The following is a 144,179-nucleotide window of genomic DNA, read 5'->3' on the forward strand; positions in this document are numbered from 1 at the left end:
CCCCTAAGCAATTCCACATTGAAGGATGTGCTAAGGACAGTGAGTGACCAATGGAAACATAAGGGAGCCAGCTTCCCATCGTTGTGACGAAACATCCGGGATAAACGTCTAAGGAGGAAGGGTTTGTTTGGTTCATGGTGGGAGGTTTCATCTGATGTTCATTCAGCTGCTTCTGAGACCACAGTGAGGCAGCACAGAAGGGTGGGTGTCTGTTAGGTTTGCATTGCTGTGTTAAAACACCGACAAGAAAGCTGGGCGTGTTGGTGGCTCAGGTCTTTAATCCCAGCACTTGGGAGTCAGAGGCAGGCAGGTCTACAAGAGTTAGTTCCAGGACAGCCTCAAAAGTCACAGAGAAACCCTGTCTCAGAAAAACAACAAAACAACAAACAAAAACACCGACAAGAAACAATGTGGGGAGGAAAAGCTTTATCTCACCTTGCAGATTACAGTCGGCAAGGAGGAAAGTCAAGGCGGGAAGCTGGAGGTGGAACTGAAGCAGGCCTGTGGAGGGGGGCTCCTCCTGGCTTGCTCAGTTCACTTTCTTACACACCCCAGGACACCTGCCCAGGAAGAGCCCACCCACCATGGGTGGGCACCTTCACATCAACTCTATCAAGAAAATGCTCCACCTGCTTGCCTACAGGTGGTCAGGACATAGACGCAGGAACAAACTGGGTCTTGATGTCGTCTCCAACAGCAGTCCCCGCTTCCGCCCATGAGGTCCTAACTCTTAAAAGGTCCCACCACCTCCCAATATTGTCCCATGTGTGCAACACACACATGGGTCTTTGGGATATGTTTCCAACCCAACCCGTAGCAGCCAGTTAGGAAAACAATCACTGATGAATTTCAGAAAGAAATGAAGTTTTTCACGCTGACATCCATCTATACACCACACATTTCAGAATCTCACAGACATTAAGGTAAGATGATGGTGCTTGATTTGCAAAAAGGCCACAGGAATCTGCAAAGCTGGATGAAGGAGCACCTTAAGAAAACAAAATATCACAGAGGCTGGAGAGATGGTTTAGTGGTTAGAGCACTGGCTGTTATGCCAGAGGACCTGGGTTCAATTCCCAGCACCTCCATGGCAGCTAACAATCACCTGTTAATTCCAGTTCCAGAGTATCACACACCTAATTCTGGCATCCTCAGGTAGAAGGCATGCCATGTGGTGAACATACCTGTAGCCCAAATACCCATACACATTATGTAAAATAAAAATAAAACTATGTACTCCTCACTGACTGCAGGCAAGTGTAGGAGCTGACTGTTTATATCAAGCACTGGCAAATGATCAGCAAAAAACACTATGTTTTAATGACACCTGCATAGAAATTCCACGAAGAAACTTCTGTATGTTAAATAATTTTAAGTTTTTTAGAGATAATGTTTCTCTGTGTAGTTCCAGCTTTCCTGGGAGTTGTTCTGTAGACCAGACTGGTCTTGAACTCTCAGAGATCCATGGGCCTCTGCCTCCTAAGTGCTGAGATTAAAGGCGTGCACTACCACTATCTGAATATTAAAAATATTTTAAAAAATACATGTTTTTAAATTTTTTTATTGAGCCAGTAAGATGACTCCGTAGGGAAAGGCACTGCCACCAAGCCTAAGACCTTGAGTTCTATACCCAGAACTTGCATGGTAGGAAGAACCAAGTACTGAACAGTCCCCTGTAATCTCCAAAGCGCACCTGCTGTATGATAATTCTCTTGTACACTGGAAAGATTTGTCACTTGTACTGGTTTAATAAAACACTGACTGGTCAGTAGCCAGGCAGGAAGTATAGACAGGGCAACCAGACTAGGAGAATTCTGGGAAGAGGAAAGGCAGAGGAAACAAGATGAGAATACCCTACTGAGAAAAGATATCAGGCCATGTGGCTAAACATAGATAAGAATTATGGGTTAATTTAGGGTGTAAGAGTTTGTTAGTAATAAGCCAGAGCAATAGGTCAAACAGTTTGTAATTAATATAAACCTCAGTGTGTTTAATTTGGGACTAAAGGGCTGTGGGACCGAACAGGACAGAAACTTCCATCCACATGCACCCTGGCATACACACACAATATTAAAAATTATTTATTTTCTTTATCATTGTGGAGGCATGAGCATGGGGCAGAGGATCAGAAAACAGTTCTGTGGCCTCAGTGCGCTCCCCCCTTTATGTGAGTTCCAGGGATGGGGCTCAGGAAGCCGTGTTTGCACTCCCAGCAGCTTTATCTGCTGAGTCGTCTCACCAGTCCACATTTAGGTCTGTAAACACATCATGCAACTTAGAATCTAGCTTGGAAAAATATCTAGAGGGCTAGATGTCCAGATCACAGGCACTCAGCAAGACGAAAGCAGCTGGCACGCACATGTTCGTTTAAATGACGTTAACCACAGTCTTCCCTCGGGCGTGGCCTCTTTCCACCTTCAGGAAGGCTTCTGGGACGGCAGAAAAGGGGAAGGTTTGTTCAATTACTGGCCGAATCTACAAAACAAAGAAGAGACCAACGGGTTAATAAGAAAATCGATACTTTCCAAGGCAGACAGTGTCTGTAGATATCCCTCAAAGCCAGTCCCAGGGCTCTCTGCCATGTGCTTAGGTCAGGGGCTCCAGCTGCCTCTCCTCCTCCTCATTTCATCTCATCCCTACAATTTTGCCCTCAATTTCATCTTTACTCCATCTTACTCCCATTCCCAGTGACACTGTCACTCAGAGCCCTGCAAGAGCTCCCAAACTTGACATTCCAAGACACACTACATCCAAGCTTCAACCCTCACGTTGCTTGTCATTTTCATTTTTTGAGAATTCTATTTTATTTATTTGTGTGTGGTTCTGTGTGTCTGGTGTAGGTGCGGTATGATGTATACGGCTGTGTGTATGTGTGTGAGTGTGATACATGTGGATGTGTGTGTCTGGTGTGGGTATGTAGTACAGTGTGTGTGTGTGTGTGTGTGTGTGTGTGTGTGTGTGTGTGTGTGTGTGTGTGTGTGTGTGTGAGTAGTGTGGACATAGACACACATGTGCTGTCTGGTGCATGTAGAAATCAGAGGACAACTTTTGGGAGTCAGTTCTTTCCTTCTGTCCCGTCTGCCCTGGTCCTGGCCATCAGAGTTGGCTTCGGATCTGCCTGGTAAGTGCTATTGCACTGAGCCATTCCACTGGTCCTACCTGTCACTTTCTAGCATCACAAGCTGTTATCTCCGTGAGTCTCACATCTGCAACCCTGCATCCGGCCTCCCAGCCTTCCTGTCCCCACATGCAGCGTGTTCTGAGCTGCTCAAGGAACCATGAGCTCTCCTCACAGCTGCACTTACCACAGCCGAGTACAGGTCTGCCGTGTTCCTAGTTATACAGGAAGCAGCGCAGGGTGACAAAGTAGCAAGGCCCTTGCTGCATATATGTGTGCGCTCCTCTCTCAGAAGTGCACACACACACACAATTTACTTGTTAAACACCTGTGTATACTTAGTAAGAGCAGAAAGTATCTGTGTATAGGCCATCTTTAGATATCTGTAATACTAACATGTAGTGCATGCTCAGCTAAGGCACTAAAATGAAAAGCTTGACGTAGAAAGCAGGAGTCCTGTGCGAGCTCTCTGGGCCTTGAAGTTCCACACAAAAGTACCACAATGCTTACAATGTACAGGATGAGGAACCTCCAGCTCGGGCAGCTCATTGGTGTGCGGATACTGCTGGCTGCCTTACAGTGCAGCAGTACTGACAGAAAGCTCCTGAAAGCAGGCAACACTCTCACTCCATGCACAAGCCCACCTGAACTCTTCCCTTCAAATGTCTAGAGGGAACAGCCGGTGTGCACGGGACACCACTGGACTGCTTCTCACAGGTCCATGACAAGTGTCAGCTGCCACAAAGCACACGCTGACTCACAGCCTGAGTGACCCTTTTCCTCTGACAAGAGGAAGGCAAGTTTTATGGCATTCGGATGCCTCTGATGCCATTTCCTCTGACGTGACTTTCCAGGCTTCAGGCACCACGCTCCTCCTCCTGAGAGTTGAAGATTCTCCAGCACATACAAATCAAGTTACACGCCCAGGAAGAGCAGGAAGTGCTCTCACCGTAGGGAGACTGACTCCCCACGCTACATACCTTCTTATAAAACTTTGGGGCACCGGGCTGAGTTAATGTGCCTAAGTGTCACACCATTGCTGAAAGGCATGGCAGGACTCAACTGACGTCACTGTCAGTGCTCTCGTCACTGCACAGAGCCCATCACTACCATCTGCTACGTTTCATCTCCACCCAGGCAGGAAGGGAACGTTATCACAATGAGTTATCACAACCTGAATCCTGGCCTGCCTTCCATGTGTCAGCTGATCTCCAAACCCTGCATCCAGCCCCAGGGATGGCAGGTGCTGTGGTACATTGTCTATGGAGGGTGTCACTGACTGATAGTCCCCAGCACAGAGTAGAACCTCAGACCCTTCACACACTGCAAGGACACATTGAGAGCTGACATGAACTGCCTTCTCTGGTAAGAGAAAGAAGACCCTTGGGCTGTTTCAAGTTCCATATGAAACCCAGATCCATCACTCTGCTCAGAGCTCCAGGACACTGTTTACTGAATGCTAGCTAACTGGTAAATGAATGACTCCAAACATTTCTCCAGTGTTTCTTGGGACAGTGGAGTCAGACTCTGGGATGGGAACAGAACGGTTCTGAGCAAGGTCCAGAGAGGTGCGTACACACGGCCATGGACTCCTGTGCCCCTTTTGTTTTCCCTCACATACACACACTGCCATCCACATGCTCCTTCACTGGACCTCACTCACTGTGCCTCTCCCTGGAAAGCACTAGCCTAGCACAGGCACACAAACCGGACTCCAGCACCCACGGCTAGGCCATCGCGCCAGGCTCACTTTTGGAGCTCTCTGCTGGAGCACAGAAGCTGACCTGCTGACTGGGCCACTGCAGTGGCTGCACACTTTAATCTGACTGGGCAGGCCCTTTGTGACAAAGAGCTCAAGAGGGCTGACCATGACATAATGAGTCATTCAGCAATTCCTGTAAGTGACAATGAAAACACATGGGGGGGGGCGCTTTTAAATTACAGTCAGGCAAATGCCCCCGTTGGCTAAATATGTGACAGTACAGTGGATTAACTGGATAATGAGACAGTGTCTATGCACAGCCTCACATTGGACTACAATGCTTGTTTGTTAAAGGGCAGGGGATCAGAGTTAAACTCCAGAGAGGGAAAAGAGGTTACTCACAGTGAAGTGGGGACATTTATGTGATGACACTGCTATAGTCCATTTGGCATGGGGAGCCCTGTTATAAAGCAGGCAGGCGCAAAGTCACACTTCCTGCTGCACAGACACCGGGGCTCACATGTGGATGACCAGGAAACACCCACAGCAGCAGCCCTTATTCAGTGTGAGAGGCAAGTATGGGGTCTCCTGAGTGTACCCCCTCTTAACAGGACTAGGGTCTAGCACCTGCTGCCTGGCATCCCTTCTTTAACACAGGGACAACAGGAACATCACCCTTCCTAAGTAAGACCGACCTTACAACAGCACTGCTGCTTACCAGCCACTGGGCAAGCCTTTGAAGGACAGGAAAGAGCCAAAAGGGATGAGCGTCTGAGCTAACCTGAAAAGAACAGGAAGCTGAGACACAGCGGCTGAGTGGCCCATGCAAAGCCAGAGCCCTCGGGAGTACAGCCAAGTGAGGACCTGGGACCCTCGGCTATCCTGCCAAATGGGATGAAGGTGGTCTTGAGTCAGTCTGTCCACGCTCTTCACCCTCAGTCTCTACAGGCTCATCCCCCAGGCATAGAAGCTGCAGATTTCAGAAGGTGAGGTACATGAGAGGATGGACCAACAGATAGAGATACGAAGGAAGACTCAAGATTCCAATCCGCACCCCTGTTAATGGGCACCAGGCCATAGTCCCAGAGTCACCTCTGGGAGTTTATGTCCCAGTTTCTGTTAGGCCTGTCAATGGAAGAAAGGAAGGTAACTCCAAATCCTCAGAGTTAAGAGACAGCAAAGGAAGGGGTGAGTTTTGTTCTAGTTGCTATTCCCAGGCAACATTAAAGCTGGAAGATGGGTGTGGGACTGGAGAGGGATGGTGGATGGAGATGTCCTGAGAGAGTAAACCGTATCCGTCAGGACAGATTCCAGGAAGCACTCCTTTCCAGCCAGGGGAGGGGAGGAACTCGGTACTATTCTCAGGGAAACAACCTCAAGAACTTAGAAAAAATTCAGAAAAGCCAAGCATGATGGTCATACATGTGACCCCAGAGCCAGGGGCTAGAATTGGAAGCACTAAGAATTGAGGGACAGCCTGCACTACATAGTGAGACCTACAACTTTGTTTTAAAACGAAACAAAGAGGAAAAGGAGAAAACATGAAAGGAATTCAGAAGCATCAAGGCTACAAAATGAGATGCTGAAAATACCAGGCAGGCAGACCTTCTTCTAGTGGTCTCAAACCACCATGGTCTTCCTGTGGAGCAGGATCCTGCTGCCATATGAAACGTGAAGCTTGGCCATCCCAGAGGGGCTGGAAATCATCTCCCTCAGAACCCAATGCATTCCCTTTCAAAGCTCCACGTCTAATATGGCAGCCTCTAAACATGTAACTAGTTAACATTTCATTAAGTGTGTAACCAAAATGGAAAGTCGGTCCCCTAGTTACATTAGCCACTTTTCTAATGCTCAACAGTCACAAACAGTTTGTGGTTGCCTGCTGATCACACGGACAGACATTCCTACCACCACAGAAAGTTCTAGTGGACAGTGCTGATGAGGAGGTAACTATTACAGCAGACACATGAAACAGAGCACTAGGGAGTCCTCAGTGGGTGCTACAGACTGAACTCCAGTTCATAGATGCTCTGCTGATGACAGTGAAGATAAAGAAATAAGAAACTCTGGGAAGACTACATCACTCTCAACCAAGCTCGAATTCTGAGAAGACCTGTGAGCATTAAGTACATGACATCAAGGGCTTTAAAAACTTCATGAAGAAGCTAGGCAGGTAGTGTGTACCTTTAATCCTAGCACTCAGGCTGCTGAATCTCCATGAATTCGATGCCAGCCAGATCTACATAGTGAGTTCCAGGAAAGCCAGGACTACATTGAGAGACCCTGTCTCAAAAACCAAAACACAAACAAAATATTGTGTGAAGAACATATTTGTGCAAATAAGGATATGCAAAATGGTTAAAAGGGGCCAGGTATGGTGCAGGCCTTTAATCTCTATGAATTTGACACTAACTGGTCCACACAGAGTTCTAGGCCAGTCAGGGCTACATATCAAGACCTCATCTCAATCCATCAATAGGAACTAGGTGGGTGGCACATGCCTGCTAGCCCAGCCATTTATGGGGCTGAAGAAAGAGGATCACTTGAGCCTAGGAGCTCAAGGCTAGCAGGTATTTTTAAAATAAAAATGATAAAATAATGATAAAGAAATAAAACATCTTCCTTCCATACTTGGTGTCCAATCATCTAGTTTCCTTCTTCAAGAGCAATCAACATTCCAAGATCCTTGTGCATTGGATCAGGCAGAATACTGGCCCTACCAAACATCCACGTCCCAATTCCCTAAGCCTAGGACAACAAGAGGCAGAAGGCTTTGCAGGTTTGATTAGGTTAAAGGTGCCCAAAGCAGATCACCCTGGGTAAACGAAGTAGAATCATAGAATCCTTATAGAATAAGGCGGATGTCAGAATGCCCGTGGCCGATAAACTGGAGAAGGCAAGCAAGCAAATCCTGACCTCCAGGAGGGACACAGGTCTGCCAGACCATTTCAGACTACTGACTTCCAAGATTATAAAATAATAAATGGGTGTTACTTTATGCCATGGTGTTTGTGGTAGTTTGTTTCAATCAGAAGCTAATGTGCACACATAAGCAAACATAAACAATTATATTTTCCCCCAGTACAGAGTCATTCTTACCAGCAGCTACCTATTGAGGACTGTAGAGAGGTACCAAGTTTTCTCTTTCATTCCCAACCCAGAACAGTTTGTTACATAGTGTAAAAACAGGAAATGTTCATTGTGCTTAGGAGAATGCTGAGAACTGCAGGCCCAGCCAGAAAGCCATTACACTCTGATACTCTAGCAACCACGATCCTTTGATCCATCAGAACAGTGGTTTTCACACTAATGTCTGATGGCCTGGGAAGCAGCTGCAGGAACAGGGAACACTAGCAGGGAAGGCTGCTCCCTGCCATCCTGTCACCAGCACAGGGCTCCTCTCTGCCTTTTCTATATATTACCAGTTTCTATGGTTACAGTTTCTATGGTTAACTGTGTGCCTAGGAAAAGGATCAGGGAACTTTTCTCTCTTATTTTTCTACTCCTTTATGGTTAGGAAACTACAACTCCTCTCTATCTTGATTTCTTGTTGCTGTTGTTGTTCTAAAGACAGGGTCTCATATTACAGCCCAGGCTGGTTTTGAACTTGTGGCAATTGTCCTACCTGGAACTGAGGGAGGAATGAATTAGCAAACAGTAATGGACTAAATAGGGAACAATGTTGTGGGCCACACATGATCTACAAAGTTTTTGTTTTGTGTTGTGCTGTTCTGGCAGCTGGAGAGATGACTCAGCTGTTAGAGGAGCACTGGCTGCTTTTCGAGAGGACCCAGGTTCAAGTCCCAATACAACTGTCTGTAGCTCTGATTCCAGGGGACTTGATGCCCTCTTCTGGCCTGCACAGGTATCAGGCACACAAGTGGTACACAGACATATATGCAGGCAAAAACCCAGATTCACAAAAATAAAATAAAATAAACACCTAAAACTTCATAAACCTGGGGCTGGAGAGATGGCTCAGTAGGTAAAGTAGGCACAGGGACAAGGGCCTGAGTTCGGAGCCCAGCTGCCCATGTAAAAAGCTGGGCATGACAGCATGCATCTGTAACCCAGCTCTGGGGGAGGTAGCTGGAGCACTCTGACCAGCCAGTCCAGCTCAAGATTCAGTGAAAGACCCTGCCTCAAAAAATAAGGTGGACAGGAAGGCCCTCCATTTTGATCTCTGGACACCACAGGTATATATACTTACACAGGAGCATTCATACCTGCCCATATATGAACACATATATTACACACATACACACTATACACATACACACACACATACACATACAAACACATAATAAACACATTAAAATGTTTTTAAAATACAGAAGTCTTTCTTAGCTTAAGGGCATACAAAAATATGCCTAAGATTGGATTTAGCTTACTGACTATATATTGTGCCAGCCCCTGACTAAGACAATGAAAATATTATATCAGTCTTAAAATTCAGATCCAAATTGTGCATAGCTATAGTAAATATGAATATGAAATTCTACTATTAGCAGAAAACCTCATGGTGACAATGAGGAGAAAGGACTGTGAGGTCCCCGCATACTTGTAAATGTCTGCTCCTTTTCATCTTGGGCCTGAGAATGGTGGACACATTGAAGGCAGAGGACTCTAATGCCAGAATGTTTACAGAATGCCACCCTGCCAGAAGGCAAAATGACAGTGTGAGGACAGAGCTGATGTGGCCGAGTCCTTTCGTTGTGGCAGTGTGGATCTGCAGCTTCTCTTTGCTTACTGGAGCACACAGGGCTCTATTAATAGCACTAAAGCCAGATGCTTGTGTGTGCAGGGTCTGCTCTGTGTGGGCATACACCAAGTGTGTTCACATGGAGGCCAGAGGTTGACAAGAAGTGTCTTCCTCTATTGCTCCATCTTATTTTGAGACAGAGTCTCTAAATGACGGAGTTCACTGATTGGTCAGTGAGCCCCTGGGGGCCTCCAGTCTCTGCCTCCCCATGCTGAGGTCACAGGCATGGGCCACACTATGCCTGCCTTTTTACATGGCTGCTGCTGATGCCTTGCATCAAGCACTACACCCAGTAAGCCACCTCCTCAGCCCCAGACACCGTTTTTGTGTGTGTGTGTTTTGTTTTTGTTTTTCAAAACAGGGTTTCTCTGTATTGTTTTGGAGGCTGTCCTAGAACTCACTCTGTAGACCAGGCTGACCTTGAACTCACAGAGTGCTGGGATTAAAGGTGTGTGCCACCAACGCCCGGCCAGCTTTTAATCAGGAAAGATCAAGTTACAAGTGACCAGCACCACATTTTCCTCACATTTTCAGAGGAAGTCAGCCCTGATGCGAAACAAGCAAGATGACAGGGAGTGAAAAGAAAAGGGGGCTTTAGAAGGCGGCCACGGAGAAACACTAAACATAGACTAGGTTTTCAAAAGCTGGCTGTCTTACTGTTTATCAAAAACTCTGGGCTCAGTAATTGCATTTCCATGAACTGAGATGGATAGACTCACAGTTAGTACTTAAAACAAAATTGGATTATCAACTGAAGCGTAAAAAGATCAAATAAATATTGGCACACCTGGGCAAAGAAAATTAGCAGCCATTTACAAAATAAGGAAGAACATTTTAATATTCTAATAGGAATTTAAGAAGGGTGTTTAAAAACAAAAAGGAAGGTGAGAAATTATTCATTACTCCTTTATCTTCTCCTGTTTGAACAAAATATCTTTGGAATTTTCAAGAAACTAGTAATACTGGTTTTGTCTGACAAGCAGAACTTCGTGACTGAGGAATGGAGTCAGAAGTGGTTATTTGAAATAACCTCAACTTTCAGATTTTGACTCCTATGAAGATATGCATCTAACTCAGAGCAGTTGGCGAAGTTGTTTTGTGTCTTTACACCACCAAACAGCAACTGCAGCTCCTCCCTCAGAGCTTTGAAGATCTGGAATGAACTGAACAAGTCTCCTCTAATGGCACAATTTGCAATGTCTGTTATTCCTCGCAATTTCCCAGTATGCAGACAGTGATCTCTCACATTCAGATCATGGCAAGGACATGACAAGACACCTGGTCTCATTGTACCCAGAGTCACCTATCAGCTTCTGCAGGGTCAGAGCTCTTCAATGTCAAAAACCACTCCCAAGTCCATCAGCCTTAGCAGTAAACAGAGACAGTCTTCACTGGTCCTCCTTCAGGTTCACCACAAAGGCATCTTCTTTCTCCCATGTCCCTTGTGAGCTCTTCTACTAGTTATTTGCCAAATTTAATTGGTGCATATATACAAATCACCTCTCATCTCTGTTGGGTAAATAGTAATTTCCAAGTAGAGACCAAGTCATAATATTTTGAATACAAGGGAGTGTGACAAGCATTTGGCAGCATGAGCAGACATCAGGACAAACACCATCATGTGTGCACCCTGGAGGACAGACACTGTGATCACGGGGCTCCAGCCTCGTGAAACCCTCACTTATTTAGTGATAGTTCTGTTCTCTGTGGCAATAAAGGAAGCATACCTGTGGGATGTGGGAGAAGCCTATAAATACAAAATGTGAGCCTGCTTCTACTCAGCACACAAGATTGAGAAGTTCATGAAAAGGTTCAAAACAAACCTAAAACCAAAAACAGTTCCTACTAATCCAGGCTATCACAGACCATATAGTTTCTTGGCTACAAGAGAATTGAACAAACAAACAAACCTTAAATGTTTAAAAAACAGCCACTGAGGATCTGGGGTAGAGGGGAACTAGGGGTGTGGGGGGAGGGGAAGGTGTAGTTGGAATATATTGTAGGAGAGAATTTTTTAAAAGCCACTTCATTTCTTAAAATCTGGGGAGCCCTGCACCCGCCAGGAGCCCCGAAAAGCCTCTTTACCCCAAAAGAGAGAACTAAAACTCTCAGCAATGTTCATTTTCTATGAAGTACCTAAAGGCCAGCCACCAGAAGTCAGGGAACAGCAACTGCTTGTCTCTGTTCAAGCCCCCATCAATCCTCGCCCATATGTGCACTCTTCTGAGTATATCTGTGTTCTGGTACACACTAACCTTGGAAAGGAGGCCTGAGGAATCACTTCTCACCCAGGTGGTAGGGGACAGAGATCCAGTACTGTTCTCCCTATTATCTGGAAAGTGGCTTGCCTCCTGGACCATCAGACTGAGGAAGCTCCAGGAGTTTCAGTGAGAAGTTGCAAGCACCTTCTCCCTTTTGTGCAGAGGGTTCCATCTTTCAAAGATCATTACCAAATACCAGTCACCCAGCTCAGCTCCCAGCTCTGCTACTCGCTAACTGTGTACCTTTAGGAATATCATGCAATGCCCTGGTTGTCCCTTGATCTATAAACCAAGAGGGTAGCATAAGTGTTACAGCTCTGAAGGGAAAGGTATCCTGGCCCTAAGGAGTCAAGGGGTGCCACAAAGTCACACTGCACAACAAATCTCACCCAAGAAACTTATTGGAAGAGTCACAAGAGGGTGACTGCCTCTGTTTAGGAAAGAAGCAGGAGAGAACTGAGCAGGAGGCTGGCTTTATAGAGTTTCTTGAGGGGCAGCTTTCCAGGGTTGCCTGTGAAATGGGATTCTGTGAAATGATCTTGGGGCAACCTCAGGGACTAGTGGGATTCTGTGTCTAGATCTTGGGCTTTTTTTTTCTGCTAGAGCAGAGCTTGGTTGCCTGCATCTCCAGAGGTTGGAGATGTTAGACTAATCTGGGGGTTAGGGCTTGGTCACTGGCATGCCTTGAGGGGCTTACAGGCAGGCTAAACAGGGTAAGTTACTGTGCAGACAGAGAAATTTCTCCATGAATGGCATGGCAACAGAAACAAAACACTGCACCCTCCTCACACCCCCCCCCCCACACACACACTTGGAGTGTTCCCAGGGATGAGGCCTGGTGGACAGTCTACAAGAATGTCAATAACAGTTACCAGGAAAAGGGTTTCTGCATGGACCTACCTTTCCTGCATCCACCAGTTCTGCAATTTCATCTAGATATGGACCACTGGCCATGAAGAAGGCCCAGCGGTAATGCACTCCTTGCCAGAAATGCTAAAAGAAGGAAAATAATCATGGTAAATTCATAGAAAGGAAGTCTGCCTAACCGCAGCTAACTAAAGGCATTTTCTGCATCACCAGGACAAACCCATTTCCCATATTATGTTGACACATTACTGCATGCTAGGACCTTAGCATAGAAACTGATGGAGGGCAGATACTCCACAGTGTTAAAGGAATAAGCACATGAACAAGACTTATCCATGTCAACCCAGGCATCTCCATGTATGACTGACATAGTCTGTGTCATGTGCTGAACTGCTCACTTACAAGAATTAGGGCCTAGACCTCCAGGCATTCCCCACTAAAGTTTACAGGAGGCACTGAAACTACAGTTAAAACTGTTTTAGAACAAGAGTCACTAAAACATGCTCTTAGACAGGACTCAATCATAATTTTTTTGTTTTTGACTCTGACAGGAATAAAGAAGCTTCAAAGAAAGGATATGAAGTTGCTATTATATTATTTCTGGGTCTACCCTTGTAGTTACCATGAATCTCAGGCCATCCGATCTTTGTAGAACAAAACCTCTCTACCCTAGATAAGCAAACATCTTACACTGAAAGGGTTCCATTAGACTTCTGCATCCACTTATAACTGTTACTCTCTTTTGCTTCTGAGCAGGATCTCATCATTAGCCCAAGCTGCACTCAGCAGTGGTTCCTTCATGCAGGAGGTGAGTCAGATATTATCCAAAGAGTGGTAAGCAAAGTTCCAAGATATCTCAACCTGGCCCACGCCCTCAGAGATGGATAAAGACGCCTAATGCCATGCTGTTGTCCTGCCTGCTCCTACACACAAGTTCAAAGAGAAGGCAGAGTGTTCACTGGGGCCAGTCTGGCCCTGACAGTCTCTAAGCTCAGGCTCTGTCACACGACCTGCAAGGATGGGAGTCTATCTGATCATAGCTGTTCTAGAGCAAAGCTTCTTAAACTGTGAGCACTGACCACATATGGAGTCATACAACTGAATGCATGGGTCATGAAAATTCTAACAGTAAAAGGCTCTGTACAGCATATGTGGCCAGACACTGATGCACTGAGATGTCCCCACACAGGGCCCACCCAGTAAATGACAAGCACAGAAGACCTGTTCAGCTGACTCTCCTAAGGTCTGCTGTGGCTTCCAGGACCACAGTGAAACATTCTGGTAACTGGGGTACTAAAAGGGGAACTAAAATGGTCACAAAATCTGAAGTCCCTCAAAACACATTCCTCTGTGAAGCAAACCACTTGATCCCTAACAGCAGACAAACAACAGTTCCGATTCCTTCCTCTGCCAACAACGCCCCCACCCATGGTTTCCTTAAGCAGAGCACACTTGGCTCACCTCTGCACCACACACACACACACACACACACACACACACACACACACACACACACACACACACACACACACTCGTGAGCTTAATTAACTGTGCTGTGCCTCCTCACAGCTCTTCAGCTTTAACAAAACTAAGTCTTAATCTCCTGATGGTGCCCAAGTTCATTTCCAGCACGAAGCAGCACCTTAAGGGAGCTGAGACACTTGCTGTTCTTGCAGAGGAGATGGGTCTGGCTCCCAGCACCGAGATGGCGGCTTGCAACTGTCCTCAACTCCAGTTCCAAGGCACCCAGAATGCTCTAGTGGCCTCTGATGTGCATATCCACACATACAGGCCATGCATACATACACGGAAGAGAAAAATAACGAGTTCTCTTTAAAAAGCAGCAGTTACAGTGACACACACCTGTAATCCAAGCACTTGGGAGGTAGAGGCAGGAGGATCAGGTAAGCCTGGCCTACATAATGAAACCCCATCTAAAAACAAAACAAAGCAAAACCATCTCAAGGTTCAGGGTGTGACTCGGAGGCACTTCTTGCTCAACATGTGTGAGGCCAAGTTCAGTCCCTAAGCTTCTCATTAAAAGTCATGCATAACAAAAGAACAGAAGCAAAATGATGGAAGGAGAGAGAAGGAAGGAAAGCTAAAGACAGTCAGTTTGATGACAGCTGGCTAGGTCCACCCAGGGGACAAGCTGTTACCTTGAGGGCCTTTCTACTGCCTTTTCCTTGAATCTGAAGTATTTAATCTAGTTAAAAGAAGAACATTTACCTTTGTTTTCTTCTATCATGTATACCATCTCACCTCTAATTCAATTCCCTAGAATTACCCTAATTTATAACCTGAATTTATATCAGGCTCTGTTCCCACTGTGGTGACAAGAGGTGATGGCATTAAACAGAGAGCAGACACTTAAGCCCAATCTCGGTCCTGTAACTGGGGCTATATGCACTAATTCCCAAGACCCACCACTCCCCGAGGGCATTCAACTTGGACACTATTCATTGCAGTCTCGGAAGCAATGGCCTGTTAAGACAGCCAACCTGACTAATCTGAAGTAGCTGATCTTTGCAGTTCACAAGGAATATGAAATGTTGGGACAGCAAAAGCATGACTGTTCCATCAGTATTCATAGCCTCTAAGTAAAAGTACAATTTCCTTAAGGGTTCTGAACGTCATAGACCTCTAAAGGTGAGAAAGCTCAGTCTGGGAACCACTGGATATCTACTGTTGCATGAGTGCAGAGGCAGGAAACTGCCCGAGTGAATCTCTACCTTATGTACAAGGGACTGGGCTTTAAGACCACTGAGAAAGAAAATCACCAGGTATGGGCAGGAAAAAAACAATGTATATCAGATGAATCAAGAGAAGCAATAACAGCCAATCACAGGCTGGCATTAGTAAGATGCCGTAGGCCTTGTGTCACACTCTTCATGAGGGTTATCTTATTTAATGCTTATAGCAGTGCAGTAAATAGCAAATTAGCAACCTTACCTTATAGGAGAAGACACCAGGTTTAGAAACAGAAAGATACTAAATAGAGGTCAGAATTTGAGCCTGCACGTGAGTCTAGAGACCGACCAGGCTGGCAGCCACTGTGGTAAGAAGAGAAAGCGGGCTAGCCAATTCCCAGTAGTATGAGGCGCCTGCTCACTCCCACCAATCAAGATTTGTCTCCTACCTTCAATGTCTTGGTACCCATGGTGACTCCAGTCTGCAACATGCCATCAGCAATGCCCAGTTGGTCCATGTTCAGGAGGAAAGGCGTCACCAGAGTCACATAGGTGGCTCCTGACCACTTCTTGAGAAAATTTAGAGCCCATGTTTCAGTAGATCCACCAACATTATCGAGGATAAAGTCAAACCTGGAGGGAAAGAATCAAATAAAACATTCTGCCAGGCTCTCCACTGGGCGCGATCCTCTTTCACTTGGTTGCCAGTTGGCTACAAGGTGTGTTCAGTGACAGCCCACTCGATGTGTGGCATCACATCATCCACAGAGGGCGCTTGAGCGGGGAGAAGGCACAGCCACTCACCTCCACTTAAACCTTTTTTTCCAATGTTAAAATGCGACTAATTTCTTTTTTCTTTATTTTTGACAAGGTTTCTCTGTGTAGTCCTGGTTATCCTGGAACTCACTCTGTGGACCAGGCTGGCCTCAAACTCACAGAGATGCGCCTGCCTCTGCCTCCCTAGTGCTGGGATTAAAGACATGCTCCACCACTGCCAGCCTGCAACTAATTTCTTATTACAAGTTTTCTTATATCTTGTACCTTAAGTGGTTCTGAATCAGGAGTGATTTGGCTTAATATGAATCAAACAGATTCTCACACCAAAAAAGTGTCTGGCTTAAAATATACGTCACGAAGAACAAGGTTGTCTAAGATGAAGAGCCCTGACCTCAGCTCTGAAGAAGACTACAAAACTGTCTTTCAGTGTCATCATGGATTTGTCAGTACACATGACTTGTTTGCCTGTAAGAATGACTTGCTTTTATCCCCTCTACAGCCAGAAATGCATCCTCTTTACCTTTGGGAATGTTCTTTTTGTGTGTTTTATGTATAGCAACAGGATAATGTATGAAAAAAATCAAACCTTCTCTTAGCATTTAGTGTCATCTGACATGCCCCCACCCCAAACTGTCTAATAGAATCTACAGAACCTACAGATATTCCAATTTCTAAATCTAACCAAATAGTGTTATAATCACTATACTACGCTCAAAAGGGACAGAAACCCATGAAAGCTTTTAATTACTTTCAAAAACAAAGTTCTATTTAGAAAATATATGTGTATAAATTAAATAAATCAACTGGTGAATTCCTCTTGGGTAAAGTTTTCCCCCTTCCAAATTCATCTGGAGGAAGTCAAAACATCAAAGCTTCTAAGACAGCTTTGGCCAGCTCCAAGAATACTGAGTCTTTCACGGGATTAAACTAAAGAAAGACAAAAAGTAAAGGTTACGAAGGCAGGAGAGTGACCTTCCTAGAGGATCATGCTTCTCATTAGCAAAGTTACTACTGTATTTCTAATGCCTTAGTAACAAATGTGAGGCTATTTAATTTATGGAAAACTTAAAACTGCTACTACAGACTGGGCACCATGTGAGAAGTCTGGAGACAAACTGTAGGCTAAATTATCCCAGGAATGATTAATGGCCTTGAGCTACCAAAATACCCAAAAGCCCCTGCCTCTGCTTTCTCAACCATGATATGATTGGATTAGAAAGAGATTTAATTCTCTCTTGCTGTAAAAATTCTAAGATCCAAACATCAAAGAGATTGCTACTATTCAGAGGTCAACTTCTGGGCAGAGGTTCTGAGTACAATGATCAACTTCAACTAAACTGTCTGTGGTGGTTTGAATGAGAATGGCCCCCACAGACTCATCAATTGGAGTGTTTGGTTCCCAGTCGGTGGAACTGTTCGGGCATGATTAGGAGGCGTGGCCTTGTGAGAGGGCATGTGTCCCTGGAGAGGGCTTTGAGGTTTCCAAAGCCCATGCCTTCTAGTAAACACAAACTCCCTCCCTCTCTCTCTCTCTCTCTCTCCCTCTCTCCCTCTCTCTGTGTCTCTCTCTCTCTCTCTCTCTCTCTCTCTCTCTCTCTCTCTCTCTCTCTCTCTCTCTCTCTCTCTCTCTCTCTCTCTCTCTCCCTCTCTCCCTCTCTCTGTGTCTCTCTCTCTCCCTCTCTCTCCCTCTCTCTCTCTCTATCTATCTATCTCTGTCCCTCTCTCTGTGTGTGTGTCTCTCTCTCCCTATCTCTCTCTGTCTGTCTGTCTGTCTGTCCATCTCTCTGTCTCTCTCTCTCTCTCTCTCTCTCTCAGCTACTGTTCTGGTCCCACACCTACCTGCCTGCTTCCATATTTCCCACCATGACGGCTATGAGGGTTATGAGTTCACCCTGAAACTGTAAGCAAACCACCAATTAAACGCTTTTTTTCATAAGTTGTTTTGGTGATGGTATCTCTTCATAGCAACAGAAAAGCAAGACACTGTTGAAGGAAGAGAGAGGAAGGAGAGAGAGAGGGAGGAAGAGAGGGAAGGAAGGAAAGTCCTCTACTGGAAGAGTACAATCAAAAAGGCAAGAGAACTTGCCAGAGAAGCTGAGGGGACTGTCACACTGATATGAGAGGACAAACTAAGTGTCCTTCAGTCTTCTGTCAGGTTCTCCTTGGTAAGTTACAAACATGTATACTACTAAAGGTCAACAGAGGATAATAGGTTGGTGTTGGCCTTTGTGTAAGCCCAGCAAGTAGCCAGGTCCCACCCCTGAGGACTTCTAACCACTAGGCTTTGCCCATAGTACACTTTAATAGCCATAATGGTCAGACCCAGTGCCTCCAGACAGATCCAAGCTCCACCCTACAAAGTAAAAAGCCCAAGCTCAAGACTTGAAAACCCACCAATCCTCGCCCTGAAAGCTCCACCCCCCCAAGAAACTCTACATAAACTCTATCTTCTGTTCAGTTCTCTGCTGCTTCTCACCCAAGCAGAAGCAGCCACCCTTCCAGTTTATCCCTCCCAGTAAATCTCTTATGTGAGGTTCATTGTATGGTGTGACTTTGTGGTATTCCTTGGCTCCTGACTGCCAGGAAAACTTTCCCTCTAGAGCTGTTAACACTTGCATTGGGAAAGCCTTTCCCCTCAAAGCTATAACACCTCAAATGGAAAGGCCTTTCCCCTCAGAGCTGTAACACATACACTTTGTGCTATGCTGCTCTTCTCAACTCAAACTACCACTAACCAGAAGCAAGATCTTGGAGACCTGTCATGTCCTCACATTCCAGCACCCTACAGAAGTACAGACCTTGACACTCAAGAAACTTAGCCCTGAATTCTCAATCACACCAAATGTGTTCTTGACAGGGGAGACTTACATGTACTTATCACATGAGAACAACTGGTCTTCTAGATTCCCTCAATAATTAAAGCAGGAGCTTGAGAGATGGCCTGGCAGTTAAAAGTGCTTGCTGTATAACCATGAGGACTGGAGATTAGATTCCATCACCATGTAATAAGACCAGCATCTGCTGCATGCTAAAACCCCACCTCCAAAGGGGCTGGAAGCAGGAAGATCCCTAGTGCTTGCTGACTTACAAGCAGTCAAGAAAACACAAATCCCAGGTTCAGGGAGAGATCCTTCCTCAAAGGAAGAGACAGAGAGTAAGAGAGGGAAATAAATATATGATGTCCTCTTTTGGCTATCACTTACATAGGCATGTGAACCCACATGTGAATGTGCATATACACCAACACATACACACACACACACACACACACACACACACACACACACACAGTAAATACTATAGCATTGGGTGGAGACATACAGACAGGAAGAAAACCAGCTGAAGCCTTTAACCAAGTGATGCTTCTTCAAAGCAGATCCTTTAAACACCCCACCCACGACCTCTCCTCCCCAGTCATTAGTTCTCCCTTTCCCTGCTTCAGTGTTCCATAGAGCACTGTGCTGGACAGACATAAGACAGTCATCAGAGAAGAGGGGGCCTCAACTGATAAAATGACTCCATAAGATCCAGCTGCAGGCCATTTTCTTGACTAGTGATTGATGTGGGGAGACCCAGCCCACTCTTGTTCGGGGCAACCCCTGGCCTGAGCAAGCCATGAAGACAAGCCAGTGAGCAGCACCCTCCACGGCCTCTGCATCAGGTCCTGCCTCCAGGTTCCTGCCCTGTGTGAGTTTATGCCCTGACTTAATTCCATGATGAACAGTGATGTGGGAGTGTAAGTCAAATAAACTCTTTCCTCTCCAAGTTGCTTTTGATCATGGTGTTTCATCACCAATAGTAACCCCAACTAAGACAGAAGTTAGTACCAGGAACGTGGGGTGTTGCTCTGACAGACATGACCATGTTGTATTTTGGGAGGATCGTGGAAGGACTTTGGAACTTTGGGTAAGAAAAGCCATTGAATGTTGAGAGCTTGGTGAGCTGTTCTGTGGGAGCTTAGAAGAAATCAATGTTGAGAGCAATGCAACATGGGGTCCTGGCTTGTGTAGCTCTAGAGGGAAGTTTGAGAGTTGCTTAAAGACTTTATCTATCAAGGCCATTTGCTATTTTAAATTGAGAACCCATGGTTCTGGTTGGCTGAAGTTGAAGAAGAGGCTGTGATTAACAAGAAACCAGAACTACTAAAGTGAAACCTTTGTGCTACTGTGACAATTGATGCTGGTTGGCTGGAGCTAAGACATTATTAGTGACTAAGAAGAGACCAGCATCACTGAGGTGAATTCTTCTGGGAAGTGTTTCCAGAGAGTCACTGCACAGAAGCTGTGTTCCAGGGGTGGCCAACCTTGTAGCTCATAATGGCAGCCAAACTTGGTAACATGTAAGAATCGCCCAGGTTTTGAAAGCATGAAGGGGTCATGGAGAATAGCTGATGCTTAGCAGGTTGAGAGGCCAGCAGAGGCAATTGCTGAAGATGCAGCCTCAGTGGCAGCTGAAGGAAGTCATGCAGAGAAGTTAACTCTTGGCACCATGAAGAAAGCCCAGGAGAAGCTATTGGAGAAAAGCATCCCAGACCCCAGCATTTTAGAGATGCCTGCACTATGGGATGACCACCACCAACAGTAGCAGTGTGGGTGGATCCTGCCCCAGCTCAGAAGACAAGCTGTGTGTGCTGCAGGGGGTGAAGCCAGAGAAGTGACACAAGTCCCTTGAAGGAGTCCAGAAGATTGTGAGTGAATCCCAGATAATAGACAATGAGTTATTATAATGTTGGAGTTTGGTTTTGCTTTGTTCAGATTGTGACTATGCCTGGGTTCTTACCTCTTGAAAAAAAAGTATATTTCATTTATTTTTTATTTTATAGGAGCCTACAGTAGAGAGACTTTAAACTTAAAAAAGAGAGCTTTTAGATTTTTATAGACTTTAGATTTTAAAAGAAACTAGGTATTTTCTAAAAGACAGCTTTTGAAGTGTTTGAATTGTAAGGCTGTGGGACTTTTTAAATAAAGTTCATAAAATGTTTTATATTGTGCTATCTTTATTAACACGTGATCTTGGGGACAAATAGAAAGGAAAGGTTGTGTCTTAACTGTGATGTGTCTGTGTGTCAAGCTGTGCTGGCTAGTTTTATGCTAACTTGACACAACTGGAGTAATCAGAGAGGAGAGAGGTTTAACTGAGAAAATGCCTCCATAAGGTCGGCTGAAAACAAACCTGTAGCATTTTCTTAATTAGTGACTGATGGGGGAGGGCCCAGTCCATTGTGGGTGGGACCACTCCTGGGCGGGTGGTCCTGGGTTCTATAAGAAAGCAGACTGAGCAAGTCATGAGGAGTAAGACAATAAGCAACACTCCTTCATGGCCTCTGCCTCCAGATTCCTGCCCCATTTGAGTTCCTGTACTGACTTCCTTCAATTAAGAAAAGTGAGATGGAAGCATAAGTCACATAAACCCTTTCCTCCCCAAGTTGCTCAGGCCACAGCAGGAGTGACCCTTACTAGGACAAACACTAGGCACTCACCCTTGCCAAGGGAGTGCAGGCTGTGGAGGAGGGAATGTGTCTGGTCCCCCCAGCATCCATCGTGTCCACGACAGCGCCTGACAGGAGCTGCAGCTCCACAGAGGGCACGCACAGGCTCAGGCTGGCTGCACTGCACAGACGAGACCTTGCTGTGCTTCCAGCCTTCAACATTACACATCTAGTCAGTGAGGCCCAGAATAACTGGCTTCTGAAGACGGATTTAAAAAGGAAAGAATGCCCTCTGAAATCCCAGTCAAATATGTATGAGCAGCGCTTTCAGCTTCACGTCAGCTAACGCAGATCAAATTAACAGACAGGACACAGGCAAAAGCAACAGGGCTTGAGAGAATCCCCCAGTCAGTCCTATCTAGTACCTTAGGCCAAACCACAGACTGGCTTTCAGGCATTCTGCATACACCACACTGTTTCCTGACAGCATTTATTCTTACACTGTGTTTTCTTATGCTCTTATTGAGCCAAAACACTGGAAATGTGTTTAGGAGCAATCATGTGGTTTCATGCCCTCCTCTCTATTCTTCCTGTGATGATGCCACAGAAGGAATACACTTCCAAATCTTGTTGCCTTAAAATCACCAGACCATGTATAAAAATAACTTCCAAAGTACATGTGCTGTGGAAATGAATCCAGATGACAATGAATGTCAGTCTTTTAGAAGACTCCAGTGTGACGCAGACCTGCACACTCCACTGTACTTGAGCCTCCTTCCTGAGAGGAGCACTGTTCTACTACTTACAGTTTTAAGGATTTCAATTGCTCTTCCACACTTCCCGACGTGTAATCAACGACTTCATCTGCTCCAAGCTTCTTTACAAGGGCACCAGCGTCCTGAGAGCAAACTGCTGTCACATGAGCACCCCATGCTTTCATTATCTGCAAAGGGAAGGGGATAGCATGCTTTCACTATCTGCAAAGGGAAGGGACAACCTTTTAAAGAAAAGGTTGGTGCCAGGTGTACACATATATGAGAAATCTCTAGAAAACTTTTAAGTCCTCGTTTTAGCAAGAAATGCAGGAGACTACCTTTCAGAGCCAGTTAAAATGATAAAACTTGTCTGTCAAGCAAATCCTACTAGATCTCATCTTCCATAAGCAGGACCACCTTTCTGTCTCGGAAGTTATGCAGGGTCAGCCCAGGACCAGAAAAACCAGGAGAGTTACAAACTTCAAATTTAGAACCTTTAATGACAAAGGGCAAATAGCAGAGAAAAGAAAAACAAGCATCATACATCCTCAGGATGTGAATACACAACCAAGCACCCAGAACCTAAGAATGCAACCTCTTCATTTGCATCTCCAGAATGGCTTGAATCAGGCAGGACATCAAAGTTACCAGGCAAAGTGCCTGCTAGGCATGCAGCAGGGTCCAAGTTCAGATCCCACAGCATGTAAAAAAGTCAGGCATGGCAGGCCATGCCTACAGTCCCAGCACAAGGAGCTTTTTAGCCTGTTAGTCTAGCCAAATCAACGAGCTCCAGCTTCAAGTGACAGACCTTGTCTCAAAATACAAGATGGAGAGTGACAGAAAACAATGTCAATCTCTGGCCTTCACACGCACACACACACACACACACACACACACACACACACACACACACACACGCATGCACACACATAAAAGCACATCTAGAAACATACACAGTGATCAGCTATTAGGTGAAAGTTATTAAGAAAATATGGGCACGTTAGTTTTGGAACACAAATTGAGTCCTCTCCTTTGGAGTAAGAAGGCCTAGATAAATGGTATCTTCATTTGAAATGCCAAGTCACATATTTAAAAATACATTCCACATAAAAGTACATGATTCTATTGTTATTCAGCTTTAAGTATCTGAAATGGCCCTCCACTTTTTCTACGATGTCAATTTCACAGAGTTAAAGGGGACTACTATCAGTATCAGGCAAGATACTTCAAATTTATCAAGAAACTTGGTATTAATATAGACCAAACCAAATATGGTGACACACACATGTACTTCCAACACTTTTGGACATAGCACTAAAAGGATCAGAAACTCCAAGGTCATTCTCAGCTACATAGTGTTCAAGGTCAGCCTATGATATAGAGAACCCTATCTCAAAACAAAAAAATATTTCCCAAGGATTCATATACCCTGAAAACCACTGAGGAAGGATAACATACATGGTGTGTTATGTGTGGGCTGCAGACAGGGACTCTGCAGTAAAGGCATAGATTTCTTTCAACAGCAAGTCCTGAGTCAAAGTCCCAGGTGGAATCTAAGATGTCCATCTTTTCCCCAAAACATATGCAAGACACTGTTGAGGGAAAAAAAGTGATGTGCCCAATAGACCTGATTCTATGACATGCTTTTCTTTAAAGATTTGTATTTGTTTTATGCATATGAGTGTGTGTGTGTGTGTGTGTGTGTGTGTGTGTGTGTGTGTGTGTGTGTGTGTGTTATGCCTGGTCCCCACAGAGGCACTGGATCCCAAGACTAGAATTACAGACAGTTGTGAGCTGCAATGAGGGTGCAGGGAACCGAGCCCCAGTCTCTGAAGAGCAACCAGGGTCCTAACTACTGAGCAGCCCTCCCTCCCCAAGCTCCTGACCACTGGGCCACCCATCCAGCCCTAGAGTTTATTTAACAGCATTAAATCCTCAGGAAGAATCTATCATGTAACAAAACAGCTCAACTGTTTCCCTTCTAATGTCTTGCTTTTACTGACCCACTTAGAACTGTCAGGCTATCTTTCACTACTACTAAAAAGTTCAGTGAACTTAGAAGGCAGATATGACTCAGATAAAGAAACAAAATACCTGTAGCAATTCAAAGGTTTTTCTTTTTGTTCTGTCTTAACACAAGCTCCTTTCCCAGCCACCTCCTTTGTAAGTCATCATTATCTTGATTTTTTTATAGTAATCAATTCCTGACATTAAGAAAAATGTCATTCAGGCACAATATGTTGTTGTGTTCATTTTTTAAAATATGGGGAGGGACCCTCTTCTAAATCACGGGCTACTATCCCTTTGTTCTCCTACGATTTATCTGTGGAAGAATCCAGGCCATTAGACCTGCAGAACTGCCCTGCAGTCTGAAACTTCCGTTTACACGAGGGGGGGGCAGTTGTGCACGATTCTGTGTCCTCTGCCTTTTTTCCTGAACCTTGGGAGATGACTGAAAGATGAAGGCATCTTTAGAAAACCACGGATAGTGTCTGACACAGCCAAAGGATCTCCGCAAGCTGTCAATGCTCAGGACTTACTCCTGTCCACTCCTGGCTGCAAAGAGTAATGTTCGAGTTCTGTTTCTTTTCATTTAGTGGTCACAATTAATTGAGAAATACCTCCCTTCAAATACTATATGGTTTGCTCAGTCATACAGTTCATTAAAAAATTGTGGGATAGCAGAGCTCTGTGAGTTTGAGGCCAGCCTGGTCTACAAAGCAAGTTCCAGGACAACCAGGGCTACACAGAGAAAACCCAATCTTAAAAAAAAAAAACAAAATAAATAATAAATAAAATTTAAAAGTGGCAGGACAAAAGCTGGAGCTATACATATATGATAGGTCACTTGCCTAAAAAGCACAAGGTAGGGGCAAAGCAGGAATATTCAATTAATTGTATTTCCCTTTATCAATTTATAACACAGTAACTTGTTCCTCGTAATGTTTTTTTCCAAAAAAATACATCAACAATAGACTCATGGACTTAAATATGGATTCAAGCTACTATAATCATCACATAAACTGAAACTGTAGCATTTGTCTAAGACCTAAAGGTTTGATGGTGTCTCTGCCGTTGAGGGAAAGTGAGGCTCACTCACATTATGACCCCTCTGTAACTTACTGCATTCTCTTCAGTGAGAAATGGTAAGTGAGAGACAGTTCATACACTCAAAACACTTCCCATAACCACAACTCAAGTGGGAGACCTGACCACTAAGAACCCTGGAAGTGTAGCTCAGCATGCAAGAGGCCAAGTCCAATCCCTGTAGCCATCTCCAAAATATTTAACAATTAGAATACGATTCCCGCCCATGATGTTTGCTTTATGATACTTTGTTAAACTATACATTTATGTCACATGCACTTTTTGAGTTATATTTCACAACATAAAATTTTAAAATAATTTTAGGATGTATGTACACGTGTGTCTGTGTGAGTGTATGCCATGTGGGTAGGTGCCCAACTTCTTGTGTTCTTACTCATAACTAATTTCAATGAGTAACTATCACTCAAAACTAAAACCAGAAGCCTAGGGGTATGGCTCAGTGGTATAGAGAATCATGGACTAAAACTAAAATTACAAGTTAACCTTTGCTTTTAGCAAGCTGGCTGTCTCAACTTTGTATTGGCAGCAGAAGCTACTATCTATCAGTTTGGCCCTCTACCCCCTGCTAGCACACGTTTCTTGTTTTTATTTTAATTAAGACCATCCTTAGGTGTGGCATGGTGTCTTGTGGTTCTTCTATTTCCCTAAGCAAGAATGATGTTCAATCTCTTCCCATGATAATGTGTTTCACTGTGTTTTGTTTCCTTAAAACAGGATTATGGTGATATCTTGTTTATACTCTAATAAATAAAGCCTGCCTGAAGATCAGAGGGAAGAGTTAGCCACTAGCTATCCAGAGAGATCTAGAGGTTTGTACAGACAGATGGAAGTGAGATGGCTGGGCACAGAGAGGAATATATGTGGGATGAGACAGGAACCCACTCTCTGATTCTCTGATCTTTCAGTCCCTAGCTAACTCCTGGCTTTTATTAGTAAGACCTATTACAACTCGTGTTACACAGGATCTCATTATATACCTATATAGTAAGACCTATTAGAACTTGTGTTACACAGGATCTCATTATATACCTTTGGTTGACCTCAAACTAAAGATCCTTCTGCCTCAGCCCTCCAAGTGCTGGAGTTACAAGCATTACCACCATGCTTGACACCTTTTCCGTTTTGAAGATTATATCATCTTGATGTTGTTTCGGTATGAGATCTTTATGTAGCATCGAGAGCAGACCCTTATCAGATTTATAACTTAGAAATACTCCCCTATGGTGTGCCAGTTAATACTGACTGCCAAACTGACAGGATCTAGATTCACCTAGGAGACAAGACTGAGAGTGTTCTGATTGGTGCTCTTATGTTTAACTCTGATTCACCTTGAATTATTTTTGTCTATTGTATAGGTAAGGATCCAATTCCCTTCTTTTGTAAGTGGACATCAAGTGTCTCATCATCTGTTGGAAGGGCATTTTCCCCTCACTTAACCATTTTGCCATCCCTGTTAAAAATGAAATGATGGGGCCGGAGAGATAGTTCATCAGTTAAGAGAACTGACTGCTCTCCCACAGGATCCTATATCAGTTACCAGCTCATAACCACTATAATTCCAGCTTCAGGGGACCTGACACCCTCTTCTGACCTCTGTGGCATGCACTCACACAGACACACACAGACACATAAAAAACAAAACTGACCACACATATACAGAGTTGTCTCTAGATAGTTCTTTTCTTCTATTTTGTTCTTGTGTTCTCTCTCTCCCTCCCTCCCTCTCTCCCTCCCTCCTTCTCTCCTCCCTCCCACCTCTTTCTCTCCCTCCCTCCCTCTCTCTCTTTGTGCCACTATCCCACCATTTTGAATATTCTAGCTTAGTAGTAAGTTTGGAATTAGGAACTAATTCTATTCTTTTTCAAAAATTTGGCTATTTGGGTTACTTTGCAATCCCATATATATTTCAGAATAAACTTTCCTTGTATGGGAAAGAAGCAGTTGACATTTTTATTGGCTTTACATTGAATATGCAGACCGCTTGAAAGTGGTATTGTGGCTTGTCAGTTTCTACAAAAAGTCTAACATTTTTGACTGGAAGCTAGCCCCAGTTTTTGGTAATGCTGTTTACTACTAAACTTCAAACTTTCATCTACAACCACCACCGTGGTCTTCCTGCCAAAGGGTTTTGCTCCACCCACTCAGCTTTTCTACACTAAATGACTAGAAAGATTAATGCTTCCTTCTGTGTTACAACATGTTCATCTGGATCACTGAAATTAAAAGGCATTTACTAGATGTCCTGCTTTTCTGTTACTGTGTTAAAACACTGACCAAAACTGATGTGGGGAGTAAAGTATTTCAGTTTACAGGCTATAGTCTATTGTCAAGGAAGTCAGAGCAGGAACTCAAGACAGGAACTGAAGCAGAGGCCATGGTGGACTGCTGCTTACTGGCTTGTTATCCATGGCTCACTCCTGCTTTCTTATACAATCCAGAACCACCTACCCAGGGATGGCGACACCCGCATCCAACACTAAACAAGAAAATGCCCCACAAACATGCTCACAAGCAAATATGATGGAGGTAACTCCTTAGTTGAAGTTTCCTCTTCCCAGGTAACTATAGCTGCTGTCAAGCTGACAAAATTAACCAGTACACTAGACCCGGCTTCGAAGGAAAACTAATTTATAATATATGGAATTGTAAGGTCATAGAAATAAAAACCTTCCTAGCCACAAGATTAAAAAAGTCTTTTACCTGTATCGCAAAAGTACCAACTCCACCTGAGGCGCCCAAGATTAAAGCACTGCAATAGAAAATGAAACATAGCCTGTGAGAATCTTAAGCAGACACACCTGAGAAGTAGAACTTTTAAGAGATAACGCCTCACTGACAGATAATCCCCATAGCAAATAAAACTATTCATCTTTTCAAGACTGAGTCACACAGATTCCACAAGAAGCTGCAAATACTTAAAATGAAACACTTTACAAACTGCTGAGAACACAAAGTATTAGCACAATAACGATTTCCACTTGCTGGCAGTTTGGATGTTTCTTTGCAACTCTGCTTTGCAATTTCTCTAGGCTAAAGTCACCACAGTTCCTCTACAAGGGGGAACCTGAGGTGCTTTTTAATACGGTTATCTCAGAAAAGTCACATTCCTGACCACATTCCTGCCGTGGTGGAAGGAACACCTTGTGTTCAGGCATGCCCTGCTAACTATTCACTGTCGCAGACGACTCTCATCCTCTGTGTAACTTCTGTGGAAGCAGACAGAGTCCTGTCAGCGCAGGCACCCAAGCTTCAGGCTCTTACCACATCCGCTCAGTGCCCTCCTGCCACATGAAACGCGGGCTAGGTCTGCAGTCCATGAAGGGTGGAGCAGAGGTAAGAACGAGGGGTGCGGAGCTGAGCCTCTAAACACAATGCAAGGACAGGTGTGCCTAGGATACAGACCTACCATCTATTCGCAAAGAAATCTGTGATCTGAAAGAGAATCAGTGGTCAAAACTCACTGCGTCAGGCAGGCAGGATGGTTCAGTGGGTAGAGGCGCTTGATGTGAATGTCTGACCACCTGACTTCAATCATTGGAACCCACAGGGAGAGAGGAAAACAGACTCCTGAGTCAGTTGTCCTCCAATTCAATACATGTGCTCTGGTGCATGTATGTACACACATGTACACATACACACACAGAGAATTAAAAATATTTGAAAGAATCACTGCTTTGCATACTTTTACATTTTATTCTGGAATTAGTTGCCTTTTTGGGCTGCATGGTTTCAAATGCCTAGAAAACTGTATGTATTGAACTGCAGTTTGGTGCTGTGTTATCAACAGAGTAGGGACATGGCATGATGGCTGTCTGGTATCTGATACCATATTAACGATTATGGGAGACTGTTTCATGAAAACTCTGAGTGTCCACAGAAAAACAGTCTTCTGAGACTAAGTGGTGGGAGTGCCGGCTGCTTGTCTGCCACGATCATTTCATAACTGCTACTTATGGGCCTTCTCCACTACCAGACAGCAAGAATTTCACCACCTACGGCTAACCAGCGCACTGAACCTCAGGACACACACGTCTATAATCTTTACCCTAGCTTCATTTTTCCTGTCCCTCACCCAAGTCACAGAGGCTGATTATTATCATCTGTTGTATGTTAAAAGTTATTACTATAATTTCCAAGCCAGCTGTTCCCTTTGAAATACCATTAAATATAATTAAAAGAAGTCTCCTTGCAAATCACGTTCCTTCTACAAGTAGTTTCCATCGCACAGAATGACTGATCGTGAAGAAAGGAAGGAACTCTGGAGATGTCTCATTCCTCCAAACTCTCATGCTTCGTAGCCTTAGTAGCTCCTAAGTGGGAAAGCCTCACAGCTGGGAAACCCAGCAGGCTAAGGCAGGTAGACTGCAAGCTCAAGGCTAGCCTGAGCTACCCAGTGAGGCACTGGCTCGAACCAAACCATGTAACAAACAACACCTGTCATACATCTAACAATTTACCCACAAAATAGTTGCCGCTGACTTTTTGCTCATTATCTAAATTAGTGAAATTCTCCTTCAAGTAACTTCAAATTTTTTCTTTTACTCTATATTAAGACAGAAAAGAACAGGCATTTTATCAAGATTGTAGTTGTCTAAGGCCTGGTAATTTTTGGGTTAGGAAGGTAATTTTTGTTTAAGAAAATGCCTTTCTGGTGGCTTAAAGATATTTCAGCAGCCATTGTCCTTAGAAATGCTGTAGCACTACTCTGTGCCTGGTATTTGTCTGCTTTTTGTTTTGTTTATTTTGTGTAAGGGGATGGGGACAAACACATTCCATACATGGGGATAAAGGAGAAACTCTCAGCAGATAACATGGGTGGAGGGCCTATTGTCTCTCATTCAACATGGACACCTACTTCTACTTCGCAGGCACTGAAAGACAGAGACCTCCTATCACACCCCGTGCTGGCAAACTATCCTAGATGCCAGGTCAGGGCTTGACTTCACAAAAATCATCTCTTCACCATCATGCCTTGCAAGCAGCACAGTAATTGCTATCACCTGAAAAGAGGGAATCACCTGGCTACTTGACAGACTGCATTAAAGTTTCTTTCAGTAAAGCCTGAAATTCATTTCTAGGGGGCTGGAGACATGGCTCAGAGGTTAAGAGCAATGGCTGTTGTTCCAGAGGATGGGGGTTCAATTCCCAGCACCCACATGGCAGCCTACAACTGTAACTCCAGTTCCAGGGGATCTGACACCTCCACATAGACATACATGCAGGAAAGACACCAATACATGTAAAATAAAAATAAACAAATCATTAAAAAAATTAAAAAGGACTCTAGTATCTCCCTGAGAAGACAGGACTAAAAGGATACCAAATATAATGACTGTCTGGAGACCTAACTTCTGAACGCATCTTCAACTCCTTCTTGTCAACTTTTCTCTTTCCCATGACCCTTAATCTGAAGCAGCTTCACTTCTTAAATAAAACAGCAAAATTACCTCACAAAAGGAGGGCTTAAGAACTAGGTTCTGCAACCATTGTCAGTTCCCAATGCTGACACCTGAGGGCGCCCTCAAAGTGCAAAAGGCCAAGGAGTAGACTCAAGAAGTGCAGGAGACACCGGGACACACAGTTGTCTGGCAGTGCAAACTTTGGTTTTGCGTAGGGACAAAAAGCAGGGCCTATTCTTTTTTTAAATAAAGTAGATCTCCAAAAGGACAGCAGGCAAAATGAATTCTAAAGCCAGTAATAAGCTGATGGTTCCTGTGGTAAACTGCTGGTGTAGTCTAGTCCATTGTGCCTCAGAGCCCTGAGGCATGCAGGGCCTCCCTCACAGCAGCACTTAGATGCGGTTCCAGGAGGAGCATTTTCTGACTTGCCTGCTGTAATGGGCACACTATACATGCAAATCTAACTGGAGCTGGAACCTGTGCACAGTGACGAAGAATGTGCTGTTTGTTGATTTATGTCAGTGGTTCACAACCTTCCTAACCTGTGACCCTCATGCCATGGTGACCCCCAACTATAAAATTATTTTGACTGCTATTTCATAAGTGTAATTTTGCTACTATTATGACTTGTGATATAAGTATTTTTGGAGACAGAGGTTTGTCAAAGGGGTCACGACCCACAGGTTGAGACCCACTGGCTTATATAGAAACAGACCAGGAAATATTTAGTACATAGCCACTCACTTCCTAGTCCACAGAGCTTACTCTGAAGACTCTGGGACTGTACTAGTGGCAGATCTAGAAAACATGGCCTTCTCAACATGTGGAGATGAGCAATCAGTTGACCCTCTCCAGACATCAAGACTACCAGTATCTTGATCTTGAACTTCTAGACTGCACTTCATAGTATTTTGTTCTAGCAGGGTGAAGGGCACAAGGTGCCAGGCTCTCACTACTGGTTGTAACACAGGCATCCTGCACTATGCACATGAAAAGAAGCCCCTGGTGTCAATTACTGAGGCTCCTCAGTGCCTTTCACTCTTGTTTAGCTCTCACAGTACTACAAATCCAACCTAACATCACATGCAATGGCCTCGGGGCTGGTGAGATGGATCACTGGGTAAGGGACTTGCCACCAAGTCTGACAGACTGAGTTCTCTTACCCAGAGCCCATGTGGTAGAGAGGACCAATTTCCACACGTTGTCCTCTGATCTCCATATACATGGTGTGGTATGCACACACTCTCTCACACACAAGTAAATTAAATAAAATATCATTTGAATTCTGCTTAAAATTTAAAAATATATAATGACCTTAAAAGGCAGAATTATCCCACTTCTCAAAGTTCTTCTCACATCCTAGGATCTTTTGTTCAGACATTCAGAGGAAACAGCAAAGAGACCACAAACAGCACGTGGCCACCTGGTAAGTTAACAGCAGAGAACAGAACCCAGGACTCCAATTCCCAGTACCAGGCTTTAGCAGACAGTAACAGTGAGCCAAACAATCACTCGTAAGTCAAGAGCAAACTGGGCATTCACAGTGATGAATCTAAGGAAAAGCAGTTCGATTTCTGTACCTATATTGTTTTCCACAGTATACTAAAAGATACGCAGAGATCCCAAGCCCAAAAGGAACCAGAGGTCTGTGGCCATACCATGTACACAGCCACACAGGCACAGTGAGTCCAGAGTTTGTAAGGGAAAGGGACCAAGACAAATAAAGCCTTCCATAAAGGTATAAAAATCTGGAAGATCTCTGCAGGTTAGTAAGGAAGGAAGTCTGTGGTCAAATCTACTCAATTTAAACTATGTTTGACCAAAATGGCAACTTCAAAAAAGATAAATCATGAAAGCTTAAAAAGCAAGGTTGGCCTTTAGTGTAAATGCTTGCCTTTAATTCTGAGATAAATGGCAGTACTCCATCAGACAAACAGCCTTTGAAATACTTTCAGAGATAAAGCCTAAACCTTTACAAATTCAATTCTCTGTTGCCTCAACTGCAAGCACCTTTATCCACTGAGCCATCTCACCAGTCCCTTGTCAATGTTAAACTACAAACTACATTCTAATGTCCTTGTTAATAACAGAAGCCACCATTCATTGAGTGCACCAGCTTTACATGCTTTCTCTCATTTACTCTTCACAACAAAAGTCAGAGAAATCAATTGAATATGTCACTTAGCTATGGAGTAGCAGAAGCAGAACATGACTGAAAAGATAATAGCCCTTCCCCCACAGTGCATTTCAGAGACACTGTGGTTATCTTTACTACAGATGCTTTACATACATAAGTACAGTCAAGTTTATAATGGGGGTAAAATAATAAATAAAAAATGGATAATTTATAAAAACAATCTAATAATATACTCTAACCAAAGTTTCATGAATGTGAGGTTTCCCTCCTGTTTCTAAACATCTGACTCTCCTGAACTCATCCTCTCAGACCACGGTTGACCACAGAACAGCCATAGAAGGTAAAAAACACAGATAATGGGGACAAGTGATCTGAGACACTGTCAGTGTTTCACTGCTGCCCCAGTCACTGGAGCATCAGAACTGAACTTCAAGGAGTAAACCCTGAGCCCAAGGGAACCCAAGAGTATTCAATGGTATTCTGTAGCCCCATTAAAATACACACACCCGAAAGCAAGTCCTGGGGAGGAAAGGGCCACTCTCAGTGTGGCAGGTCCTTATAGCGTGCAGAGGCTCGCACCCTTCCTAGGAGCCTCGCAACAGCTGGCTCTTGTCAGAGGCACACAGAAAATTCTTCCCTAGGACTCAAGAGATGGCTCCACTGTTAAGATCACTTTGTGCTCTTGCAGAGAACAGAGTTCATTTCAGAGCACATACTTGGTGGCTCACAACCACCTGTAACTCCAGTTCCAGGACATCTGGTGCTTTCTTCTGGCCAAGGCACCAGGATGCATGCACATAACCTCATCCAGGCATACATACTGTACATGTATGTAAAAAAAAAAATTTAAATGCCCTAATATAGGAGACTTAAACTCCTAGATAGTTCAAATATATGTCTTTTAAAACCCGCCATTTGATTCAGCTGAGAACCCATAGAATGAGGCTTTAAAATAAAATGTTTCAAATGTTAGCATAACTGGGCATACAGCTAATGGAATCGAAACACAAACAGATCTACTGTGGAAGACCCAGAAGAAAGGAGGGAGATTCAGATGTTACCATTGCACTTACCGTTTTCCCTTGCAATTCTTGGCATTCAGGCCACCAACTTTGTTTATGGCAGACCAGGCTGTGAGAGCCACATATGGCAAAGAGGCAGCTTGAGTATGAGTGAGTGATTTGGGCTTGTACGAGACCTACATTGAGAGACAGTGGTCAAAACTAAGCAGGAACTTGCAAGCCTACCTACACAGCTAAGCATTTACCTTCATGGAAAGCAAGACTTTCCACAGAGGAATTTACAAACTACTTCTGTCTCAGTGCTTACTGCACACCCTATTCTAAAGTTGGTCTCTGAATAGTCTCCTAACAGTTCTTAATCCTGCAATATAGAGGCTCGGGAATGCTTTGCAGGCGACATTATTAGACAAACTACTTGATTGTTTATTTAAAAAGACCACATATAGTAATCATGATTGTTACATATACTACTTCACTATTTATTTAAAAAGACCATATACAGCCGAGATCCGGCGCGTTCAGGGTGGGGAAATGTCCAGAGATCTACAAGGATGACCCCAATTAAGAATCTAAGGAATAGTGGAGAGGCTACCTTAAATGCCCTCCCCTATAATGAGATTGATGACTTCCTTATATGCCACCCTAGAGCCTTCACCCAGTAGCTGATGGAAGCAGGAGCAGACACCCTTGAATCCAGTTGCAGAGAGGGAGGAGTGATGAGCAAAGGGGTCAAGACCAGGCTGGAGAAACCCACAGAAACAGCTGAACTGAACAAGGGGGAGCTCAGGACTCCAGACTGATAGCTGAGAAACCAGCATAGGACTTTTCCAGACCCCCTGAATGAGAATATCAGTTTGGAGGTCTGGTCAATCTATGGGGCCCTCTGGTAGTGGACCAGTATTTATCCCTAGTACACAATGAACTTTGGGAGCCCACTCCACATAGAGGGATACTGTCTCAGCCTAGACACATGGGGGGGCTAGGCCCTGCTCCAAATGATATGACAGTCTTTGAAGATTGAAGATCCCCCTTTGTAAGGCCTTACCCTCCCTGGAGAGCAGAAAGGGGATGGGATAGGGGATTGGTGGGGGGCAGGGGAGGAGGGGAGGGAGAGGGAACTGGGATTGACATGTAAAACAAGCTTGTTTCTAATTTAAATTAAAAAAGAGATAAATTCAAATAAACCTCAAATCCTGATAAACACATTTTATTCGTTGTTGAGCTCAACTGCTACTTTAACACTGTTTTCTGGAAAGTAATTTTTCTAGACTTTTTCTATCCTAGTAATTTCTAATGCCTAGTAACTCCCAATTCCTTCTCCGGGCTCCTTCTGTGGAAATCCCTCACCATTAACCTTCCTCTCTATTAACTGTTAGGCCACTGACTACATCTGATTCCTCCATGCCTCTCTCTTGGGTAGATTTGGTTAATACTGGGTAGAGCGAGGAGCACTGCAGGGTTCCAAACCTCAGACCAAGTCTCTGCTCTGTGGATACAGATGACTATTCCAGCAGGCAGCTAATAAGTAACACCTAATAGTCTGCACTCTTTCAAAGTTTCCTAGTCTTTATTTTAGCTCTCTCAATGTTGCCCATAAAACATGGACCTAATCTAAAAAACCACCAATGACTTTCGAGACGCCTGCCGGTCTTCCTTACACAGCTAAGCGTTTCAGGAGACTGTGAGTTACCTCATTCCCACTGACCACAACGAATTCTGAGAGAGTGCCTTGTTTCCAAGGAGGAACGGCAGCCCAGACCTGAAATGTAGATGTGCAGCGTTGTTAGATACAGACATGTCTGACCCATGCTAAGCATGACGGCACGCCCTAACGCATAGCTACCCGGAGTGGGAAAGGGCTCCGGTGCAAAAAGTTAAGCTTCACAAGATACCAGTTCATTGCTGAATATGATTCTGGATTTATCAACTCAAACCCCACTGGACACACTGAAAGGTTCAGGCATTACGCTGGCCTGCCCTGTTACCTGGCAAGATGCACTCAGGCAGCACTCTGGCCAGCCCAGAGTTCTGTGAGAACCATGGGCAGGTGCAAAGGACCCCTTTAAAAGACTGACCCCTGCCTGCTTAAGCTCTCTTTTACTCTTGTCTTCCTCTCTCTCTCATATTCTCTCTCTCTCTCTCTCTCATTCTCTCTCCCTCCCTCTCTGTCTCTCTCCCTCTCTCTCCCTCCCTCTCTCTCTTTCCCTCCCTCCCTCTCCGTCTGTCTGCCTGTCTGTCTCTCTCCCTCCCTCCCTCCCTCCCTCCCCCCCCTCTCAGCTCTGCACAGGTTGGTTACCTCTCACCCCCCTTTCCCTTCCTGTCTACCAATAAACCCCATGTGGGATCGTTGAATCACGGTTTGTGTCTCGTTACTGGGTAAACCTAGATATTTTAACAACACACGCTGCCACATTCAGCAAGACTCTTCTAGGGATATACAACTTACTAAGTGTGCTCTCATCGACTAGCCCAGGGGACCTCAAACTTTTAATCTTTTCATCTCAGATTCCTTAGCTCTGGGATTACAGGTGAACCTCACCATGCCCAGCTGGCTGTGGGGCACATTATAGCATGGCTTCCTTAACTGCCAACTGGCTGTGCTGACTTACAGGGATTACCTTCTCTGTGAAAAGGAATCCAAACATAGCCATTATCATGCGCTCACTATTATCTCTTGGCATAAACATCCAAAGTGACAAGTGACAGAAGATTATACCAAACTTTAGCTATTTCAAAACCAGTTTAATCCATAAATTCGTTTAAAGACTCAAGCAAAAAAATAAAGTCCTAATCCTACATGTTTTAAAGTCTTACAATTCTTCAGTACTAAATTTAGAAAACACATGCATAAGCTGAGCATGTGGCTCATGTATGTAATGGACAGACATACTAAGGAGGCCAAGGCACTGCCACAAGTTCAAGAAAAGCCTGAGCTACATAGAGTGTTTCAAGGAGCAAGACCTTGTCTCAGAAAAAAAAAAAAAAAGAAAGGAAGGAAGGAAGGATCAAACCAAGAAACAAGTGTTCTGGCCACAGGACAGTCAGTACACATACTGAAAAGAAAAACAGTCAGTCAGCTACTGTACTAAATTACCCTCAGTCTAAAACAATTTTTAAAATTACAAAGAACGGAAATTGTATATATAAAAAAAGGAGTAAGTACGAGAGCGGGACATAGTGGCACACGGCAGTAAACCTGGCCTTTGGGAGGTGGCCACAGCAGAATCTCATGTTCAGGAGCACCTGGGATGCTCTGAAGGAGAGTGGGCCCCATGGGCTCATATACTTGCATACTTGGTCTCCAGCTGATGAGCTGTCTGGGGAGGATTAGGAGCTATGGCCTTGTTGGAACAGATACGTCCTTTTGGAGAAGTTGAATCACTGGGGGTGGGCTTCAAGGGTTAAACTATCATTCTAGGCTTCTTAGATCAGTAAAGCTTTCTGCTCCTTCTCTAGCACCATGCTTCCCACCATGATAATAACCATAAGCAAGCCCCCAATTAAATGCTCCCTTTTATAAGAGTTACCTTGGTCATGATGTGTCTTCACAGCAATAGATCAGTGACTAACACACTATGTAACAAGTTGAGACCAGCCTGGCTTACATGAAAACCAGTCTCAAAAACAAATCAAGAAAAGAGAAGAGAGGCAGGGAGGGAAGGAGGGGAGGGAAGGGGAGAGGAAGGGAGGGGAGCAATAAGAAAAAGGGGTAACTCACCTCATCTCCAGGCTGGAAATACTTTACATCAAGCCCACACTCCATCACCACACCAGACACATCCCTACCCAGAGTCAGTGGAAACTCTTCTCCTCTGGTTCTTATATGCAAAGGGTCACGTTTCATATTTAAAGCTGCTGCTCCATAACCGCCTACAAAACACAATTTACCTACTTCTTAGAGGAAAAGATCAGAACGATTTTAAAACACTATAGGATGCAGGCAGAAGGACGTCATTTACTCAGACGTACACTCTAACACAACAAGCTTTACGGTTTTACCACCACACAGTGAAGCATAAAAACAACTGGGTGTCTTTCCTTTCAAAGAAAATTACTTAGACAGCTGCAATCACTAAAACCACAACTGCTCAAAGTCTCTTTGAAACTCAGATTGCAAAACTGTCTTCTGGAGTTTTAGAATCCTTTCATATAATTGTTCTTTGAAGATGGTATCTCTATTCATTTACTCATTTGCAAACTTTTAAAGTTTTTAGAAAGGATCGTGCTATGTAACCCAAGGTGGCCTTAAATTCATGACCCTCCTGTCTCAGCCTGAATGTTGGGACTACATGGATATGCCACCACGCTCATATGAATTTTTTTAAGAACAAAGACATTTAGTACTAAGCCTGGTAAAGAAGACGAATGGTCAGGCTGTTAAAGGATTCATACATGTTAAAGTACCTGATACTAGCACTAGATTATGAGTTTGAGTTCTAGTCTCCATGTCCTAAAAAAAAAAAATCTACCTAGAATAATGGCTCTGGGTAAGTGGAAAAGAGTCACTGAGCTACATCTGATATGTCAGATCAGGTCAATTGCATTATATCTTGGAAATGAGGTGCATTGGTTTGGGAGTTTTGTTTGTTTTTGAAACAGAGTCTCACTGGGCAGCCTTGGTTGACCTGGACTTGCTATGTAGATCAAGCTGGTTTCACAGAGATCCATCTGCCTCTGCCTCACCAGTGTTAGGAATACAGGTGTATGGTAGCACACATAGGCACACATCTTGTTTTAAAGGACATTTACACAGGTAACAGACAAGTGAAGCCAAAACCATTTGTTTGGTTCAGATAAATTAACTGCTCTTTTGCAATAAAAATCCAAAATGATACTTGGGCCTAGCTACTCCAGAGAAGTTCTGAAAGCCAAGAGATGGTCCTTGAAAATATTTAATGCTGTTATTAAATAAGATCAAAAGCAGCTAAGGGACTCTAAATAAACTAAGTACAACAACACAGACAATGGCACAGAAAGTAATAGGAATCACAAGGTTGTATGCTTGTGTGAATAACCCACTACAAAAGAAGAAAGAAATGCAGGAGAGAACAGAGGAAGTGAGAGAATGCCATCAAGAAGACAAGGGCAAGGTCAGTTCAGAGGGCCAGTGACAATCAATCCACACAGCAGTGAAAAGTAGGTAAGGGGAGACGATGACGGGTGGGTAGTCTGCAGAAGTTGTTTTTCTAAAAAAGAAAATCAAGGCACTTGAGAGAAAGTCAAAGTTAGGTTAGTTCCAGAAATCTAAACTAGTGGTCCTTATGTCAACACCCCGCATTTGCCATCCGGCTAGCTGGAACTGCACTCCATCCCAGAAAATGGCAGCCCTGCATGTGAGGCTCGTGTTTCCTGTCTCATGTTTAGTTTCTCGCTAAGACATAGCAATTTACCTGCTTAATTCCTTTGTGGTTTGAGCAACACATGTGTACATTTAGCCTTGTCACAATGCAGTGGTGAATTTGCAAAAAGGTTTCAGTCCTTTCTGCAGTCCCAAGCCAACAGTTCAGATTGTTTTCAACCATTTTCTTAAGAATCCTAATATGCTAATATACTGAGAGTAGCCAGGCATAGCTAGCTTCATCTCAGACCAGAATGCAGCCAGCTTGTGACCTGTTTGGTGATAAAATGGGGTTTAATCGTGTCATCCTAGCTGAAGGTGATAGCACGCCCACCTGAACGCTAGCACTTGTGGAACACAAGTAGAAGGGTCAGGAGGAGTTCAGCCACATAGAGCCTGAGGCCAGCCCAGTCCTGCTAACACAGGCTTGACTTGTCCAGAGTTGGGCAAACTTAGAAAATCCCCCAAGATGTCATCAATTTCAGAGATCTTAATCCCATCTAAACAAACTTTGTTTAATATGCTGTTGGCTATATTATTTTAAAATTATTCATGGCTTTAGTCATTTCTATGATTAATAATTTATATTCAACAGTAGCAGCCATTTTCAGAAAAACAGCCTTTGTCTGTCAAAATAGATGTGTCTCTTGTTTTCTTCTCAAGAGAAATAATTTTCTACTCAAATATTGTCCAAAGCTACCATATAACACTTTCTCAAAAAGCATCCACGGGCTGGAAGATAACTTTCAAATAGTATTACCCAATAAAGTAACAAGATACTACATCATCTCAAAAATACCCTATAAAGTAAAATGTGCTACAGTATTATATGAAATAGCAGCCTAGAAAGATATGGACACATCCTACTGAAACAAAACTGTACACAGCACACATTGTGCTCACATCTTATAAAACTAAATTACCTTCAATTACTTAATGCAAAAAAATAAAAATAAAAATTTTTAAATGAAGTAAAATATCATATCCAACTAGGAATAGCAATTATTACATAAGCACAAAACTAGAGGGAGAGATAACTCACTCCCCAGCACTGCAGTTAAACACAGACAATTGCAAAAGGTATTTCCAATTGTATTATTATTATTATTGTTGTTGTTGTTGTTGTTTTGGAAGACACTTAATGACTTAGCCCCAAGATGGTCTTGAACTCCCTATCCCACCCATCTCTACATCTGAGTTTGTTCACGTTTTGTTCGTGTTTGCCATAATACCTAGGTCAACCTCAGACTTGCTATGTAGCTGAGAATAACCCTGACCTTTTGTCGCTCCTGACATTACTTCTCCAATGCCTGGACTGTGGGCGTGCACTGCCACCCCCAGCTTATGAAGTGCTGCAGCTCATACCCAGGGTGCACAAGGCAGGCAGGTACTCTTATCAACTGAGCTATCTCTCCAGTTTCAGGAGTTTTCCAGCTAAGAACATTTTAAGACTCCAGACCTTTCTCCAAATTCCTTCCTCTGAAGAAAAGCTACTAACAATAGTTATTCTGCCTGGTAAAGGAAACAAGAGTAATTTTAGGAATTACTCAAATATCCACAATATTGCCAAGATAACATGTAATGAATATGTAGTTCTTCTGTTTTGTTGTTGTTTGTTGCTGTCAATGTTGGGGATCTTGCCCAGAGACATGCATGGCTACATAAAGGAATTACTACTGGCCCTGATAAAATCTGATTGAGAATGTTTAACTCTTTTTTTACTAAGTATCTGAAATCTAGTGTATGTTACAGTGACTGCACTTTCAATTCAGACCAGCAATATTCACTGCTCAAAGCCATCCACATGTGGCTAGTGGCTACTATCCACAACAGGGCAGGTCTAGGAAGTCACAATGTTAAATGTAACATTCAAAATTAGAGCCAAATGACCTAATATCCACAAATCTGGACCCACATTCCCAAATCCAGAGGTTCTCCAGGTTTGGTATGCCTGTAATCTGAACAGAGTCTAAAAAACATTTCTTCTTTTCCAACAATCTTTGTGAGGCTGCCTTTTTTCCATTACTTCAAGTAACACTGTAACAGAACACAGAACTATGTATGGAAATCCAGCTGTCATATTAATCCAGGCATCAAGAGATGTGCAGAGGCATAAAACAATGCTAATTATCTCATTAAATTTCCTGTAATTTTTACAACTTACTAAATTTTATTTATATTGGGGATAGTACAAATGTGCCGCAAGCCACTTTCCAGAAAGGTTTCTCTCCTGCAATGTGGGTCACAGGGACTGAACTTGGGTCTTGGACTTGGCAGCAAGTGCCTTTCCCCACTGAATCATCTCATTGGCATAAACAGTTCTTTTTTTTTTTTTTTTTTTTTTTTTTTTTTGGTTTTACGAGACAAGGTTTCTCTATATTGTTTTGGAGGCTGTCGGTCCAGCCTGGCCTCAAACTCACAGAGATCCGCCCGCCTCTGCCTCCCGAGTGCTGGGATTAAAGGCGTGCGCAACCACCGCCCGGCCGCATAAACAGTTCTTACATCCAGTAACCTCTTTGGAGGTAAATCCTGTGCTGTCAACTACTGTCCATCCAAGTAGCTCGCACGTGTGACTGCTTCTCAGTCCTTTCATACTTTCACTCTTGATTTAATTTTGTATTTACTGGATTTTAAAATTAAAATTTACAGCATTTGTTCACATTTCTGATAAGATGTTATAGCTCACAGTTCAGTAATTTTTAAATACAAATGAGACTTGAAGTCAAAGTTGAGAATTGCTACTCTATCGCATCATTTCTGGAGAAAAACTGAGGTTGAGGTTGGTCCCAACATTTTCTTCTACTTTTAACTTAATTTGTAACCAGGTAACACACACACATATATTCATATATATACACATACAAAGAAATTAAGTTTGTCACACATTAAGTCATATGTGAAAACTGTTGCTGAGGCACTGAATACAACTGTAGGCCCCCACACAAGTCCCTCAGAACACTGACCCAGGGTTAAACATTATATAGCAGTTTTCTTAAACACTGGGAGGCCAACTGCCTCGGAATTCATACTGACATTACTCATCTCAAAACAGGTTCATCTTCAGAAGACACAGACTGAGTTCCCAAAAGCAAGACTGACAATATTTTTGTCAAATTTTTCCAGAATTAAAGCAATTCATACATACAAACCAATCTGTTCACTATTATAATAGAATCACAGTATAGGATATAAGGAATGCTCACCAAACTTTTCAACACGGCTAAGCAAGAGAAATTAGGATAACATATTACAATTTCAACAGGCGTATAATGAGAAAACACATTTTAGCTACGGAGTACAAATTTCAATATGAGAAATGAGGAGAATATTGTGCCCATATCCTGGAGTCCTGTTCTGTTGGGCCTGTAACTGAAGCTGTGAATAATGGGAGAAGCAAGAAGGACACAGGAATTATATAAATCCTAATTCTCCATCAATGGGGATTATAACTGAACTCTGAAACCTAAACGTAGCCCTAAAATGACCACCCGAATTCACTGTAGGCAGCACTTCTCAGTCCCGGTTCACACTTGAAAGGAAGCAACCAAACACATTTAGTAAAGACTAAAGTATTCCTCGGCTATTACGGCTCCAAAAGTTTGGAAATACTTACAGGGATACCAAATGGCTCTGCCTATAAGTGGCACTTGCCACCAACCCTGATAGAGTTCAATCCCCCGCGTCCACATGTCCCACGGACCCAAACACAAAATAAATAAATGTAACAAAAACAAACCTAAATGATTCGTTTATGCCAACACTTGCTATCTCAGGACTGGAGAGGCAGGTCAAGGAGAGCTGTAGGGTGGAGACTAGCCTGCCGAATACAATGAGTTGGAGGCCAACATGGGCTAGAGAGTGAGCTCTTGTTTTAAAACAAAAACAAACCACACAAACAAAACACCTGCATGCCTAATGAAATTTTGATTAAAAGTTTGAACAACTTACTTCTCATATTAACATCTATAGGATTTACACTGGCAGCATGGACTTTGATAATGACTTCGTTTGGATAGTGTATGATCGGTAACAACATGTTCTGGTTGAATCGAAGAACTTCGTTCTTTCCATACTTATCTATCACCCAAGCGGGCATGACCGTGTTTCGCGCAGACGTAGTACTAATCTCTCTAACTGGCCGCTTTGAGATAGCTTTGCTTCTCCAGAAGCAGGCGGCGGCGGCACATGCACTTCTTCTAAGCACACAAGACTTGAAAACTTCCATCCTGCACGGGGATGGAGCCGCGTCCTCAAAATACAAAAGAAAAGAAAAAAGAAAGAAAGAAACCACCACGAGTGGGTCAAGCTAGCCCACTTCAATTCATCCAAATTCTGCCAAACCCCACTAGTCAATTAAAGGGGGGAGGAGCTTCCGGAAACGAACTTGACCTGAACAAGCAACTAGAATCCCTACATCAGAAATACTCCAGTTCACGTCCGGTCAGTATCCTGTGCATGCCCCTTCCTTCCACTCTCCTTCCCCTTAAGGAAAAAAACAAACTAGCAGGGACCCCTCGGTGGGGCCAGCAAACAGCATTTGCAATCCCCAGGCAGGCGACTGGAAACCTCCGATTCCCGATACGATCCCAGCCGTGGTCTCCTTGCCGGTCGGCGCGCCTCCGCCGCCGGAGCGCCAACCAATCACGTGCAGAGATCATTTCCGCAGCCGGGGAACTCGACCAATCCAAGCGCTCAGTGTTGAAGCGGCCCGTGAGGTTCCAAGATGTCTGCGCCCATGTAACGCTAGTGGCCGACGGCGATTTCTTCCTCTGCTCCGGGCTCCTCTGGTACCCGGCTGAACCCGAGGATTATGCTGGGCCGGACTCTCCGAGAAGTGAGTGAATGTGGTCCGGAGGGGACACGGGAGGGCGGAGACGCTCGAGGACTCCGAGGTCAAGGTCGCCCCGGGTCACCCCGCTCGGCTCGGCCCCCCTGGCCGCCTCATTCCTGAGTGGGAAGGGGGATTCGAAACTATCGCTCTTAGGCAGTACGCCCCATATCCGTTCCCGGGAGTGAGGACGTCAGGAGAGATGTTTGCGTCGCTGAGCCGCGGCGGGGGGGGGGGGCAATTGCATCCACCCCGCGCGACTTGGGGAAGGTTTCCCGGTTGGGCCATTTCAACCCCATCCCGGCTGTGCTCGCTGAGGGGCGGGGCGAATTTCTAGCATGCAAAATTCGAACTAATTGGTGGCTTAAAAAACTACATTCTGTTATCTTCAGAGACCCCCCAAGTAACTAAGACTCCTATCACTGCTTTCACTCCTGGACATCATGATTGAACCCCTGTAGGTCGCCAACCCCGTACATAGCAGAAAATTTGACAGCAGTTTAAAAGGGGCGGGGCTCTGAGAAACCGAAGCCAAAGTCAATTCAAAATCAAACGCGATTTGAACCTAAGGCGTTTGTGACAGCGCTCACCGATGCTTCCTCTCGACTTCACTGCAACCAGATTCAGAACACTGCTTGCTTTCTCCTGAAACATTTCTACTCAACATTGATACTATTGTGTGTTGTGAATTGCAGTGGGGTTTGTATGTGTGTTATGGATTGCAGTGGTTCTTTTATCCGTATATTTAACTTCTGTAAACTTGGAGAAACATACCGTTTAATTGCAGGAAGCAAAAACTTCTATTATTTTCCTAAAGCATTTCTTAGCTTGTCGTATGAAATGTGTTTATCTTTGGATTATATTGTGTGAAGGTGCTTGATTCTAAAAACGGCTGTTTGAGTTATTGGCTTGAGTTTGACTTTTAAAAAAATCATTAAATGAATTTTGATGTGAGATTATTAAGCTATTCCTGATATAGCCCTAAGCATGTTCCCATCATTTTATACAGGGTATTTATGCAAAGTGGCGTTCTCAGCACTGATAATTTTCAAATAGAAGTATTGGTAAACTGAAAGAATTAAAAACATTGAAGCAGCCTACACCCTGTGGTGTCAAATATTCAGCCAATATTTAATTCTTTATTTAAAATAAGGCAAGTATATACATTTTATTGGTATGCAAATTTGTTTTCATCTTTAATAGTAAAATCATGTGTACCAATGTATAGATATTTTGTCTGCATGTACATCTATCTGCACACCAGAAGAGGTCATCAGATCCCATGGGACCACAGTTTTAGACAGTTGAGAGGTGCTGTGTGGGTGCTGGGAATTAACTCAGGACCTCTGGGAGAGCAGCCAGTGCTCTTAACTGCTGAACCACCTCTCCAGCCCTTCCTAAATTGTTTTGAAATAAATGTATTTATGACTTGACAATAAAGGAGTTGTATACCTTCTTTATATATCAATATACCAGGACTTTGCAAAATTTCCCTGGCAGAAAAGGATTGTGAGTAGAAAAGGCTTAAGAAGCCTGCCCTAGTTGGGCAGTGGTGACACACCTTTAGTCCCATTGAGATTAAAGCTTGGTCTGCAAAGTGAGTTCCAGGACAGCTGCGACTGTTACAGAGAGAAACACTGTCTCAAAAACAAAACAAAACAACAACAAAAGGAAACCCTGCTCTAGACTCTAACTGTAAGTAGCTTCTGGAGAGCCCTTCCAGATGCCCCATAGCACACTGTAAAGCAAAGGGGCCTTGTACCAAGCCAAGAAGAAAGCAAACACCAAGCACGACTGTTGTCCATTGGCCTGTAGACTATCCTTCACTTCCTCTAGTCTTTAAACCACTAAGCTCTCTGTAGTGTGTTCTGTCACTTTATTATTCTTGCTCTTAACTCTTATTCTTGTTTTAATATGGGTCATCTGACTTGGTTTAAGGCCAAACTCTCAATCTTTACAACAGCCTGCTTGCCCATTCTGAATCACCTGGACCTTGGTTAAAACTTGAACTGATTCCCACTCTAGACTTAAACAGATCTGTGTGATTAAAGCCCAGAGTGTATGGCTTAATAGGTCTCTGATTGAGTACCTGTCCTGCCGACCATTTCCCTTTTGTGTCTCCATATGGGAAGTCTCTTCTTTTTCAGCCTGGCAGGATCTTGGGAATTTTAAATTGTAATGAGACATTTAAATCCATAGGCTTTTAGTAGTACTTTTTTCCATTGTAAGTGATACATCCTATTGTTAGTGAAAAATCAAATTTGTTCTTTTTTTCTTTCTTTCTTCCTTTTTGTTGTTGATGAGGTAGGATCTTGTGCCCAGGCTAGACTTGCTAAATTTGTTCTCTAAAAGGAGTGGGGAATCCCCAAAAGAAGTTTAAGATGCAGCCTATAAAAAGGATGTGATCTGCTTTTTCCCTCTTTTAAACACCCTTGGTAGAAGAGAGAGATGTGTGTGTGTGGTACTCCTTTTTGTCGTTGAATAAGCCATTATGAAAACAACACTTACTTCATGGAGGAAAACCCCATAACAGGGGAGTTGACCCAAAGGAAGTCGGAGAAGTTGCCTTGACATTACAGCTTTTACTTTAACAACTCCTTTAACAGATATTGCTAATGCCTACTGTATTCAAAGACTGTTTGGTGGTTACTTTACCAGGAAAAGAAGTGTCTTCCATCTTCTTTGTAATTTTTCCATGCTTCTGTCCTACTGCTCCAAACTTTACTAATTAGAGATTGATTAATTTAGTGCACATCACTTTTAATGTGTGTAGATGCCCAGGAATAGTGGAAGATTCATTCTCTTTGTTATAAAATCTTATCAGTTGAATCCAAGTTCTCTGTTTCCTAATACCTTAGTTGAGATAACTGATTAAGAAGGAAATTTTGTTAGGGAGGCAGTTAGAAGAAGCAACTTGAAACTGTGGTGAACATCTGAGGCAATTTAGGGGATGGTTGATGGAGCTTACGACAGCAGAAGAACCCTGAGACAAGGCATAGGATGTAATGCTAAATAAGAGGTAAAGCCCAGGAGGGCTGGCAGCCACAGCTTCAACCTCAGGTGGATCTCAGTGAGTCTCAGTTCCAGAACAGCCGTGACTGCACAGTGAGACCCCGTCTTGGGGGATTGGTGTGTTAGAAGGTAGTTACCCAGATGTATTTAGTATGGTTTGACTGTTTGACTCTATCATGACTTGATCCCAGTTTTCTTGGCGTTAGACTTGGGTTGGCTTCTCAGGGCTCCAAACTAAAAAGATTTTATCTTAGTCAATGTTTCATTGCTATGAAGAGACACCATGACCACTGCAACTCTTGTAAAGGAAAGCCTTTCATTGGGGCTGGCTTACAATTCAGAGTTTTAGTCCATTATCATCATAGCAGGGAGTATGGAGGCATGCAAACAGACATGGTGCTGTAGAGGTAGCTGAAAGTTCTGTATCTGGACCCACAGGCAGCAGCAAGAGAGTGACACTGGGCCTGGCATGGGCTTTTGAAACCTCAAACTGCCCGTAGTGACACCCTTTCTAAACAGGGTCATGCCTACCCCAACAAGCCCTCCTAATCCTTTGGACTCCTGCCACTCCAATTCACACATATGATCCTGTAACCACAGACTTCTTCACTGTTCTGTAGAGAGGTAGATTACGGTTGTTCTTCCTCTAGTCCTCAGTGAACAGCTGAAGACGAAGCTCTTCCCCTGTTAAAACAATACCATTTTTAGATAGGAAAATAGTCGTGAGTAAGTTGCTTCTAAGGTTAAGTAGTATAATTTCAGATAGTGTAAGTACTGTGAAGGGAAGTTAGGAGATTACAGGGAGAGCATGGGTGGGGGAGCTGGAGGCCTTAGGTGAGTGGCCAGGAAGGCCTGAAAGAAGGGTCTGGAAGAGCTGGGATATACTGTTCTGGACAGATGCGAGAGTGAGGGCGCACCAAGAAGCAAGAGCAAGCCTGGCCCAGTCAAGTGAGGTCAGCATGCTGGGAGCAAATCAGTGAGGAGGCTGCAAGAAGATGAGCTCAGAGACACAATAGGCCAGTGATGGGGAGAAGGATTTGACTTCTCCAGAGCTCTGTTTTAACGCCATTCATTTTCAGATGTCTTTTAGATATCTAAGTGAAGACTGAGTGAAGGAGGCAGACAAAGTAACTTAGCACTCGGGAAAGGGACTCGATGGGGGGAAGATACAAATCAGCCAAAGTATGTGGATAACTCAGGCCACGTGGCCAGATACACTTACCTGAGAGGATGCGTGTAGAGGGAGACAGACTTCTATTGAGAGGTCAGCAAGTGGAAATTAAGTTGGCAAGAGACATGGAGGCATAGCCAGATAGGCAGGAGGAGAGCCAGGATAGTGTGATGCCTGAACTTAAGGGAAGAGGTATTCTGAGGCGGGAGGGGTTGTGTGGATTATGCTGCTCGGAGGTAGGGAAAACAAAAACTGGGCACCAACTATTGGCTCTAGGACTGGAAATTGATGGTGATTTAGCATGCCATTCTCAGGAAACAGTGGAGACATAAAACTAGAGTGTATTACATAGAGAAAAAGTACTTACCAGCCACTTTGTGCTTTTTTAAAAAAGGGAATAATTAGTTTTATTTTACGTGGGTCGTCTGAACATAGAGTTAGTTTCTCTGCTTGGAGTTTCACAAGGCTGAAAGCATGGTGTCATCCAGGCCTGCAGCTTTAGCTGGAGCTTGGAGGCCTCTTCTCAGCCTCCCGTTGACAGGATTCATTTCCTCATGACTGTGGCTTGGTGGATGTTGATAATCAATGAGTTGAAGGGGTGGGAGACTTGGGATGACTAGAACTGAGATTTAGGGGATTTTTGTACTCAAGACCTCAACCAAGTTAAGTGGAGCGACATAAAGTTCTATATGAATTTGAAGCAGTTTGTTTGTTTGTTTGTTGTTGTTTTGGTTGGTTGGTTTTGTTTATTTGTTTGTTTGTTTGTTTGTTTGTTTTTTGAGACAGGCTCTCCTGTAGCCTAGGCTGGTCCCATACTTTGAGTCTGACCTCGAATTTCTGACCCTCTTGCTTCCACCCCCAAAATGATAGGATTACAGACATCAAACCAGCTGTGAACTTGAAGTTGAGGTGAACCAGGCTGACAACAGTTGCAGTAGTGACAAAGACAACAGTGGACTGGGCACTAATACTACCAGAAATGAAAGTGGTGCCATTTGAAAGGAGGGGGTGTCACCTCTGCGAAGCATGTGTTTCAGGTGGCCTGGGGGTTCTAAGAGAAGGGGAAAGAGATGCAGAGGACCGAGAGGCATGTGCCTACCCTTTTTCCCCATGGACTTTAGTACAGGATAGCTAGGAACAAAGATGGAGAGCCCACTTACCATTGGCAAAGAAGTTCCAGCTCAGAGTACTTTTTAGTGACAGTGTTTAATGTTTTATATGTAAATGTAGTGCCACAGTTTTGTCCCAGGAGAGCTTTCTAATTTGTGTCTCATAGTCCACATTCAGTTCATTCTGGCTAATTAACATCTTTGGTCTCATTTCTCTTTTCCAATTCCCTCACTGACTTTCTCAAATTGGGAGTCCCTAAAAATGGCCCCATTGAAGAGCAGCACTCTTGCAAGTAAGTGCACCTGGACACTCACCCTTTCTGACTGATAGTGATGCCTTAAACTTATTCTCATCAACTGCTAAACCAGAAAGCAGCTTGAAGTCTTAGAAGGCTAACCAAGGGAGGAGAAGGGCAGGAGTCCTCACTGGTACAGCTTTGCCTCAGGAGAGGCCTGCCTCTACATCCCTCTCTCTGGGGTAGAGTGTCTGTTTCTTCTAGTGTTCACTGTCTTCTCTCTTCCTACTCCTGTTTAGAACACACTGTCATCTTTGTTGCTGTCCAGCTCCTTCATTATGTAACAGGCATCTCGTCACTTAGTTTCTTCCTCTGGGTATGCCTAGCTGTCCATCCCATCCCAGGACCACTCCTCCAGCCTCCCTTGTAAACGGCCTTTCTTCTTGACCATGAGCGTCAAGGACTTCTTCCCCATACTTTTCCCACTTTCAGCCCTAAGAATGTCATTGGTTTGGTGAAATTTTTAGTAGCCCGAAGCAGTTAATTTGCATATCCTTCCCCTAAATGCAGGCTCCTATTGCTTGATACATACAAGATGTAAGAATACAGTTAACTTGGAGAACAACTTTTCCATGAGAGTAGACACAGAAGTGGTAAGGAGAGTATATTATGAAGTCACCCTGTCCTGTACTGTTGTGTGGCTTTGGACAAATGACAGCCTCTGAGCTTCAGTTTCTTCATTTGCCCAAGGCTGTTAATAATGCCTAACTTGCTAATGAATTGATGAGACAAATAAACCAACAGTGCCTGGTTCTTGGTAAATGCTCACTAAGAATTACTCCCTTCCAGACTCTCTTGTCTCTGAACTCACATAGCAGGTGGCTAACACAGCTGTCTTTGCCAAAGAAAGCCTGATAATAGCATCTTTGACTTCTTGTTAGCAAGTGCCTGTCCTTACTTCCTGCATGACATGGCAGATAATACACTTCATCTCAGGTCTCACTGCCAAACAGCAGATACTGACTGGTCACTTCTCATGCATTTTGTGGATATATTTTACTGTCATTAGTGCGTGCATGCATGTGTGTGTGCAGGTGCTTGGGAGGACCGAGAAGTTGTGGCTTCCCCAGACCTGGAGTTAGTTACAGGCAGTGGTGAGCCATCTGACATAGGTGCTGGCAACCAAACTTGAGTATTCTGCAAGAGCAGTATGAGCTTTTAACTGCCAAGTCATCTCTGCAGCCCTGCTTATGCATTTTAACCCTTGGTTCACCAGCCTTCTTAATGCGCAAAATGACACAATTCTGAGAAGTTTATGTAAGATATATATGTGTTTGTTATCATGTCTCTGCATTTTTCTGAACACCTACTAGGTCTTATCTGAAATGCTCAGTAGATACAAAGATCTTTTTCCACTGTGTACTCTGAGTTACAGCAAAGCTACTCCCTGAACTACTCCCCCCTACCCATCCTATACTCAGGCTGGGCTCAGCTGCTTCAGGCCTACATGGCTCACCTAAACTACTGCCCAGCCTAACTTAGAAACAAAGTAAGTCAACGAAGGGAGAGATTGCTCCCCACCGCTCCCATCGTCCAGCCGGTCAGTACTGCTCTTTGCTCACTGCCCTGTTCAAGAGTAGGTTCTCTGGACTTGGAAGCCAAGCCTCACTTGTATGTTTTGTTTCCACACTCTGTTGCTTATGGCTCCCTCAATACAAGATTTGGATGTGTACAGAATCTGTAAAGAGACAATTTTGAATTGTCTCTACTCTAGGTTTCTGCAGCACTGAAACAGGGCCAAGTCACACCAACAGAACTGTGCAAGAAATGTCTCTCCCTCATCAAGAAAACCAAGTATCTAAATGCTTACATTACTGTGTCAGAAGAGGTGGCCTTAAAGCAAGCTGAGGAATCGGAGAAAAGATACCAACAAGGTAAATGTAAATTATGTTCAATTGTATTTCATTGTTCTTTCTCAAGAGGAACAATTTAGCTGGGTGTAGCAGTGTCTTTCCTTAAAGAACTTGTCTGGGGTGTTTAGTGTAAATGGGATAGTGCCTATCTGTAATAATTTTCAGTGTAAACTTATTTCTGAAGTTTCATTCTCCTGAGTCCCCCCTCATTCTGTATGTGTGTGTGTGTGTGTGTGTGTGTGTATGTGTGTGTGTGTGTGTGTGTGTGTGTGTGTGTGTGTGTGTGTGTGTGTGTTACCCAGGTCTCTCACTTTCCCTTGAGTCTTCTACTAAACCTGGAGATAGGCTGGAGGCCAGCAAGCCAGCATGACCATACTGTCTTCACCCCTCACAGCACTGGGGTTACAGGCAAGCAGGCATAAGAATAAGACACATGCCGGACAGTGGTGACACACGCCTTTATTCCCAGCACTTGGGAGGCAGAGGCAGGTGGCTCTCTGTCAGTTTGACGCCAGCCTGGCTACAAAGAGAGTTCCAGGATAGCCAGGGCTGTTATACAGAGAAACCCTGTGTCAAAAACAAACAAAAAAAGATATGTGGCCATGCCCAGCTTTGATGTGGATGTTTGGATCAACTCAGGGCCTCATGTGAACCTCTTTACCTATTGAGCCATCTTCCCACCAACACCCACCCCTCTTTGTGACTTTTTAATGCAGGTCAGTCGCTTGGAGATTTAGATGGAATTCCTGTTGCTGTAAAAGACAACTTCAGCACATCTGGCATTGAGACAACATGTGCATCAAATATGCTAAAAGGTAAAGTCTAATGATTACAACATCAATACTTTTATAAAAATAAAGTACCGATGCTTCAAGATAACCTGAGATCAACTGCAGCCTTGTGGGAAGTACTTAGGCTAGACTATTTCCCTTCACTGCATGCTCATTACATACAGAATTAATTTATGTGTTGGCCAGCCCCTTGAATGAGTACTGCTCACGAAGTTTGGGAGCCATTTCAGGAGGACCTGGTACTGGCTGGCATCACACCTGTGGACACAGAGAACTCATCAGTACCTATTCACCATCTCTTGGAACTATGTAGTAATCCTTAGTTTTACTCTTTAGTCTATCAGGCTTAAAACAAGAATATTTATCAAAATATTTGGATCCTAATAGGAAAAATAAATGAAAAAAGAAAAGATACCTAAAATGCTGCCCACTAGAAGTAAATTTCTGTGAATCCTCTTTCATTAGGTGGACTAGATTGTGTTTTGGAATATAAGCTAAAGGGTTTTTTGGTGGGTTTTTTTTGTTTGTTTGTTTTTCAGTCTGTGGGTAGGTGTTTTGCTGTTGTTGGGACAAGTTCTCATCATGTAGCCCTGCTGGCCTGAGTTTGCTGTGTTATGAAGACTGGCCTTGAAATCACAGAGAACCTCTTGCCTCTGCCTCCTGAGTGCATAGGCCTATTTCTAACCAAATTCATAAAAATTACTGTGTGATATAACATTCTAAGAAAAGGAGCTTTTGAGTATAATGATATGGAATTAATGTCGAATGACTTAGATCTATCTTACCATCCAATATTTTATAGTACTCTTTAAGTCGATGTTTTCAGATTATAAAAATAATGAATAATATAATGAGATCTGTGAAAAATGAGCAGTTGGCAGGAGAAAAATTAACTCTGAAAAAAGTACAATTTGCTATTTAAATTAGGAATAATTTATACTCTGATAGTAATTAATTAAAATTTAAAATCATGCTTCCTATTCATTATTTTCTCTCATATAATAATATAATACTATTTTTCCAGGTTATATACCACCTTACAATGCTACAGTAGTTCAGAAGTTGTTGGATCAGGGAGCTCTTCTCATGGGGAAAACAAATTTGGATGAGTTTGCTATGGGGTAAGTAAAATGAAGTTTTCTTTTCTTTTTATTTAAAATATGTTTTAGTTTCACTGCATTTAGGTGTCTAAAGGTAGCAAGGTTACTTCTTGAGGAGTCTTTGTTTTAAAATGTCTACTTTGTTATTTTATTTATGTGTATGTGTCTATGTAAGTGATGACATGTGCAGGTGCCAGTGGAGGCCAGAAGAGGTCACTGATTCTCTTGGAGCTGGAGTTGCAGGCAGCTGAGAGCCGCCCTGTGGGGGTGCTGAGAACTGGCTCCAAAGCTCTACTGCTAAGCCAAGTCTCCAGTCTTCGTGAGGACCGTGACATCAGCGCCTTAGTCCCTGTGGCAGCCTGTCCGTTGTCTAACAAGTGTGTAGATACATTTTAGACTGCATCTGCCTGGTGAATAGTGATGTCAAGTGCCTTCTCATGTGCTTACTTTGCCATTTGTGTATCTTTGCCAAAGTATGGTCTAAATCTTTTGTAAGTTGGTTTACTTACTGAGTTATGAGAGTTCTTTCTTATAGTCTGGACCAAGTTTGTTATCCAGGGTAGCTTGCGAATCTCTTCTCAAAGTCTTTGGCTTATCTTTTCATTCTGTCTGTATTAGTTACTTTTCTCTTGCTGTAATACAGATAACTGAGCAGTTGCCCAAAAGAAGGGCTTATTTTGGCCTACAGTTTGGGGGTACATGGCAGCTGTAACCTGAGGCTCAGGTGCCTGTGCATTCAGGCAGTCAGGAAGCAGATCATTGGCTGCTGCTGCTCAGACAGCTTTCTCTATGTGTAGTCAGGGCCCTGGCCCATGGGATGGTTCAGGAATGTGCTGCCCATAGTTAGTGTATGTCTCCCCACCTCTGTTAACCCCATCTAGAGGCCTTGTGTCCTAGGTGATCCTAGATCCTACCACATTGATAATGATACTCAGCACACTGACTGCTTTTCAGAGTCGAAATTGTTAGTTTTGATAAAGTCCAGCTCATCAATTTATCTTTCATGATTCGTGCTTCTATGCTGATCTCTACTAATGCTTCCATAATCCTTATCCAGACCAAAATGACAGGTTTTTCTCCTATTTTTATTCCACTTAGCTAGGTCACCCATGTTGCTTAAGTTTTTTGTATATAGTGTGAATCTAATTCAGTTTTTACATAAGGGCATTTTAGTTCCACCACTGTTTAGACAAGACAAGCTTGTCTTTGTTCTTAGCAAACACACATGTAAACTTGAGTCAAGATCTGTTTTGACACTAGTGACAAGAGTCTTCTCACTTTGTTCTTTTAAAGTCACTGCACACAGTGTGGCCCTGTTTCAGAGTCACTGCACACTGTGGCCCTAGGTGACTGCACACAGTGTGGTGTTTAATGAGCTCATCCATGGACATAAACTCCAACATGGTTTTTAGGATATTTTCTTTTCTCTGCTGATCAAACTTAACTTGGCCAAAGAGGAAAAAGTAGGCTTAGTATGTCCCCAGTGTGATTCTTTGAGGGCACTCCGTTACCTATGGTCAGCTGGAAAATCCTAACCTACATCTAATAGCAAGGAAGTATGTAGCAAACCTAAATCAAGAAGTGCTCTATTGAAGTTTGTTTTCATAAAAGCAGAAAGATGCTATGAAAATGTTCCACAGTAGAAGTTAGAGAATATAAAGTCTAGGGGAATGGGCGGGGGGGGGGGACAGGGGGGCAGCTTGTTATGTAAAATAAGATTGTTTTTAATTTAAATAAAAATTAATGAAAAGAATATAAAGGCTTAAATGATAAAATTTAGAAAAGTTATTGGAAAAATATTTGTGGCCTTTAGCAAAAATCTCTTTGCTAAGACACAATGTAATACAAAATAAAAACTGGTAGGTTGGTCTTGAGTAAAATTAAGAACTTTTGAAATATGCTACTTCAAAATGAAAAAAGAATATGTTTCCAAAGATAAGTCTGAAAAAGACCTGTCATGTAAAATATATAGATAATGTATTGCCTCATACCTGAGGCAGAGGCAGGCAGATCTCTTGTGTTTGAGGCCAGCCTGGGAGCTGCCTGTCTATGCCCACCCTACCCAAAATGCTGAGATGAAGGCATGTAGCCATGTGTGTCTGTCTTATGTGGGTGTTACAAATTCAAATTAAGGTCCTCATGCTTGCACAGCAAGTGCTCTTACACACTAGCCATCTCCTCATCCCGAGTCTTTGGGATTTTGTTTTGGTTTGAGACAGTTTTTACACTCTAGTCCAGACTTGCCTAGAATTCATAGATATCCTCCTGCCTCAGCCAAGTAAATGCCAAGGCTAAAGGTATTAACTACCACACCTAATGTTTTTCTTGAACCTTCTGCTTAAGGAGGAGATTCCTTTGAAAGATTTCCTAATAGTCTGAATGTTTGTGAATCTTTTCATCTGAAAGATCTTAGCTTACAAGGGAAATCATCTTTAACTGATTAACTGGGCTAAGTCTTCCCTTAGCTAGTAATCATGCCACACTCCTTAGCTGCCTGATTGGGAGCTGCATGTGAGTAGTCTCAGCCTTTTTTAACTCAAGCTACAGTGGGCTAAGAAAAGTTCCATGAGTTTCCCTGGGGACATAAAATGAAGTTTTTCTGAGGAATTACTTTGCTTCTCCATCGCAGATCTGGAAGCACAGATGGTGTGTTTGGACCAGTTAAAAACCCCTGGAGTTATTCAAAGCAATACAGAGAAAGGCGGCGACATGATGAGCACGGTGATTCGCATTGGCTGATAACTGGAGGGAGCTCGGGTGGCAGTGCCGCTGCAGTGGCAGCGTTCACGTGCTTTGCGTAAGATGCTCCCTGTCTGTGCTCTAAACCCCACCCAAATGCAAAAGGTCAAACTACATGCAAAGCCTGGTAGCACGGGAATTCTGACCCTGGTATTTGTATTTCTTTTTGGTGAGCTGTTTGTGTTCAAAGGTATATTGAAATGACGTCTAAGTAGACTCAGCTTTAGCCCGCTATTTGAACTTTGCACATTAAAAGTTAATTTAAAATAACATTTTAACTTTTCTTCTGTAGCCTGTGGTTCTTTAAAACCATGGCTTTTATGGATCTTACTAAATAAGACATTGACCATGAGTGGAGTTCATGAGTCATATTTTTTTATAATTTATTCTGTCATCAGCTCACTATGCAAATGACAGTGCTTTAGTTCATTGCTGCTGCTGGTGATTTATCCTCCAGAAAAATCTCTAAAAAGAAAAAAAATCACCATAGTATATATCAACAAGATTTTTAAAATGGTGTTCCTGAAAATCTGCAGCTGAAGGTGCCTGCCCCTAAGCAGAGCTTTTAGCCTCCTTAGGAGCTGATTCTGTCACTTGTCAGTGAAAAGCCATCAGCCAGGTTTAAGTGCCATTTTCAAAAATACCTCTTTCTGTTTCTAGGGAGAGCTGGTATCTGGCGTGGTCTCAGTTACAGCCAGGTCAACTTCAGGCTTTGTGTAGCAGACAATGGTCTCAAACCCTTGGCCCTCTTGCACAGCTCCCAAGTGCTGAGAGCATAGGCCTGTGCCACCACTCCTGGTCCTCTAACCATTGTTAACCACCCAAAGAATAATAAATAATGATTTATCAGTCTCATTGTAAGTAAGTTGACTGTGTTTCCTCAGTAATATAATATGTATATGTTTTCCCTTGCTTTAATTATCCAGTAAAACTAACATTCCTTCACAAGCACTGCAACCAATAATTTATTTACATATTTTAGAACTATGGAGCTGTAGTTTCCTCAGATGGCTTTTCATGTTGCTGAAATCTTGTTAAGAAGAAAAGCCATTTCATTTATCTCTGGAATGTTATAGCATTGCATTAATATTAATGAGCGTTCTGACATGTTAGAAGTACAGGATCAGGTGTGTTTTTTTTTTCCCTACCCTCATCATCCCACTTAGTGTTATCTTTCTGAATCTACTTTGAGAAGATGGCATTTTGACACATAATTCCTATGGAAATGTAGGTTTTACTTTTACACAGCTGTCAGTGAATGCTAATAAGAGACAGTATCTTTTTAAAATTATGAAAGCCAACAGACTGATTTTGTAGTTAAATGAACTTGGTGAGAAAGGAAATATAATTTGCATTTTCTGTAGAGTGCAAGTGGCATGTTATTGCTGGGACCATTACTCAGTCCAAAGTATTAGTTTCAATATAATCAGTAGATTATATATGTGTACATATAATCAGTAGACACACCAACCAAAAGTAACTTCATATTGAATGTCTCCAAACTGTGAAGTAGTCTGCTTTTGTCTCCCTGACAGTGTTTTGTTTGTTTTATTATAGTTTTTAAATTAAGAAGATTCTTGGATATTATAGAGCCGCATAGAAAGAATGAGACAGGACACTGTGAGGTGATATAGAAAGCTACCCAGCGTGCACTAAGTGAAAAAAGTTATTGACAGTGTATATGACTCCTGTTAAGAGTGATCATTACTTAGGCACAGATGTTGGTCACACATGAGGTATCTGGATGAAAGTGTGTAACAGGGCTATTACGGGTGCTTCAATAAGAGGATTTTTACTGTTTTGATGGGGGGGTTGTTGTTGTTTTGGTTTGGTTTGGTTTTAGTTTTTCGAGACAGGGTTTCTCTGTAGCTTTGGAGCCCGTCCTGGAACTTGCTCTGTAGACCAGGCTGGTCTCAAACTCACAGAGACCGGAGTTCCTCTGCCTCCTGAGAGCTGGGATTAAAGGCATGCACCACCATACCCAGCAGATTTTTACTTCTTTTTTTACTTCTCTATCATATGATTGTATGAGATTTAAATTTTGTAGTAGGCATGTACTCCAACAGCTTTGTTTTTAAATAATGTTTAAAATTTCAGTTATGGCAAAATATGTATATATAATTTTGCAATTAATATGCAAAACTTTTTTTTTCATCCTGGAAAACTGAAACCAGCCCACATTAACTGCCCCCACTCCCTGTCTCTAGCAGACTTCTCCTTACTGTCTGTGGATTTGAGAGCTCTAGTACCTCCTGCATGAGCTCTCTGCATTTGTCTTCTTGTGACTGGCTTCTTACACTAAGCGTGATGTCCTTCAGTTACTTTTTTTTTAAACTGGTTTCTTCTACTGCATAATATAGAGTCTGAATCATGTTACTTTAAAAAAATAAGAAAAGCATGTGTTCTCTAGGTGACTGGGCTGAGAAATGAGCATTCACTTTTTTGGGTAATGATAAGTTTTTCAAAATGAATATTTAAAAGTATTGTTTTAATCAGATTAACCAAAAATTTTTAAACTGCTACTCATTGATGACACTGAAATATTAAGACACAGTTCACTAGAAATAAATACATGAATTGGCTTGGTCTGCAACAAGTAATTTGATTATGTAAGTTAAGAATTTATAACAATAGACCCTTTTGTTCATTAACCAAGGAAAGTTTACAGACCCGTGTTTTATAGGATAATCAAATTTAATCCTCACAACTCTCAGGGTCTGTACTTCTGTCACTCTCATTTCACAAAGGGGAAACTGGGCTTAGAGAGAAGTCACATGTCTAAGTCCACATGGCCAATAACGGTGGTACAGGGATTCAACCTTTTAGGAACCAACAGCCTAAAAGCAATCAAACATGAGCTGAGGTTTATGTGTAAAATTGTTTATCAACAAAGGTTTGCTGAAAGCTATCATTCCAGATGAAAACAACATTGTGAAAATTACAGAACATCTCTAACAATGACTCTGAATGGGGAGCAAAGGCTTGAGGTCTGGGTTTCTGCAGAGAGGGTTTAGTTTGTGAAAGCATACTGCCTGTTGTTACTTGACATGTTTAAAAATATTATCAAGTTTTACTATTTTAGTGGCAGCAAGAGGTCATTATAAAACAAATTTACAATTACAAAATGTTCTCCAGCAAAGAAAACACAATCTTTTGAGTTGAAAGACCAGGCATAGTGGCACATGCCCATAATTCCAGCACTCAGGAGGCAGAGGCAAGAGGGACGGTTGAATCTGACAAAATGTTAAATGTTTGTTGCTGGGTCTTGTGCTTCTCAATACCATATGAATCCTTTGAGATGAGTGTGGATTACTCTATATAATTAAGGGAAAGTACACTTCTAAATAGTAGATTCCAGATGCAATTAAAGAGTCATTCCTCTAAACAGAATTCTCTTTCAATCCAGGGCTCTAGGATCAGATACTGGAGGGTCCACCAGAAACCCTGCTGCCCACTGTGGGCTTGTTGGTTTCAAACCAAGTTATGGCTTAGTTTCCCGTCATGGCCTCATTCCCCTGGTGAATTCGATGGATGTGCCAGGAATCTTCACCAGATGTGTGGACGATACAGCAATTGTGCTAGGTATTTCTGTGGTTACATAGCATTTCAAAGTCTCTCTATAAAGCAATATGTCTGTCACACATACGGGTTCCTTCTTGCAGGTGTACTGGCTGGACATGACCCCAAAGATTCCACCACAGTACAAGACCCTATTAAGCCACTCATGATTCCTGGTGAGATGGATGTAAGCAGACTGTGTATAGGAATCCCAAAGGTAACTTCTTCTCATTACTTTTCAGAAATGCTGGCTGGCCAAATGCAGAACACAGATTTAGGAGGCCAACTGGTTGGTTTGAATCCCTGTACCACCACTGTTATTGGCCATGTGATCTTAAGCATGTGACGTCTCTGTAAGCCCAGTTTCCCCCTTTGTGAAATGAGGATGAGAGAAATACAGACCCTGAGAGTTGTGAGGATTAAATTTGATTATCCTATAAAACACAGGTTTGTAAACTTTTCTTGGAAAGAAAGTGATGCAGTTTTGGGCTTTGTAGATCATAGATCTGGGCTTTTTTAACTCATCTATTATAGTGAAAAGGCAGCCATAGGCAATATGTAAATGAGGAAATGTCTGTTTACTAAAAAAAATTATTTTTAAAAGTGGATTACTGTCACATCTTGCCTGTGATTACAGTTTGCTGATCCCTGATGTAAGAGACATACACATAACTTCTCTAGTAAGGCTTCACTGCTATTGCATTTGTTTTTATTATTGCCATTTAGACTATACCTATTACAATAGCAGTTAATAATCCATACATGTAAGTAATAAACTTTAAAGTTTAAAAAGTTCAGACCTGTGTTTGTGTGGCATGTTTTGTACAGTTTTATTTAAATTTTAATTTTTTAATAATTATGTATGTGTATGAATATTTTACCTACATGTATATTTGGCACTCTTTGTGTGCCTGGTGCCTGTGGAGGCCATAAGAAGGCATCAGATGCCCTGGAGGTAAAGTTACAGATGGTTGTGAGCTGTCTGACAAGAGTGCTAGGAGTTGAACTTATGTCCTTTGGAAAAGCATCCAGTGCTCTTAGCTGCTGAGCCATCTCTCCAGCCCTTATTTTAAGTCATATGTAGATATATGTGTCTGCGTGTGGCTATATATGTATATACATATACATGAATATAACTGCCCACAAGGCCAGAGACATCATATCCCTGGAGCTGGAGTTATAGACATGTAAGCCACTGATTGAGGTGCTGGCAGCTGAGCTCATGTGAAGTAAGAGCTCTAAACTACTGAGCCTAGACTGACTTCCAATTCAGTTACTCCTCTCTCTCTCTCTCTCTCTCTCTCTCTCTCTCTCTCTCTCTCTCTCTCTCTCTCTCTCTCTCTCTCTCTCTCTCTCTCTCCTCCCTCCCTCCCTCCCTCCTTCCCTCCCTCCCTCCCTCTCTCCCTCTCTCCCTCTCTCCCTCTGTTTCTCTCTCAAGTGCTGAAGTCTAGGTATGTACCACCTTAGCCAACTATATATCTGACAATGTATTAACATTTAACATATTTTAGGAGTCTTTTAGCAAAATAAATAATGCAGAATACTGAGGCTTCTTAATTTTGGCACCATTGATATTTTATTCTGGAAGGTTCTGTGGTGGAAAGCCATCTTTTGCATCCCAGGCTTCCACCCCTCTCCCATAGCATCCCTCACCACTATAACTCTACTCTATAACTGTCAAAGCATCCACAGACATTATCAGGGGACACCACTACTATAGAGAATTGCTGCTTTAAAAAGACTTTCATCAAGATTACTACATGTAATTTCTTTAAAAACCAAAATAGACCAAAGCTTTAGCCGTGAACCTAGTCGAGTCCTAGATCCCATGTTGGTGTGACATATAGCTTTAGGAAGGCCACTTCCCTTCCCTATGCTCAATACTTTCCATCCGTAAAATGAGGGATGATGAACCTGTGCAATGGGGTGTGAAAGCATGAACTGAGAGAAGCTCTAAAAAACAGCAGCAGAGTATTTGAGACATAGTGAACCCCTGATCAGATCGCCAAGCTTTACGCTGCTATGCCAGTACTGTCCAGTACTGTGCTCACATGCCATCAACATTCCTAGTCCAGTCTTTCTAGGTACCTACCAGCTACCGTATTATCAGTGTTTTAGTGTAGTGTGTTGCCAAAGACTTTAGTATACAGATGTTTATGAGTCTGTATAGACTTTCCTGTGTTTTCTTTTGTTCTTCCTCTAAGGAATATATGGTACCAGAGCTGTCAAGTGAAATACAGTCTCTCTGGTCCCAAGCTGCTGACCTTTTTGCGTCTGAGGGTGCCAAAGTGATTGAAGTCTCCTTGCCACACACCTGCTACTCAATTGTCTGCTACCATGTGCTGTGTACATCGGAAGTGGCTTCGAATATGGCAAGATTTGATGGGCTACAATATGGTAAGATGGCTGCTTTGGGGTTGTTTACGATATCTCAAACATTTGAAAGGTTCACATACTAGTTATTATAATAATTCAGGAAGGCAAATCAATTTTTCTCTATTATTTTAATATGGAACTTAAAGTATTCACCATGTCTTTCTTATGTTTGATTCTCTGGACTGAAGGGAAAATCATAAAGGAATTATCTTTTTTACCCAACTCATCTGATGTAGTGTCTGACAAGGTGGACCTCAATCAGAGTTTGCATGGATGGGTGGGTGAATGACAATGTTCTTTCATGGTTTCTTTTCTCTCCATGGTTAGTTCTCATAACTAATTGATCAATCAGTCACAAAGCAAATAAAGAAAAAGAACTTGGAGAGGAAAGTTATATAAGATCCATATTGTTCACAATACTGTTTTACTTTAATTCTTTTTCAATAATGTTTACCTCTTGTTCTCAGGTCACAGGTCTGGCATTGATGTATCCACTGAAGCCATGTATGCTGCAACCAGACAAGAAGGGTTCAATGACGTGGTACGAGGAAGAATTCTCTCAGGAAACTTTTTCTTATTAAAAGAGTAAGACAATTTCTGTAAGAATTTTTGCTATTCTTGAAACCTTAAAATTTTTATATCTAGTACTATACTGGCTCAGTTAGCAGGATATTTACCTACCTCTAAGGCCCCAGGTTTGATGTCCAACATCAATATTGTGGCAGTACATGCCTGTAATCCACTGGGGAAATGCAGGCAAGGGGATCAGAAGTTCAAGGTCATCACTGGTTGCATAGTGAGTTCAAGGCCAGCCTGGGATGTGAGAACCTATTTTGAAAAATGTTGTTTTAGAAACAACATTAAAGAATAAGGAGCTGAAAAGATAGCTTAGTGGTAGAGTTCTTGCTGTATAATCATGAGGACCAGAGTTCAGACTCCAGCTCCTATGGTATGATATGATAAACTGGGCATCCTGTGAATGCCTATAACCCCAGATCCAATGGTGTGGAGACAGGGATTTGCAGGGAAAGATCACGCCTCGAAGGGATAGGTGGAGAGCAATAGAGGGGGACATCTGCACTTGTATCTCTATAGAAGCCATTGGTCAAATAGTGTAGGAAGGACACATGATGTTTCGGTAGCACTCTCCTAGGATTAAAAAATACCACATTTAATCTTCTTATAGTTGGTTCTCAATGGCCTGGAGTTGTCATGTTCAGTTTTACCCTTGAGGAGCCTAAGGTATAAAAAGAGCCCAAGAGCAGCTGAAGAGTTTTCTTCTTCCCTCTTTGTATCACATTTATTGTTCTGTCTGTGTCTGTGCCCCCCCATCTTTTAATAGTGTTTGAGCATCCTTCATTCAACGTTATCTCTGCCCTTCTAGACTAAACTGTTCATAAAATACAAAACTGTAATGCTGTGTGCTTTTCTTGTTTTCCTTGATGGAACCTGCTTCCCAGGCCTGTTTTCTACTATCTAATTCAGGCAGATGTGAGACTAGTTAGTTATCATTACACTGTACATAGACTGAGACATGATGATAGAAAATTGCATAAGCCTTTGAAATCCAAGTTTTTAATCTGTTGTACCTAGAAAGTAACTTAGTCACACTATCTCACCCTAAAATAAATACTCTGGTTTAGCAATTTCCTTACTGGATATTTGGTAAAAATTGCATCTAGTAGCAAATTCTAATGAATAAATTCCAGTGTAAAGTTTTATAGTAACAGTACAGTTACTGTTTTTTATATGAACAAAAAACTTTCCAATATAAGTTGTTAGAAATCAGCTGTGTAGTAGTGTTGTACACCTTTAATCCCAGCACATGGGAGGCAGAGGCAGAGGCAAGTGGATCTCTAAATTCAAAGCTAGCCTGGTCTACAGAGTGAGTTCCAGGACAACTAGGGCTACACAGAGAAGCCCTGTCTCAACAAAACAAAAAACAAAACAAACAAAAAGAATTTAGTAGTGTACTGCCAGGTGTGGCGACCAAGTCTTAATTCCAGCACTAGCTAGGGTCTATATGGTGAGGTTCTAGGCCAACCATGCTACATAGTGAGACCCTGTCTCAAAAACTAAAATAACAATTGGCTAGCAGGATGGCTCAGTAGATAAAGGCTGATTGATGATTTGAGTTTAGTTCCTGAGATCCACGTGTGGAAGGAGAAAGGTGACTCTGGCTGAATGTCCTCAGACTTCTCCTCACCCCTTCCTTTGCTCCCTCCTGACACAGTAAGTAATAATAGTAATAGTCTCAGTGTGGCTCTTTAACTAGTCCAATGTAAGAGAACTGCCTTTATAACAAAACAGAAAAAATCTTTAAGGTATCTTTGTCTTTCTCCACAGAAATTATGAGAATTATTTCATCAAAGCGCAGAAAGTGAGGCGCCTCATTGTGAGGGATTTCGTGAATGCTTTTGAATCTGGTGTGGATGTCCTGCTAACTCCCACCACCCTGAGTGAGGCAGTGCCATACTTGGAGTTCATCAAAGAAGACAACAGGACACGAAGTGCCCAGGATGACATTTTCACACAAGCTGTAAATATGGCCGGTGAGGAGTCCTTAGGAATGTCGTGCTTTTCTTCAAAGTTTAGACAGACTTCCTGGTCTTCAATTCAGATTCCTGTAGGATTGTTTCCTAAAAAGAGTACCCTTCCCTTCTGGAACACTTGAGAGGGATATGTGAGTGGCCTCTGTGTATGTGTGTGTGTGTGTGCACGCGCGCGCGTGTGTGCGTGTGCACGCGCGCGTGCATGTGCGCTATAAGTACCTATTTTCTTAACCAATACTTTTATTTTCAAAACATATAAACATATATAAAAATTTAAACATAGTGTACTGTATACTGATATGCCCTTACCCAAGTCTGTCCTTGTTAGTGTCTTACTTTGCTTTCTTCTCTGTCTTTCTAAATTACCACCTCCCACACACACTGTGTTGAGCCATCCCATTTGAAAAAAACCTTTTGGACATGACGTCTTATAGCTGAGTAACTTAGCATGACTCTGAGGATAAAGACTCTCCTCCCTAAACACATTGTCACATCTGAGGAAACCATTATGAGCCCAGTATTAATCTAAATATAATTTTAGATTTTCTCAACAATGCTAGAAATGCCTTTTAATGTTGTTTTGCCCTTATGTCTACTTTTGTTTATGATCTCTTTTTAAGGGTTATAGTAATCACCTCAATGTATCAGTTATTGTTTGTAGAATTGCACCAGGCTGCAGTTCAGGTACCAGATACTGAGTTTACTGCACTTCTGTTTTTTCATTCAACTCTCTGTTCCTGAAGGACCAAGACTTTCCTTTTATTACTTATTACTCCTTTCATGTTTAAAGACATTCCTCTACCTTTCTTTTAGGGAAGGTCAACTGGCAGCAAATTTTCTAAACTTTCTTCATGTAATGTCTAGAATTTCCTTTAAAAGTGTTCTTGTTGGATATGGAGTTCTGGTTCAACTGTTGTTTATCATAGGACACTTGAAAAAAGGTTTGCTCACCTCAAAACCCAGGGTTTTAGGGGCCTGGGAGGGGAGTGTTCCCTGGTGGAGTGAGCAGCTGAAGGGAAAAGGGGATGAATAAGAGCAGAGAGTGATGACTATATTGATGAGCCCATGGGCTGGAGTGACAGCTCAGCTATTAAAGGCTAGGTTCACAATCAAAAACATATTGATGAGCCCATTTTTGTGTCTTAAAACATAGTTCTTTTAAATAGAAAAGGAAGCCTGCTGTGCTACTTCCCCCAGTCCCTTACTCTCTGTAGGAAGTCCCCACCTTTTAAATGTTTCCTCCTAAGTGACAGCTTCCTGAAGAGGTGAGGCTGCTCATGTCCCATTGACCCAACTATTTGCTTATAATTGGATTAAATAAACTTTTTTTTAGCAGAAAACCACATACTTCTTACATCAGGAGGCATGCTCCCACTCTGGGAAACTTGTTTGCTTAGGAAGGTAGCTGTGGGTGCTAGGGAGATGGCCTAGGGGGTAAAGCACTTGCTGCAGAAACAGGGATGAGAGTTGAGCTCCCTAGCGCCCACATGAAGCCATCTGCAGTAGCGTACATCTGTAGCTCCAGTCAGCTGGCCAGGTAGCCTCCATACACAGTAGTGATCAAGAGCCCTTGTCTCAGACCCAGTGGAAGGCAAGGACCAACACCAAGGTTGTCTTGATATACCGACATGTGCACACACAAAGAAAATAAAAGGACAGCTGCCTGATCATTCCTAAGCAATTTATGTGTCTTATTTCCAGTTTCTATTACTTCGATGAAACACCATGACCAAAACAAATTTGGGAGGAAAGTGACTTACTCTTACACATCACAGTTCATCATCAAAGGGAATGAGAACAGGAACTCAAGCAGGACAGGAACCTAGAGGCAGGAGTTGATGGAGAGGTGGAACAAACTCTATAGACCTTGAACTCACAGAGATCACCTGCCTCCGCCTCCCAAGTGCTGGGATTAAAGGTCTTCATCACCACTCAGCTTTTCTCTTTTCTTTTCTTTTCTTTTCTTTTCTTTTCTTTTCTTTTCCAGATGGGGTTTATTTGCAGAGCCCTGACTGCCCTAGAAATCACTATGTGAACCAGGCTGTCCTCAAACTCAGAGATCCACCTGCCTCTGCCTCCTGAATGCTGGGATTAAAGGTGTGGGCCACCACACCTAGCTGTCAGTTTGTTTTAAGCCTTATTCTGTCTTTATCTATAAGCACAGGGAAGGAGGGCTCATAAACTGATGGTTTCTTTCTCTTCCTCAGGTTTGCCAGCAGTGAGTGTCCCTGTGGCCCTCTCAAACCAAGGGTTACCAATAGGACTGCAGTTAATCGGACGTGCATTTTGTGACCAGCAACTTCTGACAGTTGCCAAATGGTTTGAAAAACAAGTACAGTTTCCTATTATTCAGCTGCAAGACCTCATGGATGATGGCTCGTTGGTTCTTGAAAATGGAAAGTTAACTTCAGTTTCTCTGACCTAATAGTGATCAATGAATGAAGCAATTGGCTGGTAGTGGGGTGCCAGGACTCCATCGCTGGTCTCGGGCTTGCTAGGCAGGCTGTCTGCCCTTGGACTGACTCTCCACCACTGGATCACGCCATTAAAATGACTGAGGTGCTGTTCTCTAGAGTGCCCAGTGATCTTGCTCAGCTCTGTGATTACGTTCACTGTCAACACTGTGTGTCCTGGGAATCACTTCTTCAAATCCCTGTGATGTTATTAATTGTAATATTTATACATTCATTAAATAACTGTTAAATTCAAGTACTGAATTTACTACACCACAAAAATACAAGCTCCTAAAAATGCATTCTGCATAATTTTCATTCATAAGAACAGAAATTAACGTAAAACTAAGTTTAGTAATAAGTGTCTCAAAATGTTTACCCCTTTATAGCAAAATACTAACAAGACAATAGCATTAACTACTGAGGTGACTGGTGTGGTTTCAGTTCATCCTGTGTTAGAGGTTGCCTCAACAATGTGAGAAATGCATACAAGCAGACAGGACTTGCTCTGCTGAAAGCTCTGGACATAGGAAGAAGTGTGGCCCACCAGGCCCAGAACCATCCAAGGCACAGAATCCTTTTGTTTCTCTGGCAACAGTTAAAATGAGAACTTCCCCTTTCCCTCTTCTGGTTAAATGTTTGCCTCACCTCCCTCAGAGCCAGGACAGCTCTGCATCACACTCAGTCACCCCCCTCTTATTCTTGGGGCCAAAAGCTCAAAATGCCCAAGTGACACACAGCGTGAACACGTGACGAGGCGGTGATGAGCATGCTAGAGGGAGGACACCCTAAGATCTTCTTTCCCATAGTGTCTCGGTGTTCCATACCCTCTTGATCGGCTTCATCAGTGTTCTCTATTTGGACTTCTTGAGCCCAAGTCAGACAACATCTAAGAGAAATGTTACATTTACTCCTCTGAAGTGTCATCATTGAATCTCTGTCTTTGATCAGACACTTGTCACCTCACATTCATTAGGCATTATAGTTTGACATTGTATATTGTTGATAAATGAAAGTAGGAACCTGAATTACAGTAATAAATTTATTAGCTTAGTAAGAAAAACTTACAAGTGTAAAGGATGTGAGAAATACTGAGGCAGAGCCCTGGACTGTTTTGTCTTAGGAATTCAACCTGGTGGTTATTTCCATTAACAATTTTCCCTCCTGTAGGGGACCCATAAAACCTTCCATGTGCCAGGCTCACTCGTACTCTTAAATTCAACTGAATTCATGAAAGAAAAAATATCTAAAAGAATACTGCATTACAGGTGGCCCTCCACATCTGTTGAGTTCACATTTTTTAGAGGTACCACCAACCGTACATCATAGATCAAAACTAATGGGTTAAAAAGATGATAGTTCTAAGCCGGGCGGTGGTGGTGCACACCTTTAATCCCAGCATTCTGGAGGCAGAGGCAGGCAGATCTCTGTGAGTTCGAGGCCAGGCTGGACTGACAGCCTCCAAAACAATACAGAGAAACCCTGTCTCGTAAAACCAAAAACAATAAAAATAAAAAGATGATAGTTCTAGAAAGTTCCAAAAGTTCTGGAAAGTTTGGCCTTGCTCTGAGTATTAGGATGAATCCATTCAAAAAGGTAATGTGTAGTTAATAGAGATTCTAGGAAGCCCAAAAGTTTAAAGTATACGAAAAATATATAAACCTGTCATTTATAATCAGGATCTGTTCCCCTGGAATATGTAGATAATAAGATGAGACTATCCTAGTTGAAAGAGCTAATGTTAAAAGCAAGAAAGAAAAATGTCTCAATTTTTTCCTTAAGTGTCTAATTTAGGGTTTGGTTGGTTTTGGATCTTGTTGATTTGTGTTTGGGGGACAGTATTGTTTGCTTTGATTAGCTTATTTTTTGACAGGGTCTCACTGTGTAGTCATATCTGGCCTCAAACTCATAGAGATCCACACATTTGTTTTTGAGACAGTCTTGTTAATATATAGCCCATGTTGCCCTTGAACTTACTATGTGACCCAGGCTGGACTCAAACTCCCAAATGCTGGAGTTATAGGCTTGTGCCACCACATCCAGCTAGGTATGTGTAGTTTGAAGTGAAGAACTTTTGGAGACTATTTACTCTTATGCTTATATTTCACCCTCAGCTGCACTAATTATTTGAATCTAGAAACAGAAAAGTAGGGTAAAACAAAAAAGTAAGCATAATAGACCCCACTAGTGTAATTGCATAACTGATACCCAATTTGTATTTCTCCTCTGTTTTAACCATAAATCTAGGATATCTCATTGTGCCAAATTGTTGGAGAATTTGACTTGACTTGATTTTTAAGATGGGGAGGCAAAAGTTAGAATCAACAACAGAAGCATACAAATGTGAAAAAAAATGTGATGTGCTTACAAATCTTGGCAGCCTGACACCACATAGAGCCAAAGGACTGTGAAAATGAGTGTTCCATGCCACCCTCGCCAGCTTGTACAGAAGAGGAACTTCTAAAAGTGACAGTGATTTGTTAGAAAGTAGCCTGTACATTTTTTTCGTGTGTGTGTGTGTGTGTGTGTGTGTGTGTGTGTGTGTGTGTGTGTGTGTAAGTTAGTTCTTTCCTTCCACCTTTGGGTATGTTCTGGGCTTTCTCAACAAGGGCCTTTACTCACATGAGCCATCTTGCCGGTCCTTGGCCTGATGCTTCTAATGTAAATACATACCTTCAGAATTAGAACAACTTGGCTTTCCATTTGTTGTTTAAGATGGGGACACCAGAGTTGCTCTCTTACTCCTTGTTGCTGTGTGTAATAAACTACTCAACAACTTGAAAGGCTAATTTCAGCTCACAGGTTGAGGGTACAGTCGGTGGAGAAATCAGGGTGACACAACTTGATGCACGTGTCACACTGGGTCCACAATCAGGAAGAGAGCGCAGTGAACCCCTGTGCTCAACTTTCTCTTAATGCAGTCCAGGATCCAACTGTGGGGAAAGGCACTGCCCTCCTTCAGGGTGCCGGTCTTCACACTCAGACAACCTTATCTGCGTAGTCCTTCACAGGCCTGGCCAGAGGCTCACAGCTAAGTACTAAAATGTGTGAAAACTAGGTATATACGTCCCTCAGTGGTAATGCCTGGCATGTACAGAACCCTGGGTTCATAGCAACACACCCACAATGAGATTGATTTGGCAAATTCAGTACTTACCATCTCAATCCATCCCATGGGCTATTATGCTTCTCTGTGGTAAGTATTTAGAAAACCTGGAGAATTGTGGTGTGCCCATTGCCAAACCACCTTAAGCAGTGATTTGCCACATTGGTGTATACAGTAAAAGCAAATGATAGCCTTCAAATCAAACCAAGTGGCCATCCTGATCCACAACCTGAATAACCAACCCAGATGAAATCAGAGAAAAAGGAAGGACTCATCGTGTTTCAAAGTAGTCTATACCTACTTTTTACTTTAGAATTTTACTACACAGAAGAAAGTTCTGAAAGAAAAAAAAACTGACAGATATCTCAAAACACCATAATAAGCCCATAATTAAAACATTTAAGTACATTTAAGATAAAGTTATAGATACTTCACAAGTTTAGTCTTTAATTCAAAAGTTGCTTATAAAGGAGGACTTCAAGATTAGGTGTAAAAGAGTATCCCATAAATCTCTTTAAGTTTATAGCCTTCTAGGTAAAGGTAAATTTGTGTTCCCACTTCATTCCCTACTCTAAAATAACTTCCAGTACAGCAAAGATTAAATTACAGTCACATGTCACAGATATGATCTTAAAAGTGCATTGCTAGGCAGTTTCCTATCCTGCAAATCTGGTCACTCAGACAGCTATAACATCATGACACAAGACTACTTTATGGGACCCCACTGAACATCCAGTCCTTTCTGGTCCTAAATGTCATTATGGAGTGAGTGCATGGCTGGATGTTACAGTGTTGTGTACATTAGCAGAAAACTGAAGACAATCTAAATGCCATCGATGCTTAAATACATTCATGTAATAGGATTTGGTCACTGGAAAAGACAGTGTGTGGACTTGTTATCTCCCACTATGGATTGAAGAGAGTAGATGGAGGAAGAGGTACCATGTACATAGAACCCAGGTTTGTGGATTCATAAATATCTGAGGAAATACTAGCTCGAGGAGAAACCTGTTTTTCTCCTGTGAGATGTAGAAAGCACTGGAACAAAAGGAAAAATGCTGTGAAGAACAGGGTGTCTTGTAGAATTGTCAACACAAAGACTTCTGGAGCCAGATGTGTATGAGTTGATCCCCACATACCAAACTAGCAAGCAAACCACAGTGGCATAATCTACCTAGAGTACCCTCTGATCCCACAGGCCCAGGCGTCAGTCCCAGCTGCCTCCCTGGTGCCCTACACAAGCTTCAGTTGAAACCAGATGTGTAAGACTTTATCCCCCACATACTAAGCAAGTAAGTGAACTCTAGCTGTAGTGACATGATCTAACCAGAGTATCCCGTGAGCCCTTAAGTTGAGGGCTTGGTCCCCAGAGCCACCCTGGTGCCCTACACAAGTTCCAGCGCTTTTTCCCTGTGCTTATAACCTTAAGCCGGAGTTCCCACAACCTTCAATTTAAGTTCAGACGAACTGCTGGGTGTCTCTCCAAATCAGTGAAGCACTAAGCATGCTTGCTAGTTGCCTATGAAGGATTTTACAAAAGAAAGAGTTGGAGTGGTACACACAGTGAGGCGCAGGGAAAGGCTCAGGGCTTCCGGCTCCTACCTCCGGGACTCTCCATGAGCTCAGTTGTTAGAGCTCCCAAACCCTCTTCCTAAAGATTCTTCTGAAGGCTGCACAATGCAGACATGGAAGCTAGAGCCTAAGTGCTTCCTTTGCCTTGCCTCTCTTCACCTCCTTCCTCCCATTTATGGAGGACTCCTGTGGTGTCTCCTACGGTTTATCATGGGACAAAGAAATTCAGAGCTAGGTCAAGACAGAAATCTGAGGAAGAGCCGGTCTACAAAGCAAACTTCAGGACAGTCAGAACTGTTACACAGAGAAACTCTGTCTCAAAAAAACAAATAATAATAATAATAATAATAATAATAATAGGGCTGGAGAGATGGCTCAAAAGTTAAGAGCACTGACTGATCTTCCAGAGGAGCTGGGTTCAATTCCCAGCACCCACATGGCAGCTCACAACTGTCTCTAACTCCAAGATCTGACACCCTCACACAGACATATAGGCAGGCAAAATACCAATGCAAATGAAATAAAAGTGAATAAATTATTTTTAAAAATAGTAATAGTAATAATAATAATCAAAGGTGCTGGAGAAATGGTTCCATGATTTGTTGCTTTTGCAGAGGACCCAGGTTCAATTCCTAGCACCGGCATGATGTACACAACCATCTGTAGTTCCAATTCCAAAGGATCCAACATCCTCTTCTGACCTCTGCTGACTTCAGACACACGTGGGATATAGGTACATGCAGACAAAACACTTGTACATATAAAGTAAATACATAATAACAAGTTCAAAGCTTAAAATGTTAAAAATTGCTTCTTCACCACCTTAATTTCACTTCTGCCCGCAAGTTTATTGTAATTTTTTATGGGACCTGCCAAAATCTATGGGCACTGGTTTCAGGTTTCATTATAATAAACTTAAGAGTTAGAATTTAGCAATTTACATAATAAGTGTTCCCAAAACAATGGAAACCTGGCATGAATGCACTTAGCGCTTGCTAAGACATAATTTCATATTACTTTAGCAAATCAAGCTGGTACTGAGGCACTTTGGGGGTAGAGGCAGGAAGTTAAGGAGTTAAAGTCACCTAGGCTACACAGCGATTTGGGAATCATCTTGGGCTATGTGAGACCCTGTCTCACAAAACAAGCAAACAGAAAAATAGAAAAAGATGGAAGAAAAAAAAAAACACCTACTAAAAGTGGGTGGAAAGCTGAGATGCTAATGAGCTGTGAGCCTTCTGGATAGAGGAGTGTGAGTACCTCACTGAGAGGAGCAGGAGACTTCCGGTGCACAGCTGTCTCTTTGTAAGCATGCGGTCTGTATCTGTGGTTTAGCCCACCACAGCTCCATGTTTCCAGAAGAACAGATTTTTTTTCTTCTCTTTTCTTTTTGTTTTTTTGAGACAGGGTTTTTCTCTGTAGCTTTGGAGACTGTCCTGGAACTTGCTCTGTAGATCAGGCTGGCCTCGAACCCACAGAGATCTGCCTGCTTCTGCCTCCTGAGTCCTGGGATTAAAGGTGTGCCCCACCACCACCCAACCAACTTTTCTTGTCTATCTGTTTGTGCAAAGTTTGCTTTGAATTAGGTACAAGAAGTAATCTAGAGGTGATTTACAGTTTACAGGATGATACACATACTAAGCCATTTCATATAGGGACTTGAGCATGATTTTTTTTGGTCTCTGCAAAGGTGAGAAGCTATAACCCCCAGGGACTCTGAGGGACAATTCAGTTCACCATCAACAACCAACACTGTGAGCCTGCTCCCCCTTTTTTTCTTGGGAGCAATACCTGTCTCATTTTGAAGTATCCAACTTTAAACTCCAGCAGAAATCCTATCAACTCTGCCAGTAGGAAGGGAATGTCTGCTTCAACATGTACTGTGACCTTTTAGACAATTTAGAGCTTTTAAAAGACAGGGTATGTTTTTCTGGGTATTAATATGATGTTCTTAAAACCTGAAAAATTTATTCCCAGTCAAGCTTATTATCTGCCAAAGACGACCCTGGAAAACCCTTGTGTGGAAAGGTATACCTGCCAAGTAATTAGATTTAACCTTTAAATAATCCTCCTTTTCATTTCTTTCTTATTTCTCCTATTCTTTGGGAATTGTGTATAACGGGTTTTGATTACTTCCACCCCCTCTCCCACAGCTCTCTCAAGGTCTACCCCCACTTCCTTTCCCACCCAACTTTGAGTCACCCCCCCCATCTAGGCCAATTTGTGCTGCCCAAATATTCTTGGATGTGTGGCCTGCCGCACAGAAGTGTGGGTGATTTATCGGGGCTACACGCTTTTTGCTGTTGTTGTATTTTGAGACAAGTTCTGTCTCCATAGCTCTCGCTGCCCTAGAACCCACTCTGTAGATTTACCTGCTTCTGCCTCCTGAGGGGCTACACTCTTAAAGAAAAGTGACCCTTCCCCTTTCAGCAGCTAACAGTTAACCAGTATCCTCTGCTAGGGGTGGAGCTTAGTGTCCAACTCCCCTCTTCATGCTGGATCTGATCTGGCTTGAGCTTGCACAGGTCTTATGTATGCTGTCAGTAACCACTGTTAGCACACACGTGCAGCTGCCCTGCTGCGTCCAGTGACACTGCTTCCGTATAGCCATCCACCACTCTGCGTCCAGTGACACTGCTTCCGTATAGCCATCCACCACTCTGCGTCCAGTGACACTGCTTCCGTATAGCCATCCACCACTCTGGCTCTTGGCCATCTTTCCATCCCCTCTTCCACAATGACCCAGAGCATTTGGAGAAAGGGACGGGACACGGACGCTGTTTTTAGGGCTGAACTTTCTACAGTCTCTTGTTTTCTACACCATTGGCCATTTGTGGTACTCATGTACTCATCTATAGCAAATGTAAGTTCCTCTGGTGAGGTAACTTAATCTGGGGGTATGGTGATGAGTCATTAGAACTGGGTTTAATAATATGCCAAAAAGATCCACAGCCAGGCACTAGGCCGAACTCCAGGAATCCAGTTAAAGAGATGGAGGAGGGATTTTATGAGTAAGGGTTAAGATCATGACAGGGAAACCCACAGAGACAGCTGACTAGAGTTCCTGGGAGCTCACGGACTCTGAACAGAAAACTAGGGAGTCTGCATAGGACCAACCTAGGCCTCTGCATGTGGGTGACTGATGTGCAGCTTGGTCTGTTTCTGGAGCCCCTAGCAGGATCTGGTTCTGGTGCATGATCTGGCTTTTTGGAACCTATTCCCTATGTTGGGATGCCTTGCTCAACCTTGATGCAGTGGGGAGGAGCTTGGTCCAGCCTCAACTTGATATGCCAGGTTTTGTTGATTTCCTTTCTGAGGAGTAGAGGAGGGTGCAAAAAGGAGGTGGAGTGAGGGAATGGGAGAGAGGGGAGGAGAGAGGGGAAACCATGGTTGGTATGTAACACAAATTTTAAAAATTAAAATAAAACTAAATAATAATATGCCAATTTAGCAGAATAGTATTAGTAAGTTCTCTCTATGGCCTATGACCTGTCTAACCACGAGTTCTCAGCTTGATTATGGTGTCAGATATGAGCTTCATCTTGTAGAACAGGCCTAAAATCTAATCAGAAAGTGGTAGGTTACTCCTATGACTTTTATGCCACTATTTCAGTAGTGGGCATGTCTTGTCTAGCCAGTCATTATTGTAACCCACAGGGTTTACTTTACATAGGGGTATGATTGACACTTACTTTTCTTCTCTAGCAGCTTGTATAACACCTTCCAGCACGATGAATGGATAGCCAACAGGAATGAAATTTGTAGCTGTGTACCACCTTGATTTCAACATGTTCTATGATGCAAGCACATGGAGTCTTACCACCGAGTTCTGGAGAATGACAAGAGCATTGGCGATAACCTATGATGTTTGAAGGTCTTTGGCACCTCACTGACCAGCAACTTCAAAAGAAGTAACACTTTCCTAGCACTGACCTTTTTATTTGTTAGCCTCTGATGTCTAGGGGGTGCACTGTTGTCCTGCTATCTGATAACTCCATTTTAACTTTTTTAATGTATGTGTATAGCTGTATTTTAGAAAGTGATGACTGTAGTAGGTTTCCATAGAATTTTTGACTGGTATTTAGTGTTATTTACCCCTTACAGGTTCCCTCTTTTATTCTTCCCTCCTCTCTCCCACCCCAACTTATCCCTTCCTGTTCTACAGCTTCCTTTTAAACCTTTGTATTAGTGGGCTCTATTTCATTTACATTGAAAGCCCCTCTCTATGCTTCTTAGTAATTTCCTGAACTGTGTGGTATTCCAAATGAAACAAGTATACCTAAAGAGTCAAAACTAACATCTACAAATGAGAGAAAACATGTAAAATTTGTCTCTTTGGGCCTGGATTACCTTAGTTGGCATGACTGTTTACAGCTCCATTCATTTCCCTGCAAATTTCAAAATTTAATTAGAATTATTTTGAGATTTATTATGTGTATATGTGATTTTCCTATGTGTACCATGTACATACACTGCCCATGGAGGCCAGAAGAGGGCATTAGATTCTCAGGAAACTGGAATTATAGTTGTGAGCTGCCATGTGGGTGCTGAAAAGTTAACCTGGGTCTTCTGGAAAAGTAGGCAATGCTCTTAAGCCCTGAGCCATCTCTCCAGCCCAGTTTTATTTTTCTTGTTAGCTGAGTAATAGTCTACCATGTAAATGTACCACATTTCCATCATCCATTCATCAGTTGATGGACATCTAGGCTCTTTTCATTTCCTGACTATTATGAATAGGGCAACAATGGACATGCATGAGTAAGTATGTCTGTAGTAAGATATAAATTGTTTTTTAGTATATGCCCCAGAGTAGTATAACTGGATCATGATATAGGCCTCTGTTTAACTTTTTGAGGGAGAATAAGTGTTCCACTTTCCTCATCTCCATACCAAGATTTGTCATCATTAGATTTCTATTTTTGTTTGTTTGTTTTTTCATCTTAGCTATTTTGCTTGGGGTAAGATGAAATCTCAAAGTAGTTTTAATTTGCATTTCCTTGATGGCTATGGATAATGAACTCAGTCAATTATATTCCATCTTTTGAGAAATAAGTTTTGTTCCATGCTTCCTTTTAATTGCCTTGTTGCCTTCTTGGTACTTAATTTTTTTGAACTCTTTATACATTTTAGATACTAACCCTCTGTCCAATATATGGCTAGTAAAGATTTTTTTCTATTCTGTGGACTTCCTCTTTATTGGTATAAGAGTGTCCTTTGCTATATAGAAACTTTTTATTTTCATGAGGTACCATTTATTTGTTGATCTTAATGCCCACACTATTGGGTTTCTGTTCAGAAAGCCCTTTCCTGTGCCAATGAATTTAAGTATATTCTCTACTTTTTCTCTATCACGGTCAGAGTATCCAGTGTTATGTTGAGGTCCTTATCTATTTGAGTTAAGTTTTATGCAGGATGACAGATGAGGATTGAGTTTCATTTTTGTACACATATAACCAGTGTGATCAGCACATTTGTTGAAAATTCTTTCTTTTCTCCAATGTGTATTGTTGGCTTCCAAAGAAACTAACCAATGACTTTTAAATTTAGCCTCATGTAAGTTCTTAGGGCAAGGGCAGAAGGTAGTCACATTCTTAGTCAAAATATCAGAAGAGTCTCTAGTTCTGTTGCTAATATTACTCCTTTCTGAAACCCTTGAGCTGGGCCTGCACAATCTACATAGTTCTCAGAACTATTGTCTTATCTAAGACTCTTATTAAGATGGTCCATAAGCTATGCTTTCAACGGTCAACCACTTTTCCAGTCCAACATCCCCAAGTTTTCTGCATTCCTTCAGAAAACAATATGCTCAAGCCTGTCACGGCAATATCCTAATCCCTGGTGCCAACTTTTTTCTTAGTTGCTTTTCTATTTCTGTGATGAAACACCACAGAAAAGGTGAGTTATAGAGGGAAGGGTTTATTTGGGGATCACAGTTCCAAAGAGATGAGCCCTTCTCCATCACAATGATGAGTGTGGCAGCAGGAAGACATGGCACTGGAGCAGTAGCTAGAAAGTCACATTTCAGTTTCCAAACAGGAAACATTAAAAATCATGCAAGTCTTGTGAAACCCTAAAGCCTGTTTCTAGTGGCATACTTCCTAATCCTCACCAAACAGCCACTAACTGAGGACTAAGTATTCAAATGCCTGAGACTTACGGGGGACATTTCATTCAAGCCACCATAACATAAAGGAAGGCTACTGATCTTTGTGTGTTGATTTCTGTCCTGCTGCTTTTTAAAATATGTTTATCAGCTGTAGGAAGTTTCTGGTGGAGTCTTTAAGTCTTTTGTAGAACACATCACCTTCAAATAATGATACTTTAATTTCTTCTTCTCTGCTTGTACCTCCTGTATCATCTTTTCTTGTCTTGTTGCTCTAGATAAGACTTCAAGTACTACATTCAACAGGAGGAGGAAGGGTGACCATCCGTGGATTGTTCTTGCTTTCAGTGGAAATTGTTTGAGTTGATTTCTTTTTTTCTATTTAAGATGATGTTGGATGTTGGTATCCTGTATTTTGCCTTTATATGTTCAGATATATCCCCTGTATCCCCATTTTCTTCAGGACTTTTATCATGAATGGATGCTAGATTTTGTCAAAGGCTTTTCCACATCTAATGAGATCATAGGATGATCTGACTTTTAGTTCACTTATGTGGTGAGTTATGTTTATTGATTTATGTATATTGAACCATCCCTACCTCTTTGAGATCAAGCCAACTTGATGATGTTGACTAATTTTTTTGGTGTTTCTTTATCTCAGTTTGTGAATATTTTATTTAGAACTTTTGAGTCTATCTTCGTCAGAGATAATATTCTATAATTTTCCTCTTCGGTCTATCTTTGCCTTTTTTTTTTAAACTGACTTGTCTCTCTTTTTTTAAAGATTTATTTATTATGTATATAGTGTTCTGTCTACATGTATCCCTGCAGGCCAGAAGAGGGCACCAGATCTCATTACAGATGGTTGTGAGCCACCATGTGGTTGCTGGGAATTGAACTCAGGACCTCTGAAGAACATTCAGTGCTCTTAGCCACTGAGCCATCTCTCCAGCCTTTTAGCTGGTTTTTATATCAGGATAATGCAGAATGCTGGCTTCATAAAAGTAATTTGGAAATGTTCGTTCTTTTTCTTTCTTTCTTTCTTTTTATATTTTTCAAGTCAGGGTTTCTCCATGTAGCTTAATAGACCAGACTGGCCTGGAACTCATATAGATCCTCCTGCCTCTGCCTCCGGAGTGCTGGGATTAAAGGCATGCACTACCACCACCACCACCCAGATCATTCTTTTCATTTTGTACAAATTTGAGAAGTTTTGGTCTTCATTCTACTTTGAAGGTCTGGCAGAATTCTGTGCTGGACTTTCCTTAGTTTGGAGATTTATAATTACTGCTACTATATCATTGGATTTATATACATACATATGTATATATGCATGTATAGGTCTTATTTATATATAGGTTTATACACACACACATACATACATATATTTCATTCATTTCTTTTAGATTTTCTAGTTGAAAGACATACAGATTCTACATATGATTCTCTGAATTTCCTCAGTATCAGTTATAATGTTCCTCCTTTTAAATATAATATTATTAATATGGATTCTTCTTAATTTGGCTAAAGGTTTGTCAATAGTATTGATCTTTCCAAAGAACCAATTCTTGATTTCATTAAGTTTTTTGTTTCTTTTTTCCAAGACAGGGTTTCTTTGTGGCTTTGGTGGCTGTCCTGGAACTAGCTCTAGTAGACCAGGCTGGTCTTGAACTCAGAGATTTGCCTGCCTCTGCCTCTGGAATGCTGAGATTAAAGGCATGTGCCACCACCACCCGGCTGATTTCATTGAGTTTTTGTATTATTTTTGCTTGTTTGTTTCTATTTCATTAATTTCTGCTCTGATTTTGACTATCTCTTCCCACGTACCATTTCTGGTGTTGACTGTTCTTGTTTGCCTAAGGTCTTTAGGCATCTCATTATCAGTTTAAGCTCTCTCAAGTTTTGGAGAGTTTTTGTAGGCACCTAATGCTATATAGTCCTGTTAGGACTAGCATCATTGTATCCCACAGGTTTTGGTAAGCTTTTTTTTTTCCATTTTCATTCAATACCAGGAACATTTAAGTTTCCTTCTTGATGACTTCCTTCACCCATTGGCTCAGTCCTCTGTTGTTTAGCTTCTATGAATTTGTGTCCTTTGACTTTTCTTTTGTTATTGATATCTAGCCTTAACCCATGATGGTCACACAGAATGAAGAATGTGATTTCAGTTTTTTTTTGAGACTTGCTTTGTGTCCTAATATACAGCTTACTTTAGAGAAAGTCCCATGGGAATTGGAGAAGAATGTGCATTCTTTAGTGTTTGGATGGAATGCTCCGTAGATGTCTGCTAAGTCTGTTTGATTTATAATGCCATCTAACTCCAGAGTTTCTTTGTTTAGGTTCTGTCTATTAGTAAGAGTTGGGTATTAAAGTCATACACTGTCACTGTTGGTTTTGATCTATGGCTATAAACCTAATAGTTTTTATTTTATGAAATTGGGTGCTCCTGCTTTTGGTACATTAATGTTTAAGATTGTGATATTCTTTTGTTGGATTTTTCTTTAGTGAGCATAAAATGTACCTCCTTATCTCTTCTGATTGTGTTTGGTTTGAAGTCTATTTTATCAGATATTAGAATAGCTACTCACACTTGTTTCTTATTTCTTTTTGCTTGAAATACTTTTTCCCATCCATTTATCCTACGGCAATGGGAGTAAGATGTGTTTCTTGGAGGCAGCAAAAAAATGTCATCTCAGCATTTGGGAAGTAAAGGCAAGGATCATAAATTCAAACCTCCTCAGCTACACAGTGAGTTTGAATGTGTGGACTACATGAACACCGCTCCCCCCACCCCCACAACAACCATACAGAAGAAAGAAAAGAAAACAGACTGTGAATGTGAAAAGCTTTGTACCTTCTCCCATCTAGACATGGGTGGACCTTGTCTGTGGCGTGTGCCTTCCCGCCCAGTCTGAAATGCGCCCTCTCGGACTAGTAGCCATGTATCTCTCTGCCATGCTCGTACAACTACCACTAGGCTATCCCACCCATCACGCCCAGTCAGAGACAGGTCCAGCCCTATCCATTGTCTTCCTTCTTGGGGGCCAGAGTTGTGTGGTTCATCATGGTGCTGATGTGCAATGTCTTCTAATCCAGGCTCTAGAGACCTTCAAAACTCCACTTTGCCCTCTTCAATTGCAAAGGGCTCTTCCCTCCCTGCTGCAAAGGCAGCTGAACAGGAAACCTCTGATATTTCTGGTGGGGCTCACCTAGCCCCAGTATTTCCCTGAATTCCCAAGAGCTTCACTTGCCTTCCCCATTTAGCTGCTTGTTCTATTTAAGTCCTTTTTTATGTGACACCCCTGTGACTTCAGCTGCTCAGGAAACTCACTGGGTTTTCTGACCTTGGGGCCACATTTGGGTGACTGGTAGAGACAGGTTGCCCTCCGAAGGGTTTCTTCCTGCTTTAGGATGTCATGGTTTCTGTCAGTAACATCCCCACCTCTACAGACGATGCTCACTACTTTGAGAAACCACACAACCCCTCTTAGCTTTATTCAATGTCTGTGGCATTTACGAGCCCTCCCAACACTACAGTGAGTTCTTCTGCCCAAAAGAGTAAGGTTTTTGTTGCCTTGTCTCCCTTACCTACCTCCCAATATGGCAGAAGGTAAAACAGTCTCAGGCTGCCTCCCCAGTTTTCCTCTTTCCTTTGAAGTCAGTTATTCTGGGTCCAGCACAGCCTGGGATGGCTTACAAAGCCTCTGGCTTGCCTTCCTAGCTCCTTCCCACCCATTTACTCAGGTTCTGGCACTGTGAGACCACCAACCCTGGTTGGATTCTGTGGCTCCCTTCCCTGGCCAGACTCTGGGTAGAACCTGGACAATACTGTTGGTTCCGTCTCTCCCTCTTTCCCTGGATCTCTGGAACTGGTTGCTTTCTGTTAAGACAGCAGACAGAGCAGGTTAGGCTTTGACCTGGCCCTGAGGAAATGGGTCAGGAGTGTGGTGGCCAAAAGGAGCAATATTAGCGATAAACACAGCGGGCGAAAAGTAGCAAAGCAACAGCAGCAGGGCAATCAGTGAGGCTTGGGCACAAGCCCATACCCCAGCTGCCCGGGAGACTAAGACAGAAAGGTCTCAAGTTCAAGTCCTTCCTGGTGAGCTCAAGGCTACCCTAAGCAACATAGTGTGAGTCTGTCCCAAAAAGAAAAAGAAAACAAACAACAAGCATGTCCGGCATGAGGGTACGTGTTAATAACCCAGCACCTGGGAGGCGGAGGAAGGCAGGCATTCTCAGATACATACATGTTGAGGTCAACATGAGCTACATGAGTCCCTGTTTCAAAAAAAGAAAGAAAGGAAGGAAGAAAGAAAGAAAGAAAGAAAGAAAGAAAGAAAGAAGAGGCAAAGAGAGATGGAGACATAGTTAAGTGGTAGAACATTTGCTTATCATGAGTTCCAACCCCAATACAGGAACAAAAGTTAATCTCTCAAACTAGGCAGACTTAACTATGCCAAGATCAGGGTTATGAGTGCTGCGGTGAAACACCATTACTGAAAGCAAGTTGGGAAGGAAAGGGTTTGTACTGCCTATGAGTCCTTGTCACTGTTCATCATTGAATGAAGTCAGGTTGGGGACCTGGAGGCAGGAGCTAATGGAGGCGAGCTGCTCACTGACTTGCTCCTCACGGTTTCCTCAGCCTGCTTTCTTACAGCACCCAGGGCTACCTGCCCAGGGGTGGCCCCACCCACAATAGGCGGGGCCCTCGCATGTCAATGACTGGTTAAGCCCAGCAGGCCTGCCTACAGCCTGATCTTATGGAGGTGCTTTCTCAACTGAGGCTTTTCCTCTTCTCAGATGACTCTAGCTCGTGTCAAGTTAACACAAAAACCAGCCACGCAGTCCTAGGCGACAAAGAGAAGCCTGGAAACAGGAAAGGGGGCATCTAGATGGGGCGCTACAGGACTGAGCTGGAGGAACTAATCCCTCCTGTCTCTTAGTCTGGGATAATGCTCCGTTCCTGAAGAAAGATAAATAAATAAATAAAGTGTCTCTCCTGCTACAAAACAACACTGGCTCCCTCTGATCAACCCTGCCCTCCTAACCTGGCACTGGACCCGCCCTGGGGTCACACCATGACTCAGCTGAGAGAGAAAGGCACCAGACACAAAGGAAACTGTAAGAATGTGCCAGCAGATACTGGCAGTGCCCGGGGAGAAGTGCACAGGACAGGAGCTCTGATCATGACAGATGGAAGGGAGCTGGCAGAGCGCTTCTGTCCACAAGAAGGGGCTTGTTTAGTGGGAACACCGTCAAGGGATGCAGGATTCAGTACTCTAGCGAGACAACATTCCCAGGCAACAGTTGGGAATGCTCTCATGGAATACTAGATGTAGCACTCTAGCGAGACACCCAGCAGACAGTGCAAACGCGCTGATAGGAAGGCTCCAGAAGCCAAGGAAGCAGGGGGCCTCGCAAAGCGAGGAAGAAATGCCAGTGCTGCTTTGGCAAGTGGCAGATTATAAGGTTCAGAGAAGTAGGCAGGCTAGAGTGAGGATCCGGAGCATACAGTGTGGACAGGCTGGGGCGTGTACAGTGTGTGCAAGGCACAGCTCCTGGGAGAGGATCCGGAGCATACAGTGTGGACAGGCTGGGGCGTGTACAGTGTGTGCAAGGCACAGCTCCTGGGAGAGGATCCGGAGCATACAGTGTGGACAGGCTGGGGTGTGTACAGTGTGTGCAAGGCACAGCTCCTGGGAGAGGATCCGGAGCATACAGTGTGGACAGGCTGGGGCGTGTACAGTGTGTGCAAGGCACAGCTCCTGGGACAGGATCCGGAGCGTACAGTGTGTACAGGCTGGAGCGTGTACAGTGTCAAGGCACAGCTCCTGGGAAAGCGTCCGGAATGTACATGCTATGACAAAGCAACAGTGAATACACTGTGACAGGTGCACCAACATCCCTTTGAGTTCGTGACAGTTCCCCTTTATAGGCCAGGGACGAAGAGCTGAGCACACCAATAGAAATAGAGAGCATAGATGATGTCCTCGCTGCTCCCACCCCACACACATATAAATGGGGGGCAGGTTAGTGCTTAATCAGTAAGGGCCAAGTGGATGCTATTATCATAAGGCTGGAGCAGCTACTGAGGAGCCTCACTTGGAGAGAAGTACAGAGATGGTTAGCAAAAAAACGACATGAGTAGCCCCCCAAAAAATAATAAAATAAAAAAGATATGGTTTAATCTATGCACAATAAAAAGAACATCAAGAAGGAAGGGAGAGGGCAAAAATGGGATGACTTGTCACTTTCAAGAACTGAACGAGGCTTGGGTAACTAGAACCCATCAACATAAAGAGGCCGGGGTGAAAAAGCTCACACAATGATTTCCCAGGGTAACTCTATATGCTGAGGACTGCTGGGCACAGAGTTAATGGTGACTTCATCTTTACAAGGTGCTAATAGTGGTTTAGTTCTTGGTCTTCCATTTGCCCCCTTGAACTTGTTAATACTGTTAAAGCAAGGGGTCTTGTATTTACAGTTTGTTCTAGGCACCTGGTTTTACAAATACGTGCGTATTTGTTTGTGGTGGGGATAGGTGGGGACATGGCAATGAATGAAGTCCTGTTTCAGGTGACAATGAGTCTGTTAAATCTGCAGAGCCACCCATAGCATTTCCTGGTTTCTGAAGACTTTCCTTGGTCTGTGGGGTAAAACCTGCCAGACAGAAAATAGCCAAGACTCTGAAACACACACACACACACACACACACACACACACACACACACACACACACACTTGCATGCACAGAGGGGTGGGGAATTAAAATATTGTGTCACAGAGGACTTGTCAAAAATTAGTGCCACACTAAAACCTTCTAAAATGCAGAGGTAAGGGCTGTAGAGATGGATGACTCAGTAGCTAGGAACACTGGCTGCTCTTTCTGAGGACCCGGGCTTGATGCCAAGTACTTACATGGTGGCTCAAAACCATCTCTAACTCAATTCCCAGGGTAGCCACTGACTGCACATGATACACAGATAAAACACCTGTACACATAAAATAAAAATTTTAAAACTTTAAAATGCAGAGACACTGGACCCATTATATCTCCTTTAATTCCCTACAAACAAAAAACAAAATTTGAAGATCAACAATGGACTATTTAGAACTCAACCAAGGGTTGGGGATGTTGCTGAATTACAACCTTTGGGAATCCGGGGTTCAGTTTCTACACCACGTAAAACAATTGTTAAGTGTGCCCCACCCGTCTCCTTCCAGGCTCATGTCTTAAAACCTGGTTTCCAGATGGTAGACTTTGGAGGGGTGATTAAGGGTTTTGGTCAATGACAGAGCCACTATGGATTCAGAACCCGGAGACCTCAGGAGGTGGTGGAAAGTCAGCGTGGGGCTGGGTGGGAAGAAGTAGGTCGCTGGGGGTGTATATATAGCTCTTGCTCAGGATCCTGTGTGTCCGTCTACTCCTTGTTCACTTTAAGATGAGCTGCTTCACTCTGCCATACGACTCTGTCATGACCCCACTGCTATGAGAGCCTCTAAAACTGTGAGCCAAAATCCTTCCTCCTTGTAGACTCTCTCCAGTATTTTTTCACAGCAGAGGAAAAAGTAACTAATGCAATAAAATTCAACCAAGAATAAACATGACGCAGAGCTGCTGTGCTAGTCATAGGTTGTCTTTACTAGACCCTTAAAGTGTAGGAGTCTCACAGGGAGTCAAACATTGCGCAGACGGAAGTGTGGAATGGCTCTGCAGGTATTTCCTACCTGATAGCTATTGAGCCCAAGTCTTTCATCAGGGAGAATGATTGTCTGCTTGGTGTGTTCAGTGCTCCCCTGATCGCCACGGGAGCCAACACTTCAGACGCCTGAAAGGAATGCTACAATGTTTCTAGCTCTCCTGCATACCATCACAGAGACAAAGTCTACTGTGGTCACATGCTTTGTATCTTCCAGGGTTTGTTTTTTGTTTGTTTGTTTGTATTTGTTCTCTATATATAGTTATCAGAGAAAACACCAGTATGAGATTGGTATCTTGTACAGAAGTAGTCTGATATTTCACCAATACCTGTTACCAATGCCAGACCTCCCACACCAAACTCGGCATTGTTGTTAAAATGTTTAGGTTTATCCAGTAAGGAGACACAAACCGCGACTCAACTATCCCAGGTGGAGTTTATTGGTGGATGGGGAGGGAAAAGGGGGGTGAGAGGTAACCAACCCATGCAGAGCACAGAGAGATATAAGATATGAGAGAGAGAGAGAGAGAGAGAGAGAGAGAGAGAGAGAGAGAGAGAGAGAGAGAGAGAGAAGATGAGAGTAAGAGTGTAAGAGGGAAAGAGTAAGAGTAAGAGCAAGAGCATGTAAACGGGCAGGGGTTAGTCCTTTAAAGGGGTCTTTGCACCTGCCTGATTCTCACGTAACTCTGGGCTGGCCAGAGTGTTGCCTGAGTGCATCCTGCCAGGTAACAGGGCAGGCCAGAGTAATGCCTGAACCTTTCAGGCATCCCCTGGAACCTCTTCTCTTCCAAGTGCCAGGGACTGGATTGCTAAGTAAAGAAGAACTCACCTCTCCCCTTATTTCTTCCTCTGCTTCATTTATCTCAGTGTGGACTCATGGAAACCTATGTTAATAAACAATTCTCACATTCTTGGTTTAAAACGAGTTTGTTTTATTATTTATTCATGTGCATGTGGGTGTATTGCTATACATGAGCACAGGAGCCTGTGGAGCCTGGAAGAGGGCACTGAATCCCACCAAGCTGCTGCTACAGAGATAACGAGCTGCCTGATGTGGGTGCTAGATCTGAACTTGGGCCCTGGAAAAGCAGCAAGTGCTCTTACCCACTGAGCCATCTCTCTAGCCCCCCACCATTCTTTTTTTTAATGTTGAAATTTTTCTCAATTTGTGGGTCATCCATTCGTGAGACCCCAGTATTCTTCATGGCCTCCTCATTTACTTAGCACATTTATCTTGCAGAGCAAGAGACCATTTCCCCGTCCCTTACCCAAGAAGAACAGCATTTAAAAAACAAGTTGAGGGAAGGGACAAGTGATGGTTAAATTTAATTGCCATCTTGATGGCATCTAGAATCACCATAGAAACAAGCTTCTTAGCATATCTGTGAAGATTCAACTATATTTAACTGAGTTGGGAAAACAACCTAAGTCTGGGCATTGTCATCCCATAGACTTGGGGTTCTGGACTTCATAAAAAGGAGAAAAGCCAGTTGAGTGTGTGCCTTCACCCGGCTCTGCTTCCTGGATGCGGATAAATGTGACCAACCTCCTGAAGCTTCCCCACCAGGACGGATGGTACCCGCCAACAGTGAACCCCATGCAACCCTTCCTTAAGTTTCTTTAGGCGAGTGTGTTGTTGCAGTAACGAGACAAGTAACTGATGCCTGAAGCTTCATTTAAACTTGTGGCTTCCATCAGCTCCCACAGTATTTCAGTTTTCTGTTTCTTCTTTCCTTAGTAGTTTTTAATTTTAAAAGTGTGTGCTTGTGTTTATCTGCTGTAGCACGTGTGTGAAGGGCAGAGTAGAGTCAGTTACCTCTTCCCTCGCTCATGTGGGTTCTGGGTATTGAACCCAGGTTGTAGTATTTGCATGCAAGCACCTTTATCCAGTGAGCCAGCCCACTCCTTCTTTTTTTCTCTTTTTCTTTCATGCTGTAGGCTTTCCCCAGAAAGTCTTTGATTAGAAGGTCTGGGTGAAGTGGAGAAGGAAGGATCACTGGTTGAGTTTTTGGATGATTTGGGGAGGGTCAATGTACTAAATTCAAACAACAGACTTTTTTTCTCTTTTCATGGCTTCTTCAGTTTTTAAAATATCCTATAAAATATTTACTTATTAACATGTGCATGTGTATGCCAGGTGTGCCCGTGTAAGCCCACACACCAGAGCACACAGGAAATATGAAGACAACTTCCTATGGGTCTGTTCTCTCCTTCCACCCTGATGTGGGTTCTGGAGATTTAATACAGGTTACCAGGCATGTGCAGCAAGTACATCTGCCCTCTGAGCCATCTCACTGCCCACTTTGGTTAGCTTTAATTAGACAACCTCTCCAACCTCCTGCAAGGAAAATGTATACCTGGATGCACGTGTGTCCGGAGCTGAGGTGAACAAGGGCCAAGGATCCCATCTGCATGAAGTCTCACTTAATGCTTGCAGTGCGAACTTCAATTGCTCTCAGTTGTCCTGCAGGCAGTCCTGGAGCCCAAAGGATGACTCTAACAGAGGAGCTGAGGAAGAGCCAGTGTGCATCTTAGACAGATTTTCAGGCCATCCTGTTTCTTTGCCTAGTATCTCCAATTCTGGGGCTTCTCATGTGTGAGAGGGATGAGGTGACCAGAATAAGGCTGTGTGGGGACTGTCCTTAGGGATACTTTACAGTCCGTAAGTAGTGGTTTCCAACTGGAGGTAATTCCATGTCCCCCAGGGAACATTTGGCAAATGTTATCAAACCTGTGAAGGGAGTGCTGGCATTTGGTGGGCACAGGGCTGCCTTCCAGTCCACAGGGCAGCCCGCTCTCCAGTGGTGAGGAAAGAGAAAGCGTGTCATAAAACTGTCATGAGCAGCTTCCTTTTCCAGTTTTCTGATGCCTCTTGGCTTTTTTGCTCCTGTTCTTTTTGATTTTGCAACTTTATTATGCCTTTTACAAAGCACTTGCTGTCACTGAAGAGTTATTTTTAGGAGAGATCACTGACATCATTGTTTAATTTGCATATTTCACCAGAACTCACATGGTGATATTTGAATTTATATTTGTTGAAAATATTTTAATTCCTACTCAAACACTGGCATATTTAGTGCCAGGAAGAATGTGTTAACGAAAGAATGGAGCACAGAACCCACTGGAAACTGCTGGAAATGAGCTGACGCTCTGGAGTTGTGTAAGGGGCGGGGGAGGGAGGCAGCAATAACTAAGTTGAAACATAAAGATACTTTTAGTCCGCCCGGGAGCTTACCAGAATTTCTATACAACCTTCCCTGACCCTCCGTACTTCTTGAGTGTGGCTATGACCCAGTGGTAGAACACGTGCTAAAGACCCCAGATTCCACCCACAACACCACAAAATCACAAATAAAACAACACGCATTCACTCTTAGCCCCTACTTTCCTAAGAGGTAACATTGCTCCCTAGTCTCCCCAAGCGAGAGGTTGCGTAGACTGAAGCTGGATCATGAAGAATTTGGTACTTTTGTTCTGTGTCGTTAATGGGAAGCCGGCAGGCTGATAATGAGGTAGCTGAGTCTAAAACAGAATGGAGACAGGGAAGCTCTCCACTTTCCTGTTAGCATACGAAGTAGCATACTTCATTGTCACATTTTCATATATACTTTGCTTTATCCACTCTCGCGTTCTTCCTATTCAGTTTCCTGCCCCTCCTTGTATGCAGACTCGTCCTTCCACTCCATGCTGCCGGTGTTCTATTACCCTCCCCACCTTTTCCTTAAAACCTCTTTCCCCTCCTGGGCTCCTCCTTCTAGCTTCCTGACATACATCTAAATCCAGTCCTCCATAAACACACGTATGTGACAATTACAAGCTAGGGTCTGCCTCGGAGAACAAAAGTGCAGTATTGTTTTTCTGAAGGTCTGGGACACCTCACTTGCTAAAATAATTTACAGATCCATCAATATTCCTGCAAATTCCATAATTTCATTTTCTCTTATGGCTGAGTAGAACTCTATTGTGCTACATACAACGTTTTCATTATCCACTTACCAGTTTATGGACACATAGGCTGGTTCTATTTCCTTGCTATGGTGAATTGAACACCAATAAACATGAATGTATAAGCCTCTATCACAGTGCATAGAGTTCTTGGGTTTTGTGTTCAGGAGTGATAGAGCTGGGCCGTCCAGCAGCCATTAGATTTTGAAAGGCCTCCACACTAATTTCACAGTGGCTGCACCGGCTTGTAGAAACGGTTTCTCTCTCTCCACACCAGCATTTGTGTTCTCAGTGGTATGCAGCCATTCTGACAGGGCTAAGATTTGAGGCAGTTTAATTTGCATCTCCCCATTTCCCTGAGGGCTAAGAATGCATAACAGCTTGAAAATATGTCCTGGAAGACCAGGGAAGATGGTTCTGTGGTTCTTTCTTTTTTCAGGGTAGGGGTGGGGAGCAGGGCGAGAGAGGTCTCACTGTAGCCCTGGTTGCCTGGAACTCAATGTGTAGATCAGGCTGGCCTTAAACTCACAGGAATCTTTTGGCTTCTGCCTCCTATGTATAAAAGTTAGGTCTGTCTGAATTTATTGCCTTAATTAATATGTAGGGCAGTTTTATACTTCTAGAAGCTATTTGAGGCCTATGTAATTACATATGAGAGTCTCTGCTATTTGTTTGGACAGCTGGCTTCCAACTTTTCTGTCTTTGCTCATTATGTGTGTGTCTTAGGGACAACACTGAGTTAAAGTTTTTATGAAGCAGTCATTTAATTTGTGTTTTCTTGATGGTGGCATGAGTCTGTTTGCACTCAAGCTTGCTGTTGAGGTTTGCTCCCCTGTAGTTTGCTGGTTGCTCTGCTTGGTTGGGTCACTGGTTCTCTTCCTCGCCGTCAGTAAGAGGGCTTTGGGGCTTTCTTATTTTGGACATGATTGATTCCTTCCCAGCCCTGCTTCTGTTCGTCCGCTAGTCTCATGAAATGCATTCTTGACTGTTCTCATGGACTGAATTACCCTCCTTCTTCCTTTGGGTGTAATATTCCTTTGGGAGTCTTCTGGTGTGCTGGCTTACTTTGCTGACTTGAACTGTCCTTGTCTTGAAGTGTTTTTATGCCTCCATCAATTTTAGGAGATAATTTTTACTGAACACAGCAATCTTGGTCGGTAATTTTATGCTTTCTTGGCTCCTAGGGTTGGTGGTAAAGGATCTGATATTATTCTCATGTTTCTGCCTTTGTAGCTGAGTTGGCATTCCTCTTAGTTACTGTTCTATTGCTGTGAAGAGACACAATGACCAAGGAAACTTATAAAAGAAAGCGTTTAACTGGGAGCTTGTTTACAGTTTCAGAGGAGGAGTCCATGACCATCATGGTGGGAACATGACAGCAGGCAGGCATGATGCTGAGGAAGTGCCTGAGAGTTTACATCTTATCCACAGGCAGCCGGAAGGGATGCGGGTGGAGCCTGGGCCTGGTTTAGGCTTTTAAAACTTCAAAGCTCACCCCAATGGCACATCTGCTTCAACAGGGTCACACCACCTAATTCTTCCCAAACAGTTCCACTAAGTAGGGATCAGGAATGCAAATATATGAGCTCTGGGTTTCATTCCCATTCAAACCACCACATTTCCTCTTACCACTTTTGTTATAGTCCCTTTGTTTTTATTTTTGACATCTTGGATATGTCAAATGCCTCTGTTTCTGGAGGTTTTGGAAACTGGTTTCTTTTTCAAGGTTGTGGCTATAATTTTATTGAATGTGTTATCTGAGCCTTTAGACTTTACATCATTTCCTTCTTCCATCTCATGGACTCTTAGGTTTGGCCTCCCAACATACTCTAGAGTTTCTTTGAATTTGGGGTCATATTCATTAATCTTTTTTTTTTCTTTATATGTGTCTATATGTGTGCTTATCTCCCGCACCATGAAGTTCATTCTTCTGCTTGTTCTTACCTATTGATGATAATGCAAAAGTGGAGGAAAGAGAGATTTCATATGGCTGGAAACCCAAAGAGGGCTGAATTCGGCATGCCAACGAGGAAAGTGGAGCATAACAGCGGCAAAGGATAAAGCAATCTACTATTTCCCTGTCCCCACCACTGCCCAGAGGAGCAAAGCACTAGGGGCGCAGAACTCGAAGCCTGGTGTAGCATCCTAATGGGAGCAACCCCAAGCAGTATAGCCTGTGAAGAAAGCAGCAGGAGTATATCAACAGAGTGTGAATCCAAGAAGATCTCCCCACACCACCCCATCAGACAAGTTATAGAAGGATCCAAATCCAAGAAAGCTCATGGTGGAACTTGTTGCAGTATCCTGACTGATGGGAAAAGATCATCTCAGGCGGGGGGAAGGGGGGCAGCTTTCCACATGTCTATAGAGCCTTGAACTCAGAAAACCTCCCAGACCAATCCCCAGCTTATCAGAGACAGGGCTGTAATTTGTAACATGGGAAATCAGGCAACAGCAGTCTGGCAGAAAAAGGCCTTTGGTTACAAAAATCCTTTACTGTGAAAGAATATGAAGACAAGTTATTTGAACTATCAAGACTAGCAGAATCTGAGGAGTATGATTTTTTGTTTTCTTGTTTTGTTTTTCAAGACAGGGTTTCTCTCTGTGTGTATTGATGGCTGTCTTGGAACTCTCTTTGTAGATCAGGCTGGCCTCAAACTCACAGAGATACACCTGCCTCTACCTTCCAAGTGCTGGGATTAAAGACTTAGGTCACCACCACCCAGTTTGTGAAGTCTGATTTTTATTTTTGGTTGTGAGTCTAGGCTTTAACAGCTGAGCCATCTCTCCAGCCCGAAGACTGATTTTAGGAGGAGGAGGAGGAGGAGGAGTCCATATAGTAAGATCTTGTCCCAACAAAACAAATCTATTTTTTAATTTATTAGCTATTTTCCACATTTTTTCTTCCTAGAACTATTGCCACAGAATTCTCTTTTTAAACATGTTTTTATTAATTTTTTACATTCCAATCCCAGTTCCTCACTTCTCCTCCTGCTCCCCTTTCTTCCCCCCTCCTCCCTCCCATCTTCTCCTCAGATAGAGTAAGACCTCCCATAGGAAGTCTACTAAGTCTGTGGCACCTCCCCACACCCACACCCCTGTGTCTAGGCTGAGCAAGGTATCTCTCCATATAGAATGGGCTCCACTAGTCAGTTTGTGGATTAGTGTTAGATCTTTGAACCACTGCCAGTGGCCTCATACATTGTCCCAACTGCACCATTGTCACCTATATTAAGGGAGTCTAGTTCGGTCTTATGCAGGTTCCCCATTTATCAGACCCGAGTCAGTGATCTCTCGTTAGCTCGGGTCAGCTGATTCTGTGGGTTTCCCCATCATGGTCTTGACTCCTTTGTCCATATTATCTATTTTTTTTAATCTAGAGAAAAATTGTCCTGGGTGAAGAATATAGGTTAGTGGTTCAATTTGTGTTTGTGTTGCAGGAAGCTCCTGGGTCAAAATACAGCAAAGACATGAAGAAGGGAAGAAGCACAGAGGGAGAGAGGAGGAGACAGAGGGAAAGAGGAAAGGAGAGGGGACAGAGGGGGAATAAAGAAAAGAAAGAGAAGGGGAGGAAGGGAGGAAAGGAAGAAAACAAGAGGAAATAATTATTTCAGACTAGAAAGCATGAAGTTTGAGAAATTAATTCATTAATTACAAAGAAAATAAATTAAGTAAAGAATCAGTTACTGTAGGAGCAAGTCTGCACAGGAAGCTTGGAGATTTTGTAGGTCGGCTACAGGAAAAAGAAGTTAGAAGGGAAACTCTAGGGAGTTGGTAATGGAGTCTCTAAATGTTTTTCCTATTTTAAATTTAAGCTTAAAAAACTCCTTCAGCCAATAGTTTTTACTTTTGAATGTTATGTGTATGGTATTTTGCCTGCATGTGTGTCTGTGTGTCATGCTGAGTGCCTGTGAGGCCACAAGAGGGTGTCAGATCCTCTGGAATTGGAGCTATAGATGGTTGAGAACTGCCAGGTGGGTTCTGGGAATAGAGCTTGGGTCCTCTGGAAGATCAGCCAGTGTTCTTAACTGCTGAGCTATTGCTTCATCCTCTTAGTCTATATTTTTTAAATATTAAATCAAAATTTCCTTTTTATGGAAGGCTGCTTGAGAGTCATATGACTTTCATAAAGTCAGAAAAGTGCTTCTCTGGCATTTTCAGATGTGCCCTTGCCTATGAAAAACCTCCATGAGTCCCAAAACACAAGAGAAAAATTCCACTAAGTAAAACTTGATAGGTCTGCATATTCACTATTAGATATTTACTTCAGTTGTGCATTATGTGATAAGAAAGGTTTTTAGGTAGCCTGAAATGAAAACCTCAGACACTGGAGTATTTATTATGGACAATTATGAAACTAAATTATTTAAGTAAATCTTGGTGTAAAAGAAGAGCAAAAATACATTTCTCACTGATACCTTTTCCCATTATTATAAAGAATGAAAGTGGAAATAAGCAACTTCACTTCAAATAAAGGACACCGGCTAATGTTTGACCACTTTCAGACTATCAAAACATGTCTTCCATCCGAGAGGATAGAAGGTCTAGCTATGACCTGGAGTGAAATCTAGCACTAGCAAGCCCAGTGACGTGGAAATGTGTCCCCCAGAGCTATGCCAGCTGCATCCTTCCAGTCACTGTCATCCGAGGCACAGAGTTCACTACATTTCTAGTCTATGTACTGATAAGCAAACTTACTGACAAAGGCAATATGTCTGTCCTGTCAAGTGTTCAGGGAAGCAAATGAGAGACTAAAATAGCCAAGTGAGAATATGCTCATCCTTAGAAATAGAGCACTTTTCATTATTAAGTATGTCAATCTTTTTGTTTAAAAAAAGACACACATTACAGTATGCAGGTGAATCATAAAAGAAAAAATATGTAATTTTCATCATCTGGTGAAAATATAGGTTTCCACTGTATATCCTTCATTACTACTGGGTAATCTTATTACAGGAACAACATTAAATCCAGTTCCTCATTTGGGGCTGTAGTTCCAGAGATCCTGGCATGAGATGGTTCCAACTGCATACACATCTTCAATTCTGACATGATGTGCATGGGTGTGTGTGTGGGGGTGTGTGTGAGAGAGAGAGAGAGAGAGAGAGAGAGAGAGAGAGAGAGAGAGAGAGAGGGAGAGAGGGAGAAAGAGGGAGAGAGAGACAGAGAGAAAAAGAGAGAGAAAGAGAGACAGAGAGAAAAAGAGAGACAGAGAGAGAGGGAGAGAGAGAGAAAGAGAGAGAGAGAGAGAGAATTTGCGGGGGAGACGAGATGGGGTGGTGCTGAGATCACACCTTGATCCTGGGCTCTGGCCCTCCCGTGAACAGTGGGAAGATAAAACTGCTCTCTTTCTGTCCACCCAGTCTGTGGTTCTTCATCACAGCCGCCTGGACAGACGAACATGCAAGGCAGAAGGGGAAACATTTCTCTGAAGAACTAACTAGGTTTCCCCCACAGTCTTACAAGACAGAAGAAACTATGCATCTGAAGCCCAGTAAGTACCAAATGGTTAAAGTGAGAGCTTGCCTATTTACTATCAATATTGTCTTCCAAAGGTTACGTCTTAAAGGTCATGTCTGATGTGCATGTATTCCTCCTTCTAGCTCTCCGGTAATGTTCGCCACAGTCATTTCACAGCCAGCTCCATAATTGGCTTTATATTTTCTAAATGTCAGTTTCTGATAGAAGTTGTTTTCAGCCTCACAGTTTCTGGCAGAGGAGGCAGGGGGGGCAATGTTGACGGAGCTGTTTCTAAGAAAGTCATCTCTTGTTTTCCCTGGATACGGTCTGTGACAAGTGAAAAGTCCTAAGGGACAAACTCTGGGAACAGAATGTGAGATACCAAAAGGAGTGTGATTCCTTGCAGGGTGCTCTTCAGGCATCACTCAGGAGCTGGGAGCTCCCCCACCTTCTGTGCCAGGCACTGGGGAGTTAGCCCCCGTGAAATGAATACTGCATTTAGTACAGCAACCAGACAGCCTGAAAGTGCCACAGAGAAGTTTGGAAATCAGAAGGAAAAGAAAGGGGACAGAGGCCTCAATCACCAGTAAGCTAAGTGTGGAACTGGGCTGCCACAGGGGTTCCCGTGGGAGGCAGAGGCAATGGCAAATGTCTTGAGCTTCTCTTGGGCTGTCACCTCAAGGCTTTTGGAATGCCCTCCTGGGGTACCACTGTTTCTGATAACGATATGCAGAGATGGGTACATCCTCTTGGTTAATTAATGTATCTGTGGTTGTGGTTCCTTTTGTGTGGTGAGCAAGTTTTGTTGCTACTGGGTTCCTGCCATTTGTACCCAAAATCTCCCCCGAATGATTTTTGTTAAGCTGTGGTTCCCTAGTTGAGACTCTTTGGAGACAGGAGAACATGTATGAGATGGGGCCTTGTTGGAGGTCTTCATGTCACCAGGGAGGAAATTTGAAGGGAACAATGGGTCCCCCAGGCTATAAGGTCACACTTGCTTGACTACATCCCCACCCCCACCCCTCAACCCCCCCATGGTGTCCCACACAAGCAAACAGCAGGGCCCTTCTGCCAGCCATGAGTGGGAACCTTCTAAACCATGAGACAAACACTTCCTCTTTATAAGTTGACTGTTTGAGGTATTTGTTATAGTAGCAGGAAACTGACCTAATGAACTACAGCTAGCTCTCCACAGAAGAGAAATATCCTTAGAACAAAACCCCTGAGCTTTGGTTTCTAGGCCAGGATCGAGAAGCACAGGTGCACAGGTTTCAAGCTCTAACTAAGCAGCCGTATTGAATGTGGCATCACACCATCACACCACCTCAGCTCTGTCCCCGTGCCAAATGCTACCTGTCCCCAGCTATGGAGCAGAGGACAGACACCACACAAGGCTGCAGGCCTTTCAATGTATGTTGTAAACACAATCCCATAATCCATGCTAATGGCATTTGGAGTCCAGGCCTTTGGGAAGTGACTTCTAGAATTAGGTTCATGGTGAGTTCTCCGTGATGGCAGTGGTGGTTTGAATGAGAACAGCCCCTATAGGCTCATATGAATGTTGTTCCCTAGTTGGTGGGACTTTTTGGGAAGGATTAGGAGGTGTGACCTTCTTGGAGGAGGGTGGCCTTTGAAGTTTCAAAAACTCACACCATTCCCACTTATGTCTCTCTGCCTTGTGCTTGTGGGTCAGATGTAAACACTCAGATCCTACTACAGAGCCATTCCTGCCTGCAGCCATGCTCCCCAACATGATGGTCATGGGCGGCTCAACCTCTAACTCTGAGTCCCAATAAGCTCTTTCTTTTTCTTCTTCTTCTTCTTCTTCTTCTTCTTCTTCTTCTTCTTCTTCTTCTTCTTCTTCTTCTTCTTCTTCTTCTTCTTCTTCTTCTTCTTCTTCTTCTTCCTCTTCCTCTTCCTCCTCCTCTTCTTCTTCTCTTTTTGTTTTTTTTTTCCAAGACAGGATTCCTCTGTGTAGCCCAGGCTGTCCTGGAACTCACTCTGTAGACCAGGCTGGCCTTGAACTCCAGAGATCCTCCTGCCTTCCCCTCCTGAGGGCTGGGATTAAAGGCATGCCCCACCACTGCCTAAACTTTCTTCTCTAAATTGCCTTGGTCATAGTGTTTTGTCATGGCAACAGAATAGAAGCTAAACTGGGTGGTGGCAGCATATACCTTTAATCCCAGCACTTGGGAGGCAGAGGCAGATGGATCTCTGTGAATTCAAGGCAAGCCTGGTCTACAGAGTGAGTTCCAGGATAACTGTGGCTGTTAAACCCTGTTTCAGGGGGTAGGGGGGAGAAGAAGCTAAGGCAAAGGGAAGGAGACCTGAGCTGTCACACTTGGTGTAGTGTCACATCGTACTCAAATGCTCAATAGATGCTGGCACCATACACTCGCATGTCCCTACCTCCAGACCCATGAGACAAACTACTGTTCTTTATAAGTAACCTGCTTTCATTTTTTAAAATATGGCAATAGGGAAGAGAATAAAAGAAGTATCCAGATCCAACCAAATCCAAAGCTGTTTCTTTGAGTAAAGTTTCTTAATCTATTCATGTGGGAAAACAGCCAAGAAAAGGCAGCATAGTGGTACCAATGCTTTCAGAAACAAAAGAAGGAAAAGCAGTGAGGAAAATGCTGCCACGAGAGGGGAAAAGAACACCCACAGGCAAACTCTTTAGTGGACTCACTAGTGCCTCAGAACCTTCACCGTGTGGTTTATTTCTGCATGGCTTCAACTAGCAATTCTGACATAGAATTGGAGAGAGAATCCTCAAATTTCCCAGACAAGGATTCTAGGGGTGTTGAGGGCCCTCGTTCTCTAATTTGAACCTTTGAATGTTACAGTCTAAGAAAGCCCTCCCAAAGGCTTGTGCACTGACAGTTAACTCCTAGATAATAGATTTTTGAGAGGTCACTGCACCACAAAGAGTTAAAGCTATGAAGAAGTGGTTCAGCCCTTTGTGGACTGTTAGGTTGAAGTAGATGCTTTTCTGTTACCTGATCCGAAGAATTCATTTTGGCTCCTGGTTCCAGAGAGTTGCGAGTCCACCATGGTGGCAAGCACGGCAGCAAGTAGCAGGCGTGGCATCCCGAGAAGGAAGCTGAGACATGGTGCTGGAGCCTTTCTTTCCAGCTGGGTCCTGCCGCCCTTCGCAGCCCCAAATAAGCACACAGACGTTATATTAATTAATAAATTGTTGGCCATTATCTAGGGCTTCTTATTGGCTAGCCCTGTCTCAATTATTAACCCATTTCTATTAATCTATATATTTCCACATGGTCTTATCTTACCAGAGAATGCCTGGTGAGTCCTTTCTTTCCGGCCCTTACATGGCGACTCCTTTTGGTGGGATCCCCCTGCCTGCCTTTCGCAGAATTCTCCTTATCTTCTAGTCCCACCTACCTTCCTGCCTCATTGGCCAGACAGTGTTTTATTCATCAACCAATCAGAGAAACATATAAACAGCAGGACATTCCCCCATCAGAGACGTTGTATCTTCCATAGCAAAGCAGGGCCAAGGATATGAACCCTCACAGCCAACTTCCGGTGATGCACTTCCTCTTCAAGGCCTCACGTCTTAAGGAGGTAGTGGGGAGTGAGGCAGAGCCTGACTGAAGCACTTTTGAAGAGTATTTCTTCTCTGCCTCCCCTTGCTGCCCAGACAACCTGAAGCGAGCAGCCAAACTAAACCTTCTCTCCTTCAAACTTTCCCAGGTGTTTTTATCTTGTCACAGTGTTAGGAAGCCAATCATCACAGGGTATATGACAAGACACAATTGTTCTTTTGCAGTTCTGAGCATGACCCCACATGCTAGGCAAGCCCTCCTGCCCCTTCCCCCAAGCCAAGAACTATTTTAGAACCACACAAACTTGCAAGTGCTGTTTCTTTAAATCAAGAGCTAAGTGAATATTTTCATGGCTCCCCTGTTCAACTTGGTTGATCCCAGCTGGGTTCTGACTTATCTCCAGGATAGTCTATTTCATGGGTGGGCTCAGTGAACCATGCTTCCTGATACTCATGCTCTGGTGTAGTTTCTTCCTTTTTTTTTTGTTGTTGTTGTTTGGTATATAGTCCTGAGTATTAAGTATTCTATCTTCAGGGTGGCACTGTTAAGAGGTGGCAGAGCTTTGAGTAGCAGGAGGGTCTGGGTTTTTGGAAGTGTACCCTTTGAGAAGATAGTGGGCACTGGGGCCTCTCTTTCTCTCTTTGGTCCTGGCTGTGGGATGAGCATCTTTGTCTGCTCCCACTGTGATATTGCTGCCTTGCCAGTTGAACATGGCTGAAATCTGCAGAACTGTGAGCCAACACAGACCTTTTCTTTATAAGCTGATCACCTCTGGTGCTAGCTACAGTGTGGGAAGCTGACTAACACACCACTCCTCTGGAGACTGACCCTGTAACTGCTTTGACCAATAAAACACAGTGAAAGCGATATTCTGGAGAATCTCCACACAAGCAAAATATCCTGTGGAGGATCTGCTATGGGGCATCTGGGCACACTCTCAGACTGCCATGACCATAGGAGGAGCAAGACAATCCACAAGGATGGAGAGGTCACTGGCCCACTGCTGCCTGATATGTCAGTTATGTAAATAAAGAGACCATCTTAGATGGTCTACCCAGTAGATAAAGCAGAGATCAGCCACATCTGCCAAACCCTACCAGATGTGTTTAACCTTTTGACATAACATGGCATTGCCGTCTACAAAACTCTGCAGTCATGTTATGAACTTTAAGCAAGTTTCCAATTTTAGAACAGACCACTCTCATAGTTATCTCTGGCTGCAGGCAACCCAGAGGCTGTCTTCTGGTGAAATGCAGGTAAATTGACCTGTTGTTTGGTTGGGTTTGTTTTTAAATAAGCTCTCATATTTACACTGACGTAGATAGATTTTTGTCCCTTGTAATAAAAAAAAGTGTCTAAAAGATCACAGGTAGATAGATGGGCAAAGAAGATCGTCATGGAATAAAATATTTCAAAATATATTTAGTGGCTATGCAATTTTCTCCTCAGGAAAACATAGGATTCCTGGCAGATTTCGTATTAGGAGAGAAATGAAAGACCATGCCAGGAAACATGAAGTTCTCAGGAAATAATTTGGTTATAAACATATTTCCTTACTAGGATACAATTTGATTCTCTCATTACCTTTTGACAAGAACAGTAAGACACTGGTTGTTTAGTCAGTGATTCGTGAAGCTTTCTCGGATGTTCAGCCTTATGGGGAACACAGCAGCTGCCACCATCCATTCTCATTTTGTTGATGGGACCCAGAGGGTTTAGAGACTGTCTGAGGTCACGTGGGCGGAAAGAAGCTGGCTTGGTCTCTAGGTTCCTGGCTCAGAGCTATGTCTACCTGTCTTTGCATTCATTGGTGCTCTTTGTGGCTCAAACAGAGTTCTTTCTTGATGTCCATTCCAGCCTCTTGAGGGCCCAGTGTTTCGAAAAGCAGGGTTGTTGTCGTTTCATGGTCAAATAGGAAGCTTTTCAAGAGCTACTGTGTGTCAGCGGCGGACAGTTCTTTCTAGGGACACGAGTTCTGTGATCTGAGGACCAGTCTGGCTTTGATAGTCTATGGAATCTTTGGGCTTCATGAAAATTGCTGGAATTTCCTTCCTTGTAACAAAGGGGACTGTATAATGAGGCTTTTTGTCACCCAGCCATGGCATAGCAACCAAACTCTCAACACACCGTTCATAGCTCACGCTGGCTGTTTTGCTCAGACAGTAGTAAAGAGAGGAAGGTTTCTGCTGCCCTCCCCAGATTAAGAGGGTTGTTTAGTTTTCTATCTTTTGTGTATAGAAGGAGGAGAATGTCTACATATGTATTTGTGTTTCACATGCACCCACCTACACACGTGGAGGCCAGGCCTCAACATAGGCTATTTCCCTCAGTCACACCCTACCTTATTTTTGGAGACAGGGTCTCTAACTGGGCCTGCAGTTTACTAATTTGGCAAGACTGACTGGATGGGAATCTCCAGGGGTCCAGCAGCCTCCCCAACACTGGGATTGTAGACCCAGTTTTTTTGCACATGGGTGCTGGAATCCAAACATAGGTCCTCAGGTTTATGTGCAAAGCACCAGGGCGTTTGTTGCCTCTGGCCTATGAGGGTACTTGTACTCTCGTGCACATGGATTCCCACATACACATATATTCAGAATTTAAAAGATAAATCAGTGGGACCATGGTGGCTCATGCCTTTAATCACAGCACTCTGAAAGCAGATGCAGGCAGATCTATGAGTTCAAGACCAGCCTGATCTACAAACTAGTTCTAAGACAGCAAAGGCTACACAGAGAAACCCTGTGTCTGAAAAAAAAATTCTTTTGAAAATGATACTGAATGGGGTTGTGTTCCCAGGAATCCAAAGCCTTCGGATTTGATTTACATGACTCTAGGAGAATCAACACAACTTAGTGTACTTCTTTGCACTAAAATAAGCCTTTCTAGAAGGATCCAGCCTGAATTGTACTTCTTTTTAAATTTGTCTAAAGAACTATTAGTTAAGACACAACCCTTACAGGGCCTATAGGCTGACCTGGAGGATATGAACATTTGCTGCCAAGCCTGATGGTCTGAGCTGAGTCCTTGAGACTTCTATTTTGGAAGGAGAGAACTGGCTCTTGTAATCACTGGAGGATGTTAAGCAGCATCCCTGGCCTGTGTCCACCAGATGCTAATAGCACTCCCTCCTGCCCTGTAAACAGGCCCTGACTCAGGGTGCTTCACTTAGGAGTGGACTTTATGCATTCAAGAAGCCATGCTTAGAATTTAGGTCTTCCCCCAGGCCATGGTATGGCTATAATGGCACTTTCCCCTGAGATGTTCCTTCATGATGTTGGTGGCATCAGCAAGCCCAGGTTCTTACTCAGCCGTGATCCTACTCTTCACCAGGAACCACACTGTTCAGAGGTTGGGTTTGTTAAATGCACTTTGAACTTGGCAATACTTCCAACTTATGACAGGTTTAGTGGGATATAACTCCATGTACATGTCTGTGGGGCCTGTAATGGCTCAAACATTGCAGCTGTTCCCCAGGGGGCACATATGTTCCAGGTGGAAATATTCTAGCTTTCAATGCAGACCTAAGGTTCCATGGTGCTGACCTCTTTCCTGTGGCTGTCATGGAACTTCCTGCTGAGTCCTGAATCTTGGCCTGCTTGCAGAAATTCCATTCAGGAAAAATAAACTCTACTGATGAATGATATATTGAGCATAATGGACTTTTTAGTAGATGTTTTCATATGTTCATTCACTAACTCCTAACAACAGAGGTGGAGAGTCAGTACATGTATGCATTACCCTCCACATAAAAAGGGGGAAACTGAGGTCAGTGGCTACCCAGAGAGTCCACAGAAGAGCAAGGAATGCAGAAATAGCATTTAGAGCCAGTCTCTTGATTGGCAAACTCTCCTGGCATTCTTCTGCATAGACAGTAAAATTGCTGGATCAGGACTCATTACATCAGACAAAACCCAAACAGACTTTGTGCATTTAATGGCCTTTGAAAACTTTGAGAGTCTGTATGAGTTTCTTCCTTTCATTTCATATTTTTTTTACAAACACCGGGGGAGCAATAGTCATTTGAACAGTTAAATTGATTTAGGGGAGTGAAATCCACTTTATTTTTTCAGTCTTGAAATTACTTCAAGTCATTTGCCACTCTGAGTGGACTCCAGTCCCTCCAGTATCTGCCACCTCTCGTCCCCCTGTGGCTTCCCAAGCCCCATTACCTGCCCTTAGATTTCCTTTTTAATTTTCCAAACAAGATTGCATTTTACATTTCAGATATTAACCCAAAGAACAACAATGAGGAACTCCACAGTCAAATGCTCAGAAGGCGACCACGTGAACTGAGGAAAGAAGAAAGGTGGGGAAGAAAAGCTGAAAATGTAGACGTTTTCCAGACCCTTGAAAAGCAACAGGGCCTTGCAAAATATCACGTCTGTCTGATTGCTAGTTTAAAAGAAAAATCACTGGAGGTGCCTCTTCTGGGAGGGGCGGGTGTGCTCTGGCTGACCTTAGCTCAGTGCCAAGACCTTCAGGCTCAGGGTCAGGTACCAAGAGAAGTTTTCAAATGGGAATCTCTCCCCAATGGTCTCAAACTTGTGGTCACAAGTGATCCTCCTACCTCAGTCCACCTAAAATCACCCTTTAAGCAGCACTGTGTTGGACCTTTGTTTCATAAAAGAAACCGTAGGGAGTTATGAGTCTGGGCTCAGTGACAGATACTAACACTAAGATACTAATCATGAGGCCCCCGTGAAGAGCCATCCATGAGGAGCCCCTGACTGCTTTTGGTTGGGATCAGAACTCTTTACCTTAGAATGTGGCACCCTGGCATTTGTGGGAGCAGATAGCAGGAAGGTGGTTTACCCATTTCCTTTCCTTGTTCCCCAAAACAGGTTATAAGCTTTCATTTAAGAAGCACTTTCCTGTACCTCCAGGAAAGAAATGTCCTTCAATGTCAATCCCCGGGATTCAGAGGACGATTTGAACATGCGGGTGATTTGAACACGCGGGGTTTGCTAACTCCTAACTTCATTGCCTACATCTTATTCCCCTCACTTCTCTACGACCACCTCCTCATCACACCTAGCAACATACATGTGTGATTCCAGCGCTTGGCAAGCAGAGGCAGGTGGATGGTGAGTTTGAAGGCATCTGGATTATATGCTGAGATTCTGTTTCAAAAACAAAAACTAACGAAAACCGCATTGGCTTTTTTTCTTTGGGTCTTTGTTCTGAAATCTCCTGTGTCACATGAAACTCTCATAGCTAAATTTGTTTGCTTTCTCTTATTGATCTGTCTCAAGTTAGAGGTCCCAAGCGTGGACCCAAGAGAGAACAGGAAAGTGCATTGTTTCTGTTTACCTGGAGTGCAGGTGTGCTGGACACGCAGCTGTAGCAAGCCCACACCCTGAGAGCTTCCTTGTGATCTTGCCCAGACCTAACACAGGATAGACATACATGGCTGAGGAAGGGTAAGACTGGAATATGAAATCCCATTTACAATTTGAAAGTACAGGGTCATGTACTCCGTGAAGCACCAACTTGCACTGAAAGACAGACAGCCCCACTTTGCTCTTTGATAACTTCATAAAATAAGGAGCAGAGTTCCCTGAGTAGAAGGGTTATAAGAATTTTAATGAGCTTATCTGAGATAGAGTTTGATGATTTTCAAACTACAAATTGCAACCCCTTAGAAATTAGTAAAGTCGGCCAGGCAGTACTGGCACATGCCTTTAGCCCCAGACTGAAGAACCCGGAAGCCCTTTACTAGAAACCATTAAGAGTTCCACAACCCTTGCCCCAGCCTCAACCGCTGCCCCTGTCTTTGGCTCCCAGCAGTGGGGCTGACCCAAGGTTGTACAGCCTCATCTGACGTTTGATTAAGGCGAAAGTAAGGTTTATCCAATAACCTGTTCCACCACGGACGTCCAAGGCAGCATGGTCTGAGTCTTCGATCAGGGAGGGTGTCTTATTCTAGGGTAATTTCTGCAACTGCCGGCTGTGGTATTAAGTTGAACCGAGGCCAGTTGGTCACTGTGAGCTAAAGTCTGTTTGTTTAAAATGATTTTGTGTTCCCTTTTCTCTTTCTTCGCATGGGTGTTGTGCTGCAAACCGTGACAGAGCACCTGCCTGTATGTACACAGCGTCACCAACTCAACCATTCAGCCGCTTTCTTTCCATGTTTAAATAAGAGATAAGCCACACTGGCCAGGGCGTGTGGACTCTTGAAGTCATTAACTAACTGAAATTATATAGCGTTGCAACACAGCGAACACTCGCCCGACTGTTAGAAACACGTGCCCACGAGGAAGTGTTTGATTTCTCCAGGAGGCAAGCACTCTGGAAGACAGTGTTTTCAACCAGCTGTGTCTGTGTATGGCGGGAAATGAGGGGCTGCCTGGATGTCTGGGAGCTGACCTGCAGTCCACCACTACCCACCCTCCTCACTGGCCTTGTATCTTGACAGCAGTCTTGCCACTTTGCTAGTTCCTTTCCCAGGTGGAAACCCTGTACCAGTTCCTTCTGGAAACCAGCTGGGTTTAGGTTATTTGAACTTCTCTTTTCGATGAGCACACTTCATTCTAGCAATGGATCCTACTTGCAGTGCCTGGGCTTGTGGAGTAGTCAACTGAGTCTCTCTCTGTCTCTCACTCTGTCTGTCTCTGTCTCTCTTTGTGTCTGTCTCTCTGTCTCTGTCTCTCTTTCTCTCTGGTGCCAAGGAGTCACCCCCCCACCTTTCAGAGTCACCCTTGTCCCAGAGACTTTCTCCATTGCTACCTTAAGTGTTGCCGTGGCCCAAGAACTTGAGGTTCCGACCACCCCCTCCCCTTCCCACAACTCCCATTTCTGCCCCCGCATTTCTGCCTGATTTCTTGTGCATTTAAACAGTCCGGACTGATGGGTAATGCAGCCATGTTGCCGAATCCAACAGCTCCAGTTGTCAGCTCACCAAATTCTGCAGTTCCCTGTGAACTGAGGCTTGAATCACAACAAGCTCCATTTGTTCATTTTGTCAAAAGCATGGACTGTAACTATGTACCAGAAAGGTCTAGGTCTATTTACCAGATTAACAGCGCAGTCCTTGCCTTTGTGCTAATGAGAGAAAAAGAGAATAAATAAAACAAGAAAAATCGATAGAAAGGTCTACAAAGATGACTCAGTTGACAAAGCACATGCTATGCAAGCATGAGGACCTGAGTTTGAGCCCCAGCAACCACATAAAAAGCAAGGTGTGGTTGTAATCCCAGCACCAGGGAGGCAGAGGCATGCAGATCGGTGGCAAACCAGTCTGCCTAATTAGCCAAGCCCAGGTGGGAGACCTTGTCTCAAAAATCAGGACTCTGCCTGAGGAAGGACACACACACACACACACACACACACACAGAGGGAGAGAGAGAGAGAGAGAGAGAGAGAGAGAGAGAGAGAGAGAGAGAGAGAGAGAGAGAGAGAATCAGAGAGACAGAGACAGAAACACAGAGACCCAGAAATAGACAGACACGGAGATACTGAGACAGAGACAGGACCCAAGATAACCACCTGGGGCTTTTGTTTGAAATGTAGATTCATTCCTCTACTGCATACTGTTCTTCATGCTATTGGAACTACAGGAAATAATCCGCCTAACTCTCACACTTTCACAGAAAAGCAGTCTCAGGATGCAGGTGTAAAATACTGCACATCTTGCTCTTCTCCACTAGCTGTTTATGGTATTCACTTTTATTTACTAGAAGCCTTTTGTATATTTTTCAATTTTTTCTGTTTGTGATTTGCTTAGAAAATATAATAGTAGCGGGACATGGTAGCACCCGGTGCTTGGGAAGCTGAGGCAAAAGGACAAGCCCAGGCTATGTAGTGAATATGAGGGCAGCCTGGACCAGATCAGAGATGCTGACTAAAGTAAAAAATCCGTTTAACTTTATAATTTAAAAACTGTTAAGGAAATTTTATTAAGAAAAGTTTATAATAAAAATATACCAAGTACTTTCCATGATAATATTTTTGTAAACTTAATATATTGATATAATAAATGGCATTAACATATTTTCTGTTACTGGCTCATTCTGGAATTCCTGAATAAATCCTGCATGGTCTAGGGTACTATTCTAGGAAATGTTATTATATTTTATTAATGACAAGATTTATACCCTTTAAAACACGACAGAGAAGTGACTAAGACACTCCCAAATGCTGACACACTGAAAACTTCATTCCAGTGCTTCTGAGCATCCTGTCCACCTCCTCCTTTTCAGTCTGGCATCCCATCTCAACCTTCCGTCCCGCTGCAGGCCTGCCCTCCAGCTGCCAGCCCAGAACCTCCGCTGACGTCATCTACGAGGTTGGTCCTCTCCTCCTGTTTTACTTACTTTTCTGTTGCTGTGGTGAAATGTGGTTGATGCTGCAATGATGGACGGCACACTTACTGAAGTAAAAGTAAGTATTCATTGTACAAATTACTCACAAGAGACAAACAAGTAACCCAGATGAGCCAAGTACTTTTCCGCCACCGCCGAACTGGAAGCCGGAAAGCCAGAAAAAAGAGAACGAGACTTCCGTTGTTCAGTCTTTTATACCTTCCTCCATAACTCCCCTAGCCATGCCCAAAAGTGGGCCTGGCTAGCGATGTTATTCACCGCCTACGTATGTATATGTCTTTATGTCTGTCTGTATACGTCTTTAGTCATGCCTAAAGTGGGTGTGGTTAGTGGTGCGGTAAACCGCCCTTTTATTACCTCATCTGTGTGTGCCTCTAGTAAGTCACATGGTTAATGGTGGCACACTGTTTCCTCCTACATGTGATCAAAGACAAGTTAAGGGAAAAAGATAGCAGACTCTGGCATGTGGCTCCAGAAAGAGAGTCCACAGTGCTGGGGAGGTATGACTATGACGACATCAGCCAGTGCTGCAGGAAGCCGAGAGGTCCTTCCACCCAGACATAGGAATCTGAGCACACACTGGGAGTGGGCAGCGGTAAGCTCTCCAAGTCTGCCCCCAGTGACATACTTCCCCCAGCAAAGCGCCACTCTCTAAAGTGGTAGTTCTCAACCTGGGGGGTCTCGACCCCTTTGGGGGTCACATATCAGATGTCATTTACATTACGGTAGCAAAATTACAGTCATGAAGCAGCCATGAAATAATTTTCTGGTGGGGGGGTCACCATATGAGGAACTGTGCTAAAGGGTCACAGCATCAGGAAGACTGAGAACCACCACTCTGAAGGTTCCACAGCCTCCTTAAACAGCACTGGTAACAGGTCTCCAAAGACATGTGCCTAAGGAGAACATTGCTCTTTCAAACTACCAAGGCTCTGTTTCAGTTTCTCTGTCTTCTTATCTCTCCCTCTATTCCCCCTTTCCTTCTGTCTCTCTCTCTTAGTCGGGATTACTGTTGCTGTGAGGAAAGCGTTTATTTGGCTTATGCTTCCACATCACATGGAATCAGGACAGGAACTCAAGCAGCAACCGGAAGGCAGGACCTGATGCAGAGGCCATGAAGGAGTCTTGCTCACTGTCTTGTCTTCATGGCTCGCTCAACATCCTTTTTTATAGAACCCAGAACCAACAACCCAGGGGGTGGCCCCACTCACAATGGGCTGGGACTTCCTCCATCAATCACTAATTAAGAAAATGCTTTGTCGGAGTCATTTTCTCAGTTGAGGTTCTCTCCTTTCCTATGACCCTAGCTAGTGGCTAGTGCCAAGTTGACATAAAGCTAGCTAATACAACACAACACCCCCTTCGTCTCCTCTCCTCTCCTCTCCCCTCCCCTTCTCTCTCTCTCTCTCCTCTCTGTATGTCCCTATCTTTTTATCTCCCTCTTTATTTCTCTATTTCCCTATCTATTTCTATATTTATCCACCTGCCTCTGAGCCCTTCTCTTCCTCTCACATCCACTAAAAGCTTTCTGAGAGTTCTTAAAGGTGTGTGTGTGTGTGTGTGTGTGTGTGTTCTATGTTCAAATCATCAACATTATGTTCTTCTCAGCAGGGTGAATAATTCCAGATGGAAAACAGTTTCCCGTGTATCCGGAAGTCATGGTTCCACTATGTCCCACAGAGACTTTTGCCTGGCCCTGTCCTCTGGTGTTTTGCTCTTGGTGTTCTGGCTGCTCCGAAGCTTTGCTTCAGTGCTGCTGGTGGTCTATCTCTTGAACGTGGTTCTGGGTAGACTCTTCCACACAGTTTCCTTGGTAACTTGCTCCCTCTGTTCTTCCTCTCTGTAACTCTTATTCAAATATTGGTCTTCCTCAATTGATCTTTGAGTCTTATCTATCCTTCTGTCTCTCTTTTTATGTGTTTGTGGAAATTTCATCATGAACTTTCATCTTGATCTTGGGTTACTAGATTAAAAACAAAACAAAACCAAGGATATGCAGGAGGATTTTAACTTCAGGCAAACTAAATATTGCATGGGACCTACTTATACTAAAAAGGGCTGATTACTTACTTGAAATTCACATTAAACACAGTGTCCTGAGTTTTTTTGTTTGTTTGTTTATTACTGAGTTTGATAGCCCCTTTTCAACTCTCTTACCATATCTGTCCTTTCTGCAGCTCTATTTTAAATCTCCAAATTGTTTCTTTTTGATTCCTTCTATTCCCCTTTTAAGAGATAACGTCTGAGCAACTGCTATCCACAACCTCTGTACCATCACAGACAGATGCATAGTGTAGAACAGCTGAGCCCCAACTCTTAGACTTAAGTGATCCTCCTGCCTCAACCTCTTCTTCATATTATGTAGTCTATGTGAAATCCTTTCTCCCATCTAGAGATATTAAGGGCTTTAAAAAGTTTTCTTCTGCTTGTCTCTTTAAAGAAAGGAAATGTCTACCTGTCTTTCACCCTGAAAGAATGTAGTTTACAACCTGGTGATCTTTAGCAATCTGGAGAGCCAGGCTTCACCAAATACCCCAGAATATTAGAGTGTGTTTTGTCCCAGACCCTCCTCTCAGAATCCTGATCATTGCTTCTCAGTTCATAAAGCCCATCCTTATGAGTTATGTCACAACAGCCTAAGTAGCTTCTCTGTTGTCTTAGAGTCAGACCAAATCCAGACTCCCACAGACACTGTGTTTACCTCAGTCATTCTCCCTAGACTCTTATCTTGAGCATTGCTTCTAAGTCAACAGAAGCCATCTTTATGGAAGAAGTCATATGTACTTTGTAAAGAGCTTCAATGTAAACATGACTTAAGCTTTGTTGTATATCTGGACTGAGTTAACTATCATTAGGAATTTTTTTCTCCCAAAATCATGCTGTGCTTAAATACAGCTGAAATAAATAACCTAGTGTCAGACCCCAGAAGACTGACCCAGTGTTGGGTAACTAAAGTCATACTGAATCATGTTTCATTCTTGTCTCTCCATGGACCTTTTCTCTACTAGCCATGACGCTTGCAAGGCCCCCCCCACAGAAGGGGATATTGGGACCCTGACTCTTCCTTCTGTCTTGTTTCTCAGTCACCAATATGTATTTCTGTTATGTCTGACCGTACACCCAAACCAACAGAATCAAATGAGCATGGACTAGAAAGCCATGAACCAAAAGACATGTTTCTCTTTTGAAGGTGATTATCTTATAGTTTCCTCCAGTTACAAAAGCCAACTAACCCACCATCAAAAACCCCAGGTATCACTAGCACCCAGTCAACCGCAGTCTTAACATCATTTGACTTTAGAGAGATGGGACTTTGTGAACTGGCAGAAGGGAAGGTGATTGGCATAGCCTTAGAAATCATTTTTTGTTCCCATAAACTATTCCTATAACTGTTAACTACATAGAGGAACCTGTAACAACAACAAAGATAGAACAAAATAGCGTTTGGACTGGAGAGCATTTAAGAGAGCTAGCTGCCCTTGCAGAGGACTGGAGTTTGGTTTCCAGCACCCACAGCAGGCAGCTCTCAACCAGCTGTAACTCAAGCTTCAGGGGAGTGGACCTGTACATACACCTGACCTCTACTGGCACCACTCCCTACATGTGACACACACACACACACATACAATAAAGCTTTGTTTTAAAGACCCAAACAACGACAGTGCTAATGCACATGCTGACATAGTAAGAGAAGCATCAAGAGGTCCCATCTCTAGACAAAGAACTACAGGCAACTACAACTTCTGAGCCAGGGATGAGTTTCTAATTGGTTATAAAATACACATATGGTCAGCCTAAAGTCACATATGTACAAGTAACACTAAACAGACTCAACAGGTTGTATTTATATATCTTTGTGTGTATATGTAGCAATATTAAAGTAAAAGGGGGAGGGGCCATATAGAAGCGAGTGGAGAGAAAGGACATGGGGAAGGATTAAGAGAGAGGAAAGCAAAAGAGAGGGTGATGTAATCACATTTTTGTTCAACTAGAAAAAATAAGGATAAAAAAAGAAAAGAAAAGGGGAAGTTGAAGTGAATGGCAATACTCTTGGTTTAAGACTGGCATACATGCTGGGTGGTGGTGGCGCACGCCTTTAATCCCAGCACTTGGGAGGCAAACGCAAGTGGATCTCTGTGAGTTTAAGCCAGCCTGGTCTACAGGGCAAGTTCCAGGACAGCCAAGGATGTTATACAGAGAAACCCTGTCTTGAAAAACAAGCAAGCAAAACAAACAAACAAAAGACAACAAGACTGGCATACAAGCTCTCCTCATTCCCTAGTTCCAGGCTGATACACTGAAACCAATGCCAAGTTCCCTGGCCGGGTGACATTGTCTTTCACTGAGATAAAGGCTCCAGAATGGGTTAACAATGCAAGTCTTTCCTAACTCTTCATTGTCTGCTGAGATATCCATATTCAGAGAGTAATCTCTGCCAGTTCCCCCGCCACCGCCCCCCCTATAGTTTGAAGCTCAGGCTGAATCTGGGAAAGAAGGTTGAGTGGGCATATTATTACCTAAGTGGAATTAGGTTTCTGTTTCATAAAGATTCCCACTAAGACTGAAAGCAATCCAGCTACAAGGGAGCAGCAGTGACCATCCATACCCATAGGAAGACGTGCTTGAATTACACCTGGCTGTGCTCCTGATTATCACTTTGCAAAAGGCAGTAACTCGAGGTGGACCTCTGTGGTCACTGTGCCCTTCGGGTGATGGCTACAAAGGAATCCTGGCTTAGATGTAATCAGTAGCCTGGGCATGCCTTACCCATGTATCAGCATAGGACAAGGGGCTGGCAATGATTAATCAACTAATTATGGCAGGCTGCTTTCACCTCACCATGTGACTTTTTGAACGCTTTCATATTTTTCCACAGCCTTGTGGCTGGGAACATATTAGATCACTTGCTTTACACATGAAATCCTGGCTTTGGTCCCTAATACTGAACAAAGATAGCAGAGCTTAACTCTATGCTGACTTGGAAAGGGTATAACAAAATCTCATTTGAACTGTGTCCTTCATAAAGGGTAAATCAATGACATCCTCTCCCTTGAGCAAGAATCAGCAGACATGCCCTGATGGAACATGTCACCAATTCAAGAGTCATTAATGAGGACTTCAATTCTTTTAGAAGACTTAGGAAAGAGGTTGGACACTCGCAGCCTACGGGACACATCTCTCAACGTTGTTTTGTACGAGCAGCAAATATTTTTCATTCTTATTACATTCACAGTCAAAGGTTAGTATAAAACTCTGAACTTTCAGCTTTCTGAGAGAGAGAGAGAGAGAAATAGAGAGAGAGAGAGAGATTATCTGCCCACCCTGAGCTCCCATTCCCTTATGCTGACCACTGGCAGGAGGAGGAGTAACTGACTTTGTTAAGTGGACAAGTGTCCCCCAGTCCTCGGGTTTCTTAGTTTGCATGCGGCAGCCTCTCACTCTGTCACCTGACTGGCTGCTGGCTTAGAAGTAGAGTCCAATAGACATCATCACACTTCCGGTCCTCACTACCCTGGGAACTAACATTGTGATTTTAAGTCTGTATTTCCTGTCAGGGAATTGGGAACAGGGAGGTGCCCACTGTGCTGTCCTACCTGAGAAAGAACAAAACTTCAGGACACAGACGAGAGTCTCTAATGCTTACAAAGTTGGGCACCAGGAGGAGCTGAAGAGCAGGTAGGAGGTCACCAGGGCAGGGTTCCTGTCTCAACAGATAGCTCCACAAGGACAACCCTAGTCTTCTTCCTGTTTCCTAATAGTCAAAGAATGGCAACCTCTCCCTTCCTGGTTCCCGCACTCCTGGGTTGTGGTGAGAAACTCTGCCCACAGCTGAGTCTCTGCAGAGCTAAGGTAAGTGCCACTTCCTGGAACCCAGCCCATTGATTTGCAGACACCAAAAGCCTGGGCCTTCCTGTTGCCTTGAATCTGTTTAACTGCCAACAGAGAAAACCACCACCGAGTCCCCAGAAGTCCCCTGAGCATTGTGTTAAAACGAAAATTATGATCCTATTTGCTGTTTCTGAACCATTTATATGTGATGTCTACACTGCCTGTCCATAGATGGTGCTGAGGGCTGTGGGACCACCACATGTACCTGCTCAGGTCACTGTTCACCCTTGCATATGGAAGTTCTGCCTGTTACCTCCTCTACCTTTTCCTCTTGTCTTTCCCTTTTCCTCCCTTCATTCCTTTCTTCCAGTCCATCGCATTATCCCAACCAGACAGCCCTGCTCTCTCCCAGGCCACCTCCATTCAAAGAAATACTTGGAATTTCTCCTCCAGTCTTCCCCGCTCCCTTCCCCAGCATTTAGTGCCAGAAAAATTAAGGTCACCATTCATTGAAAAATCAAAGGAATACCCACAGTATTTAATTTTGTATAACAGAGCATTATTACCTTTGTTTTGTCAATGAGAAAACTTTTGTAACAGATACCTAGAGAGCACTTTTGCTAAACAGCACTGCCTCCTTACTTGGGCCAATAAGAGTACTGAGTAACAAGTAGAAGCTTGGCATCCATGCCTGCATTTCTTATCTGTCTCCTTTGGGTCAGGGCATGGAGAGATGGCTTAATAGTTATGAACACTTGCTGCTTTTCCAGTGGACCAGAGTTCAGCTCCCAGCACCCATGTCAGGCAGCTCATAACATCTTGTAACTCCGTACGCGGGCATGCGCGCTCACGTGCACGTGCGGGCGCACACAAACACACACACACACACTTTAAGAAAATAAAGATACATCTTTCTTAAAAAAAGCAGAAATGGCCGGGCGGTGGTGGCGCACGCCTTTAATCCCGGCACTCGGGAGGCAGAGGCAGGTGGATCTCTGTGAGTTCAAGACCAAGCCTGGTCTACCGAGCAAGTTCCAGGACAGGCTCCAAAGCAATACAGAGAAACCCTGTCTTGGAAAAAAACAAACAAACAAACCAGAAATGTTGGGTCATACTCCTATTTAACTAGCATATTAACACTAGTATACCACTAGTATACTAAAGTGATGTCACAGAAACACCGTCTGGCCTGGCTCATCTTCCTTCAAGAATGAAAGTTAAAAATGGGAGCACCGGAACTCTCAGAGCGTCATATTCTAGACGGAGAGCACCCGAGCTTGCAGAGCGGCTCAGATGTCCACTTGATCTTATCTCCTTTCTCTGCCCTTCACCAACTCTCATTTCTTTAACTGGAATATTGAAAAAAATTGTTAAGCCTAGCCTGTCAAGAGTTTTGCTTTGTTTTTTGCTTGTTTGCTTTTTGATTTTTGAGACAACTTTTCTCTATGTAACAGGCCTGGCTATCCTGGAACTCATTCTGTAGACCAGGCTGATCTCGAACTCACAGAGATCCACCTGCCTCTGCCACCCGAGTCCTGAGATTAAGGTGTGCCCAGCTCCACTGTCTTTTCTAACAAATGAGAAACATGAAAATCATGCTGCATTTAGTCAGAAATTTAAACAGAAACTATGTTGAGGCAATGTAAGAAGGTAAAGTGACTGATTAATAATTATGATTGGAATACAATTAAAGACAGAAACAGCTGATACTCCAGTTTTTCTTAATGGATTTAAAATTCTCTTCACCATGGTGGTCACCCATAGATAACACTTGCTTATGGAAAATGCAGCTAGGACAATGCTTATTTGGGAGACTTGGGATTCTAAGTAAATCTGCACTGCTATCTTAGATCAGTGGACATTTTCACCAGCACCGATTTCTTCATCTTTAAAGTAAAGGACACTGAACTGAATGCTTATAAAGACTCTGCCGAGCAAAATACTGCCATGTAGTTTTACTACCATGAGAAGAATAGTAGAATTCTGCAACCTAAAACTGTTATGGTCCAATAAAGGCATTGAATCATAAAGTCAACCAGCACTGTTTTTATTCTAAGCAACATAAATAGATCCAAAATAAAATTAGACTCAAACAAATAATTTCCTTTATGACAGGTTATAGAATTTAACATGCATGATATTTTCCATCTTTGAAGTTAACACAATTATGTTTGCTTTGTGCCAATTCATCTGCCTGTAAACGTTTCCAACTGAAAAGAGTGCGTGCCTAGAGCAGCCGGTCCTGCACGCACATGAGACCCCAGACAGATGTGCTGGGGCAGGTTCCTCTCTTACGGCTTTTATTTTTTTAAAGTAAGACAGAGGGCATTAGTACAAGAACAAAGAAAACATTGCTATGTATTTTAGAGGTCAGAAAAAAATACAAGTCAGTCCACAGGAACAGTGTTTCCTCAGTCCTTTAATTGGATATGGAATGTATGGAAACAATGCATGGAAACAATGTATGGGAACAATGTATGGGAACAATGTATGGAAACAAAAAGAGAACTGATTGATAATGATGTGTGAATAACGAAATAAAAGACCAAACAAACAACAACAACAAACCCCAATACCAAAGATCAGTTAAACTGATGCTTTAGTTTTTTTGTAACAAGTAAAAAATTTCCCTACTGTCTGACCTGGCTCATCTTCCTTCAGGCCTAGTAAATGAACTACCTAGGGTCAAAAAGATTGTAGAAAGGAATGGAGTCTCAGTTTTCTTTTGCTAATAGATATGTAACTGTATTTGGTGCAGGAACTTGCTTATGATTGGCTTTGATAAATCTGAAGCTCATAGCTTTGGCAATGCCTTGTCTGTGTTGTTCTTGATAAAGAAGGAAGACAAATAGTTCCTAGTGGTGAGTGGAGGGTGGCAAGAGGAGAATGTCCCTCAAATTCATCTTTTGATCTACTTATTGATTTTGAAAATCTGGATTTCTTGGTGGTTCTTAGATGCAAAATGACGGATTTCAGGTTCTAGGGTAAAAACTGCTGTTTGTTATGATGATAACTGTGATCGTTTGAGTGAGAATGGTCCCATAGACCCATAGGTTTGAATACTTGGTCACCAAAGAGTGGCACTATTTGAAAGGATTAGGGGGTGTGGCCTTGTAGGAGGAAGTGGGGGTGGACTTTGAGGTTCCAAAAATCCCATTCCAAACCCAGAGCCTCTCTTTCTTCTGCCTACAGATTCAGACGTAGAACTCTCAGGTAATTCTCCAGCACCAAGTCTTCCTGTATGTCACCGTGTTCCCCGTCATGATGGACTAACTCCTGAAACTGGAAGCCAGCCCCATAGATTCCATAGGAAGTGGCATTATTAGGAGGTGTGGCGTTGTTGGAGTAGATGTGACCTTGATGGAGGAAGTGTGCCACTGGATGTGGGCTTTGAGGGCTCCTTTGCTCAAGCAATGCTCAGTGTGGCACAGTTCACTTCCTGCTGCCTGCAGATCAAGATGTAAAACTCTCAGCTTCTTCTTCAGCACCATGTCTGCCTGTTGCTGCCATTGCCAATAAGATAACAATGAACTAAACCTCTGAGCTGTAAGCCACCCCAATTAAATGTTTTCCTTCATAAGAGTTGGTGTCCCTTCACAGCAATAGAAACCCTAACTAAGACACACATTTTTCCCTGAGAAACTTGATCTCTTCCAACAAACCATCATTTCTTTTCTAGGAGGGACACTTCACTGGCTGAAGCTGTTCTGTTGGAACCTGCAGTGCACTTCTGCACACTCTGAGAAGCCCCCCCCCCCCCCTCTCTCCAAACCCTACCCTCTCAGAGAATTGCCAACAAAGAAAGGGCACAAAAAAAGCCCAGTTCTGCATTCTAGGCAGCTGCCGCAGCTCCTCTCCTGAAGCTGCCAGCCCTTTAAGTCTCTGCCTAAAGCTTTTGACCATACTTGGGCACAAACCCAGCTTGTGGCAGACATATTGTCACTCCTCATCTGTAGGCTATCTAACCTCCCTGCTTTAGTTCAGGCATGTGACTTGTGCTTCCATCTCTGGGACTGGAGAGCTCATCCGGGAGTTGCATTGCTCAAACAAACCTGTTGGTTTACTTTTTCAGTTTGACTTGATCTGGCTTACTATGTCTGTGGAGAAACCTATTATCATGATACAGAAATCCTGTTAGAAGCCATCCATGCAGGAGGACGTCACTGCCACCCTCCCCCAGGATGCCTTGGCCTGGAGGAGCACTTGCAGTGAGTTTATTCCTTTCTGTCTCTTCTCTAGAGCTCCATCTTTGCAGGAGGTTCCAATGGCTTCTCAGCCAAAGCCACAGCTGAAGGCATTATTCTGGTTCATTGGCCTAGATTCCCTAGCTCTGCCTTTCATTGACTGTTGAAAGACCTCTCCTTTATTACACAGTAGTTACTTCTAGGTTTTGTGCCACATACCTGTAGTCCCAGCCACCAAGGACGTCAAGGCAGGAAGAGTGTGAGTTCAAAACCAGCCCTAGCAACTTAGTGAGACCTCATCTCTAAATGCAAAGGGAACCAGGGCTGGAGAGATGGCTCAGCAGTTAAGAGTCCTTGATGCTCCTGAAAAGAACCTAAGTTTGGTTCCCAACTCCCACATGATGCCTCACAATCGCCTATAACTTCAGTTCTAGAGGATCTATTGCACACAGTACACTATACACAGGAAAGCACTTACATATATTCATAAAATAAAAATAAACAAATCTTAATAAAATAAGAGGGAACAGAGGACTGGAAATCTAGATTATTGGCAGAATTTTTGCTAAGCTTGCCAAGGCTCTTGGTTCAATCCTAAAAACATACCCTTGTCTTAGTCAGTGTCTTGTTGCTGTGAAGAGACTCCATGGCCCCAGAAACTCTTATAAGGAAGGCATTTAGTTGGGGCTGGCTTCTAGTTTCAGGGAGTTCGTCCATCATGATGGAGAACATGGTGGTACATAGACAGGTATGGTGCTGGAGAATTACTTGAGAGTTCTACATCTGAATCTGTAAGCAGTAGAAAGAGAGGCTCTGGGTTTGGAATGGGCTTTTTGAAACCTCAAAGCCCACCCCCACTTCCTCCTACAAGGCCACACCCCCTAATCCTTTCAAATAGTGCCACTCCTTGACCAAGTATTCAAACCTGAAGGAAGATGAGCCAGGTCAGACAGTTCCCCTAAAGTTCTCTTCAAAAGTTTCTCTCCAAAAGTTCTTTCTAAAATTTCTTCTCAAAAGTTCTCTCTGATTCTACAAGGCTTCCAGTTTATATAGCCACAGACATAATAAGCAATTCTCTGGCAATAGCAAGGATACCAGGCATGCATATCTTAGGCCAGGAAGGCAGGTAATATTGGACACAAGTGGGCACCTCATGTCTTAGGGGGGAAGTGACTTTAAAACGTCTGGGCACAGCTTAAGAGGCAAGAGGTTTACCAAGCAAGGGGCTATGATTTCTATGACAGAAGAAGGGTATGTAAAGCTACTGTTGTAGGTTAATAGAGCTAGAACTTTGTAATTGATAAATATAGAAAAAGAGGAGGGGAAGACATGCTGTAGCTCTGTGCTTGCTACACATTAGCTTTGGTTTTTGCTTTCACAGTAGCAGTGGCTGGGAACACAGCATTGTGGTAACCATGGCAACTGGCCTAAACTGTTGAAGGAAAATGGGTGGTATTCCATCTACATTAGCATTCTTGTGAAATGTTAGCTGATTAAAGGGTTCTTCTCAGCCCTATATCAAAGGGAAAAGTTAAGCTGTGTAGTGTGAGGTCCAGAGGCCCGCTGCTTCCAGCCTCAGGGTAAGCAGTGGGGTGTTCTTACTGCTGACTCCACGGTGAGAAGGAATTACTTCCTCTGGGGCCTTTTTGAGAATGCAAGGCACCCAGTATATATTCTATGTATCAAGATTATACAGCCAAATGAAGTCATCCTCCTGACTTCCCACAGATAATATGTACCCAGTAGATGGGATATGTTCGTGAGGTAAACACACATAGGCAGTGAGAATCAGGCAAAGCTATTCCTGGAAAGCTGGTGGAGTGATGGCAGGTCGGCCTGTTGATTATTAGTTAACCTGCTGTGTTTCTCATGGCCCCTGACAGACGTATCCCTCTCTTTTTTCCTCATTCTCTCTCTGGAGCCTAAATTTCTACTCCTACCTATTCTCTCTGCCTGCCAGCCCCACCTATGCTCTCTCCTGCCTAGCTATTGGCCATTCAGCTTATAATTAGACCAATCAGGTGCCTTAGGCAGGCAAGGTGAAACAAATGCCACACATCTTTACATAACTAAACAAACGCAGCATAAGCAGCTGTAACACACCCTTACACAGTTAGTGATAGTCCACAACAGAGACGGTGAACGCTGGTGCTCCTCTGACTTTCTTCTCATTCAGTTTAGGATCCTAGCCCATGGGAGGTGCTGCCCACATTCTGTTATCCACACCTGCTGCTTCCCTTGGTGGCTATCCCAAAGTTCTGGCATCCTCAGCATACTGGACTCTCCACTGCACAAAGGCCTCTGAGAGCTTCCTTACGGGAACTCTGGCCCTGCCATACATGCCTGGTCTGAGCAGCTTTATGAAGCCTAGGTGCAAGTCTCCATAATGCCTACATGCTTGCACATCTCATGCCTGTGAAAAAGTACCACATGAACAAGGCTGCAAAGTTCAGCTCAGACTGTAGCCTGACCCCTTGGGCCACACTAACTGTGTGCTGAAGAAACACTTCCTTTGACCATTTGACATTCACAGTTCAGGTTCTCTCCTTCCAAATGAAAATTTGCATATTTACCAGGTACAGTTTTCAATGAGCTTACCCTTCAACTCATCTTTCCTATTGTCTCATGATAAAGAATGAGATTTCTCTTTATGGGGCAAATCAGTCTAGTGACTAGAGATGCCTCTGTACTCTCCTTACTCAAAACTTTAAAAAAAGTGAAATAATTGTTATTGTGGGTGCTATGGGCATGCATATGTGTACATGGGCCATGGCACAAGTGTGGATGCCAGAGAACAATTTTGTGGATGGTTATTATTTCTTAGTATCCTATACCAACACTGGAGAGATGGCTCAGCAGTTAAGAGCACTTCCTCCTCTTCAGAGGACCTGAGTTCCACTCCTAGTACCCACATACAGGTTCACGACCTCATCTAATTCCAACTTCTGGAAACCCAATGCCCCCTTTGGCCTCCACAGGCACATATACACCCCCCCCCTCTCTCTCTCTCTCTCTCTCTCTCTCTCTCTCTCTCTCACACACACACACACACACACACACACACGTATATAAATAATTTTTTAATCTTAAAAAATTCTCTACCAAACAAACTATTCCATTACTTTTGAATTCAGTTTCACTTAAGTATCAGGACATAGACAAAATGAAGCCAAACTTCTTGCCAGAATATCACATGAGTATCCTCTAGTCTGGTTCTTGATAGAGTTCGTGTTCCCTTCTGAATTTTGATCAGATCTTTAGTGTCCCCAATTCTCAATATTCTGGTTTTTCATACACCCCCAAAATGACCCATTAGACTCTACTTGTCATGTTCCAGAGCCTCTCTGGCCTGAAGCTTCAAGCTCTTCCATATTTCTCCCATAAGCTAGACCCATGACCTGAGGACAATATGGTCAGGTTTATCACAGCAAGAGCCTTGTTATGCACTGGTTTTCTGTACCAGTCACTTTTCTCACAGCTGTGACAAGATACCTGACAAACTTCAGGAGGGAATTGCAGTAGTTACTTGTCTATTGCTGTGATTTAAACAAAAGCAAAGACAAAATACCCACCATGACCCAGACAACTTATAGAAGGACGAAACACACACCGACAGAGGGTTTCACGCTGAAGTATGTTCTTGATGGGAATGAGTTTCTTTAGTTGCTCAAAGACAAGCACAGAAATGCCTCAGCAGGGCTGTTTGGGAAGGTCAGAAAAATAGAGAACAGCTCACACGTCCATCAGCCACAGACGATAAACAAAGTTGATTGAGTCATAAAATAAAATGAATGCTTGTCCCAGAAAACAAGCAACCAGTGTCCTCACTCAGCACTGAAGAATTTCACACGTTCAGTGTCAGCCAAAGAAGCCTTTGTGGTGAGGTGAAAAGCAGAGCTCAGAGGACTGCAGCTTTAAGAGACGTCCTCACTTTGTGTAAAACTTATGTGTGAAAAATTGCTAACATTTTAAAAGTCTGGATGATGCACACAAGGCTTGGAAAAACAGTCTTGGCACTTTTAAAAATTGAAACTATGTGTGCCCTCCTCCAAACCCCCAAACAAGCCAGCATGTAGCGTGTGGTTAGTGGCTGGGTGGATGTCTACCCAGTGTTCTTCAGTACTGAAGCTCCTATTCTTAAAAACTGCATCAGAGGATTTACTATACATTACCTATTATTTTGCCTCATTAGAACCTTAGCCAATTCAGACTGCTATAACAAAACAACATAAACGGAATGCTTAAACAGCATACAATTATTCCTCACAGCTCTGAAGGCTGGGGCACCCAAGAGCGAAGTACAAGCAAGGTAGGCTTCCTTCTGAGGTCTCTTTTCTTGGCTTCTAGACAGCTCCATTGTGTCCTGTGCTCACAGTTTCTTTGTACGCATTCAGGGAGGTGAAAATGAGCTCTCTAGTTTCTTATAAAGGTGCTAATCTCATCATGAAAACTCTCATGAGCTCATCTAAGCTTAATTACCTCCCAAAGGCCCCTTGTCCAAATACCATCATAGTAGCAGGTGGAGCTCTAATTTAGGGGCTGGGGGTTAGGAAAAAATTCACACAGTTGGTCCATAACAACTGCTTAATGCTTCCTACATACACACAGTCAGTCCATACAACTGCATAATGCTTCCTGCATACACACAGTCAGTCCATACAACTGCATAATGCTTCCTGCATACACAGTCGGTCCATAAAACTGCCTAATTTTGCTTCCCACTTGTTTGTCTGGCTATGCACCTAGACTGCAAGTTGAGGTAACAGTAACAGAGCTGCATCACTCCATTATTTCCCATGGTTGGTTCTTTGTATAATGAACAGCACATCTTGAGGTGATTAATAACACTTAAGCAAGCTGAGACTGATTGATAGAAATAAATTTAGTAACATCGGGCAAGACATTCAGTGTCCGATTCCCCTCTTTACCCCTTTGTTAGAATTCTCCTGTGTGCTTTCATATGAACCTCATTTTCCCCGAAGGTTTTGTTGCAGTGAGACTCAATAGCTGTTTATCAAACAAATACATTGTTTTAGGGTAGAGCCACAGAAACAGTTTTCCCATATGGCAGATGTAAAACATCTGGGCTGTGCCCTGTCCACTGGCTATTAGCCATTTACTCTTTAGCAAGAACAAAGAAACAGTCGTGACAGGAGCAACTTTGAGCTCTTGCAGTTTAAGGGAGGGTTAACTGTGAGGCTTACGAGGGAAGACTTGAAGGCATCAACGGATGATCACACCTCCTTTGCAATTTTGTCTGATGCTCCAGAATATTGTTGAGAAAAATAATAAAGCATAAGCAAGTGGTATCTTGCTCATACTGCTTCATGGTGTTGGCCTGAACAGGGACTGGTCAATTGGCATAAAAATTCATTTGTCTTATCCCATGTCCATGTGATTAACTGCTAAGGTGCCTGGCTGGGTGTGTCCATCCCGTTAAGCCTTCCCAGGGAAAGGAAGAAGGCAGAGCCCGGGAGCCTGAGGTTGTAAATGGAGTCCCTGGACAGCCTTACGCTCTGTGTTGTGATAATAGAACAGGCATTTGATACCTTCTTGCTGCCTCTACCCACAGCAATTCCCTGGCACTCTCAAGTCCAGCTGCAGGACTGGGGTCAGGTTCTGGCTACCAAGAGCTGGAGAAATAAGGGCCTCACTAATTTGGACAAGAAGCACAAAAAACACAGGATTTCCCCAAGACTGGTACGCATCTGAGAAACTCACTGCTAACAAGATACCCCAAGAACATGCAGGCTGGGGCTGTGGACATGATTAAAAGGATCCAGAATGAACAATAACAGTGTCTTTTCTGTTCAAAGGAGGGAGCCACCCATAGGCCTTCTCAAAATTGTGTAGCTTGAGTCAAATCATGAAGAAACAATTAGGCAAACTCAAATTGAAAGATGCTGCCCAAAAGAGGTAACTTTCAGAATATTGTGCTACGTGGTGGTGGCACACACCTTTAATCCCAACACTCCAGAGGCAGAGGTTGGCAGATCTCTGAGTCTGAGGCTTGCCTGGTCTACAGAGTGAGTTCCTTGACAGTTAGGACTAAACATAGACACCCAGGACTAAACATAGACACCCTGTCTCAAAAAACAAAAACAAATAATAATAAGAATATTGTTGTGAAAGACAGAAATTGGTAGTAGTAGCAACAGAAATGGTGATAACAATGCTAGGAAGTATTTTAATTTAAGGAAAACTAAATACATGATAACCAAAGACTGAGTAAATCCTGGCCCAAGGAAAAAAATTCCTCTGTGCGTGAGTGCATGCGCGCGCGCGCGCGTGTGTGTGTGTGTGTGTGTGTGTGTGTGTGTGTGTGTGTGTGTGTGTGTTAGGAGCACATTCTTAGGGTGGCTGGAGGAATTCGAATTTGAGCTGTCTATTAGATAATACCATTTTATCAGTACTAATCTTTCAGAGGTGACAAGGTACCCATTTGGGTCATTGTTATGGGTGTGGTATGTATGGATCTCTTAGCAGCAGTTAGAAGTTAAATATTATGGGTAATGCCCTCTCAACTGGTCATGAAGTGTCCGTATTAAACATTACTTATAGATACGTTTGTGAGGGTGTGATGTTTAATCTTGTCTATGAGATTGGATTAAGAATTCCTCAGAGATTGGAGAGAGGCACCTTGTGTATTTGTGGGGTGCTTCTAGGGAAGTAGTGGGGCAAGGCCCCTCCACACACATATGAGCAGCACCATTTCATAGATTGGGACCCAGATGGTGTAAAAGAAAAAGGGTTAGGGGAAAAGCCAGCTGGTGCCACCTGCCTCCCTCTGGCACGGCCCCTGCCTCCTGCCTGTCTTCCCACTTCCTGTCCACCATATGTGAGCAGCTCCTCTCGGCTACTCATCCACCATGATGAACCAAAGCCTCTGAACCTGAAAGCAAAATAAATCTGCCATTCCTTAACTTGGTTGGGGCAGGCATTTTATCACAAAATGAAGAGATGAGATCACTGCTAAACTTCAGAAAGCTTGCTGCCCCGCAGGTGCCATCCCATAAGTCACTGAAGGCCCAGAGCAAACAAAGGGGAGGAAGGAGGGCTTTATGGGATCCTTTTCCTTCTTCCTTGCCTTTGTTTTCAATCATTAACATTTACTGATGAGATAAGTACACACATAGAAGTCAAGTTAACAGTAGACTATAAAACAAATGTGATGTCTTCATTCCTTCTTTAAACTTTTTTTCTTCCTTGCACATCTTAAGCAAATTAACAATGCACTAGCAAAAAGGGATCCAACATTTAGCTGTGATGTGTCTTTACATGGTCTTCTTTATTCTAAAACTAGTACCTAGCATTATTACTACAGTTGCTATTATTGTTAATATTGTCATTACCGGGGCTTTTCATAACCGTGATATTTTAGAGTCCAAGCCAATCCTAAAAGTAGGAAATGTATCCCTTTTTAGAAAGAGCCTCTATGATAATGGTCATTTATACAACAATAAACATCGCTAAGGTACCATCAAAAGCTGAGATACCCCGAGGAGCAGAGGCAAAACTGCCTGGGTCTGATTCTGTGTTCTCATCTCCAATTCCCTGCCCTTGAACTAGAATGTGCACTGTCAGCCTCTGGTTGGTCAGGCCTATGAGCTCAGACTGTTATCTGGATCCCCAATTTATAAGCTGTAGATAGTGGGTCTGCTCAGCCTCTGAAACTAAGAGAGTCAAGTTTTCATAGTAATCCTTCCATGTAAAGGATTCTATAGTAAATCCTTCTGAATCCCAGGATAGAAGGGAGAAAATGTGAATTTCCTATTGTGGTTGTCTGGAGAGCCTTGACCCACAGGAGTGTGGTTTTGGGAAAAAGATACTATGTTAGCCACAGCTCTATTCCCTCTGTTAAATTTCCTCTTTTATTTTATTTAGTTTTAATTTTACAAACTTTATTATATATTAAGGAAACATACAAACAACTAAAAGTATCACACATCAAAGTTAACCAGACCCAAAGTCTATACAACTCAATGAACAGATAGAATAGGCATTCAGGACCTATGGGGCTTCACATTAAATTTTACTGTTTCAGGGGGCTGGAGAGGTGGCTCAGCAATATAGAACTCTGGTTGCTCTTTCAGAGGACCCAGGTTCAATTCCCAGCACTCACAAATGTGTGGCAAAAATCTATACTCCAGTTCCAGGGGACCCGATGCCCTCCTCCAACATTCAAGGGCACCAGACAAACACACATACATGTAAAACATTCATACACATAAAAATAAATAAATCTTCAAAAATTTTACATTTTTGGTGTTGAATACATTTTATTCCCTTATCCATGAGGAAGAACCGAATGTAGAAGTGGACATCACTCCATGGCACAGGGGAAGGTTTTCATTGTAGATGAGAGACAGAGATGGAGAACCAGAGGCATCTGGAAGATTCTAGAGCAGAAAGAGAAAGTAGTAGACTGAACATGATCAGCAGAATGGACTTGGTGGTGAGAGAAGCACAAACAGAGCAAAGAAGCAAAGGACACAGGGGGTGGGGGACGGGACAGGGACAGGACAAAACGGACAGAGAGAGGAGGGCAAAGAGAGAGCATAGCTGGCACAGCGGGCTTATAAGGAGAATGAATAGCCGGGGAAGGAAGCCCATGAGCTGGGCGAGTTTAGGGGAAGGAGGAGGTGAGAAGGGCTAGGATGTTAGCACAGACTCTGAAATGTGTAACAGGTACTTGTGGTGCTGAGGCATCCTGGAGACCTGCAAATGCCTCCAGATATGCTAATAGGCACCACAAATAACCATTTGTCCCTTCTGCCAGTAACCAGAGAAATGGCTCCTTTGGGTAGAGGGGGTCTGTCTCTACAAGTTCCTGAGGAACGATGGCTTTTGTCTAACTGCCAGAGTTTGGGGAAATGGAGTTTTCTTTGGACCTGACAAATACAAAGCTGATTGCTTTTCTGGTTCTGATTCTGTCAAGGATTTTTTTTATTTTGGTGGTGGATGTTTCCTCATCCATAAGTCAGGAATGCAATTGGGTTTTCACAGGCTCTGGTGAAGATGAAGTGTGAGATGGCCTTCCCTGTTTGGTGGTAACTTCATTGTGCATGAAGCTTTCCCAGAGAACACTTCCTCTCTGCTGCTTCTCCTAGGATTCCCCTGCTCTTCCACCTGGAGGCTGGCATTTGAAAACGGTGGAGTCTGGCCTAGGCCTGGCCTGGCCTGACCTCACCAACACATACCTAAAACAGAGAGGGTTAAACCAAAATGTGCTCCTTGCTGCCCTAAGGTGAGATTCCTTTTGTTTTCCTCCTCATCTTATCCTCCTGCTTCTTACAGGCATAAGTCTAAGCACTGAACTTTGGTTCAACTTACAACTCATCTTGCACTGGGGCAATTCATAAGGCCCTGGAGACTGCAAATCAGATTAAAGAAAGCTAGAACGTCTGTGGACTTTGCTGATTGAGATCACAAGAAACAGCCACCCTCCAGCCATTTCCAAGAGACAACATCAGGTCAACAAACATTTATTGATGATCAGCTGGGTGATCAGAGCTGTGCAGGTATGGCTGGGTATGGGAATGGAGATGCCAGATGGCCAATGAGCTTACAGGAGAAGGAGATTCAATTTGTGAAAATAATAAAACAGAAAGCATCCGTCACAGAGAGAGCAAACACTGTGTAAGAGTATTAGGACACCCAAAACGTTGAGTGCCGTGTGTTCTGTTCGTGACTTTCTGTGAGTCACTAATTTTCTAAGGCTGCTACCTACTTTCATAATGGATGGGAATACTAAATTGCCGTTGACATGTAATGCTCATAGGCCTCTGAATTCTATTTCAGACCTCCCAAGTGTGTTTACCTCGGGTTAGGGACTCGCGGCATACTTGAGAAGTGTAGAAAACTTGAATTTAAAAATGAGAAATGTACTATGTCCGCTCTTGGTAAGTGCCGAAGTAAGCAGGTATTAGGGTTCAAGCCCAGGTCTCTCCTCTTGTCACTTAGCTATTCTCAGCTGACTGCCAGCTTCCCGCCTTATAAGGCTGCTACACATGACAATGTCCGCCAGTGACAGGAAAGAGACAGCTTCTTAGAAGTGAGCAGGCCCTGATGGGGGTCTCTGCAGGCCTTCTTCCTTTACAGGGGATCTGCACTCCAACCAGTCACAGGAAAGTGGGTGGAGCTGCTGTGATTGACTGACCTCATCTGTTGTTTTACCTTGAGCTGAGATCATGTTACCATTTCCCTGAGTAGAGAGCTGTATCCCTTTGTAGAGTCAGCCACAGAAGACTAGAAGGAGGCAGTTAGGCAAACTTCAAAAACTAGAATGCCAAATAGAACATAAACATAAAAATGTGGTCTATTGGCTTCGGATTTTTTTTATGTTGAAAAAACAAAAACAAAAACAAAAAGGCTCAAAGTCTGGTGTCTGAAGGTCACAGTGAGATTACAGACAGGGCTAGAATTTAAAAATGAAATGTGTAGTCACGTCAGGTGACAGTGGAGGAGAGCCATGCTGAGCAAAGGGGGTGGGGGGGGGTCCTCTAACCAAACCCAAAGGAACGCTGGCTCCTTTGTGCTCTTGGTAAGTGGTTGGTCAGGAAAGAGTGGTGTGTGAAGAAAGGCCTGGCTGAATTGATCCAGCAATTTTAATGTTTCAGAAGGTTCCAATCTAGTGTCAAGGCTATTCTTTTTTATGGCAAGCCTGGAGATGAAGTAATTTTTTTCTTTCAATATGTTATTGTCAAGTATGACTGGCTTGCCTGGGACTGTGACCTGTAATACCGAAGAACTAGCATGTATATTCTAGATTATTCCAGTGGAATGTAGAGTCTGTTTGAATTTTGCTAAAGCAATGTCAAATATTTTTTCCTTTTTGGTGAGTCTGAATTTCCAATAGGCCAAGAAAAAAACATCATTTTGCCCTCCCCGGCACACCCGTGACCCTTCAGGAAGTACACCTCACCCTCCCTTTCCTTTCTTTTTTTAAGCTGCTTATCATGACCTTTCCCTGACAGGACCTTTTGCCCTCTGGGCAACCCAGAGAGCTGTTAAACCTCATGGGAAGCACAGATGCCCAGGACCTCTCTAAAGACTGTGGATAGACCCAGCTCCTTCCTCCCCAGTCCTAGATCATGGCTCGTTAGTTCAGTGTAGGGCTAAATTCATCACTCCCTGCAACCCTCCCGGATGGGTCTGCCAGGGCAGAAACCTAACTTGAAAGCAATTCTGCCAATTTCATAGATGCAAAAATCCATGCATTCAGTATTTACCTAGACTGAGTAGTGGGGGTGGGGAAGTACCAGTAATTCAGTCGCTGCATGGGATACAGTCAAAAGAATGGAGCAGAGAGAGAGAGAGAGAGAGGTATGGTGGGACCAGCCTGCAACCTAGCATTTTGGAGACTGAGGTAAGAGGAGCACATATTTGAAAGCAGCTTGGGCTAGATAGCAAATTCTACTGCATGCTGATACCTGTCTGAAGAAGCCAAAAGAGCATGGCAGAAAGAGAAGAGAATCTGGGAGTCCCCACCAGCTTTTCAGGACACATGTGTTCTTAGTAACCCTCCAGTTTGCCTCTTCTGTCCTAGTGTGGTCTGTGAACTGTGGACATCAATGACTCCTTCCTACTCCCGTGGAGCTGGTAGGGGTTCCAAGGCATCCATGAGTTAACCCCACTGATGTAGAATGCTGGACACCAGTTAACATCCCAGCATGCAGAGGGGAGGGCTTACAAGCTGAAAAGCTATGGATGGGGAATAGCTTCTGAGAGGGACTCGGTTTCTTGTTCTGTTTTTATTGTGTGTAAGTGACACTTTGCTTGCATGTATATCTGTGTTCCAAGAGTGTGCCTCCAGGGTGTGGAAGAAGGCATAATCGGGTCCTCTGGGACTGGGGTTGCAGTTGTGAGTCACCATGTACATGCTAGGAATAAAAACTGGGGTGTCTGGAAGAGTAGTCAGTGCTCTTAAGTGTTAAGCCATCTCTTCAGGCCTGGATCAATACTTTTTTTTTTTAATATTAAGGCATTTTTTTATTTGTTTGTTTTTGCTTATTTGTTTGATCTTCCATGGTTCTCCATTTTCCCAACTGGTGTCCTGGAGAATTCACAGCCCTTGACATCTCGTCTTTGCTCTGTACATGACCATTTCAAGTCACATACACCTCCCTTCGTTGGTTAAGAGGTTCTCAACAGTGGTATGCCTGCAATTCCAGCACTTTGGAGGCTGAAGCAGGAGAACCACCCTAAATTTAAGGCTCATCTGTATACTGAGCTCTAGGCCAACCAGAGCTAGAAAATCTTGGTCTCAGAAAGCTAAACCTCCTCAAAGGGACCACACAATCTCTCCTTGCATCTGCTCACCATTTCTTCTCCACAAGTCAGGGTTAGCCACAGTTGGTCCTCCATGCCTGCAGGTTTCATGCCCTTGAATTCAGCCAGTCACAAATCGAAGATGCTAGACAAAAACGCTAAGTGATATGGATCTGACTAAAGTATGCATGGCGGGGGGCTAAAGTACGCATGGGGGGGTGGTAAGGCCGCACAGCAGTTCTGTGAAGCTAGTGTGTCGTCTGATTACATGAGAGCAGACAATGAGCATCTGGGCACCTGGGGACCCAAGACTTCCCCTCACAGATACCAAAGGACATCTGTACTTCTCTAGGGCTGCCTGGCTTGGTTCCATCCTGCTCAGCTGTTCCTTCGCTGCAGGTTGAGCTTCTGGCTTCATCGGTTCCAGTAGACACCAGCTAGAACATTCTGAGTTAACTTTGACATGTGCACTGAGGCCAGAGCAAGGAAGCCAAAGCAGCAACGGTCACCCCAACACATCATATACATGCACAAGCACACATATAGACACAAGCCCCACAGATGCATAAGGCATTGCGATAGCCCTTCCAGATGGCCAGGCACTCCATCCCTCCTGGTCACTGGGCCTCTGTCCCAAACCCATTTAGTATGGTCAGAGGTGCCTCTTTGGCACTTGGGACACACTCTATTATATACTCTATCCAGCCCTCAGGATATAGACGACACCGCGCTTAGTGTAGATAGCCTTCATGGATGCTTCCTTTTGGAGTAGGATCCACTTACACATTTCTCAAAGTGGTTAGAACAGGCTCTAAAAACCCACCATCTGCCCTCTCTCTTCTTCTTTTAACTGTTATGTGAAAGCAGTCCTTGTGCAGTGGACAGTGTAGAGATCTCAGGCAGTCATTATGCAGTATGCAGTGTGGAGATCTCAGGCAGCCCTGTGCAGTGATCAGTGTAGAGATCTCAGGCAGTCCTGTGCAGTGTGGAGATCTCAGGCAGTCCTGTGCAGTGTGGAGATCTCAGGCAGTCCTGTGCAGTGTGCAGTGTGGAGATCTCAGGCAGTCCTGTGCAGTGTGCAGTGTGGAGATCTCAGGCAGCCCTGTGCAGTGATCAGTGTGGAGATCTCAGGCAGTCCTGTGCAGTGTGCAGTGTGGAGATCTCAGGCAGTCCTGTGCAGTGTGCAGTGTGGAGATCTCAGGCAGCCCTGTGCAGTGATCAGTGTGGAGATCTCAGGCAGTCCTGTGCAGTGTGGAGATCTCAGGCCGTCCTCTGCAGTGTGCAGTGTGGAGATCTCAGGCAGTCCTGTGCAGTGTGCAGTGTGGAGATCTCAGGCAGTCCTGTGCAGTGGGGCAGTGTGAAGATCTCAGGCAGTCCTGTGCAGTGGGGCAGTGTGGAGATCTCAAGCAGTCCTGTGCAGTGTGCAGTGTGGAGCTCTCAGGCAGTCCTGTGCAGTGTGCAGTGTGGAGCTCTCAGGCAGTCCTGTGCAGTGTGCAGTGTGCAGATCTCAGGCAGTCCTGTGCAGTGTGGAGATCTCAGGCAGTCCTGTGCAGTGTGCAGTGTGGAGCTCTCAGGCAGTCCTGTGCGTGTGCAGTGTGGAGATCTCAGGCAGTCCTGTGTAGTGGGCAGTGTGAAGGTGTACACTACATGGTATACAAATGTTTGATGCCTTTAACTTCAACTAAATACTGTGGTTATAACTACTCTCTTTTTATTTTTTATTTGTTCGTTTATTTATTTTTGAAGCAGAATCTCACAGTCTTTGCTTTCTAGTTTTAAATTCTTGATCTCCTGCCTCCATCACCCTAGTGCTGTGACTATATTCATATGCCACCAGGCCTACTTTTTGTTTTGTTTTGCTTCTGTTTTCCTTGAGGCAGGGTCTCATTGTGTCCTCAAACTCAAGATTCCTCAGTCTCCTGAGCATTGGGATGGCAGGTGTTCCCTGCCACATTCAGCTAAAGGCTGTAACTTACACAGTTTGAGATACAAAATTAGAACAGCCTTATCTCTCTCTCTCTCTTTCTTCCTTTTCACTCCTCCTTCTCTTCCCCTTCTTGTCTTTATAATTTCTCAAAGATTTATCCTTACTCTGTTACCAGACTCGTTACGTGTATCCCCTCCCCTTTAAACCAAGACTTCTCATTTTCACTCAGAAGCAGCATTTTATGTATCTCTTTAGCACATCCAAATTCCCAGCAAGGCTGCTCTGAGCTTTGGAATCTTAAGTAATGCAAAGGTCATTTGAACACAGAGTCTGCAATACTACTGCAGTCAATGTAATACCCAAGCCAGCTACTCAATAACTAATGAGTGTCACATATACATGGAGACGGCCAGACAGAGCAGCTGAGATGCCCCCAGGCAGGATGGAACAGAACAGCACCGAGTTCATCATTAAATTCAGTGCCACACAATTTAAGACTTAAGAGTTGCTTATTTCAGATTTTCACTGGACATGCGACAGCACACGTTAAACTCAGATAAAGGGAGGGGCTACTGTTTCCTGTCTCTGGCTTTTCCATGCTGGTCTGAGTCACCAAAGGACAGCTGTCAGTGTGGTCCAACCTACTCAGTGGTGCCCCTTGTGGTAGGTAGATGCCCACAGCAGTGGTCTTTCAAGCTGGGGAAGCGGGCAAGAGGCATGGATTGCCATGGACTCAGGCAGTAAGAGTAAGCACCAACTCCGTCAGTGGAGAAATGAAATGGAAGGCAGACTGCTTTGCTTTTGTTTTGTTTGGATTTGTTATTGTTGTTGCTGTTGTTTTTGAGACAGTGTGTAGCTGACTTTCTTTTGGGCTACCAACCAGCTCCCAAATCATGACACAAAGACGTATTAGTTATTAATGCTCAGACTTAGTTTATGCTTATCCCACTATCTCTTATAACATACATCAACCTATTTCTCTTCATCTGAGTTTTGCCTCAGGCTTTTTAACCTTTCTTTCATTCTGTATATCCTACTCCATTTCTGTCTGCCTGGCCCAGGGCATCTCCACTTCTTTCTCTCCTCTTCTCTCCTCCTACTTATTCTCCCTACCCTCAAGCCTATCCCTCCTCTGCGTAGCTATTGGCCATTCAGCTCTTTATTAGACCAATCAGGTGCCTTAGGCAGGTAAGGTAAAACAGCAACACATTTTTACATAAGTAAACAAATGCTGCATAAACAAATGTAACACATAGTTAAACAAATGCAACATAAACAAATGCAACACCTGTTTATATAGTTAAGCAATATTCAACAACAAAAGTGTCTTGACAGATGGTCCACACTTGCCTTGAAATCCAGGCAATCCTCCTGCCTCAGTCTGAGTCCTGGGATCATAGGTATGCATCACTATGTCCAGCATAAATACAAATAATCAATTTATAAAAATAGTCAAGTGTATAAAATGCAGTGACAAAAAACCCTTCCCTAGACCCAACTAAGTTTTGGGTTGAAATTTGAGACAATTCCTGTGGTTAATTATAAGTTAATAACATCCATGCAAGCTTCAAGGCAGCAAATTATAGTCCTTCTTCATCAGTGTGCATTGTTCCCTACACAGAGGGTATTCTAAAAGACCCACTCATCCACACAGACTCCTTGCAGACACAGACTCCCTGCAGACACAGACCCTTTGCAGACACACACCCTCTGCAGACACAGACCCTTTGCAGACACAGACCCTATGCAGACATACACCCTATGCAGACACAGATCCATTCATCCTTACTGGTACACTGCAGATGACACACACCCACTGCAGACATACACCCACTGCAGATACAGACCCACTCATCCACACAGACACACTACAGACACACTCTCTGCAGACACAGACTCTCTGCAGACACAGACTCTCTGCAGACACAGACCCACTCACTCACACAGACCCACTGCAGACACAGACCCACTCACCACACAGACACACTGCAGACCCACTGCAGACACACTCTCTGCAGACACAGACCCACTGCAGACACAGACTCTCTGCAGACACAGACTCTCTGCAGACACAGACCCACTCACCCACACAGACCTACTGCAGACAAAGACCCATTCATCCCTACTGATCCACTGCAGACACAGACTCTCTGCAGACACAGACCTGCTTACCCACACAGACCTACTGCAGGCACAGACCCACTCACCCACATGAACCCACTGCATAAGGATAAATTTAGGAAAAGCCAGAATCCTCCCTGGTTTCTACAACTGTGGTGGTTTTTTTATTCCACTCTTGGGTACTGCACATATTTGTGTTTAAACAATAGAGTTGAAACAAACTATGTGAATATGATTATAAAGATGAAAGAAAAAATAGAACTCAAGTTATTTAAGCTTTTAGTCTTGGCAGTCATTATCTCTCATTTGTAATTAGACATTTAACTGTAAACACAGCATGAACTAAAAAAATGTGTATTTTTTGAAACCTTGATTAGAACTGAGGTGAAATTCCCATAACATAAGATTAAACATTTTAAAGTACCTGCTTAGTGGTGTTCGCCTTTAACCCTAGTACTTGAAAGGCAGAGGCAGGTGGATCTCTGTGAGTTCAAAGCTGGCCTGATCTAAGTAGCTAGTTTCCAACCAGCCAAGCTGCATAGTGAGGGCTTGTCTCAAAAAAAAAAAAAAGCCTTCAGAGACACTTAGCAAATTCACAGTATTACACAGCCATTGCTTCTGTCCACTTCAAAACACTTCATTATCCCTACAGGAGACTTTGTGCTCACCAAGCAGCCACTCTCTTCTATTTTGCCTGGTATTTTAGTTCATACACGTTTTTAAAATTTCATTTTTAAAATTTTTGATTATGCGGCATAAGTACACGTATCTGTATGTGGATATGTGTGTGTGAGTGGAGTAGCCTGCGGTGACCAGAGGCATCGGATCCTCTCGAGCTGGGGTCACAAGGCTGGCATGATGTGGACACCCAGCCTTGGGTCCTCTGGAAGAGCCATCTGTCCAGCCCTGATACTCTACTAACTTTAAAGTGAGTATATTTTAGTTGGGCATGTGGCTTATACCTCCCAGCACCCAGGAGGCTGAGGCAGGAAGACTGCTGTAATCTCTAGGCTGGCCTATGCTGTATGTGAAATCCTATCTCCGAAAAACAGACATTAGAAAAATGCCCTTCTTCAATTGTTAATGCTTGCTTTAAGGTATAGTTAATCATTCTGTACTACGACAAGGATGTCGATGTTTTCAACTTTTTCAGAAGTCATATTACTGTCATAAAAGCATAATTGTTTCTATTTTTGTAATATTTATTTCCCATTTAATTTCTTACTACCATTGACTCCTGTAGACACAGTACTTGGGAGTCAGAAGTGAGAGGGTCATGAGCTCTGGAGCAGGAGGACAGTGTGAGTCACATAGTGAGACTCCAACAAGAAGGAAAGGCATAGAGGAGGGAGGGGAGGAGAGGAGGAGGAGGGGAGGGGGAGAGGAGAGGAGAGGAGGGGAGAGGAAAGGTGGAGAGAGGAGAGGGAGGAGGGGGAAGAGGGGAGAGGAGAGGAGAGGAAGAGGAGAGGAGGGGAGAGGAGAGGTGAGGGAGAGAAGATGAGGGGGAAGGAGAGGAAGGAGAGGGAAGAGAAAGGAGAGGAGGTGAGGAGGAGAGGGGAGGGGAGGGGAGAGGGGAGAAGGAAGAGGGGGAGAGAAGGAGAAGAGGGGAGAAATGAGGGGAGATGAGAGGAAGGAGGGGGAAGAGAAAGGAGAGGAGGTGAGGAGGAGAGGGGAGGGGAGGGGAGAGGGGAGAAGGAAGAGGGGGAGAGAAGGAGAGGAGGGGAGAAATGAGGGGAGATGAGAGGAAGGAGGGGGAAGCGGGGAAAGGAGAGGAGAGGAGGTGGAGAAGAGAGGGGAAGGGAAGGGAGGAGAAGAGAACCAGGCATAATTTACATTAGAATTTAAGAGCAGGGGGGAGGTGCGGGGGTGGGGGGTTGGGGGATGGGGGAGTGAGGGGTTGGGGATGGGCAGAAGGATGGAAAGTTCAGTGTCATCCCCAACTACATAAGCAAGTTCCAGACTACGCCGGGGGATGTGAGACTCTGTCTTAGGGGCAAAAGTAAGAAAAGGAATGAAAATCAAACGGTATAAAAAGGTAAAACCACACACACAACTATTGACAGTTCGTTTTCTGGCCACTATTATTGGCCATCCCCTGTGATGATTGTTACTAATGATAATTTTGTTGATTAGATGAGGATTAATAGAAATTCATCTGTCATGGGTGTCCAGCAAGCCAAGTCCATGATGACACAGTGATCCTTACAGGCCATCAGCCTTGGCTGTCCCTGCTGCACACTGCTCACGTGCTGTGCTGTTTGCTCTGTAAGTAGTGTGTGGACACTGGGGAGGGGACAAGCTCTTCAGCTTGCCTCTTGGGTTTTCCAGCTGGGGCTTTGTGAATTAACTTGGCAAAAGACAGCTTACAAAGGGAGAGAAAGACTGAGCTTAACATGTACATATGAGCAGGGAGCTTGAGAGAACCCATATAAAATCTTTTTTTTTTTTTTTGGTTTTTTGAGACAGGGTTTCTCTGTATTGTTTTGGAGACTGTCCTGGAACTAGTTCTGTAGACCAGGCTGGCCTCGAACTCACAGAGATCCGCCTGCCTCTGCCTCCCAAGTGCTGGGATTAAAGGCGTGCGCCACCAACGCCCGGCTCCCATATAAAATCTTAACAAAAACCAGAAATTTGAAAGGAAATGACAAGAGGAAGGACCTCCCAGGGCAACAGGCTGTGGGAGTATAAGTATGTGGGGAAACTAAGGGAGGGAGGAAAGGCTGTTTTAGTAAAAATTGTTACATAGATTCCTCTCATTTCTTGCTGATCAGGGTACCGGGTACCTGATGGTTAATGGTGTGTGTGGGGGGGGGGGTTGTAGAGATTTTTCTGTGATGTCTATTTTTTTAATTATTATTTCAAGGCCACATTATTGTTATTATTATTATTATAATGGTGATTTGCCTGTATGAACGTCTGTAAGAGAATCCTGGAGTTATTTTTAGACAGCTGTAAGCTGCCATGTGGGTACTGGGAATTGAACCCAGGTCCTCTGAAAGAATGGTCAATGCTCTTAACCACTGAACCATCTCTCCAGCCCCAATGTCTATTTCTTGATTGTTTTCAACTCAAAATAATCTGCATGCCAAAGCAGCACTGGGGGTGTGTGTGTGTGATTTAACCCCTGTGATAGGCACTTACTAAGCTAACACAGCTTCCGAGCCTGAGGTCATCTAGAGTCTTCCTTTCTCGGGGTACTGTACTTCCTGAGGAACAGTTTGAGAATATCTTGGAAAACTGGTTGGGGCAGATGAACTAGGTCTGTTGCCCCTGGGGGCGGGGGAAGGGGGACAGCCTGATCCTCAGCCCAGAGAAGCGCAAGCCCCAGCACATCCCAGCAAATCTCTAGGAGCTCCGTCTTGTCCAAGCACCCTCCACAAGAGACTGACATGGATAAAAATAAACCAGTAAGTGTTACAAAGTAGTCTTTCTCGGTAAATTCCTGCCATGCCAGACACAGGCGAACCTCTCCACTCTTTCTGTCTGAGGGTTTCCCTAGCTGCCTCCACTTTGGCGATAGGAGATTCTAGAGCTAGATAATCCCTACCCCACCCCAGGTGCTGAAGGCCAAATCCAGAGTCGAGCACATGGTTAGAATGTGCTCGACCACTGAACTCCAGCCTGTGAACTTTATTTTTAAGTGGATGCCTTCCATGCAAGGGAATGCTAATGCCACCATTATCTACCTCAGAGAGCTGAAGAGATGTGATAACTGGATTATCGTGGAAATGTTCAATTTACAATTTGTGTTCTTTTTCTCACACAGGTCCCACAATAACAAAACTGTTCTTCCCGGCCACACTCTTACAGTTCAAAACAGCAGATGTATGGAGGTTTTCTCCCTGTATACCAAGTGCATTCCAGCAGGCAGCAACCTGGTCATGCTCTAATTTAATCCAGTCCTGACACTGCCCGCCTAGTGATAGCACTTCATGCCACATGCTGAGTATTCAGGCCCACAAGACTCCTCCGTTTCAGATGCCAACCAGGAGCCACACCCATCAGTCAGCCGTGACCCCTGCCACAGGCTTAGTTAATTTACCAAAGTGGTTCTTGGAACTCATCAAAGCTCTGTGCTTATAACTGCCTAATTGTGGAAAACAGGCGTAGGACAAGATAAACAGGTTGGGGGGGGCACATCTCTTCCCTGAACTTAAATTACTCTGCAGTCCAAGAGCTCATGTAAACTCTTCCCACAGTCCACATCCCACCTTTATTGTGTGTGTGTGTGTGTGTGTGTGTGTGCTCGATTTATGTGCACAGGTATTTTGTCTACATGTATGACTGAGCACCAGGTGCATACCTAGTGCCAGAAGAGGTCATGCCAGAAAAGGTCATCGGCTCTTCTGAGATTGGAGTCACAGACACTTGTGAGTCGTGATATAGGTGCTAAGAATTGTTGAGCGGTCCCTAGAGGCCCAGTTTTCCCTTTTTTGTGGGGGCTTCCTTGTGTGGGATAATTAATTAAATTACTGCCGTTAGAGACCAATTCCTCTTCCAGGACGCTGGAAGGATGTGCCAACAACCTCTTGCTCCTGCCCTGGTCTTCCCAGTGGAAAGCTGGATCCCACTGCAGCGGTCTCTTCACATACAAAACAAAACTAAAAAAACAAAAAACAAAAAACAAAAAACAAAACAAAACAAACAAACAAACAAAAAACACTCTGAAGACTACTAACCAGTTTAAGACCTCTCCTAGCTATCTTGAATTGTCAACTTGACACAAGATAAAGTCTGAAAAGAAAGCCTCCATTGAAGAATTGCCTACATCAGATTGGCCTGTGGAGGTGTCTGTGGGGATTGATTGGATTACTAACTGACACAGGCGCGTCCAGCCCACTGTGGGTGGTGCCATCCCTAGGCAGCTGGGCCTGGGCTACATAAGAAAGCCAGCTGAGCATGCGCTAGGGAGCACGACAGAGAGTGAGCCAATAAGCAGCATTCCTCCGTGGTCTTTGCTTCAGGTTCCTGCCCTTACCTTTCTCTATGACTGGACGTGAACTGAAAGTGTGAACCATGTAAGTCCTTTCTTCTAACTTGCTTTTGGTCAGAGAGTCTAGAACAGGACCTATATGCCAAAAGTAACAGAAACCAAAAATGTATTGTAGCCCAATACCACAACTGGATTCCCAAAGTTATTTTAACTTTGATCTATACGTATCCTGGGGTGACCCCAGCCTCTGCGTATCTTTTATGGGTCTGTGTGAGGAATTCTAGGAGACCTGTTCTCTGAACGAAACTGCTGAGTCATAAGCTTTCCAGGTACTTGCTTAGGTGAGTGGATGAGGGATTGTTCTCCCAGCTGAGCAGCAGCCCCAGCGGACCAAACCTCTTGCCCCACCCCCACCCCACTCCCACAGCACTGGGTATTATCCTGCTTTCTGGCTTCCCGGGTCTAGCCTTACAGCATTCAATGATAAGGTGATCTTTAAGAACCTGCAGTTTCTTTCCTATCATTGTTAGGCTGTGAATCTTCTGTTTCCTAAGTCTTCTGGGATATTGTCTGTCCTTTATTGTTGAGTGTCACAAGTTTGCTGTTTACTCCAGTAATTAATCCTTTGTCACTTCTAGATGACCTAAACTACCTTCCATCTCTTACATTCAGCAGAGGCTGACTTTATTCAAGGTGCTGTGGCCATTTCCTAACTCCCATGCAACCTGTTAATAGAACCCTTGACTTGATATAATCAGATCATTCAGTTTGTCATGGGATCTCTTGCTTGCTTCTTTCTTTCTTTCTCTCTGTGCTGGGGCCAAACCCAGGCCCTCATGAACAGCAGGCAAGCAGCCCACTACTGAACGATTCTGGTCCTGGTTTATACATACTTTCAAAATCTTGTTTAAGAATTCTTTTAAGCTGGGCAGTCTCGGTACACACATTGATCCCAGCACTTGGAAGGTAGAGGCAGGCGGATCTCAGTGAGTTTGAGGCCAGCCTGGCCTACAAATGGAGTCCCAGGACAGCCAGGACCATCCCACAGAGAAACCCTGAAAAACCGAGAGAGAGAGAGAGAGAGAGAGAGAGAGAGAGAGAGAGAGAGAGAGAGAGAGAGAGAGAGAGAGGGAACTTCTTCCCACCAGCTGCCTGGGTCCCGCCAGCTGCCTTAGCCCCCAAATAACGCACGAGACACTATATTAATTATGAAGCTGTTGGCCATTTGTTAGTTATGGTTTCTCATTGGATACCCCTGACTTAATTATTAACCCATGATTACTAATATATATTTTTATAAGGACTTCTTTCTGAGGACACCCTCCTGACATGTCCTCTCCTCCTGGGAGATCACATGGTGACTCCTCTCTTGATTACATTTCCCAGAATTCTTCTCCTAGTCCCACCTATCTTGCTTCCCTATTGGCCAATAGTGCTTTATTCATCAACCAATAAGAGAGACATATTTACAGAATGATGGCTCTCAGAGAGAGAGAGAGAGAGAGAGAGAGAGAGAGAGAGAGAGAGGGTGAGAGAGAGAGAGAGAATGAGAGAGAGAGGGGGGAAATATTTTAATCTATCCCAGGTTACAATGGTTTGGTTTTTTTTTCTTCTTTCATATTACCTGTATACTTTTTATCTTTTCTAGTTACACCTAAAATCTGTTGAAAATAACCCTCTTGTCTCTTAAAGGGGGTCTCAGGTCCTTGTGTCTCTGCACCAGGTTCTCTGTGTCTCGAGCAATGATTTGGACAGCCCACAGAAAAGCAGTCTTAGGTATTGAGACAGATGTTAGTGGCTTAGAGGCCATTAAGGATGGGCCCTCCCCCATGGACTGGTAAGGCAAGTGTTTCCTGTGGTTCTAAATTACCTAAGGAACGGTGGGATTATCTACTTCCTCCAGGTCAAAAGAATAAACTCCTCATTTCTGCCTCAGGCCTTGGATGTAGACTTGACAATTTAAGCTACTCCAAGTATTACAAAGTACTCACCCCTCTTTTTCAGAGTTAATCCAGCTGGGCCTGTCAATCATCTAGCCAGGATTCCAGTGCCCAGGAAAGCTGCCTCACCAGAAGGCATGCTGGGAGAGGGAGTACTACCTGGCCCCTTAATGAGGTAATGTACTGTCCAAACTAGAAGCCCCTTCCTCAGGGTAGAAACTCACGAAGCTGCCTTCATGTAGCTCCGTAGAGCCTGCCTGCTTCTCTGAATCCCAATTCAGGAGAGTGTAACTTTCCCTTTTCCTCTTTGAGTCTTTTTCTTTCAGGCATAGGCAAAGCCTACCTGTGCTTTCCCTGGCCCTGTGGGCCTCCTCACTAATTCTCTGAAGCTAACCTCTTACCCTCCCCCCTTGCCTCTGATTGGCCAGCCTCTTCCTCCAGGTAGCTGCCAAGATTTTACAGCTCACCTGACCTGTTTTTTTTGTCTCTCTCTTAAGCTCCAATAAAATTGTTTACAAATTTCCTTCCAAGTCCATTTTAAAATTAGTTTATTAATGAAACAAAGATCCCCAAAGAGAATGCCATTTTCCCCTAGTAATATTAATTATAGATTTATTGAAAGTGAGAGTGAAAACATGGAGTGTACTCCACAGAATGAAGGGGGGTCTTTAGACCAGTCTGGGCAGAGGAGGAGTTGATCTGCAGAGATAGAAATGGTGTGGAGTCGAGCCTGACAATTGGGGAATACACCCCATAACCATAAGCATGGGGGGGGGGTTGTGCATAGCTTTGAAATGCCCTCCAGCCCACAGGCACACTCTAGGGAGAGATTAGCCTTCTCTGCACTTGTGCCTGAAACCAGCCTAAGCTGGCTTTTTTCTTTTTTAAAAAATCTCTTCTCCTATCTGAAAGTTTCTGAACACAGATTGCCCACAGAATGGGGCTTGCTGGTTGTTGTTCTACAGGGAAGAGGCAGAAAATTTTTTTTCAAGTGCATGTGTCTTGGGTGGCTGGGCTGTCCCTGCCTTTGCTGCCTCACTTCGGATATAAAATTGGATAGGGATCCGATTTTATTTTTCTTCATCCTTTCTTTCTCTGCATCTCTTCCCATTATGTAATTCCCATTCCCATAGGTAACCGATCACGCTGACTCTGTACATAAGAGGTTACAGGTATATTGCTATGACAAAATACCTGAAATAGTCAACTTAAAAATTTGAGCTTATGATTTATCAGTCCATGGCCATTTGGTGCTGCTGCTTTGGAGCCCTGTGTTGGCACAGTGGACCATGGTGTAAGTGTGCAGGTCAAGCCTGCTCCCCTCGTGGTGGTCAGGAAACAAAGAAGAAAGGGCCAAGGTTCTAAGGGCACACTCCCCTCAACATAACCCCTTGAACACACACACACACACACACACACACACACACACACACACACACACTATGAAGCTCTACCTCTAACAGGGTCTGATACTTCCCAATAGCATAATAGGCTGGTGGCCTAAACCTTCAGCATGTAGGCCACCAGGAAGCATTCTAGAACCAAACTATAGCAACAATTAAATGCAGGCTAATTCACTTCAGTGCCACATGAGAGACACTTCTGTGCAGTGCGTCAGTGCGTCGTTGTCTGGACGTTTCCTTCTTGCTGTCCTGCAGTTTCAAGGTTGATGTAGGCACCTGTGGAATTTTCTTAGGCATAGCTAGAAAAGCATCTCAAGGCGGAAGAGATGGCCTGGCAAGAAAGAGCACCTGCCTGTGCAAGCACAGGGTCCTGGGTTTGGATCCCGAGCATCCACAGGAAGACACACGTCCGTAAACCCAGCATTGAAGAGCAGAGGCAGGCAGACCCTGGAGGTGGCTTTGCTTTGCTCCGGGGGAGGTGAGGCAGTGAAAACCCATGCTGGCCAAAGAGGAAACAGCACAGTGGTTGTCATGGTTCACATGCCTGGAAGTGGGCCATGTGCTCTGCAAGCATAGACGAGGGAAGGGACATGGAGACAAGCAGGGAGCTGAGAAGGCAACCAAGCATGGCCAAGCACTCTAGGCAACTGTAACTGAGGGAATGAGACTCTCTGGGCTTGGTGACTGGTGGCCATGGTGTGACTGGGTGGGTCATGAATGACTGTGAAGACAGAACATGTCAACAACTTTCTTTTTTTTCTTTTTTCTTTTTTTTTTTTTTTTTTTTTTTTTGGACAGGGTGTCTCTGTGGCTTTGGAGGCTGTCCGGGAACTAGCTCTTGTAGACCAGGCTGGTCTCAAACTCACAGAGATCGGCCTGCCTCTGCCTTCTGAGTGCTTGGATTAAAGGTGTGAGCCACAAACGCCTGGCTTCAGAACATGCCAAGTTAGAAAGCAAAAGAGAGCTGAGGGCCATTTTCCCTGCACAGGGACCTAGGTGACCTCCAGGGAAAAGATGACTCAGGGAGAGAGAACAATCCAGACTTTCAACTTTGGGTTTCTGTTGGTTTTGTTGTTGGTTTTTGTTTGTTTTGTTTATTTGAGACTTGCTTTCACTATGTTACCTTGGCTGGCTTGGAGCTTGCTATGTAGACCAAACTGGCCTCAAATTCCTAGAGATCTGCCTCTGCTTCTACCCCTCTCTGTCCTCCTTTGGCCCCCCCTGCCCCTCTGTACCGCTGCCTCCCAAGTGCTGGGACTAAATGTGTGTGCTACTATACCCAATTCAGGAAAATTAACTGTTAAGGCAAACATTCTGATGAACTGATGAGTATAATTTTGTGTTAATAAATGGTTGTGGTTTATTTTACCCAAGATATGACATACAGCACCGTATACATTTCACTTCTACTACAAAATGTTTAGCTTCTGAACACTGGATTCAATCATTACAAAAAAGAAAATCTGAGGGGACTTGGAGAATGAAACCGGAAACACGAGGTGACACAATTGGGCAGGTAAGAAATGGAGGCATGAAGAAATCAAAAGCTTTGCTTCCCAGAGAGTTAGAGGCAGGCACCCTGCTTGTAGAGCTCTTCTGGTCACAGGAGCTAAACTACAAATAGAGAACTTCTCTGTGTGGTCACTTATCTCCACGGTGATACTGCTGCCACAAAGGAAGTACACAACACACCAACGGTAGCCTGGAGTCCTGTCACTGCTTGGTGACGCCCTTGGTCAGATAGAATGTCCAGCTCTTGGGTGGCTAGGCATCATGCCGCTGACCTGAGAAGTTCTCAGTAAATGGAAGAAATGGATATAGTTTTTATGTGTCCTTCCTTGTTTATAGATAAAAACGTTCTGAAGCAGGCATGGTGCTACGGTTGCTGGAGGTTTTTGGCTCTGAGCCCTGGGCTCAGTCAGCTGCTCACATACACCACCTAAATACCTGGGCTTGTAACACTAAAATAAAAGGGAGGGGTTTCAGTATGGGCACATACTGAAGTGGGCTACACTCCACTTCCTCTTAGTCCAGAAAAGGGCTTTCTGCACAAGCCCTGCAGGGCCAGTGCTAACAGAGTCCCCTGTCGATCTCTGCAAGTTTTAGGCAGACAGTTCTGCTCTGAGGGCCTCATGGCTGGCTGACAGCACTGCTTCTGTGTGAGTCTGCTATACGCACCAAGAGGACTGTCTGTGAGCCTGCTATGTGCAGCAAGGAGACCCTGTCCCATCTTGAACCCAAGCAAGTGTCTTGCCAGCCCAGCCTTCTCCCAATCTGCAGGCTGACCACATGCCTCTTTCAAACTGCCTAATCATGGCATGCAGAAGGATTTGACAATATCATCTTTACCATTTGTCTCAGTATTTGTTCAATTGGTCCATACTACTTGGCCATCGTTACTTTGGTATTCCATTGTCAAGGAGGGCAGGAAACTCCAGAAGACTGACATTCACCCCAGAACTCACTCTGGAGGAGAGTCCGTTTGCTGATCTCAGTAATCAGTTGTGTATCTGGCTCCACCAGTACTCCGGTGGGGTACATGTATACTGTAATCCCCCAGCTCACAAGGCAGGAGTGATTTCTACATT

At 43.6% G+C, this 144,179-nt stretch overlaps 2 protein-coding genes and 3 long non-coding RNA genes across 10 annotated transcripts in view; 3 read left to right on the forward strand and 2 right to left on the reverse strand.

Annotated features, from left to right (window-relative positions):
* Positions 1 to 2,065: 2,065 nt before the first annotated feature.
* Rtn4ip1 (reticulon 4 interacting protein 1) lies at positions 2,066 to 43,969 on the reverse strand. 2 transcript variants are annotated; one of them, XM_005073210.4, is made up of 9 exons: positions 43,313 to 43,967; positions 37,745 to 37,896; positions 35,717 to 35,785; positions 34,078 to 34,202; positions 28,169 to 28,217; positions 22,412 to 22,548; positions 15,850 to 16,033; positions 12,744 to 12,836; positions 2,066 to 2,475 (listed from the first exon to the last, which is right to left on the reverse strand). In XM_005073210.4, the coding sequence occupies exons 1-9, from the start codon at positions 43,587 to 43,589 to the stop codon at positions 2,368 to 2,370; spliced, it is 1,194 nt and encodes a 397-aa protein (XP_005073267.1). In that variant the 5' UTR covers positions 43,590 to 43,967; the 3' UTR covers positions 2,066 to 2,367. The 2 variants fall into 2 exon arrangements, with proteins under 2 accessions (XP_005073267.1, XP_021084708.1); XM_021229049.2 differs by lacking the exon at positions 12,744 to 12,836 and having other exon boundaries at positions 43,313 to 43,969.
* A 66-nt stretch (positions 43,970 to 44,035) lies between these two features.
* On the forward strand, positions 44,036 to 67,458 carry Qrsl1 (glutaminyl-tRNA amidotransferase subunit QRSL1). Its single transcript, XM_005073211.4, has 11 exons — positions 44,036 to 44,198; positions 51,495 to 51,654; positions 52,350 to 52,448; positions 53,449 to 53,545; positions 56,154 to 56,321; positions 59,670 to 59,845; positions 59,926 to 60,038; positions 62,026 to 62,218; positions 62,665 to 62,782; positions 64,544 to 64,749; positions 66,957 to 67,458. The coding sequence occupies exons 1-11, from the start codon at positions 44,175 to 44,177 to the stop codon at positions 67,172 to 67,174; spliced, it is 1,572 nt and encodes a 523-aa protein (XP_005073268.1). The 5' UTR covers positions 44,036 to 44,174; the 3' UTR covers positions 67,175 to 67,458.
* Positions 67,459 to 86,594: 19,136 nt separating this feature from the next.
* On the reverse strand, positions 86,595 to 105,215 carry LOC121132864. 2 transcript variants are annotated; one of them, XR_005869557.1, is made up of 5 exons: positions 104,522 to 105,215; positions 103,974 to 104,049; positions 98,091 to 98,241; positions 88,041 to 88,191; positions 86,595 to 87,652 (listed from the first exon to the last, which is right to left on the reverse strand). It is a non-coding gene; the product is annotated as an uncharacterized LOC121132864 (long non-coding RNA). The 2 variants fall into 2 exon arrangements; XR_005869556.1 differs by having other exon boundaries at positions 86,595 to 88,191.
* Positions 94,815 to 107,114, forward strand: LOC106021405. The gene is made up of 4 exons (XR_001196686.3): positions 94,815 to 95,122; positions 102,888 to 102,969; positions 103,505 to 103,747; positions 106,898 to 107,114. It is a non-coding gene; the product is annotated as an uncharacterized LOC106021405 (long non-coding RNA).
* A 29,769-nt stretch (positions 107,115 to 136,883) lies between these two features.
* Positions 136,884 to 144,179, forward strand: part of LOC106021393 — a 16,004-nt gene continuing 8,708 nt past the window's right edge. For 2 of the 4 annotated variants that reach the window (XR_005869518.1, XR_001196682.3), the window contains exons 1-3: positions 136,884 to 138,333; positions 140,253 to 140,363; positions 142,966 to 143,107. This is a non-coding gene — a long non-coding RNA (uncharacterized LOC106021393). Of the gene's footprint in view, positions 138,334 to 140,252; positions 140,364 to 142,965 lie in introns of all 4 variants that reach the window. The other 2 variants (XR_005869519.1, XR_005869517.1) reach the window with 2 other exon arrangements.

This window comes from Mesocricetus auratus, unplaced genomic scaffold (assembly GCF_017639785.1).
Source record: "Mesocricetus auratus isolate SY011 unplaced genomic scaffold, BCM_Maur_2.0 Super-Scaffold_100018, whole genome shotgun sequence".
Lineage (NCBI taxonomy): Eukaryota > Metazoa > Chordata > Mammalia > Rodentia > Cricetidae > Mesocricetus > Mesocricetus auratus.

Excerpts from the sequence above, each read along its gene's own strand:
- Rtn4ip1 (XM_005073210.4), bottom strand. The coding sequence starts at position 43,589 with ATGGAAGTTTTCAAGTCTTGTGTGCTTAGAAGAAGTGCATGTGCCGCC. Across the intron at positions 35,786-37,744 it reads ATTTCCAGCCTGGAGATGAG|GTCTGGGCTGCCGTTCCTCC; the intron begins GTGAGTTACCCC and ends TCTACATTTCAG. Across the intron at positions 28,218-34,077 it reads AAGAATTGCAAGGGAAAACG|TGCTTTAATCTTGGGCGCCT; the intron begins GTAAGTGCAATG and ends TTTCTATTGCAG.
- Qrsl1 (XM_005073211.4), top strand. The coding sequence starts at position 44,175 with ATGCTGGGCCGGACTCTCCGAGAA. Across the intron at positions 51,655-52,349 it reads GGAGAAAAGATACCAACAAG|GTCAGTCGCTTGGAGATTTA; the intron begins GTAAATGTAAAT and ends TTTTTAATGCAG. Across the intron at positions 56,322-59,669 it reads GCAGCGTTCACGTGCTTTGC|GGCTCTAGGATCAGATACTG; the intron begins GTAAGATGCTCC and ends CTTTCAATCCAG.